Raw genomic sequence first — 144,179 nt, 5'->3', positions numbered from 1 at the left:
TAAAGACAGAGAAGAGTGTGAGGAGTACAAAAGGGATGGGATACATAACTGCAGTCTTGTCACTGAAGTCTGTACACACTCAGGAGCACATTCTACAGGGACTGAGACAGAGATGGTTTTAGCAATTCAGTTTTAGATCCTCACCTTCTACATGTACCTGTTCCTTAAGTTGATCTACCTGATCAATTTTGCCCTGAGTTTTCTCATAATCATTTTCCTCCTATTACAACAAGGGACATTGTTCCAGGGAATATGCACGTCCAAATGAAGAGACATTCTCAATATTGGTGGTAGTGCTGAAAATGATGAATGATTCTTATGACATGGTAGTAAATTACTGTGGAAACAGAAGTTTTCCAATTCTTCACTTTCAAAAAGCGTTAGCGTTACCTAATAGAATTATCAACCGATATAATATGAAAAACAAATATAATAATTTACCCACAGTGATTGTTTGCATAGTACTTGGAAAGAGGGCCTCAGATTTTGTATTTGTCTAAAAGTTTCCTATTACCATAATTATATAGGTGTAAAATTTGTCTTCTAATTTGAATTATCATTGCTATTATTATTACCACAAATTAACTGACAAAGTCAAAATTAAATATAAAAAACTAGGTTGAAAAATTTAATTGGAAATTTACCATGTAATTGGAAAAGTGGAGATTAAAATAGATTTATTAATTGACATGCTAGAATGAGTCATTCCATCATCAGTTGTATTACTATTTTCTTAAGTTTATATATTTATTTTGAGAGAGAGATCATGCACAATTAGGAGAGCAGCAGGAGAGAGAAGGAGAGAGAAAATCTCAAGTGGGCTCCACACTGTGAGGTGGGAGCTCAAACTCACAAACTATGAGATCATGACCTGAGTGGAAATCAAGAGTCAGATACTTAACTGCCTGAGCCAGCCAGTCACCCCGGTAATAGGAAACCTTTAAGAAAACAACAGTAACAAATTTGTTGTTGTGTATATGAGTATGTATTTATTTCCAATTAATAACTTAAGAACAAAATAAATTACCTTAAGGTAAACTTCTTTGAGCCAATATAATGTAAATACAAGTTCATGATGATAAAAGAGAAATCATCAACTTTCTGTGTCTAAAAACCAGCTTGTTGACTGGATTCACTTATATTCATTTTGTTAAATATGATTAAAAGACTAATGTAACATACATGTTTTAAACCGTCAACATTTGCACTACATTGGAAATTAAGTCTATTTTAACCATTTAAATACATAAAATATTTTTATTTAAACTTAAAAATGTGTGCAATGTTTTTCATAAAGAACTAAAAAAATTAGCAGGAACACAAGATACTCTTTTGTAGACTACTGATATAAAGTCTTACCAAAGTGGCTGGACATGAACAGGAGATAAATGTTTTCTATCAGGATAAAAGAGAAGAAGGGAAGCATAGGTGCAAAACAGAGTGATGATGGGTGATGAAGGAAGAAAAAAAATTAAGTTTTGTCTTATAGTTTACTTTTTCAATAAAATCAGTAGCTCTAAATGCTGGCAGAGCTTTTATTTTAGTAAAATAAGTCACACTTTGATTTAGATGGAAGGGAAAAGGCAAGCAAGTGACTAGTGTAAAAATATTTAAAGACTATTAGATGCTATTAATAGATTGGAAGGTTAGAACAGTGAAACAGCAATGACACTAAAGTCTCTTTTATATAATGTGTCATTTTTCCAAGCTATTCTTAGAAATTTAGGTTAAACCCATGTTATACTTAGCACACTGCCTGCTGCATAAGACACCATGATGGAATAGAAAGATGGTCAACTGACTCAGATACAGGTAGGATTTTGTAGGGGTGTGTTTTGTGTGATAAAAGATAGATTATCACCTGATTTCTGTTTCACGTTGTAAATATTTGAGTTGTAACTACTTTATGGCCAACTTGTTAAAACTATCATCATTTAGGAATCTGCAAAAGAGATGCCATGGTGGAATGATGGTTCTCACTCCAGTCAGTGAAAGGAGGGAAATTAAACCAGGGAAAGAAAACACTGCTGAGCAACCATTATATACCAAACACTAGGCAAAGTGTTTGATGTTCATTATCTAATTCACAAATAAATTTATGAGGTGGGTACTATTATTGTACCCCATGTTTAAAGTGAGGAAACTGAGTCTCACAATGGTTTTATAAATTACCCACTGTCACATAGGTAGTTTGAAACAGGACTGAACCTCAAGTGAAGACTGATACCCTCATCATCATTAAAATCCTATAAAATTACAAATAGTAAAAAACCATCAGAATACACTACTTATCAAGTCAGGTGGGGTACACCACTGTGGAAAATCCAGACATACATGAGTTATTGTGGACTATCTTCATTAATGTTCTGTAACCTGAGCTGTAGAGCAGGTGGCTGTTAAGTATTTATACCTCAATTGATGATGGGATCTTCTAAGTTTTTTTCCTCTAAGTGTTCAGAACTTTAAATTACTACGACAGCGTTATAGAGAAAAGGGAACATTTTTGCCTTGCTTGATTATGAAAAATGCATTGCATTATTTTAGTTGCTGTCAATTAAATATAAATGAAACCCTGATTTTTAAATCTGTAAAATCACATTCTTAATTGGGATACTGTCTTACTAATTTTATTCTCATCTCTGACATACTTTAATTGCTATATAACAAAATTAAAATATATCTTTGGGACACAGGGAAGTGTGCTGTTAGTTAATTGCAAAAACGAAATACCTTTCTCATTGAGTCTCTCTTATAACAGACTTGATGACAAGTGGAGTACTTTATTAACTTCATGGATATGTACAGAGTAAAACCAATAATTAAAACGCTCATTCAAAGAACCAACTTATTTCTAGACAGTTCTGGCTGTCAAGCTTAACATTCACTAAATTTTGAACAATACATATGAGGATTATGGCAGGATACACCATATGATCCAAAAACTAGCATGGGATTGTACAGTCCTATTTAGAGGTTGTTAGATGAAACTGGGAGAAGAAGAGGATTCCAGGGATATGTTTTAAACTTAAATCATATCTGAAGAGAAGTATCACATAGCAATTCTTCCAGATCTATTTTGGAGACTGCTATGGAGTGAGTACAACATATTTTCTAAAGTAATGATATTTAATTTATGCTTTATTATTATGTACTTATATTAGCATATTAAACCCAAAACAGAGACTGAATATTTCATATATGAAATACATTGTTGTTGTATATTTATATAAGATAAAAATTTTGAAAAATTGGAAAAAAATGAAGATGTGTGTTTATTAATCTAATATTTGACAATTTGCCTTCCCTTTGGTAATCTATGCTCATCACTGTTTTCTTCATCACTGTTTTCTACGTGGCTCAAGTGATCCTGAAGCAACTTTAGCGCAACTCATTATTCTAAGATTACTCAAAGAAGCATTTGCTAATTTCTTCAGAGTAAAATGTATGTAACTTGATATTCTAGTGCATGTTACTCATTTAATCAATGGAATAACAAACACTTTTAGAATATAAATAGATAGGTACCCCTTTCCTTTAGGATGACATTCTATAGCCTGATTTTCCACAATAATTCTAGATTTTAAAAAAGCATATTTTATTGTTTGATTGCAAATACTCAGATGCTGTCATGCATATATTTTTCATTTTTTCATTCTTTTTCAAAAATGATGTAACCAGGAGGCTGTCAGTACAAGCTAATTGGCTGGATAATGTTATAAAAGGGCTAAATTTATTGGATAATTTAATAAATGGGCTAAATGGGGTGAAATTCTACTTCTCCAATCACTTTTTAAAATAAGAGTGTTTCAACATAAATTTTAGTATACACACATGAGCAAAACACCACACTAATGGTAAAGAATACTACTTTTATTTGCACTCAAATCTATTTATTAAATTTTGTAATGTGAAAAAAAAATCCAGGTTGATATACCTGTAAGAGATAATTCCAGTTGAAAGGAAGGTTTTTCCCAGAAATTCTGAGAACCTTTTTTGAGCATGTAATCACCTTTCAAATATTGCTGTTAAAAAAAAGATTAGAGAATTATTTCTCTCACTTTTATGTGCTTGCCATATTTCAGAGCCTTTTTTGTGCTTTATGAAGCTCTCAAAAAGAAAGCACTCATTTAGTAAAGAATTAGAAAGATTAATTTTTAGGATGAATGATGTTTGTTTCAATCACCATTGAATTGGCACAGCAAATTCATTTTCTTTGTAGTATTTTCAGAAATTGGAAAAATAAGTATTATTCACTGATGTCTAAATATTACATAAAATTAGCAGTTGAAGATGAGTTGTATGGATCTAAAACAGTTCAAACAGGATCTGGTAAACTGGAAATGAGTCAAAGGGTCAGTTACTTCTACCCCACTCATTTTCCACATAAGGAAAAGACTAATTTTTTTTCTTCAGAAAATAACATCTTAATAGAAGTCATTGACATTTTATATAAACATTTATCAAATTTCTTTTTTTTAACTTTATTTATTTAGAGAGGGTGCGAGCAGGGGAGGGGCAGATTGTGGGAGAATCTCAAGCAGGCTCTGCACCATTACTGCAGAGCCTGATGCAGAGATTCACCTCATGAAACTGGGAGATCATGATGTAAGCCAAGACCAAGAGTCAGATGCTTAACCAACTGAGCCACCCAGGTACACCACACTTATCAAATTTCTAAGACATTACTCTAGACAGGATTCGATTTGGTGGGGTTTTTTTATAAAAGATTTATCTTATTTTTAGAGAGAGCAAGTGGGGGAGAGGAACAGAGAGGGAGAGAGGGAGAAAAAGAGAGAGAGAGAGAGAGACTGAGAGAGAGAAAATTTTAAACAGGTTCCACGCTCAGCACAGAGCCCAACATGGAGCTCAATCCCATGCCCCTGGAATCACGACCTGAGCCAAAATCAAGAGTCAGTTGCCCCAACTGACTGAATCACCCAGGCACCCCTTGGTGGTTTGTTTGTTTGTTTGTTTTGAAGTATATTTCTAAATTTAAAAAAAAGTTTATTTTCTAAGGACTAGGCTTACTTTGCTTTTTTATAACATTCATCTGAAGAATATACAGGTAGCTGTTTTGTGATTTATTTCTTTACAGAGAACAAACTGAGGGTTGATGGGGGTGGGAGAGAAGGGAAAATGGGTGATGGGCATTGAGGAGGGCACTTGTTGGGATGAGCTCTAGGTGTTGTATGTAAGCAATGAACTTCGGGAATCTACCCCCAAAACCAAGAGCACTCATCACACACTATATGATAGCCAACTTAACAATAAATTATACTAAAAAAAATGAATGCTGTTCATGTCTAGTAATTTTAGTACAATTTTACTGAGAACTAAATTAAGATTTTTGAGCAATAAGACATTTTAGAGAGCAAATAAATGAAAGTAAATTGGTTTCTTTGTCATTTATGTCTTTCCACTTGGGAGTGAAAATTTGAACTGAGGGCAATTTACAATCCACTGTCACTTCATTTGTTTCTGAAATATCCTTGCCAACTTTACCCAAAGGAAGATGTATAGGTAGTTCACTTTTAACATAACATGGAATATTTTTCAAGTGAGCTATTTATCCCTAATATAAATATTTTTAATTGAAATGTCCAGTTCTATTTTAAAACATGTAGCAATATTCTTAAATTAACCTGATTTTTTAAAAAAAATTGTTATCCTTAGATTTTCATTGCAGAAACATGTAACTCAAAACATAATATACGTAAGACAGTATTATGTATGCGTTTTCTAATAGGCCAAAGATTAAGTAATAATTATTATATACAAGTTACTAAAGATCATCTTATCTGAATTTATTCTAATATTGATTTTGACCCTTCTTTCCCATAGAGATAAAATACTTTTATTCATTTATAAATTAAATAAGTAAAATTATATTTCATTATTCTGAGATATTCAGCAAATTTTTATAAGAAAAAAGCAGTCCCCCAAAACAATATACTTAACAATATAAACTTAATTTACCTAAGCAATAAAGTTTGTGTGTGTGCATGTGTGTTATTCTATTTATTATATTCTATTCTATTCTAGTTGGAAGATTGATAAATTACTTCTCTCTTTAAACTGTGATTTCATCAATGGGGGTCACAGGATATAATAGTTATATATTAGAAGAGTATTTAAAATAAAAGCAGGCGCCTGGGTGTCTCAGTTGGTTAAGCACCTGACTCTTGATTTCAGCTCAGGTCATAATTATCAGTGGGATCAAGCCCTGCAGATGCAGAGTCTGCCTCTGGGACTCTCTCTCTCCCCCTCTATCTGTCCCTCCACTGCTCATGCTCTCTCACTGTCTCTAAAAAATAAATAAACATTAAAAAATTATATCAAGTAAGAACATATTGCACTTCAGGTATTTGTATCTCAAATGTTTTTAACTAATTTCTTGAATTGAACTTGAATATAAATTTCCAAAGACTATGGGAAAATTTCCTTTATCATATTAATCTCTTGATTTAGACTCAACCCTCTAAAAATCAATTTGATTAACCAAAATCATAAAATGATTTAAAAATATTTTGGTTGTTTTGAAAAATGTAGTCAAACTTCAAAGTCAAAATTTTGCCAACACTGATAATATTATTTTAAATAAGAACTCACAAGCACTGTGGGTTAAAAGTTTGAAAATATGTTGAGAATTGATGTTATTCTCCTAAAATAACTAATATTTTTATTAAATCCCACTTTCAAAAGAATAGATTGATTGGGCTATCTCTTAGGTTTAGCATAAGAATATAACATGATAATCAACTCCAAAAAGCAAAAATTATATTAAAAACAGATCACTATTTTAGGAAGATATCAAAGGCTTTTCCATTCTTCTAGTTCCCAGAATCACTATAAAAACAGAAGTTGCTACTAGCAGAGGAAAAAGAAGCATTAGAAAAGTTTACATAGCTACAATCCTTAAATTCTGCTCTCACTTTTCCTGGCTTGGGAATGGGGGAATGGGCAGAAGATGCTCTGGAGGAAAAATAGGGCAAGTGATTTGGTTTACCCTTCCTGTGACCATACTAATTTAGGTAGGCTTCTTTGGAAACAAACTAAATGGTTTCTGTTAGCAGGAGAGTAATTTTCTATGAAGTGCTTATAGCGGACTATATTTATCTTATGGTAAACATCTATCATCTATCTATCTATCTATCTATCTATCTATCTATCTAAATGATAGAAATCTATGAGTTATGGTATTCACTGTACAATTTCATATGACTATGTTACTATCTCTAAAAGTATTGAGATGCTTTCTAATTGATACAGCACCTTCTGTGTACTTGCCTAGAAGATGTATGAGAGGAAAAGAAGCTTGGGTGCTAAACTGTTTCATATATGCATCTTGATTACTAGTGCCCTTGAAATTCTTAACAGAGCTTGATATTAGAAAATATCATACAGTTGGTATGAATATGATTTGACATCTGGATCTTTTGTGTTATAGCAGTTTGAAACTAAGAATTGTCTTTCAGACTTTTAAAGCATAGTAGCTAAGACATGTTATCATAAGAGAAAAAGGAGGGGATGGAAAACAACATCAGAATGAGATGCTAGAATTTCTGCTTATCCATCTGTGGTATGAAGTGGCTAAATTTTTAAAGTAGCCTTACTAATAAAATCTGAAGACAGACTTAGACCCAACAGCTCTATCTAAATGAGTAGAGTGAGAATACCAGTACAAAATGGAAACTATTTTTAAAAAATAGTTACATTTTTTTGCTGTTGTTAACAACTCTGGTAAGAGCCAGAACCCTAAATCTGGAGGGTTAGCAAGAGGAAAAAATCAGTTTAATATTTTTTTCTGGACACTGGAAGACCTTCTCATGACTCTGGCACTAAGGGGAGAGATAGCATTTTCCCTGGCAAAGCAACTCCATTAAAGCAGTGGATTATCTGAAAAACTATAGACTGAAACTCTAGTCTGTGAACTAAAAACATAACTATGGACTATAAACTCTGAAATGAACTATAAAACCATACAGTAAAACTATAAACTAAAAACTGAGACCAAGTGCGGGTGACTTAGAATCTCATGTGTATTCTGTTGAAAAATTAGGACATTTTACTAAGAAAGGCCAGCAGAAGCCTAATAAATAATTACTATCTTGGATTCTTAGAGTTAATAATTGGCACTTTCTCACAAATTTTAGATCTTCCTAAATATGTGGGTTTCTTTGGGCTACCAATTGGTCCTTGACTAGCCTCGAAACTTCTGTGAGCAGATGCTTCAGAATGGTATGACACAACTTTCTGTGGTGGAGAAGCCATAGTCAGCAGTCCTACTGTGAAAAAGGTAACTTGTCCCTAACCAAAAAAAAAAAAAAAGAGCACTCCTTCAATATGGTTGAAATACTATAAGTACAAGTGGGCTTAGATAAGCTCTGTGATGATTAGAGAGATATACCTAAGTCTCAGCTACTGACTTAGATGAGGGTATGTTTGTGTGTGTGTGTGTGTGTGTGTGTGTGTGTGTGTGTGTGTGTGTATACACTGGTTTAGGGGCTCCTCAGTCTTGGGTACCTTGCTATGAGCAAGTAAAGAAAGTACTAGCAAGGCAATAACTGGCTTGCTAAATCAGTTATCATATATGAGCTGCCTGAAAGACAAAAATTTCTTTGCAACCAAAGAAATTTGGTACAAAAGGGAGAAATAAAAAAAATTGGGGGGAAATTATATGAGGAAATAATAACCAGATTGACTTGGTTGAATAGTAGAAGTGCCTTTTAAATTTTTTTTAATGTTTATTTTTGAGAGACAGAGAGAGATGGAGCACAAGTAGGGGAAGGACAGAGTGGGAGACACAGAATTGGAAGTGGGCCCCAGGCTCTGAGCTGTCAGCACAGAGCCCGACACGGGGCTTGAACCCATGAACTGTGAGATCATGACCTGAGCTGAAGGTGGAGGCTTAACTGGCTGAGCCACCCAGGCACCCCTGTAGAAGTGCCTTTTTTTTTTTTTTTAATTTTTTTTCAACGTTTTTAATTTATTTTTGGGACAGAGAGAGACAGAGCATGAACGGGGGAGGGGCAGAGAGAGAGGGAGACACAGAATCGGAAACAGGCTCCAGGCTCGAGCCATCAGCCCAGAGCCTGAGGCAGGGCTCGAACTCACGGACCGCGAGATGGTGACCTGGCTGAAGTCGGACGCTTAACCGACTGTGCCACCCAGGCGCCCCTAGAAGTGCCTTTTAAAGAAAGGGATAAAAAATGGAGAATTGGTGGGATATTCATTAAGTAATTGCTACTGCATTATCAATATTTGGAAATTGGGAAACAGTTCCAACCCCATCCATACTAAGCTGTTAAAGTAGCAGGTCAAATATTTTATATCTACCCTAGTTTTGGGGAATTCAAATCCAAGTATTAGGACTTGATTTAAGAACTCTTGAAGAGGGGGCTGAATTTATACCCTCAGTTAAAGCCACAGACTCTGTAAAGTATTGGGTTTGATGTTGAGATCTGCTCACTTAACTCTGGTGGTGATCCGAGGCTAAATGAAAAATTTGGTTGAAACGTCTTTGATGAGGGTATATAAAATTCCTTTACTGTTACATATGGTAATTCAATATACAGTAATCTTTAGAAGGGATAGGAAATGCACTTTAAAGGATAAAATTAGAATTAATATAGATACGCTACTGTGTAAAAACACTCATATAGGGATGAAGTTATTCACAAAGTGTAACTGGAGACACCATTTGATGGTTAAGTCACCTTCACCTGCATGCTGATGCATACATGGTCTAGATAGGTCAATAGGGATGCTGCCTTTACCCTTCTTATAGGGCATATTATTAAGATCACACTTCACACCTCATTTTTAATTGATCATGTTAAATGGAAATCTATAGAACTGCCTGAATTTTTCTCAGTAGTAAACATAAAGTCATATAGAATTCTAGGGATAACAAGATCTTTGCTCTGATTAGGGAAAAAATTGGGTGAGAGTTTTGATACTTACTAACTCATATTTTAATATTTTTACTTAGCCAGTGTATATACAGAAGATGTTTCTGTAAAAGTAAACTGTAAGTTATGAAACATTAGCCAAAGTATTTCCTCCTAATAGTCCATTGTAGCTATGTAGATAGACTATATAGGAAGTTCACTAGGTGAAGGAGAGCTTGTTTAACATTACAGACCTGGCTACTACTTCTTTGTCATCACAGTTTTGAAAGCCAGTCAGGCAAAATTTGTACTCTCATGAAATGGAAATCCCAGTATACATTTGCTAAATGACAAAGGCATATGTAAATGCCACAATATGTTGGCACAACTTAGTGTGGCAGGATTTGACTTGAGTTGGAGATGAACACTTTGAGGGCAAGTCAGTATACAACATATATTACATCATGGTAAATGACTGCTCAGGAAGAGTTTTAGGAGGAGGAAAGAACCATAGTCATCCTTGTGACAAACGGTGTCTAGCTTATAAACCCTCCTAAAATTCAAGTGAATCTGTAAAATTCTGGGGAATTAGAAGGGCCAGATCAACTAAATATAACAATCAAATTATGATAAGTTAGTTATTATTTCTCAAGATCCTGCTAATAAAGAAATTAAGAGAGTGGCTAATCTAGTTGCTTTTGGCAAAATTATCCCCATCACCTAGGAATCTTATTGTCCTCTCTTCCTAAAATCAACATAAAGACATCTGAATTTATACATCATCCTGAGCAGAAACAATATTTTACAGAGGAAAAAGGTACAGGCAGTCCAACTAGGTACTTATGCTCTAACTGCTAAGATGATAAGAGACAATATATGCATATGGGAGCCTTTGGCTTAAATTGAAAAATGCTACCAAGTAGAGACTCTAAGCTACATCAGAAAGCTATTCAATATACCTCATTTGAAAGGAAATTGTTGGGATATCACTTGGCCTCAGTCAAGATTCTTTTCATTCTGAAAGGGCATCAGATAATTCTGGCTTGGAAAATGCCATCATGTCTTAGATGATGCCAGAAAATCATTAAAATATGGAAGGGGCAGTGTGACAGAGTTTAATTGTGAATTGGAAGTAGTATGTTAAAGAAAGCAGTACGGCATAAGCTGTGGGGAGCATTTTCATCTTATCTATAAAGGTGGTTGCTTCATTGCACATTGGACCAACACTAGAGCACTCTGAAGACTTTCTTCTCCACTCACATTGATGTATAGGCCATCAGAACCCTATAAATCTCTTCCAGCTGTACCAAAATAAGTTGCCTATTCACAGATAGAATCCAAGGATTGAGGTCTATGTCATTTAGAAATCAGCAACAGATGATGCAAATGCTAAAATCTTGACTTACAAGACAAGGGAAAATATGAAGAGTGAGTGGAGTATGGGTTGCTTGAATTGATGATGAGTTAGGTATCAACCCTCAGGAAAGTGTTCAGACATTCAGAGGTCCCTGGAGCTGAAGCCAATGATTTTGCTGTGTGGTCATGCACATGGGCCTCAGATAAACTAGATAATTAAAAACACCCCTGTTTGATGTTGGAGAGGATGCAATTACACAGTTTCTATTTTTCCTAACAGAGGTAACACTTAAATGAGTACATTTCAAGTGCTCTTACCATACACACACACAAAAGGTACCTAAGAAATGGAAATGTTAGTTAACTGAACTGCATTAATTATTTTACTATGTATGTATCAAAACATCATATTGTTTTGCAATTATATAATTTTTGTAAATATAGGAAATTTTTAAAAATCAGATTGCCAAATCAGACTCACAAAAATTAGCAATTTGCCTAATATAAAATGTTACAATGTTACAAGTGTTACTAATAATTTCAAGGATATAGGCAGTCAAGTAAATGAAACCAAGCAAAGTGGTCTAAGACATCTTGTAGTTGTTTTCCTTGTCACATCAGACCTGTGTGTAGATAAGATCTCTTTGACCTGAGACTACCACTAGTCTACATACCTGGAAGACCAGGTGATCTTCCAGGTCAGTGATCAGCTGCAACACTTTTTCTCTTTTCTTTTTACCAGAGGCATATCCTTCAATAAACTAAGTGAATAGATCACAGGCCAGTGGCTTTAAATCCTTCCTTCATCATCTCATACAATTCTTCTGTCTGTTGTACTAGACCAAGGTTCAAATTTACATGTATGCAAGAGATGTGATACAAATGCTCAATAAATGACATTTAAACAATTGAAATAGTGTATTTGTAAGGGTTCCTCAGGGGCAATTCTAATTTCTTCCTTTCTAGCTAAATTTAGTTAGCTCAGGATGTGGCTCCATTACTCAGTGCAAAGGAAAACCCTAATTCCTTTCATGTCAAAACTTATGATACTGCCTTTAAGTTGGTCTGGGAAAAAGTATGAGCTGGTCTGCTGTTATTGTAATTTTTGTGCATAAATAGTATTTCTGCTGAGCTAGAAAGCCCAACTATCATAAGGGTGAAGGTTAAAAGAGGTAATAAATGGAAAAAGTACGAGATCATAGCATAGGGAAAAGAGGCTGTTACAAGTCTATTACAATCACAGGGGGAGGCAATCATTCCATTTTCACCAAGTGCATGAAGCACTATAATAATACTCCTACCTGTCTCAGATCTGGTACTGACTAATGACCAATGGTGGGTAAAACTTCTGGAACTGTCCTTTCTGGAGTGGGGAAAATAGACTACTGCTGAATTTCAAGTTCTGCCTAAAGGAGTTCATCCTAATAAGTTTTAGTAAAGGAATGACAAAGCACCCTCGAATGATGCAACTTCCAGGAGTCAAAAATAGCCATCAACTGATTCATTCAGCTTATAAGCCATACTCATTAGTCTGGTTAATTATCAGATGATTTGAAGGAATATTGCCAATAAATTGAACAGAGAATAAGAGACAGAATAACAGAGATTCTGCACTCTGGGTGGCCATAAATAAAGATGAAACATTACTGAGACAGTAATATCAATAGGATGGAAAGTAGAATGAAGCTACCTGACCAATGTGTCACCACTATTCTGCTAAAGAAGTGAAAAAAATGTATTTAAAGACAGTGGAAATGAAATGTAGACAGTTTTAAAAGAGATCTCTTTGGGTATGATTTGGTGGCTCAAAGTTACAGATAACTACACTCCATAAGGATGCAAAAAGCATTTATGGAAAGATTTATGACCCTCCTCACCAGAGCTGTTATAGGAGTTAAAGTACACCCAAATGATATTCATATGGGACATAAAATATTTTTACATGTACACTATTATTTCAAGTAGTTTGAAATCCATTAGTGTGCAATATGTGCATGTGTGATGGCTTTGTCACCACTGGTCCCACTTTGACACAAGTGTAATAGAAGCTGGTCTTAGGGTACTAATCAGTTATTTCAGGCTTTTCATCATGATGAAAAGTATTTTCAAATTCTCATAATGACACAAGAGGGAAGTCTCTTTTAGGAGACAGACCACAGCTAGAAATTGATCTGGAAGTACAACACAGATCTAATTGAATGGATAAATAGGATAGTGATTCTAATGAAACATCCCATCCCTCAACCATGCTGAAAGCAGGCTTGTAATCTCACCTTGGAAAGACTACTGAGTATTCTTATCACCATGGCATGGAATGTATTTAAAGTGGCTGGGAGTTTTAGAAAGTCAAGCTAAGGAAGACCAACCATAGGAAGTCAGTGGTAAACCAACATTATGGCAGATTGTCACTAAGACAGTGCATTTATTTTTTGTCCTCTGGATGAAAATATAATTTGCCTTATCTATGTCATAACTGGTTGTGATTGGATAAAAGAAAAAAAACACATCCCTTAGAGATACTAAAGAAGGTAAATGGTTGGTGTTACTACATAATGACAACTGAAGGTTGCTGGTTGTAAAAACTTGTTTTATAAAGTACGATTGTTATATCCACAAACCAGATGGAATATAGAACTGACAAAATAATAACATCTTGTCACCAGTGTAGTCACTAGGAATGTGTGGTATGTGGGAAAAGGTTGCTTCTACTGGAAAGGATTGGAAAATGACACAAATTATACTGATGTATGGTGTAGCAAATGTTATTTTAATATCTCTGATACAGTTATATAGTGTAACAAAAGATTTTCACATTTATCAATAGAAGTAAATAAAAGTAGGATTTATCTTAGCCTTAAGCCAATAAACTACTGCCTTTAGGTCATATTTGATGTGTGGCATATCACACAGACCCATTAGCTAAACACTGTTGTTGTTTTTTTATTATATGAAATTTATTGTCAAATTAGTTTCCATACAACACCCAGTGCTCATCCCAAAAGACGACCTCTTCAATGCCCATCACCTACCCCCCCCTCCCTCCCACCCCCATTAACCCTCAGTTTGTTCTCAGTTTTTAAGAGTCTCTTACGCTTTGGCTCTCTCTCCCACTCTAACCTCTTTTTTTTCTTTTTTTTCCTTCCCCTCCCCCATGGTCTTCTGTTAAGTTTCTCAGGATCCAGTGAAAACATATGGTATCTGTCTTTCTCTGTATGGCTTATTTCACTTAGCATCACACTCTCCAGTTCCATCCACGTTGCTACAAAGGACCATATTTCATTTTCTCATTGCCATGTAGTACTCCATTGTGTATATAAACCACAAAAACAAATAATCCAGTTTAGCTAAACACAGTTTTAACATTTTTATTTTTTTAAAAATTTTTAACGTTTATTTTTGAAGGAAAGAGATACAAAGCATGAGCAATAACGTTTATTTATTTTTAAAGGAAAGAAATACAGGGAGGGGCAGAGAGAGAGGGAGACACAGAATCTGAAACGGGCTCCAGGCTCTGAGTTGTCAGCACAGAGCTGATCGAACTCACAAACCGGGAGATCATGACCTGAGCTGAGTCGGTTGCTTAACCGACTGAGTTACCCAGGCGCCCCTGTTTTAACATTTTTAGAGGGTTTTAAACTGTTGGAGTTGGCCATTCAGATGACGTGACCATTGGTTGAATCGCAAGCTGGACCCAGGCCATCATAGGCTCCTCCCTTCCTTGTCCTTGGAATGTACATTCAACCCATAATCCCCACACTAGGAGATGCTTCAAGGAAATCGCCTTGAGAGAGTAAGGTGTTGTGACCATTGAGACTGAACCCAGTTAAGGTCTCGATCTAAACTTTTAAGAGTCTGGTGCTTAGTGAAATAAGTCAGTCAGAGAAAGGCAAATACCATACGATTTCACTCATATGTGGAATTTAAGAAACAGAACAAATGAGCAAAGGGCAAAAAAAAAAAAAAAGAGGCAGGCAAAAGAAATAGACTTTTAACTATAGAGAGTAAATTGATGGTTATCGGAGGGGAGGTGAGTGGGGGTATGGGTGAAATAGGTGATGGGAATTAAGGAGTGCACTTGTGGTGAGCATTGGGTGATGTATGGAAGTGTTGAATTACTGTATTGTACACCTGGAACTAATATTAACACTATATGTTAAGTAACTAGAATTTAAATATAAACTTAAAAAAAGGTTCTGGTACTAAACTCTACTAATCTTGCAGCACCTAAGACAAACCCATATGGAGTTCCCTGGCTTATTAAACCTGTCACCTACCAATCTGCAGTGGCCTGCCCCCTTCTTCTCTGCCTGCCCTCTGTGTATCGGAACCAGTTTCATATTTCTTCTGAGAAGCTCCTGGTGTTTTGAACTAACATAAACATATAAATGAAACAAAGAATATGTGATAAAGGCTGTTTGTGGTCTGCAAAACTTCAGTACAAAGCAGAAATAAGACCAATTTTATGGTAAAATCAGTTTTATTTCTGCCAGTAGCATCAGTCCTAATGGTAATATAAGGGTTAACAAATCAATTTAACCTTTCTAAATTAATTTGTTATATTACCTTTCATTGATCTATTCTAATGCAAATGTATAGCTAGCAAAATACATTGGAGATTTGTTTGACCTCTTTATTGTTGTAGGATATGGCAATTAATTTTTTTATTGAGATTCCAATTAGCTTTCTGCTCTTACAATGTTTTACCTAAATCTTCCTTTAAAGTTCCCCTAAGGTTACTAGAAAAAGATCATCTAAGCATGACTGTATTAAAAGGTAGAAGTAAATAAAACATTACTTATGTTGTGTACAAAATTGAGGTTACTCTAGGTTAACTGAATCAGATTCTTTGAAGAGATAAAGATGCTCTAAATCATGAAGAATTAATCAGAAAATTCTAATTGAAAAACAGGACCACAGTAGTCTGTTATGAAAGGGGAAAAAGTGCCAAATTAGCACTACAGAGCAGGGAAATCTGAAAGAAATTTTACAGACCATTGCCGTCATGACCCTTGTAAAAATGTTCTTACACAGAAAAAACAAAGAAGAAAGCCCTGAGGAGCAAGACTTCATGATTAGGACCACCCAAGGAGAGTCTCTAACAAAAGAAAATTGAGTTCTGTATTGGAGATGGTCTGCATGTAAAATTTTCACATGTCCCTGCAGACACCAATACAGGGGGTAAAGTTTCAGTAATTACTGAAGGGCAACTTTGAGCAAGGTCATGGGACGATATTACAGACACAACAATGGAAAGAGAAGAGCTTTAATGTAGGGCTCTGTAACAATCCCAGCTAGTGCCAACCATTCAGGTTAAGAATTTAAAAGTACATTATAATCTATCCTCTTTCCACTGTTGATCTACCTGGCATTTACTGACCTTGAATAAAAAGATGAAAAAATGGATGAAAAATAAGAAGAAAAAGGTAGGACAATCTGGAACTGTCCCTGCCATGCACAAATAAAACCACAGGATATTCACTGTGAAAGGAAGCACTACTAAACTCACCTAGGAACTTTAGCTCTATATAGGGACACTCAGTTTTTCAAAAATCCAAATCTCTCAGCTCAGGGGGTTTGAAAGAGAGAAAGGAAAGAAGAAGGGGAGGAGTGTGAAAGCCCTACAGTATACCATTCTCGTACCTAAATCTCTACCCCGGGGTCATTTATACTTATACTATACTGAAATTGGATTACATTGTAACTCCAAATCAAGTTTTCATTAACTTGATATTTCTTTTTTTTTTTTTTAATGTTTATTTATTTTTGAGAGAGAGCAAGCATGGGAGGGGCAGAGAGAGGGGGACAGAGGATCTGAACCAGGCTCTGCACTGACAGGTTGACAGCAGGGAACCTGAGCCTGGAGCCCTATGTGGGGCTCCAACTAAGGAACTGTGAGATCTTGACCTGAGCCCAAATGGGAAGTTCAACCAACTAAGCCACCCAGGTGCCCCCTGATACTTCTAAATATACAAGTGCTAGACAAATTTTGTTTGTAGTAAACGGCATTAACAGTCTATTATTTAAACATTTATTTTTGAAAAGGAACAAAAATCTGATATAATTTAGTATTTATATTGCCAAAATGTCTTTGACTATCTATTTATATCTGTTTTTCTTATACCAGGCATATTGAGGTTATTGGAATATAAAAAGTTGTGTGCTTTGGACCAGACTACATATTAATCTTAGATATGATTGAAACATCAAAATTTATCGTACAAAAGCAGTGATAATTTCACAGCAGTTAGGCATTTGCCATTGTCACTGAGGCATTAAGGTAGTGCTGAATTATTACATTCTATCACTACATTGAGCTGCCTTTTGGAATATTTCTAATTCATGCCAGGTTTTTTTTTTTTTTAATCTAATTAGCTATATCCTTGAGAAAATTCTGAAGTCCTCAGATTCTTCCATTTCTAAGTACAAGTCAAAGTTAATTTAGCATAAGACTACCATAATTCATGATAATATTTTTATTTCTTGAACATTGTCAAGCCAATATGAAATATAAAAATATTTACTTTTTTGGGAAAAAGGAATTCAAAGCAATATGATTATTGTCTCCCTGGGGAAAGAGAAGTTTTAATTTACATATTTTTATTAGACAATATATGAAGAGGGTTTTAAATGGAAAGTGCCATGATCTAGCAAATTAACCTAAGCCCTCTTTCTTTTCTTCACTCCATTCTAATAATACTTATTTTACTTAGACCAGATAGACTACAGTTTAGTAAAAAGAGTTGTCTTATAACTGTGTTAGTGGTGGATTTACCACTAAATCTTAAGTTTCTTATATTTAGGTTTGTAGCAAGATGTCTTTATAAACTCCAGCATGTCAGACAAAAAATGATTTAAAATTTAAGCTCTTTATTTTATTTTTCGAATATGCTGTATAATATTACTGGAACTAGACCTCCAAGATCATCTTCTAGTGCTCACATGGAAATCTTTAGTTTGCTCCAAAGAGAGAAGTAACAAAACTCATCATGGAGTATGAAAAGATGTAAACTTTAACTGAGTAGACAGAAGCATTTTAAGAAAAAAAATAATTGTATGTGGAAAGATAAAAATGTAAATAAAAAGAGCTGATCACTCTCTGGTGGGTTAGAATTCAAAAGCTGCCTTAGTATAATTCCAAATATTTAATGAGTAAATTATTTAAGTTGTTAACTATTCTCTAATAAGAAATTAATGTTTGATAAAAAAATTATTTCTTTCACTGTTCATTCTTACAGAAACTTCTGTATAATGAGATGATACATCTATCCACTTGAGAACATTGCTATCTAGAAATAAGCCTACATGCAAACACCAAGTACAGACAAATGAAAGCAAACTTAAATTAGTCTGTAGATTTAAATGTAATACAATTTAGAAGAAAATAATAATTGGGCAGAAATATTTCTGTATCAATCAAAGAAACTATTTTCTACTGTAACTTATCTGAAATGGTTACATGGCAATTTGAAACCAAATTGTCCACTTGGGAAAAATAATGATAATCATTTATAGTAGAGGACAAAGAGAATTTTTTCAGCTTAAAAGTCAAAAGTAAATTGAACTATTAGGGCAATAAATGTCTTTAAAAAAAGGAAGTTGACTACGAAGAAATATTGAAGTTATGGATTCAGAATTTTCAGGGGGGCAACTGGTAATCACTCTAGAATTCAAAAAAGAATGACTAGTTGATATAAAAACACTTATGCATGATAATTCTTATCACTCTATGTTGATGCTTTAGGCAAAACTAACAAATATGCCCTTTATGGGTGCATCTATAATTAAAAGTTTTGAGTGAAAAGAGGTATATTGTATCTAAGACTGTGTGAAAAGAGAATAAATACAAAGTCGGCTAACTGATGGTTCAAACTTATGAGGGATAGATTACCACATATATCTCACATGCATATATACCTTATATTTTATATGTATATCTTATATGAAGTTCATAATTAAATATAAAAGAAAAGAAAAACTGGGGTGCCTGGGTGGCTCAGTCGGTTAAGCGTCCGACTTCAGCTCAGGTCACGATCTCGCGGTCTGTGAGTTCGAGCCCCGCGTCGGGCTCTGGGCTGATGGCTCAGAGCCTGGAGCCTGCTTCTGATTCTGTGTCCCTCTCTCTCTGCCCTCCCCCTGTTCATACTTTGTCTCTCTCTGTCTCAAAAATAAATAAACGTTAAAAAAAAATTTAAATAAAAAAAAGAAAAGAAAAACTACATTAAAAGATAAGAAATTTATAATATTGATTGAGAATTAAAATGTGATTACAATACAAAGAAAACATAAAAATCTGAGGAAGCATTCAGAATATTCTTGGATGATTATTATAAATAATTGCTATGAATGTCAATATCTCAACATACTTTTTGGAGGGAATAGGAAAAACCAAAGGAATGGGATAGCTACTATAGAACAGATGTTGTGGGAATTTCCAAGAGCACTGAATAGTTTTACTCCATTTTGTATTTAGTTATAAGAATTTTTCTTAAAGATTAAAAGTCTCTAATTAGAATACAATATGAAAAGAACTATAACCCAAGAGAAAATCTTTATAGCAGATGGTTGTTGAGAAATTTCACTGTAACAAACATGATAAGACTGTAAAAGAGAAATATTGGAACAAAAAGTAGTTGAATCTGTCTTTATATTTAAATTTGAAAGTTTGCAATCCTTCCGCATTTATCTTAAAGGTATATAATATTGTTTTATAATATTATGAATTAAAGTTAGGGGAAACTAGACACTTTTATATAATGTAACATACTAAATAATGTTTCCTTTTAAATTTAATAATTTGTGTTGTGGGGGGAGCCTGGGTGGCTCAGTTGCTTAATCATAAGACTTTTGATTTTGGCTCAGGTCATGATCTCAGGGTTCATGAGATGAAGCCCTGGGTCAGGCTCTGTGCTTACAGTGTGGAGACTGCTTAGGATTCTCTCTCCCTCTCTCTCTCTGCCCCTCCAGCTTTCTCTCTTTCTCTCACTCAAAATAAGTAAATAAACTTTAAAAAATAAACAAATAAATTTAATAATTTTTTATCACCCAATGCATGTATAAGTAGGCTTGGAGCTTTAACTATATAATAATATACTACTTTCCTCTATAATTTTTAATGAGTTTTAAAATATGTAACTGAATAATATATTAAATAAGATAGTACCAATTATAAACAGAAAATGCACTCTAAGAATGTCATCTGTAATTAAAAGGTATACCAAAGTCTCTCAAATGCATGGTTTTAATATTTATATTGGAAATTAATTTAGATTAGATATTTTTAACTTTAAAATATTTGAGTTACTTTTAAATAACAGTACAAAAATTATCTTCTAGAGAAGTTGTATATAAATCACATAACTCACTTTCTTCAATGTATATCCTATTCTTTTCTGGTACTTCTCTGAGTGACTTACCATGGGATTATAATAAAGAAATAAATATATGTTAGTATTAGATGTTTTAAAATTCTGGCTTAGTGATTCAAATAATGCCATTAGCATATTAATTTCATATGCCTTAAATTTGGATAGGCATGTCTGAGGTAAAAAAACTTTATGACATTTATTAAATATTAAAGGGGATAAGAATATGTTACCCCAAAGTATTCGACTTTGGCATAAGGATTGTTTTGAGCTGAAAGTAATTATCTCTCTCCCCTCTCCCTTTCTGTCTAAAAGCAGGGCATAAATTTCCCTTTGTAAAGGTAACATAAATTTCCATTTATAAAGTTGTCTCCCTCTACAATACCAGAGAGAGGAGAATGAATCTTGAACACAAGAAATAATGCTCATCAATGGAGAAGGCATAATGTTGAGTGTACATAACAAAGTTTCCTAAATTATCCCTATCTTTAATTCATTTCTCTTCATATATTTACTTTTCACAATTTACTACTAGAAGAACAACCTTCACTTTCTTTATCTACTTACTTCTCCACAATTTACTGCCCTTTGTTAAAATGATATATAAACTCCAGGTTTAACCACTACTTTGGAGTTTTCAGTTCTTTTCAGTGAGGCTCCCTGTATTCATGTAATATAAAATTTTCTTTCATTAATCTGTTTTTTATCAGTTTGATTTGCAGGACCCAGTTATGAAATATGAGTGTAGAGGAAAGGTTGTTTTCGTTATTCACTTCTTCTACAAAATTAAAACATGGTGAGATTATTATTATATGAATGGAAAATAAAGTTGGAGAGCCCAAGACAAACCTGATTCATGCTTCCCTCTCTTTTCATATCTTGACATGTATATTGAATCTCTTATTTGAAAAAACACAAATCCTCACTTTTTTTCCATTAACACATAATGGGAGATAACCGTCCCCGGACTATAATGATTCATAGAGAGTCACCTGAGATCTAAAGAATAAGCAGACAACACAAGTCAGGCCAGATAATTCAGATTCAAGCAGAAGTTAATACAAGGAGGCAACAAAATGCAAGTATGATATATAGTACAGAAGAGAAAGAACATACAGTTAAAGTTGCTGACCTAACCAATTAAAATCTATGTGACCTCAGTTCCAGTTCAAGATGGTGAATACGAAGAGTCTGAACTCACCTCTTCTGTGGAACACACAAAATTACACATAATAATAGAACAATTCCTCTTGAAGAAGAACTGAGGGCTGACTGAATGACTACTGAACAACCAAAGACAAAGAAAACATCAAAAGAAATGGAGACATGCCATGGTTTTAAAAGAGTAAACAGCATATACAGGCATATCTCCAGACAGCCAGCAAAAATCACCAAGCACACATAGCCTGCATAAGGGTCACTAAACACAAGACCACTCCTTCAACTTTAAAAGTAGCTATATCACCTAATCCATAGAAACAAACACAAAAATTCAAACAAAATAGGGAGGCAGGGGAATATGCTCCAAAAGAAAGAACAAAACAAAAACAAAAAACAAAACAAGAACAGACAAACAAACAAACAAAAACATCAAAAGAATGAAAAGAAACAGAGGTATGTTATCTGCCTAATAAAGATCTGAAAGTAATGGTTGTAAACATACTCAGCTGGAGAAAAAATAAAATAACTCGGTGAGATCTGCAATAAAGAGAAAGAAAATATTAAAGAGAACCAATCAGATCTGAAGAATATAATAACTGAAATAAAAAACACAATAGAGGGAATCAACAGTAGATTAGAGGATGCAAAAGAACATATCAGAAATCTGGAAGACAGCAATGGAAAGCACACAAGCTGAACAACAAAAAGAGAAAAGAATTTTTAAAAAATTAAAATAGATTAAAAGATCTCTTGGACAACATCAAGTCAACAAATGTTTGTCTTATAGGGGTCCCAGAAGAGAGAGAAAGAGTGTAAAAAAACTTATTTGAAGAAATAATAACTGAAAACTTCCCTAACCTAAGTCCAAGGAATACAAAGAGTTCTAAACAAGATGAAACCAAGGAGGTCCACACTGTGCACATAACAATAAAAATGTCAATAGTTAAAGATAGAGAGAATCCTAAAAACAGCAAGTGAGAAACAAAAAGTTACCTATAAGGGAAAACATGTAAGGTTGATTTGTGAGCAGAAACTTTACAAGTGAGAAAAGAGCGGTATGGTATATTGAGTGTGCTGAAAGGAGACAACCTACAACTAAGAATGCTCTAGCTAGTAAGGTTATCATTCAAATTTGAAGGAGAGATAAGAGTTTCCCAGACAACAAAGGATAAAGGAGTTCATCACCACTAGACCAGCCTTACAAGAAATATTAAAGGGATTTCTTTAAATGAAAAAGAAACAACCAAAATTAGACATAAGAAAAATAGGAATAGAAAGATGTAAAATATGACACATATAAATAAAATATGAAGAAGGGAGTAAAAAGAGAAGGGGAAAAGAGAAATTGAAAAATTATTTTTTATTTTTATGTTTTTTTTAAGAATGTGTTTTAATGCCAATGCCCATTAAATTAATAGGTACTGCTATTCACTTAAGATGTTATATATAAACCTTAAGGTAAACACAAACTAAAGAAGTAAAACAAAACCTAAAGATACTCATCGATCACAAAGAAAGAAAGCAAAAGAAGAAAGAAAAAAAAACTATAAGAACAATCAGAAAACAAATTTTTAAAATGGAAATAAGTACATACCTATAAACAATTACTTTAAATACAAATGGCTTAAGTGTTCCAATCAAAAGACATAGAGTAATGAAAATAAAAAGACATAGAATGGATAAAAAAAAATAAGACTCATCTATACGCTACCTTCAAAAGATCTCATACCTAAAGATGCATACAGGCTGAAAGAGAAGTAATGAAAAACATTCACCATTCAAATGGAAGAAAAAAAAGCCGAGGTAACAATACTTAATTCAGGCAAAATAGACTTTAAAAGAAAGACTGTAACAAGAGACAAAGAAAGGCATTACATAATGATAAAGGGATCAATCCAACAAGAGGATATAATAATTACAAATATCTATGCACCCAACACTGAAGCACCTAAATACATAAAGCAAATATTAGCAGACATAAGGAGAGAAATTGATGGTAATACAATAATAGGAGGGGACTTTAATACTCCACTTACATGAATGGATCATCCAGAGAGAAAATCATTAAGGAAACAATGTCTGAATGACACATTGGACCAGATGGACATAACAGATAGATACAGAACATTCCATACAAAAACAATAGAATACACATTCTTTTCAAGTGCACATGGAACATTCTCCAGAATAGATCACACGTTAGCTCATAAAACAAGCCTCAGCATATTTAAAGAAAATTAAAATCATACCATGCATCTTTTCTGACCACAATGGTATGAAAATAGAAATAAATTACAAGAAAAAATAACTGGAAAAATCCCAAACATATGTAGACTAAACAATATAATACTAAACAACCAGTGGGTCAATGAAGCTATCAATGAAGACATTAAAAAAATACATGGAGACAAGTGAAAATGAAAACACAATAGTCAAACATCTCTGGGATACAGCAAAAGCATTTGTAAGAGAGAAGTATATAGCAATACAGGACTACCTCAGGAAGTAAGAAAATACTCAAATAAATGATCTAAGCCCATGCCTAAAGGTACTAAAAAAAGAAAAAAAAAGAACAAAGCCCAAAGTAAGTAGAATAAAGGGAATAATAAAGTTCAAAACAGAAATAAATGATGTAGAGATTAAAATAACAATAGAAAAATGTTCATGAAACCCAGATCTGGTTCTTCGAAAAGATAAAGCAAGTTGACAAACCCTTAGCCAGACTCATCAAGAAAAAAGGAGAAAGGACCCAAATAAGTAAAATGAGAAATGAAAGAAGTAACAAATGATACCACAGATACAAAGGATTTCATAAGAGAATACTATGAAAAATTACATGCCAACAAGATGAACAACTTAGAAGAAATGGATACATTCCTAGAAACATATAATCTCCCAAAACTGAACTAGGGGGAAAAAATCTGAATAGACTGACGACAAGTAATGAAACTAAATCAGTAATCAAAAAAATACCAAAAATACCAGATGGATTCACAACTGAATTCCACCAGACATTTAAAGAAGAGTTAATACCTATTCTACTCAAACTATTCTAAAAAAAAAGAAGATGAAAGAAAGGCTCCAAATACATTCTCTGAGGCCAGGATTCCACTGATACCCAAACCAGACAAAGATATCACAAAAAAAAAAAAAAAAAAAAAAAAAAAGAAAGAAAGAAAGAAAGAAAGAAAGAAAGAAAGAAACTACAGACCACAATCCCTGATAAACAGAGTTGCAAAAATCCTCAACAAAATATTAGCAAACAGCATGTAGCAATACACTAAAATGTTCATTCACCACAATTATGTGGGATTTATTCCTGGGATGCAAGGATGCTTCAATAGGCACAAATCAATCAGTGTCATACACCACATAAACAAAACAAAGTATAAAAATTATATGATCATTTAAATAGATGCAGAAAAAGCATTTGACAAGATTGAACATGCATTCATAATAAAAACTTTCAACAAAATGGGGTTAGAGGGAACATACCTCAACATAACAAAATCCATATATGAAAAACCCACATCTAACATCATCCTCAATGGTGCAAAACTGAGAGCTTTCCCTCTAAGGTCAGAAACAAGACAAGAATGTCCACTGTCACTTTTATTCAACAGAATGTGAATAAAAGTGTCACTGTCACTTTTATTCAGCAGAGTACTAGAAGTCCTAGCCAAAGCAGTCAGAATTTAACAAGAAGTTAAATTCTCACTATTCACAGATGACATGATACTATATATAGAAAATCATAAACAAATTCAGTAAAGTGGAATGATAAAAAATCAATACCCAGAAATTGGTAGTGTTTCTATACACTAACGACAAAGGTGCAGAAAGACAAATTTAAAAACACAGCACCACTTGCAATTGCACCAAAAAGAATAAAATACCTACTAATAAACTTAACCAAAGAGGTGAAAGACCTGTACCCTGAAAACTATAAAACATTGATGAAAGAAATTTAAGATGACACAAACAAAAGGAAAGATATTCTATGCCCATGGATTAGAACAATTAATATTGTCAAAATGCCCATATTACCCAAAGCAGTCATAGATTCAATCCGATCCCTATCAAAATACCAAAAGCATTTTTTTTTGGCAAAACTAGAGCAAATAATACTAAAATTTGTATGGAACCACACAAGACCCTGAATAGCTAAAGCAACCCTGAGAAAGAAGAACAAAGCTGGAGGTATCACAATTCCAAATTTCAGGATACTATGAAGCTGTAGTAATCAAAATAGTATGGTACTGGCACAAAAAAAGACACATAGATCAACAGAACAAGATAGACTCCAGGAATAAACCCACATATATATGGTCAATTAATTTATGACAAAGGAAGGAAGAATATACAATGGGGAAAAGACAGTCTTTTTCAATAAGTGGTTCTAGGAAAACTGGGCAGCTAAATGTAAAAGAATGAGACTAGACTACTTTCTAAACCATACACAAAAAATAAACCCAAAATGAATAAAGATGTGAAACCATAAAAATCCTAGAAGAGAACACAGGCAGTAATTTCTTTGATATCAGCCATAGCAACATTTTTTTGGATGTATCTCTTAAAGCAAGGAAAACAAAAACAAAAATAAACTATTGGGATTCCATCAAAATAAAAAGCTTTTGCACAGCAAAGGAAACCACCAACAAAACAAAAATACAACCTACTAAATATGAGAAGATAATTGCAAATGATATATCCAATAAGGGGTTAATATACATAAAGAACTCATTCAACTCAACACCAAAACAAAAGCAAAAACAAAACAGAACAAATAGAAAAAAAAAACTGACATAAACTGGGCAGAGGACCTCAACAGACATTTTTCCAATGAGAACATATGAATGTCCAATAGACAAATGAAAAGATGCTCAATAATAGGGAAATGCAAATCAAAACCACAATGAGCTATCACTTCACACCTGTCAGAATGGCTAAAATTAACAACACAAGGAACAACAGGTGTTGGCAAGGATGTGGAGGTACAGGAACTCTCATACACTGCTGGTGGGAATGGAAACTCGTGGCGTCACTGTGGAAAACAGCATTGAGTTTCCTCAAAACTTTAAAAATATAAACACCATATGATCCAATAATTTCACAACTGGATATTTACATAGAAGAAACAAAAACACTAATTTTAAAGATACGGGCACCCCTATGTTTACTGCAGCATTATTTACAGTAGCCAAGACATGGAAGTCCATCAACAGATGAATGAATAAGGAAATGTGGCATATATACACAATGGAATATTACAAAGCAATAGAAAAAGGATGAGATTGTGTCATTTGAGACAACATGGATGAACCTGGAGGGAGTGTTATGCTAAGTGAGATATGTCAGACTATAGAAGACAAACACCATATGATTCTACTCATAAATGCAATCTGAAAAAATAAACGAAAAGAATCAGAATTATAAATTCAGAGAACAAACTAATGGTTGCCAGAGGGGAAGGGATTGGGAGTTAGGTAAAATGAGCGAAGGGGAGAGGGATATACAGGTCTCCAGTTCTGTAATGAGTAAGTCAAGAGAATAAAATGCAGAGCTGAAGAAATATAGTCAGTGATATTATAATAGCAATGTAATCACACAGATGGTAGCTATGCTTGTGGTCAACATAACATAATGTATAAACTTGTCAAATCACCAAAACTGAAACTAATGTAAAATTGTGGGTCAACTATACTCAACAACTAATCATCATAATAATAACTGAATTACATCTATGTGACCTCATTTCCTTTCCTTGACAAATTTTGCAATTGGTAGACATCTACATGGATATTACATATATATTTGTAACCAATTTCTGTATATCTTAGTGAAGCAAGTGAACTTCCATAAGTTCATGTACATTATTTCTATATATGTTATAACAGTACGAAGTTCTTGAGGTTGTTGTGAGGATCAAGAGATCTTGAATGTAAATGTAAAATCTATATGTGAGGCCCACGATAAATAATAAATATTAATATTTTATTATTACCATAAAAAGTTGTTGGGATAAAGGTCTATAGTGTTCATAGTATTGGACTGTGCAATTTGAAAGGAAATGGCATATAGTGACCAATACTGAGATAGTGACCTTGTTGCTAGAACTGATTTCTTGAGATTTAAACACAAAGAATAAAACAGTGGGTAACTTACAAATCATTAAGGCCAGACTCTTGAACCTCTAATTTAAACTTCATTGCAGTGATAAAAACATAAATTTGGAACCAAACCACCTGAATTAAAAAAAAAAACCAACTCTGATTCTTATTAGCATTTTAAAGTTTCAGAAAATTTTTAGTGTTGTGAGCCTCATATTTCTTATCTATAAAATGAGAATAATAATAGTTCACTTAAGGCATACAAAGCATTTAAAATAGTTCCTTGCACTTAGAGCTCAACAAATGTTTGTGATTATCTTTAGTTCATCACCTTTGAAATTATATGCCATAATTTCCATTTTTAGAGTCAGTAGTTATAGGGATAATGAAACAGCAATATTGAGAGAGCATTAGGTGACTCCTAACTTTAATGTGGACAATAGCATCTATAGTTCAAGTTCAGATAATCCCAGGTCACTTCATTAACCATAAACTATCAAACTGGGCTTTTAAAACAATCTCTGAACGAAGACTGACCCCAAAATATGAATGGTACAAAGATAACCAGAATCCATGTGGCACCAACTGTAGAGATTGTTACAAATTTTGGGAATGAATTCATTGGTATCAATGTAAAAATGGAAAATTTCCATTGTATTTTAAGGATACAAATTGCCAAAAATTCTGCTTTGTTTTATATATGTTTTTCTTGTAGTTATAAAAGTATATGTTATTGGGGCGCCTGGGTGGCTCAGTCGGTTGGGCGGCCGACTTTGGCTCAGGTCATGATCTCGCGGTCTGTGAGTTCGAGCCCCGCGTCGGGCTCTGTGCTGACAGCTCAGAGCCTGGAGCCTGTTTCAGATTCTGTGTCTCCCTCTCTCTGACCCTCCCCCGTTCATGCTCTGTCTCTCTGTCTCAAAAATAAATAAACGTTAAAAAAAAAAAAAGTATATGTTATTTAGTAAAGATACATTAGCATTTTCTTTGTTGGCTGCCTTTCTCATTTGTTAGTTTTTATTTTTTAATTTTTAATTTTACTTCTCATTTTTATAACAAAATAAACTTACATTATCCCACTTTATTAAAATTTTATTTTTTTAATGAATGCAAAAGCAAGCAAACAAATAGAGGTACTGGCTAAATTTACACCTTTAAATATTCAATGGGTTCAGTGTAATTTTCATTGTAAAGGAAACTGGAGAATTTTGTTCTATTTCCATCTTGTCATAATTAACCATATGAACTCTATCCTCATAATAAAGTCTCAGTGTTCTCATTGGGTAAACAAGCAGGGTGAAATAAAGGATTTTTGCTACTATTTGCTCAGAAAGGAGGATTGTGAGGGCTGTTCCATCTGAAGATAGTGGGTTCCGGTGCTTTGGCCTAGCAACTTCCCCTACCTCTGTTTCTATCTAGGGTCACCTGACACTCTGGGCTAGATGACTTGTCACATTGCTTCCTGTTTACTAAACTTGCAAATCCCCTAAGATAAAGATTGCCTAAATCCCAATTACTACAGGAGAACAAAAACCACTTGTGTAATTGTAATGCTGCTGCTGCTGCTGTTGCTGCTGATAAAGTTCTAATGGATGTTTTAGAGAACATGACAATGAATCAGAATCTTTCATTGAGCAAATCACATCTCAAACATCAACCCAAACAAAACAAACACAAACGTTGAAAACAAGGAAGTATTTTTAAGCAGTAACTTAGGTAACTTATGAAGTCTCAAAACACTAGACACCATTTGCATTAGTAACAGCTTTAAACAAGAAAAGAGACTTATCAGAGAATGTCTTTAAAAGAATAATTTCCATACCTTCTGGAGGATAATAAATCTGTCCTGGAACTTTCCCTCCAACATTTTATTCTGAATATTTTCAAACATAGAGGAAAGTTTTGAAATTTTTTACAATGAAGACTTTATATTCCCATCAACCAGATTCTACCATTACATTTTATTATGCTTGCTCATCAAATACCTACCTATTATCGAATACTCTATCCATCCATTACTCCATCTTATTTTCTGTTGCATTTCAAATCTCAGATATCAGTATATTTCCCCTGAATATTTTGTCCTGCATGTCATTCATAGTTTAATATTTGTTTATAGTTTTCATATAAAATTTACATACAATAAAATGAACAAATACTGGTTATTTACTAAGCTTTGACAAATGCACACACACGTGTGTTAAAACTTTAAATGGACAAACAAGGAGATTGAATTTTAGATGGTTAATGCTTAGCAAAAACAGTAATACTAATAATAGAGTTTAAGAAGCAAGATTTCAAGGTTGAAATTTTATCAGGAAAATACCTCTGAGGGATTTTCCTGCATCTCTGAAGTTATTAAAATAACTAAATGTGACCTGAAAGGGAGGCAGCTGGGAAAGTAGAATGACGTACATATTTATATTGACAAGATAACCAAAATGGCAGCAGTACTGAGGATGGCCACCGAAATCCGTAAATTTTACAAATAAAAGAATAATATTTTTCAACTTGCAAAATAACTCTGGGAGAGAAATTCTCCAAATAATAGAACAATAATTCCTGAACCTCAGAAATACAATTCAAAGTAGTTCAACATTTTCAGAAATAGTAACTAACAATGATATGTATCTTAGGAGGGGGAAAAAAACCTCTGGATTCCCTAAACATTATTATATGGCTTGAAGCAACTTAGAGAAATTCTCCCCGGAAATAAAGATCCATGTGTTTATTAGGTATGCTTTATATCCCCCAGTTATTGCAGGCCACTTTTGAGAATGCTTTTTAAGACTTTAATTTTTAGAGCAGTTTTAGGTTTGAAACAAAATTGAGGGGATGGTAAAGAGATTTCCCATATACTCCCTGCTTGCCCCATTCATAGAATCTCCCATTATTAATATTCCCCATCAGTGTGGTACACTAGTTAACAGTTGAGTGACTTACACTGACAAATCATAATCGCCCAGAGTTCATAATTTACCTTAGGGTTAACTCTTGGTGTTATACATTCTATAGATTTAACAAATGTATAATGACATGTATCCATCATTATAGTATCATACAGTGCATTTTCCTTTCACTACTCAAAAATCCTCTGTGCTCTCCCTATCTGCTCCTTCCCCTTGGCAATCACTGAACTTTTTATTGTCTCCATTGGTTTGCCTTTTCCAGAATACCATATAGTTGGAATCGTATAACATGTAGCCTTTTCATATTGGCTTCTTTCACTTGGCAAGATGTTTTTAAGATTCCTCCATGTCTTTTCAGGACCTGATAGCTCTTTATTTTTAATGTTGAATAATATTCCATTGTCTGGGTATACCACAGATTTTGTATCCATTCAACTACTCAGGGACATCTTGATTGCTTCCAAGTTTTGGCAATTATGAATAAAGCTGTTATAACCACCTGTGTGCAGGTTTTTGTGTGGACATAAATTTTGAACTCCTTTGGTTAAACACCCTGGAGTGCAATTGCTGATTATATGAGGAAAGTATGTATAATTTTATAAGAAACCATCAAACTGTACCATTTGCATTCCTACCGTCATGTATGAGAGAGAGTTCCTGATGCCAACATCTGATATTGTGAATGTTCAGATTTTGGCCATTTGAATAGGTATTTAGTGGTATACCATTGTTTCAGTTTACATTTCCCTCATCTTTATGACATATGATGTGAAATTTTTCATCTGCTTATTTGTCATTTGTATGTCTTTATTGATCTGTTAAGGGATTTGGACTATATTTTAACTGGATTGTCTTTCTTACTGTTGAGTTTTACAAGTTCTTTGCATATTTCAATAAGGGTCCTTTATCAAATTTGTCCTCTACAAATTTTTCTTCTCAGTCTATGAATTGTTTTTTCATTCTCTTCTCATTATCTTTTGCAGAGCAGAATTTTTTAATTTAAATGAAGTCTAGTTTATCTATCATTTCCTTAATTGACTGTGTTTGGTGTTGTAACTAAAAGATCATTGCTGTACTCAAGGTCATCAATGTTTTATCTTATGTTTGTCTTCTAGGAATTTTATAGTTTTGCATTTTTATTTAGGTCTGTGATATACTTTGAATAAACTTTTGCAAAGAGTATAAGATTTGTGTCTACAGTCATTTTCGAGCATGTGGATGTCTACTTGTTCTAGCATAATTTGCTGTAAAAACTCTCTTTGGGGGTTCCTGGGTGGCTCAGTTAGTTAAGTGTCTTCGTTTTGGGCTCACGTCATGATTTCATGGTTCGTGGGTTCAAGTCCTGCATAGAGCTCCGTGCTGACAATGAGGGGTCTGCCTGAGATTCTCTCTGCTTCTCTTTCTGCCCTTCCCCAACTATCCATCTGTCTGTCTCTCTCAAAATAAAAAAAAATAAACTTAAAAAGAAAAAGAAAAAAAAACTCTCTATGCTGTATTGGTTCCATTATGTTGTCAAAGGTCAGTTGACTATATTTATGTGGATTGACAATTATTTTCAAACTACGAGTCATCATTTTCCAGTCTCCAAAAATTGTTTCCCCGCTGTTTATTCAACATAGACTCTTTATTTGACATTTTTTCTGCCTTCATCAACTATTTCCTTGTTCCTCTCCAGCCTCTACCTACCACCCAGTTCCACAGACTCTGCCATATGTTTTGGATGTTTGCTATATTCCTTATTCTAGCCACCAAGTTTTTATTAGTTTTATATTTCTCCTTAATAAATTACACTAAACTCAGCGGCCTTAAACAATCTTTTACTTAATTATAATTCTGAAGGTTTAAACTTTGGACCACGTGCAGCCAAGATGCTTCCTCTTTTCCACATGGTGTTAGCTGGGCTCTTCATGTGTTTGGGCTTCCACTGGAATAGTGAGTTGGTTAGAATTACTAGTACTTTTATCCATATGCTCTCATTTCTCCCAGGAGCCTAACCTCACTTTCTTACCTGGTCAGAAGATTTTCCAGAAATAAGTGAGCAAGACCTACAGCACAAAGGATGTTCAGGTCTCTGCTTGTCATATATGTAAATATCCCAATGCCCCAAAAAAGAGTCATGATCAAACCCAGAGTCACTGTGGAAAGGAACAACACAAAGGTTTGGATACCGGAGGTGTTATTTACTGGTGGCTATTACCATAACAACACACCACAAAAAGCATTCAGAAATGGCAGAGGCCAAAGACAGCACTTAAAAGAGCCAAGACCATTATGATTACTTTAATAGGCTATAGATGTAAATTTTCACTGGAGTTTCTAGGGTAAGTCAAAATTCATAATTCTTTATAATTTACTTCCAAAGAAACTTTGCCATCCCACAATCATCATGAGGTTTCACAGTGTTGATGACAGTTTGCTCAGAAGCTTTAGTGACCCAAGAAGTAGCAGGTATTCTACCTTCCTTGGTAAGAAATACGAATACCAGAAAGTGGGAAATTAAGGTCAGAAACATCGAAGAGGTTGCCATCTCAGTGAATTTTCTGGAGGTCCAAGGTCAGGCTATTACTTCAGAAGTGAAAGGTGAGGTTCTGCATCTTGCACTGACTACCACTAAGAAATAGTCACATAAACTGCTGGGCATTTTTAGATTTTGATACAACGTTTACCATTTTGGTTGTGTTGCTCCTCTTTATCTAATGAAGAACGTGTCAGGCTGTCCGCTCAAGTGTTTCCCAGGAGAAAAGAATGCTGGCTTTCTCATACTGCAGGGGAAGCTGAACTGCCACTTGAACTTCAGTTTCATGTCTCAGTAGATACGATGGAGTTCAGACTATCAGTGGAACATTTGTAAGTATAATAGTGCCTGTGATATGCCCCCATGGAAGAAACATCATTCAGTGTTTTGTTGCAAAGCAACAAATCGGCAAAAAATTATTCAAGCTTTGAGAAACAGTCCTTGTTGAGTCCCATAAGCAAGCAAGAAAGACCTGACCATGGGACATCAAGTGATGATTGAGCCGACTATCCCCAAACCATCTCAAGATATTATCTTATGTCTCAAGTCACACAGCTATGTGCATGAAGCAGAATTCTATCATTAAGTGAAAGTGATATATTTAAGAACAGGCTCCACAGTATGTCCTGACAGCAGTGTAACAGTACAAGAAAGATTCGTTAGCCACTCATATCTGTTACTGCTTATAGTCTCAAATGGTGTTTTACGTGGTTGTTGTCCAAAAAGAAAATGATCATGTCTGATTTATAGATAGTTATGCAGTATATCCTACTACTTGTCAGAAGTGGACTATCATAACATAACATTTCCACCTAGAAGAAGCCCTGAAGAACAGTAGGGAAGGAAAATCATCCTGGCAGGGAGAACCTCAGCTAACCCATCAAGTTATTTACTTTGCCTAGAATGGTGTATAGACGAGGTATATTTATAGTTTCTCATGAACACTTATAAGTCCGGTTGCAAAATGGTGAGGAGCTTGAAGAAACAAGATTTGCAGTGTGGTCACAAAAGCCCTTAAATGGAGTTAAGAAAAAAGCCTTCTCAGAATGCATCCAGACTCTGGCAATATTTCTAAGTCTTCTGGGTGCACAAAAGGGCTCCCCCTTTAGAGAAAACTCCCCCCAAAATTACAGAACAGGCAACTTATGCCATGGATTTACATCAGCCAGTTTTTGAAACCATAGCAGCGTCGGCTCAAAGAGCTCATGAATAGAATGGCCATGGTGGCAGAGATGGAGGTTATGTATGAACTCAACAATATGGATTCCTCTTCATCAAACCTATTCCTGCTTGGTGCTTAATTTTCCACCAGAGCAGACAAATGCTGGGTCCCTTATATGGCACCACACCCTGGAATGTACCAACCTGGCATATCTAGTTGGCATGTTGAACAAATGAATTATTTTAATTACTAAAACAAACATTTTTTCTTGATATAGACACTCTGATATTTTTGACTTGGCATCCTAGCTAAAGAGTTTACTTGTTAACTCAGTAGTGCTAGCAGATGCTCCATCATTCTTCTCCAGTTCTTCCAAACATTTCATAATTATGAACTGTCTCACATAAAATCCTTTCTGTTTAAAATACCTAGGGTGGATTGTTCCCATCATTATAGCACAATTGAGATATCTAAATTTTTAATTAAAGAACTTTTACAATACAAACGCACCATTTTCTCATTTTAATTACTCCTTCAAATAAATACTAAATTTTTAGTCGCTTTTTATTCTCTTCACTAAACAGATCCTAAGCGTACTTAAGTTGGGTTAGTCTGTGAAAGTTGTTACCACCAAAACCAATGAAACTACAACCTACTTTGGAAAAGTTGTTTCCAGTCAATGATAACATCTCTTTCCTCAAAATTCTACTACTTTTGGCATATTAGTTGTCTCGACATGTTATCAAATACATCTTTCCATTTTATATAATATTTAATGGATTTTCCACATTGCTCTAGCACAACAAAATTCAAGGAAATTACAAATTCTTTTTTTTGTTGTTTTGATTTTTTTTCAGACACAAATGGAAGCACAGCAATAAGTCCTTAAGTTTCAGTGAATACTTATGGAATGTTTTAATTAATTAATTTTGAAAGTGCATTTTGAGCCATCAAACTCATGTTATGTATCTTAGGTTATAGCATGAAATCTATCCTACTAGATATGATTAGAGTAAAAATTGTATACGTACAAACACAAACACATATACCCACATATTTTTCATTTAATAAAATTTAAAACTCCAGGGGCACCTGGGTGGCTGAGTCAGTTAAGCATCCGATTTTGCTCAGGTCATGATCTCTCATTTTATGGGTTTGAGCCCCGCTTCAGGCTCTGTGCTGACATCTCAGAGCCTGGAGACTGTTTCAGATCTGTGTCTCCCTCTCTCTTTACCCCTCCCTTGCTCACACTCTCTCTCTCAAAAATAAGTAAACATTTAAAAAATTCAAAAAATTTAAAAATCCAATATATATGAGTTAAATAATGTAGTTTTCAAACACTTGGGCAAATATTTGTGGTAGAAATATATAGATTTATGTACATTCACATATGTATATCTATAATTTACATTAACTATAGTAAGAAAGATAAAGATTAAAAATGCATAATAATTCAGATACCCAACAGTAAAAATTACATTTTCGATTCTTGAAAAAATCGGCACATGTACTGGGTATTAGTTCATACTAAGTAATTTACTTTTTTCATTTTGAAGTGATAAAAATACACTTTCTTTGGTATGGTTATATTAAAGAAGAATCACATCTTGGTGAGAGACACATATTATATTATTTAAGTGTAAAATAAATTGTTTTCTTGAACTTGCTTTAACATCCTCAAGCAATAAGGAATCAATACAGTATTAGTTCAATTGCAGCAATTATTGTGGCTCAAGATGGATTCAAAGAAGTACATTACCTGTTTTCTGTAGTTGTATATGTGCTTGAATATTTCTGTCATACAAAGTTTTAAAAGTCACTCCTACACAAATTATAACAGTTTAGCATGAGAACATAAGAAACAGTCATAAAACAACAACAAACCTGAGTGGACAGGTGATTTTACAAATGCTTATTTGATTTACAATTCAATAATATAGCTTTATTATATAAAAGTTATAAAAATAACAAGTCTATATGTTTTTAATATATGTTAAGGAGAAGAAAACAAGTGAACACAGGCTGAGAAGACAGGCATTATTCAGTGAACAAGGTCTTCTTTTTTATGTTGGAACAATAAGATATTTGTGCTGAATTGCAATGTTTTTCTTTTTTTTTAATTTTTTTAAATGTTTTACTTATTGTTGAGAGAAAGAGAGACAGAGACAGTGTGAGCAGGGGAGGGGCAGAAAGAGAGGGAGACACAGAATCCAAAGACAGGCTCCAGGCTCTGAGCTGTCAGCACAGAGCCTGACAAGGGGCTTGAACTCCCAAACCGTGAGATCATGACCTGAGCCTAAGTTGGATGCTTAACCAGCTGAGCCACCCAGGTGCCCTGAATTGCAATGTTTTTCTATTTTCTCACTGAAGTTAAACCTTAAAAGCCCAATTCAGTTATTTCCCTTGAACTTGAATTTTCATGTACCAGCATATTAATAAGCACATTTATAAACTGTTACATTTCAATCATTTATTACTAAAAAATGACCTTGTGGCCTTTCAATATCCTTTTATTTCACCAGTTAAAGTAATATTTACATATATAAACACCATATATATGTTGTATATATATATTAAGAATGTGTATTTTTTCTCACATTTATGTTTCCTTCATATTTACCCTGCAAAACAGGTATAAGCGCAATTTGATTATTATGTTTACCTCAGTTTATATGCAAGTCTTATCCTGAAACTTTTGCTTTGTCCTCAAAGATTTAGGTATAATATTTGGCAGATATGCATAAGTTTTCTAGATATGATAAAAGGAATTTAACAGTTTTTCTTGGATTTTTCTAACATTATCTCTAATATATTATGTGTGTGTGTGCTGTATTTTAAAAAAGCTTACAATTGAAGATAGAAAATTTGAAAAATAAAATCAAGCCTTTTGAAATTAAAAACAAAATCCCACACTGGTAGTTCTTTTTGTTAAAATTCCATGTGTGTTACCATAGTTTGGGAATGGGACAAGGTTAGCAATAACTTGCTTTTTCCTAGCAACAAACTTTTAATAAGAACAAATTTTGGTTTTCTTACTTCTTCCTTACATAAACTGTAAATAACTAGGATCATTTCCGTAACAGAGAAAGGAAATAAACATGAATTATATATCACATCAAAAAGATTTACATGCCTTTCAACATTCTGTTAATTTTATAGTCAAGATGCAATCTTTCAATAATTCAGATGTCATCAGAGAAAAAGGAAAACTTTTCCTGGAAAAACATCAAAGTAGTGTAAACTTCAGCCATTGAAAATGTAATACTAGAGGAAAAGTAACAAAGTTTTATTAAGTACTTAAAATTAAACTTGTAAAAATATTAAGACAGAGAATTATGACATATATTGTCATATGTGAATATCTTGTCATATAATGTCTTATGTTTATAGAATGTCTCTAAAACTCAATTCTGCCTTAAGAAAAAATAAAATTTGGGTGCCTGGGTGGCTCAACTGATTGAGCATCCGACTTTGACTCAGGTCATGATCCTCTGGTCTGTGATTTTGAGTGCCATCGGACTCGTTGCTATCAGCACAACGCCCACTTTGGATCCTCTGTCCCCCTCTCTGCCCCTCTCCTGCGCTCTCTCTCTCTCTCTCTCTCTCAAAAATAAATAAACATTAAAAAAAAAGAAAAAAGAAAATTAATCCAGTTCTGAGAAAATTTTCTTATATTTGGAGAACTTGTATTAATTGGTCAGTTTATTAAGCTTAAAATGATTTAACAGTCATATGCTGATTCATTTTAAAATTCAACCTACTTTTTATTTTTCCTTTGATTGGTTCCATGCATGATGTTCTTTTAAATGAGCTCCTTTTCCATCCTCCTTATTTCTGTTATAGGTAACATCACTGTAATGCCACCCAGGTGGAAAACTAAATCACTGTAATCCCTCCAGCTTCCTTCACTCCCAGCCAGCATTCACTCAGCCACCAGGCTTGTTCTTTCGTCCTTCAACATAATTCTTAAATATTCCTGTTCTTTTAACTTCCATGGCTAGTAATTTTGTTTATTCTCTTAACAAGAGAGGAGCTGGCTGAATATACTCAAATCTAGATTGTTAAAGTCTTTAACAATTCCATTTATATTTTATCCTCCTCTACCAACTCTCAAACCGTTTTGCCTATTGTCTTTGTCAGAATTTTTTTTCAGTGCCTATGCCGGTTTCCAAAGTCTTTCACACCATGACTACTTGACTTGCTCCTCTTTCCAGCCATCTTTGTATACACACGTTTGAATGAACATCCAAACAGCACTGCATACCTGATCTCGAATATCACTCAATAATCAGTGTAGCTGCAGCAACTGAATAATTCCTTTCTCACCAACTGGCAGCAATTTTGTTTTGTTTTTATGTTCTATCTCAAGGGTTGTTGTTATCTGGTTCAAATGCACTCTGTACTTTACTGTGCAACTGGGCATGTCTTTTTTTTTTTCTCTTCTACCAATGACTCTTTAAATACATCTAAGACTTCTTCATTTTCTTTCTAGTATAAGTAGCTTTTCTTTAAAGTATCATGTTATAAAGCCAAACTATATTCAATCAATTTTTGTTTCTGAATATTTAGACAGTCCTTAATCTGAAAAGTTAAGTGAATTAAATAGTCTTTTAATAGTCATTTATAGTCATTTATCTTATTATAAATAGTCATTTAATAGTAATTTATCTTATTATAAAAGGACTATATTATCTTATTATATATTATATATATCTTATTATATATATCTTATTATAAAAGGACTATATTTTAATAGTCATTTAATAGTCATTTATCTTATTATAAAAGGAAAAACTTGGGTTTACTCCCTGACTAGCATTCAATAGAGTAAAATGTACATGTACATCTGCATAATGCTGGATTTTCATTATCATAGCATATCCCGGGAAATTAATATTTATTTTTCTGGTATCACTGTGATATTTGAGTCAATGCAATTATCATTTCCATAGAAACAGTACATTATCCTGAATTCAGTTTTATATATATTTTTCCTTTAGTACCCTCTAATACACTAACATTCATCAATCATGCTCTCCATAATCTATTTCATTGTATAACGCTCTCACTAGTATAAAATACTTGAAATTAGAAAAAATTATTTTGCTTTTTTTGTTTGTTTTACATTTTAATTCTCATGTAGTAGAATACTGAGCATATGAAAGATGCCTCATATATATTTGTCAGATGAATGAATGCATGTGTGAATAAATACTAATCTAGTAAAATTCTCCTCTGAGAAGAGTAGATATTATTTATGGACCATGTGACTGCATTTTGAGATTGCAAAAACCAGAAAGCCAAGCTATGTTACATATTAGTATAAGCAGTGTTTAATAATATCTCTCATCATGCATAATTTTGTTTGCTCATTTTTATTTTCTAGATCAAGGAAATATACATACATAACTTAGAAAATTCTAGATTGAGAAACATTTTATTCCCCAAATCTTTCCACCTTTAATGTATTTTTTCCAGAGCCAACTACTTTATGGTTTACTTAGTGTAGTTATTCTATTCTTTATCCCCATATCTGTGAATAACGTACCTTCACTTCTATATGTTAATTTTTGCACTTTTGATCTAATCTATTATCTATTATTTTCTACTTTGATAGGTGAGATTTACCTCATTTACACAACTCTGTATCTCTCTTCTTTTTTCCCCAAATAATTACATTACTCTCAGTTTCATCAACCATCACTAAAATTTCAAGCCACATATTTATATTTCTGTTTCTTATTCCATCTGTTATTGACTAAGATAAAGCATATTCCTATGGTTTTCTAAATCATCAATCTTACTGTTTATTCTCACAAATCCCCTATCTAACCTTAAAGACTTTTGAAGTTTTGTCCTTATGTTTCAAACTGTGAAGGTTGTTCTTTAGTCCTTTCATTGAATAGGTGGCATTGAATACTTCTATCTATCCCCTTGTGGATCCACAGTTCTGGACTCTCATGTGTAATCCTTAGTTCACACAATTTTTTTTAAATGCTCTTAAATTACCCCCCAAAAAGTAGTATATAGAAGATAAACTTTGTCTTGTTACACTTCTGAAGATGTTTTTATTCTGTTTTTACACTTGACTATTGAAATGTAATACTAGTCTCGAAATAAATTTCTATATGAACTGTGAATACCTTGCTCTATTTTCTAGTATTAGAGGTTACTGATGAGATATTGATGTCTGTCTTTTCTCATTATTCTGCAGTGTATCCATTTTTTCCTCTGAATACTTTGAGAATGTTCTTTAACTTAGTATGACATTTTACAATAATTTTTACTACAGTTGGAGTTGTTGGAGCCTAAATATAATAATTTAACATAATTAAGGGCTACAAGTATGCTTGGTTTCAAAATACCAAGGTTTGATATACAGTGAATATATTAATTTTAGTGCAAATTGAGACATTTCAGAGAGTACAAAGAACTCTTAATAATTATGCAAGATAACTAGGTCAACCAGGACAGTCCTAAGCAAAGCAAAATATATGTTTACCCTAATTACAAGAACTATGAATGTTATCTATTCATATTTGAAGATGTCTTGTTAAAAAAATGAATAAATAAGCATAATTTAAGATTAAAGATGCTTTTTATGTGAAAAAAATTTCTCTCTTTTCTCTTTATGCCTGTTCTAGGGTCCTTTAGTTAGGTGCTTGATACCTCAGATTGTTTCTTATCATCTATTTCATTATTTTTTAAATCTTTGTGGGGTTTTTTGGGGGGTCATAATTTAGTGGGAAACAAGGAACAATTGATAGGTTTGACCAGGGTAGTGATATTATTAGTGGTATATTTAAGAAATATTACTTTTTGTAATAACGATGTAAGATAGATTGGAGGAGGTAACCAGTAGGCAGGGATACCATTATATCATTTAAGCAAACATGGTAAGATTTGAATTCAGATGGTAGTCATGCGGATGAAGAGAAAATTAGAATGGGAGGCATTGGGATGCATCAAGAAACAAGTTTCAAGAGGCTATTTAACATTGTTATGGAAAGTATATTCACCTTGCAATCAGAGTTTAAATGTTTGTAATTTCAAGATCTAGCTTCATATTTTCATAGAAATGGAATGAAAATATTCAGAGAAACTTGCAGTTCTCTGTGTGTTCCTCTCCAGGTTAGTTTCCTTCTTTTTCTCCCCAATGAAAAGTGCTGCCAATCATTTTATTTTGATCATTTTAGTGAATTTATTATTTTCATGACCACTTGACTATATATGAAAAGCACACATAAGTAGTCTGTGCATTTTTTATTTAGGTAAATAATACATACATTCATTATTCTGTATGTTATTTTTAGTATTCAATTTTATCTTTTTTGAGAACCATCCATATTAAGATCTGAAGATTTACTTTCATTGTTTTTTTTAACAGTTGCATATCATTGTCTCTTGCTCTATAATGTTTATATAGTTCCTTATTAATGTGCATTTATGTTGTTTCCAGATATCCAATTTATAAACAATGCTTCACCAAATTTTCCTTTACTCAGAACAGAGGCACTCAGTCCCTGATCTCCCAGGAGTGCAGGTGGTTAACCATTTTCACCCAGAGTCCTTCTCTGAGACTTCCCATGTTGTGAAGAAAGCTTTCTCATTCAAGGATATCTCCCATTCCAATGACTGGTGAATGTGGGACTAAACTCATTTGCAGACAACATTAGAGAGCTACCTCAATTCAAGATTATAGTTCAATTTATCCCTCTACAGAATCGCATTCATTTTTTCCCTACTGATATTGATCCTGAGATCACTCCCCAATAAGTGTTGCACACAAATCTCCCTCTCAGAGTGCTTCTCAGGAGACCTACACTGCAACATTTAGCACCAGAAGTGTTTTAAGAAAGCAGACTATTAAATAGGATTTGGGAGCTGTATTATCCACCAGCTGCCTGGTAATAAAAACCCTATCATTCCTGGTCATTAGAGAACACATAGTCTGTACCATGTGCATTCAGTGCAGCAATTGTTAAAAAAAAATTTTTTGGAAGTGAACCACTGGTAGAAGAGAATGTCCTGATGCAGGCAGTATATCAGACATTTGAGAAATACTGCAGAAACAATAATTATAAAGACTATAGAGTCCAGTGAACTTTACTGGGGTATTAATGATTAATTAGGGAGGAAAAGACCATGACAGGCCATGAAAGGAAGAGAATGATCAATCATTGATTTATTGCAAAAAGTGAAAACCAGTGAGTCTCCTTGATAGCAAGAAGAGAATAGTATCTCCTGCTCTCAGAGGTCAGAAAAAAGCTTCAGATCAGGGCCAGCACTTTATTGTAAGTGTAATGTTGCTCCAGAGAAAGTTGAACTCTCGAGACTAACAGTTATGCTATACCAAAGTGAGGATCATGAATGGGAAAGGTTGGAATTATTTGGCATGAGATAGGGAAATCTGGGTCATTGCATTAAAAAAAAATCTAGGCTTCTTCCCTTTTAAAAGCGATTCCAGCTTCCTTGAAGATAATGCAGATACCTCTGCCTTTCAAGGGAAGAATATTTCCCTACAATCTTTTTATAGCCTTCCTCTTATCTACCAGACCAACAACAAGGGCCAATTTACAACATAAAACAGCCAGGTAAACTCTGGGTTTGTTAAGAGAAAAAAGGATATACACTGACAGATCTGTGTGATGTTGCCAAAATGTCCCAGTAGGAGCCAAGAGAAAACATATGGGACTAAAGAGGCAGAACATAAAATTTGGCAAAGGAGATTTTATCAATATGAAAACCTTCTCCCATGATAGAGAAAGCAACATCCTAGCAAGAAACTCAAGGAAACTGTAACAAACTATAACAAACTGTTAGGGTGGCTCTTAGCAGCTTGGGGAAAAGTTACAGCCCACAGTATATAGGGTAGTAAAGCCAAATCTACCATGAGAGATGTTGAAAGAAGAAATAGAAAGACTCAAAGAAGTAGTTGTGATGAAGTAGGTATACTATATAAGGCCAGAAAATCCACCAGATGAATATAATGATAAGTGGTCTTAGAAGACACTTCACTTTATCAAAGAAATAAAGAATATACTGGTGATATGGACACTGAAAAGATCAGAGGTGGATGCTCTCCATAGGCTGCCATTAATAGTATGATATGCTGTTATAGAACTGAGCTTTTGCGGCACCTGGGTAGCTTAGTCAGATGAGTGTCTGACTTTGCCCTAGGTCATGATCTCATTGTTTCTGGGTTTGAGCACCACACTGAGTTCTCTGCTGTCAGCACAAGGCCTGCTTGGGATCCTCTGTACCCCTCATTCTGCTCCTCCCTTGCTGTCTCTCTCTCATTCTCGTTCTCAAAAATAAAAAAAAAAAAACATTAAAAAAATAAAAAAAATAACTGAGCTCCCTGGTAACAGTAGGATTGACAGAATCTTGAAAAATAAAGGGAAGGTGCTTCACCATCAGAAATAAAAGGTGGGCAGGATTTTTATAATGAGCGAGGAAGGCTTAGTTTCAATCACAGTATCATTACCTATAAAGACAAAAGGAGATAGTTAATAAAACAGCATTCCCAAGGGCAAAATAGATAGTTGGCTAGAATATGATTCAAAATAAATTTTTAAAATGAATAATCAGGATGCCATGGACAACCATTCCAAATAAAAACTTATCTTTTGTCAATTTCTGGATCTGAGCTAGTTTTCAGACCTGGAACCCAGTGAGCATAGGAAAATCCTGGTACCAAGATGCAAGGATCATGCAACACCATGGCAAGGACATTTGATAGTGAGTTCTGAATACTTTCCAAAGAGATATATTGCCTTTAAAATTTTTTTTTAACGTTTATTTATTTTTAAAAGACAGAGAGAGACAGAGTGTGAGCAGGGGAGGGGCAGAGAGAGAGGGAGACGCAGGCTCCAGGGTCTGAGCTGTTAGCACAGAGCTGGACGCAAGGCTCAAACTCACAAACTGCAAGATCATGACTTGAGCCAAAGTCTGACACTTAGCACTTAACCAACTGAGCCACCCAGACACCCCGCCTTTTAATTTAGTACTCATATCCTAGGAAAGAGGAATACCCAGAATCCACATTAACATTGATGCTGGAGGATCCACAGTATCTTATGGATTTCTGTTGAGTGGGTGTACATGAGAACTAGATAATAAATGGAGTCTGTGATTAAGTTTGTTTCACAGTATATTCAATAGGTCTAAAGAGTCCCTGGTGATATTTTCTGATTGTCAAATGCACAATTGAAATGGATATACTCAATAAAAGGGCCAAAACCCTAACTTTTTTTTTTTTTTTTTTTTTTTTTTTTTTGGTCTCTGGGATAGGAGCTATCAGAGGTGAAGTTCAGTGGGAAGTCTCTGAAACTACTTCCCCTCCTATGCACAAAGAAGATAAAACCATGCCATATTCTGAAGGAGTAGCAGAGACTAGTGTCAACCTTAAATACTGATAAACAACATTAAATCTACCAGTGTGGCCCATCAAAAGACAGATTCTGGAGGATAATTGACAATTGCAAATACAAACCACCAGTGGTCTCTATTATGGGTGGCATGCCAAAAGGTGCTATCTTTGCTTGAACACATCAAAACTTTAGACACATGATATATGGCCACTAATGTGGTAAATCTATTTATTTTCATTACTACTTGAAAGCAGGATCATAAACAGTTTGCATTTTCTTGAGACAGTCTGTCCTTACACGGTTCCATGGTCTTGCCCCAAGGCTATGTTATCTCCTCTGTCCTCTGTCATAATACAATCCAAAGGGACCTGGAACATCTGGACATATGCAAGAACAACACAATGACATACTCTAAAAATAAAATCATGTTAAGAGGATTGATAAACAAGAAGTGACAAATCTATTGGAGTCCTTGGTAAGACACATAGACTTCAGAGAGTGCAAGATAGATCAAGATCAGGATATTAACACATCATTATAGATTTTAGAGCTCCCAAGGTTTGAGGTATTCCAGACCATCTTCTGAAAATAAGGATCATATTATTGCATCTTGTATTTCCCACCACTAAGAAGGAAGAGGACTCTCCAGATTTTGGAAATTACATAGTCCACACTTAAGAATATTATTCTGACCTATATGCCAAATGGCACAAAATACTACCAGCTTTAAGTGGAACCTAGAGCAGAAAAGGGCTCTAAGGAGGTCTACGTTAAGATAGAAGTGGCTCTGCCACATGTACCACATGACCTAGCAGATTAAGTGGTATTATAGGTACCTGTGAAGTGAAAAGATACCATGTGGAGTTTATGGAAAGCCCCAATAGAAGAATTATAAGATAGACTTGTAAGTTAATAGGTCAAGATCTTGTCATATACAATCAATATTTATACACTAAAAGAAAATTTTTTAACGTTTATTTATTTTTGAGAGACAGAGAGAGACAGAGCACAAGCAGGATTGGGGTAGAGAGAGACAGAGACACAGAATCCAAAACAGGCTCCAGGCTCTCAGCTGTCAGCACAGAGCCTGATGTGGGACTCGAACTCACGAACTGTGAGATCATGACCTGAGCCAAAGTCATACACTTAATTGACTGAGCCACCCAGGCGCCCCTACACTTTTTGAGAAACATGTCCTGTTTTATAACTGGACCCAGGAACATGAAGTGAACTTGTAGTCAGAATCACTTTTCATAAGCCAAGTTCTATCATATCAACCAAATCATAAGGTCAGATTTGACCAGTAGCAATCCATTATAAAATGGAAGTACTATATTTTGAATCAGATGTGAACAAGGCCAAAAAATAGAAGCTGTATAAGCAGGTGGTCTGGACTCCTATCCTTTCAACTACTATTTTACTGGCGTCTCACCCTCAACTAAGCTCTGTATATGACTGCAAATGTTAGCTCCATTCAGCAGTGGCCCTGAGAAACAGTGCAAAGGAAACTCTCAGAATGGGCACACAGGATATCCCTGTCTGGACAAAAAATGGTCATAGGTTATAATATATAGTACTCATGAGGAGTGGCAAATAACTTGACTGGTTGACTACTAACTTACCAGCATCCTGGAAAAGAAAAGATTGGAATATTGGAGCAAGGAGATTAAGGAAAATGGCATGTGAATGGATCTTTGGGGAAGGATTTTAAGTATGAAAATCTTTATGTATCTGACTAATGCTCCCCAGAAAGCACTCACTACAGAAAAAGCACTAAATACTTATGTAGATGGAATGATTCAGCCATGATGTCAGAAACTGAAGCTAAGCAGGGGTTTAAGGGTCCAGTCTCTCATTCACTAAGGCTGACCTTGTTACTACCATTACTGAGAGCCCAACCTGCCAGCAACAGAGACCAGTGTTCATTTTCCAATACAAAGCATCCAGTTCAAAGACCAACCAGCTACTTGATAGAAAACTATTTTACACTCCATCAACCCTGGAAAGGGTGGTGATTAACAGTGACTGGAAGCTACATGTATTGTAGGCATGAGTTTGCTTTTATGCCTCCAGCATCTTGACCACTGTACTACTATCCAAGAGGTTAAGAGTTCCATTTTGTTGTTTTCTACAAGTATGGGATTCCACATAAGTTACACTAAAGTATGGAACCTACTTTTCAGAAGAGGAGGTAAGACAGTGGGCACCTGGTATGTGATCTTCTGGTCTTATATCATATGATCCAGATGTTGCTGACCTCCTACAATAACAGAATGGACCTTTTGCCGAAAGGTAGAAGGATAAGAACAGGAGTAAATCCTTGACCGTCAATTCCAGTGAGTCTCTTAGAGAATTTGTCCTCTTCGTCACTATAACTCTGAGCCCTGTGGGTTTACAGTTGCTGTTCCTTATAGTTAAGATGTTTCTAACAAGGAGCAGAGCAAGAGTCCCATTAAACCATTAGATAAGCCACCATCTGGTCATGTCAGATTCCTGATGCTAAAAGACAAACAGACATAAGTCAGAATCCCAGCAAGGATAATTAAAGCTAATAATCAGAAACAGGTAGAGTTCCTTTATACAATGAAGACAGGGAAGAATGCTTTTAGTAACAAGTGCATTTTTTGGTGTGTCCCCTGATATTCACCTGCTCTTTGACCATAAATGCACAAGCCCAACAGGTACAGCTTGAGAAGAGCATGGTGTAAAGGTACCCCAGCTTCTCAGGGATTAGATTTGTATCACGCAAACAGGTAAGCAACCTAGACCAGCAAAGGTGTTACCAAGGATGATGGGAAGAAAAAAAATGAATGAAGGAGGAAGGGGATAATGAACTCAGATTTACACAAAGATAACAAAGTTTATTTTTGTTTTGTTTTGACACAAAACATTATTTAATTTATGGAGTCCAAACTGCTCTAAATATCATTTTTGGTAACATCTGGCAGCAAAATGTGACCTGACCTGATCTCATTTGTTATAAACCCTGACCAAAAGAAGTATGAAATTATTTATAGTCTGTATTTATGCTAGTTGGTTAGAATGTTCACATATTTTCCTACGGAAATGTTTTGCTATGGGCTGTTGCCCTTAACCCTCCTGATCACCTTAGAAAGTATACTGCATATGCACCATATTCTCTTACTATACTCTTATATTTCTAGATTCCAAAACCTGTTTTATGAGATTTTGTTCCTGTGCCAGTTATATTAAAAATGTAATAAAATTCATACATATATTATTTTAAAAATAGAAGCAAAACCTGAGTTATAATTTTAGAGGCATTATCTGATATAAATAATTTATTAATCTCATTTTGAAAACAAAGACATTATCTTAGAAATTCTTTGAACCAATGATAGAAATAATTTAGCCATTACATACTTTATTTTAATACATATGAATTATGTAACATAGGTGATGGTTTAGAAAGGCAGAAGGAAGAAAAGGCACAAAGAATAAAATTGTAAAGGAATATGATGCCAAAATTCTATTGCCTATAATTAAAGCTATCTTAAATAGCTTCATATGTATAATCAAACATAAGTGGTGAAAATCATTGGTAAAAATCATTGGCTTTTAGGATGTTACTTTATTGTTTTTAACCCAGGCACTGACTTGATCTTTATTATTAACCCATGCTTGTCATTTTTCTGTTCTCCCTCTAAGTCTTTCATCTCACACAATCAATAATTTTGAAATTTCAGCTTAATTATTCATTTGTCAAATAATTGCAGCCCTATAGTTGTGTGTTTGCATCACAAGTAGCTTTAGTGAGAGGGTTAAGCATTACTTCCCAACTCTTTTAGAGCACAGAGTGAAACACTGAAGAGTATATGGATAGAGACACTACTGAATGAAGAAATAATGGGATAAATATACAGAAATGTCATGATAAACAATTTCTGAATTTCTCAGCATGTACCAAATTCTGCAAATTAAGCTCTCTTTATAACCTCCAATTATGCTTTGAAAGTGAATATAATCTTAATATTAAACTCCCTCTGATCAACTTCCCCCCTTTGTCACATAGACCACCCTGTATTTAGTGCTCATTTGCCATCATTATCCTCTAAGTTTTTAATCAATTTTAGGTTACTTTCATTTATTGGAGAACAACTATGCCATTTTATCAAGGGCATGGTTTACATTTATAAATGCAACCTATCTATAATATGCAATCTTTCAATGACCACTTATAAACTAGCACCCTAATAAAGATAACAAACGATTAATTAAAATACTACAATTAAAGTATTTTAAGAAGATTTTTCTGCTATATCTGGGTCATGGTACATGAATGTCTACATTATTATTTTCTGTAATTTTCTGTGTATTTTAATAATTTATAATGAAAATCCTTGAAGATTTCTAAATACATGAATACATTCAAATTAATTTGATGAATATTTTCATATAGAAATTATTATCAAAAGCATAATTTTATATTTAAAATTTTTTTATTAACATTTATTCATTTTTTGAGAGAGAGAGAGACAGAGCATAAGCAGGGGAGGTGCAGAGAGAGGGAGACACAGAATCGGAAGCAGGCTCCAGGCTCTGAGCTCGATGCGGTGCTTGAACCCACGAACCATAAGATCATGACCCAAGCCGAGGTCAGTCACCCAACTGACTAAGCCACCCAGGAGCCCCTCAAAAGGCTAATTTTATATTTTAAAGTATTTATGTTCATTTTTTCACTTGTGATTTCCTTTGTGGTCACTTGTGGTTTCCTTCAAAAGACCATAGCATTGCATTTTGTGGTGAATATTACAAGCACACTATTTTTTGTTAAATTAACTTTACAGTACTTTAATAAAAATACTAAAGAACTACCATACAAAAACATGTAATTTAGCATTTATATACTGTTGTATTCCATGCGGTGTAAAGATTCTTCTTCTGTTTTATTAGCTGAAGTGAACATAATCTTAATATTAAACCTCTCTGATGTTACATGCCTCCTGCTTAGTGGTAATTTTGAAACTGTATTCTCAAATACATTTTTTAAAGTGCTCATTATGCATTTTTATTCTTTATATCTTTCTTAGTCTTCCTCTCTAACCAGAAATATGTTGCAATCTCATAAATCATAAAATCCTCTTATTGTCTCTGAATTTCCTGATCCATGAACTATTTTCTATAAATCTACTTGTTGAAAAATAGCCCATAAACATATTCAACTCTCTCATATCCTAGACAACTTAATCAAAATATTACATCTTTAGGGGCTCCTGGGTGGCTCAGTCAGTTAAGCTTCCAAATCTTGATTTCTGCTCAGTTCATGATCTTCGGGTTCATGAGTTTGAGCCTCGTGGCAGGCTCTGTTCTGACAGTGAGGAGCCTGCTTAAGATTCTCTTTCTCTTTCTCTGCCTCTTCCCTCTTTGCGTGCACATACACATGCTCTCTCTCTCTCAAAAATAAATAAATAAACATTAAAAAAAATACTAAATCTTCAGTGCTGCCCTGTGATTGTTCACTACAGTCAAAATGTATTGGCAAAGATGTGATAATTATGCTACATTCTATAGAGATCTAGTGTTTTACAAAACAAACTGGAGCTATTAGGACTTTCTTCCAGTTTTATGAAGCATGCTTATAAACTGTTGATCTGCAGTGCCACTTTGTCATAAAATCAAGTGTTCGTATGTATGTCTGTGTTGTCTGTACCTAAGTTCTCTATTCTGTTTCAATCATCTATTGTCTATCTTTATGCCAGGACAGTGTTGTCTTTAATGGTATTGCTTTATAATAAGACTTTATATTTAATAATATAAGTACAAGAAAATTTTCATTTTCAAGAGTATCTTGGCTATTTTTTTTTTGCTTTGTATTTCCACATAAAAATTAAAATCAATGTATCCAGGGGCACCTGGGTGGCTCGGTTGGTTAAGCATCCAACTCATTGTTTTGGCTCAGGTAATGATCTCACAGTTTGTGAGTTCGAGCCCCGCACTGGGCTTCTCACTGATAGTGTTGAGCCTGCCTAGGATTCTGTCTCTGTCTCTGTCTCTGTCTCTGTCTCTCTCTCTCTCTCTCCCTCCCTCTCTCTCTCTCCCCCCTTTCTCTCTGCCCCTCCCCTAATCATGCTCTGTCTCTCTCAAAATAAATAAATTTTAAAAAATAATATAAAATAAAGTTGTCTATTTCAACAATAACAATATTAACAATGATTTCAATTTTACTTTATCTTGTCAAAAAATGGTGCCAGTCAATAAAAACCCATAATGAAAAACTAAGTCTTATTCTGAAAATTGTGCTATACATAAAAATCAACCCCAGGTAGGGAGTAAATTGAAATATTAAAGATACAATAAATCTTGTATAAGAAAAACATTGCGTATAAGTAAATATTTTTTAATAAGTCCTCGATATTGATAGTCCTTTCAACAAATGGTGCTGAAACAACTGGACATCCACTCCCCCCAAAAATGAATCTAGAGTTTAAACTCTTCACAAAAATTAACTTCAAATGGGTTGTAGACCTAAATAAAAATGTGAAACCATAAAACTCTTAGAAAACAACATAAGAAAAAACCTAGATGACCATGAGCAAGGTGGTGATTTTCCAGGTAAAATACCAAGAGCACGATACATGCAAGAAATAATGTATAAACTGACTTCATTAAAATTAAGAACTTCCACTCTGCAAAAGGTAATACCAAGAGAATGAGAAGACAAATCATAGACTGACAGAAAATATTTACAAAAGACATATCTGATAAAGGACCATTACCCAAAATAATTTTTAAAAAGCTTTCATAGAGCTCAACAACAAAAAATATAAACAACCCAATTTAAATATGAACCAAGGTTCTTAAAAGACATCTCACAAAAAAGAAAAAAAAGAAGACAAAAAAGCGTATGAAAAGATGTTCCACATCATATGTCATCAGATCAGGGAAATGCAAATGAAAACTATAAACACCACTACGCATCTATCAGAAGAGCCAAAATTTGAAACATGGACAACACCAAATGCTAGCAAGAATGTACAACTGGAACTCTCATTTATTTACGATAGGAATACAAAATGTTATAGCAAGTTTGAAAGGCAGTTTTGCAGTTTCTTACAAAACAAAACATACTTTTACCATATGGCTTGGCAATCACACTTTTTGGTATTTATCTGAAACAGTTGAAAACTTCTGCTCACACAAAACCTCATATAGATATGTATAGCAGCTTTATTCATAACTGCCAAATTTGGTAGCAACCAAGATGTCCTTTCAGTAGGTGAACTGGTATATAAATGTGGTACATCCAAACAATGGAATATTACTCAGCACTAAAAAGAAGTGAGTTATCAAATTATGGAAAGACATGGAGGAATCTTAAATGCATGTTACTAACTGAAAGAAGCCAATTTTAAGAGTATATACACTGTATGATTCCAACTAAATGACATTCTAGAAAAGGCAAAACAATGGAGGTAATAAAAAGGATCATAGTTGTCAAGGATTGGGAGTTGGGACAGAGAAGTTAGTAGGTGGAGAGCAGAGGAATTTTAGGACAATGAAACTACTCTAATACCATGATGATAAATACATGTCATTATACGTTTCTCCAAACCCATATAATATAAAACACCAAGAGTGAACCATAATGTAAACTATGGACATTGGGTGATTATGATGTGTTAATGTACATTCATCAACTGCAACAGACGTAGCACTCTGATGCGGGTATTGATAATGGGGGAGGCTCTGCCTGTGTGGAGGTAGCAGGTATTTGGGAATACCTTCCCCTCAATTTTACTGTGAACATAAAACTGCTATAAAAGTAAAATACTAATTAAAGTGTATTCCCATATTAATATACTAAATAATAAAAATATTATCATCCAGTCCATGCAGAAAAATAATTGTAAAAAATCTAACATCAGTTCCTGCTAAAAGTTTAGCAAAGTTAAAATAGTAGAGACATTTTCAAGAATAATGACACATCTTACGAATATCATACAAATAATACCTTTTTTTTTTAACATTTACTCAGTTTTGAGAGATGGAGAGGGCGAGCGGGGCAGAGAGAGAGGAAGACACAGAATCTGAAGCAGGCTCCAGGCTTTGAGGGGTCAACACAGAGCATGATGTGGGGCTCAAACTCACAAACTGAGATCATGGCCTAAGCTGAAGTCGGTCACTTAACCGACTGACCATCCAGGTGCCCCAATACCTTTTTTTAATGTTTATTCATTTATTTTTAGAGAGAGAGAGAGAGAGAGAGAGAGAGAGAGAAGGAGAGAGAGAGAGAGAGAGAGTGAGAGAGAGAGAGAGAGAGAGAGAGAGAGAGAGAGCGCACAGGCAGAAGAGGGTTAGAGAGACAGGGAGAGAAGAAATTCAAGCAGGCTCTGCACTGTCAGCACAGAGCCCAATGCGAGGTTTGATCCCATTAACCGTGAGATCAGGACCTGAGCCCAGACCAAGAGTTGAACATTTAACCGACTGAGCCACCCAGGTGCCCTCAAATGTTATCATTTTAAATGGCAACAACATAATTCCTTTTCCTCTATAATTGTTTTTCTTTCAACAGTTTTATTGGTGTATAATGTACATATGCAAAACTGTACTTATTTATTTTTTATATTTATTTATTTTTGAAAGATAGAGACAAAGCATGAGTGGGGCAGGGGCAGAGAGAGAGGGAGACACAGAATCTGAAGCAGGCTCCAGGCTCTGAGCTGTCAGCACAGAGCCCAATGCGGTGCTCAAACTCACAAACCGTGATGGTGACCTGAGCCCAAATCGCTTAACCGACTGAACCACCTAGGCGCCTCAAAACTATCCTTATTTAAAGTAGAAAGTTTAATGAGTTTTGATATATGTAGATTATCTGTGAAACTTCATCATAACCAAGAAACTGATTATGTGTGTGTGACCTCTCCCACCAATTTCCTCATTCCTTATAAATCAATTTCCATTCTGTAGAATTTTATAAAATCAAATAATAGAATAGATTTCTTTCTTGTCATTGTTTGACTTTTAGCTTTCACGCAGCATAATTATTTTGAAATGTTTTCCATGGAAGGCTTCCTATACCCCTTTGCCTCATTTATTGATATTTCTCCAGTTGCATAATGGAATGCAGTTATACCTAAGCATATTGCAAGTTGTTAAAACTTTTTCTACTATTCTTCTTTTGCAGTTTCCCTCATCTTCAAAGTTCTTCCTTAGCTACCCAGAAATACTAAATTTCTTAGAAACCTAGTAAATATTAATTACATGTGATGCATTCCTATAAAAGCTTGTTCTTAAAATAATAAACCCTTATCAAAATGTCTCTACCTCTTATGATCTTCTATTTTAAAATTAATATGATTTGGGGGCACCTGGGTGGCTCAGTCGGTTAAGCGTCCGACTTCGGGTCCAGTCATGATCTCACCATTCGTGGGTTCGATCCCTGAGTCAGGTTCTGTGCTGACAGCTCAGAGCCTGGAGCCTGCTTCGGATTCTGTGTCTGCCACTCTCTCTCTGCCCCTCCACCACTCATGCTCTGTCTCTTTTTCTCTCAAAAATAAATATACATTAACAAAATTAAGCAATTAAATTAAATTAAATTAATATGACTTAGTAATCCACAAACTTATTTTTCTTACTACAAAGTAATCCTATTGAAGGCAGATTCCAAATGATTTTTCACTTTTCCAATCTCAGAGTTTAGTTATTTTCATACAAGTAAACCCAGATCCTTTCAAATTAAATAAGTTATCCTCAAAGGAAATAAAGCTTTTTGTAAAAAGAATGTAATGGACTGAATTGTGTTTCTCAAAATTAATATGTTGAAGTTCTTATCCCCAATACCTCAGAATGTGACTATTTGTAAATATCAAGTTTTTAAAGAGGTAATTAAGCTAAAATGAGGTCTTAGAGTGGACTCCAATCTAATATGACAGGTGTCCTTGAAAGAAGAAAACATTTGTACACAGACAAACATAAGAGGAAAGACCATGTGAAGACCTAGGGAGAAGACGTTCACTGACAAACCAATGAAAAAGTTCACAGACCCTACTGATAGGCTGATTTCAAATTTTGAGCCTCTAGAATTGTGCACAAATAAGTTTCTGTTGTTAAGTGTGTGATACTTTGTTAAGACAGCCCTAGAAAATTAATGCATTAAAGTTCTATGATAGGCCACCAATAAAATGATAGATTTTGTCCATTTTGTCAATAGTTAGCAGTGAAAAATTATCCATAAACTTAAAGGTGTGTACTTCCCTTTATCAGTTTTGCTTTAGCCATTTAAACCATATAGATTTTTGCATACGAATTCTCCCACCCAATCCTGCATGGAAACCTAACATTTCATTACGTTTAATTGGAATAATTAAACAAATATGTTTTGTAAAACACGCTGCCCATTACAATTATCTGTAAAATTTGTGTGACATACTTTTGTTGTGACTTTAAAATTTAGACAACCTCATTTGTATTGAGTAACAATGTTCGAATGAACATACATGGTTGAGTTTAGTCTTAGTGCTCCAAATACCTTCATGTTTCTTTTTAGAAATAAAACCTTAGTGTTTTGGGAGTTTGCTTTGATCATATTTACTTCCTTTACCTCATAAAAACGAATCTTCAGCTAATCAAGGACAGTTATTAAACACATGAATTACAGGAGCTCCATCTTGCAGATCATCACACAAATCAAATGTTACTGTGAGACCACGTATCCATGATTTATAATAACCATAAATTAATCAGTATGTACAATGAATAATTCATTCCTGGTAGAGCCCTTGGATTAGAATCCTTTCATTTCTCTCAGCTCGGTGCTCTGGGAGAATAAATGCAAAGAGATTTTATCTGACACCAATACACTTTTGTCTGTGTGAGGGATTCAGGGTGGTTGTCTCATCAGCAGCATATGGCTTTACGTTGACTCTGTCCTCATTTGCTTTCCTGAATATTAATGGACACAGAAGCATTTGCAGTGCTCCCTGTCTATGGTCTACTGGCTTTTTTGATTAACTATATGTTTAATTCATTTTTAATATATCAAAGATATCAAACTTATATTAAATATCATCATCAGTAAAGAGGTGTAATAGGATATACAAGGGAATAAAACCTTTTTTATTCCAACCCAAGAATATATTAATTAAAATTTGCAAGTTAGTTTTCTTTTGATAGACTTCCATATTGGCCATAATTGATACAGATAATGGAGTAACTAAGAACATGAATCATGGCCAAAAGTAGAAATTAGGAAGTGACCAAAGATTACACCAAATCCTGCAAGTGCATCAGGAATGACTGCCTGTGAATTGGGAATAGGATAAAAGTCACATTCAAGTGTCTTAAATTAGAACAGAAAAAGAACAAGGAAGCATATAGGGATGATGTGTCCAGATTGCACAGCTAAGGGGTGTGTTCAAGGACCTGAGTATCAATTCCTGTATACATGATAAGAAGATCAGAAGAACAGGAGAGAAGCAGGAGATGGGCTTTAAGGCTAGTTTAAATATGACAGTCCCTCTTTCCCCAACAGATTGCCTGACCATTAACAGAACACTTGAATCAATTCCAGGTGACTCCAAAAACTAGAAAGTAGTAAAGCTTGCACTTAATGTCTGCTCTTTTAGTTTTTAGTTTCTGACGTTTTTACTATACTATATTATCACACTCTGATCATATTTTGAAATATGTATTTTTCTCCTGGCATGGAGAATGACCAGAAAACATGTATTTCCTAGGTCTTGCAAATAAAAGATATGTGATAAAATGTTAGTTTGGGGTGGGAAATACTGGCAGATTTTCACAGTCTTTTTATAATATGTTTAATGATAATGTTTCTTGAGAATATATCCATTAGAAGAAAAATGCCTGTGAAAATTTGAAGATTTAAAAAAAAAGAAAATTTGAAGATCTTACTGTCTCTCAGAGCAGAAGCAGATGTGATAGTATGACTGTGATATCACTACAAACTCACAATTATATCTATTTAAATTTTTATTTTGTGATTGATGGATTTTTTTATTCCATACCTTTTAGAGTTAAAGATGTATGTTAGGGTTAGAAAAAGGGGCAGATTCCAAGTCACAACTGACAACCTACATCTATCAAGGAAGGAGAGAAAGCAAAGGCTCAAACAACAATCAAATGCCAAGATTTCATTCTTCTTAATGGCTGAGTAATATTCCATTGTACATATATACCACATCTTCATTCCATTCAACAGTTGATGGACATTTGGCCTCTTTCCATAATTTGTCTATTGTTGGTAATGCTGCTATAAACATTGAGGTGCATGTATCCTTTCAAATTAGTATTTTTGTATCTTTTGGGTAAATACCTAGTAGTGCAATCACTGAATTAGAGAGTAGTTCTATTTTTAACTTTCTGAGGAAACTCCATAGTGTTTTCCAGAGTGGCTGCACCAGTTTTCATTCCCACCAACAGTGAAAGTTTATAACATTTATCTTTTCTAGTTTAGTTGCAATGGGAATATTGAGAAATAATCCAGTTGAGAACAATGAATCCTGCCAAACTTGCTATCTCTTCACTTCTCTGTCATTGTGACCATTCTCTGCATACCTATGAACGATTGATTGGGGTGATATTCACCAAATGTTGTCAAAGGCTAGTTGCAGAAGGTGGAATATTGAATGTTGTTGCTAGTTTATTTTCAGTATCTTTGACTCTTTTAAAGATGTATCTATTATTTACATTTCTTCTTAAAAACAAAACAAAAATTTACCTTAGAAAAGACATCTTTAATATAAAGACATGAAGAAAATATGTAAACATATGTGTTTTGTTTTTCTTCCTGGTTACAAATTTTAGCTTTAGACACTTAGGGTATTCACTTCCTACAATGAAATATGAAGTTATATGCACTTTGTCCAGCTCACCTAAACTGTAAATACTGGAGGTTTATTAGAAACTCTTTTCAGTGTTAGCAAGATTTTGTCAATTTTTTGTAACTATAAGTCTTTTTTTAATTTTTATTCTGCATTTTAACATTCGATATTCACAATCCATGCTTTTACCATAGTTTTCCTATTTCCTAGTTCGCCATTTCTTGATTGGCTAGTATTTATTATCAGGAAAGGTTTTGTTTGTTTTCAAGAAAGACTTAAATGTGTTTTATTCCTTGGATTTTTAAAGGCCTAAATACTTGTTTGCTATTTTTTACTTGAAAGAAATTTTTGGACCATATTCTCTTTGATCCAGAATGTTGAAGATGTGTTTTATATAATCTTCTTTCATAAATTCTTATTAAGGAGAAATCCGAGGCCAGTCTCAGTTTTTCTCATTTATAGATTACTTTAGTGGTTTTTCAACTTAGATTTCTTTAGGATTTCTTATTTATTATATTTCAGCAAATTTACCTGTATGTACTTAGATGACAATCTTGCTGTCATTTTTTGTCTTCATACAGAGGGTCTTCTTTTGATGCACATTTTCAAATATTTCCGTTTCAGGACATATTCTTTTATATTCCTATGGAAGAATAATAATTCTTATTTTTTTGAATAATTTTTTTTGTTCTATTCCTGTGAACATTTATGTGTATAAAGATATTTGTTATCTATCTTTCACATTTATCATCTCCTAATTACTTATTTTTTTGTTATTTTCTGTTTTGCTTATGTGTACATTTTTAGTCTTCCATATACCTGAGTGTTTCTGGGTTCAATATTTTCAATACACTCTTTTTTATCTTTTTTCTATAGAAATTCTAATCATATGCAAAGTAGAAAGGATAGTATAATGTCCCCATGTTTTCATTGAGCTTTAACAATTATCAATTTGTAACATATATATATATATATACACATATATATATATATATATAATGTATTTATTCAATTACTAACCCAAATTATATTATTTAGGAGCAAATTTATCAGGGCTTCATGAGTGTACAACTAGTCATACAAGTTCTCAGGCTTTGAAGGGACCCATGCTTGGTTTGATATCATTGTCTTAAAAATTGTAATAGTTTTCAAAGGAGCAGGCCTGCAGCCGGTCTTGACCCCTATTAACTCTGATCTGAAATTTCTTGGCCATTTTAGAGCATAAAACTGGTCCTAAAGTAATACTTAGTCCTGTAAGATGTACTGATGATTTTATTGCTAATAATAACAGTGAATTAGAAAAGGGGTTATAGGATTTCCCTTTGTTATATATTTATATGCACACTCTTTAATTTTGACTTGTGCCTTGTTAAGGGGAAGCAAAATTAAATATGTTTGCAAAATTTAAAAGAAAACGGTTACATAGTTTAAATTACAATGAAGTAGGGTCAGAAAACTCTAGTTTACATTCTGGCATTGTCATATATCTGTGAGTCTCAGCAAATCATCCCTGTTTCATATTCTCATTTGTGAAATGGATAACATAATTTCTATCTCACAAAGTTATTAGAAGACATCACATATAAAGTATCTTTAATGGTACTCTCTTAGGTAGTAGCTATCTGACTTTTCTTGTTTCATTTTTTGGTCTTTTTATAATAGAAAATGTTTTGTGGTTTGGATGTTCTGGGTAATTAAAAGAACATGAACTAGTTAGTAGGAGCTGAACATGAAATAGAGTTTTGGGATATTGCTAACTATGAGCTGTGTTAGTGATAGCAAATAAAATTAGAAAAATGCAATATGTGTGAGAAAAAAGAGTTCTTAAGTATTTACCTGTTCTTTCCATGTTTTCCCATTCTAACAAACTGAGAAGCCAGAATAGAACAGAAGCAAACTTAGAAAGAATAAGCAAAGTAAATAATTATAAATAAGTTTTATTGGTTACAAGAAAAACTTGCTGTGATTAGTTTAAATAGAAAAATACATAATTATTGGAAAGAGATTTAAGGCTCATAGAATCCTCTGGGAGACTAAAAAGTTAGTGCCATAAAACAGAACCAAGAAAGTCTTGTCAATGGACAATCAAAGTAAATGGTAAGAAGAATTTGCTGAGGATACCATTTTTGGCACATATTGTCAATGCTAATTTTGACTGCTTCATGACCTCAGACTATGTCACAATCATTACTAAAATGTCTTACCTTCTCATAAAACAGATAAACAAAAATAGTTGTTTATTCATCTACTTGCATGTATATATACATATATATGTGTACAAAACTGTACATATTTGAAAATAAGCATATAATAGATGTTTCAAAATGTTAATAGATTTTATCTGTAAGTGGTAGAATTTCATCTTTCTTCAGTGTATTTGTCTATAGTGCTAAATCATTTATAAGAAATAGGTAGTACTTAAATAACCAGAATTTGAAGGAAATTCTTTTCACTGTAAAGAGAAACAATTTATGGCTCTACAATAGGCCATTTTTGACAAGGACAAAACATACTAATTACATTTTAAAGTTGGCAATGACAATAATCTATTTCATAAGTAGTTTAAAATTATAGATCAAGAACAAAGATGAAAATGACTTATTCCACTCTTCTCATGTGTAGGAAAATATAACTACTCTGATGGGAGAGGTTAAGGAAATTTGGGACTCCAAAGGTGGGTAAAACTTGTAAGACGATACTTTAATTGATTTTTGAGCTGACTCCAAAGCATCTCTTCTAACACTTGTCATGTGTTCTATATTAAGCAAATAGCCATTATATGATGGGCTATGGGAAGCTGATAAAGAGAGGCAATAAATGGGAAGATTAAGGGTTCGCAGGGGCCAGTTATTCTCTAAAGAACTCACTAGAACTTATTAAAAATTGTGGGCTGAACATTTCACTGCTCCCACTTGAAGCGCAGTTTTGAGAGCAAAATGGGACTTTTAGCTCTACGGGAAGTTAAAGAACTTTCGAAAAAAACAGCCTAAAGGTTTGACCCAGTGTGAACCTGTGCCCACTGCATTGAATGAAATAGGGCAGATTCCTGCAAAAGAATTCAGAGTCATAGCTTTATGGAATATTCTGTGTTAGCTTCCTGCCTTTAGAAATTTATGCCCAAAATCTACAGAAAATATTAGTCATGTCTAATAACTTCACTGGTAAGGAACAGGTTTATACAATATGGGATCATAAGACACACACCATTTCTCAGGTACTTTGGAAGTGATCATTTTACTACACATCCAGAATTCAGAGAATTTGGAAATATGAGTTTCAGCCCTCTGAGGTGAAGAACTTCAATAATATATCAGCCATCTCCAAAGAAGACATACAAAAGGACCTGGGAATTTAAGTGAATGCTACTTAATAAGCTAGAGAAACTTTTTTCCCAGAGGAGGAAGGACAATGGAGCTAATATGCAGAATTCCCACTGCATACCTGTGATGATATTATGAATGCAATTATTGATTTTCATTCTTGTTTCTTAATGTTAGGCAGGAATTAGGGCATATATTGATCATTGCTTTGAGGTGACTGAGAGAAGGCACTGAGAAATGTTACTCAGTATGTAGCTAATCAGAGGGGAAAGGTGCAGGAGTAATTCTCATCGATGACTGAAATTATCCAGAGCAATATCAGAATGAAAAAAAAGAAATGGTATGAGAAAATGGAATGGTATGAGAAAAATGGAATGGTATAAGACTGATATAAAATCAATAAAAGAAATCTGATTGGTTAGGATGACTCTAGATTATGTTGTGGTAAGCAATAAACTCAAAACCTTAGAGCTTAAAGCAATAATATTTCTGACTCTATATGTACATCATGCCACCTGTTCACTTTCTCCTTCTGTTACAGAGACTGATGAAATGGTCACTATGGGGAATACTGCCTATCACCATGGTAAAGGGAAAAAGAACACTATAGCTAAAAACATTTCATATTACTTCAGCTCACATTTCATTGGCCAAAGAAAGTTACACAGCTGTGACCAACTTCAACACAGCATGCAAGTACATTTCTGCCTCATGCCTAGGAGAACTGGAATACTTTATACAGCCCTCATGATTACCATAGAAAAGGACTACTTTCAGTTATAATAGTGTAGACTTCCAGATAAAAGAAAGAAAAAGTATCTGAAAATTTATTCTCTTTATTGTATTACTTGTATACAAAATGATAAAGACTGAGACAAGCTAGTTTGTTACCTACAGAAAAATCTAACTCTCACAGGTAAATTCAAAGGGTAATGTTCTCTCCATACTCATTTATTTCATTCTGTGCAGAGAAGATGTATCCAAGGGAGGGGTCAGTTTCTCAAAGAGAAAATATATGTTTTATATGCTAGTGCTTCAGGAATGAGGGGGAAGATTGAACAATAAGTTACTTTGGTAAAAATGAAGGTGATGTTTTGCTAAATTGGAGACGAAGCTCAGTTCAGGCTCACAGCTAGATCTAAATAGTTTGAGGCAAGATATACACCTAATGATAAGCAAGAGGTTTATGGGGTCCCAAAAGAATTAAGATTTTAGAAACCCATGAAGAGGCCTCACCACAGATAGAGGAGTCAAGAAAGAGCCAGTATGTAGGTTCAGTTCCAGTACATTTGAAGAGCTTGTAAATTATTGACAGTCACAGGCTGTATGGTACATGGAAGCTACTGCTCTGACAAATTGTTTCTAGGTAAGAGAGCACCTTTATTTTCAGCATGGTGGGGAGAAAATGGGGAGTATGGTAGGAAGCCCAGTGAGAATAATAAGGCTTTAAAAGTTAATGAAATAGACTGTAACAAAAATAACCACTTAAATATTGCAGAAAGAAAGAAGAGGCATAATCATCAGTAAAAGCATTTGACACATTCCAAAACAAAACAAAACAAAACAAAACAACATTGATGTATCAGAAATCCAAAGATAAAAAAGATCCCTTTTAACTGGTCTAGTTAACATAAAAAAAATGTACAGCTGTCAAGTGATGAGTTCAATGAGTTTTGAAATTGTATATATCCAAGTAGCCATTATCTAAAATAAGATAAAGAATATTTCCATCACTCCAAAAAATTCCCACACACTTCCTTCTAGTAAACACTCTCCATCCTATCAAAAGGAACAACTTGCTGTTAGCCCATTGATTAGTTTTACATGTTCTTATACCATTTATATGTCTATATCTCTCTTTCACTGGCTTAGAAATTCATAATCTTCCTAACCTCCAAAACAGAAAGAATGGGTGTACACTCTAAGGAGTAGCAGTGGTTGGAAAAGGAAAGGCCTCATCACGTGTACTTGACTGAAAATCCCCCGGGGTAAATACTTCACTCCATTATACAGAGCTTAATATTTAGTTGGTTATTTTTGGATCCTAGAGATAAATGTACAAGCTTTTGCATAACTCTTATAACTTAGCCTTACTTACACTTTATTTTCTCAATTACAGTGCAGAACTGAATTGTTTGTTCTGTGTAATAAAGCCACTACCACTTTCTGTATTTTTTTAAGGTTATTTATTTACTTTGAGAGAGAGGTGGTGGAGGGGCAGAGAGAGAGGGAAAGAAAGAATCCCAAGCAGGCTCCGCACTGTCAGTGCAGAGCCCGATGCTGGACTTGAACTCATGAAACATGAGATCATGACCTGAGCTGAAACCAAGAGTCACATACTTAACCGAGTAAGCCACTCAGGCCTCCCATCTTTCTGTCTTTCTGATTACACAGAGATAGCTAACCAAAAGTATATGTTGGCTGGAATGTGAACATTTTTTTGGTAGCCAATTAAAATGGTCTTACTTTTAAAAATCCAATCAATAACTGGTTTCTCAGTACGAATTTGAGAATGCAATATGCTAAATTTTTAATTCTGGTCAGCAATCTAGTCAACAGCTGCTTTTTTTTTCCTTTGGAAGATTCTATTTAAGCTAAAAATATTTGGTCTATGTCATACAAAGTTCTGATGTTGTAGAAATAACTTGAAAGCAAGTCAAGGCAACATTTCTTAGGCATACCTAAATTAGGTATATCTAATACGACTACTTGGTTTTTGCCAAAACAATAAAATTCAATGAGGCATTGTTATTCACTTAAAAGGTAAGAACATTTAACACTAAAGGGATCATTTAACAGGAAGGCACACTAACAATTTAATCCTGTATATGAATGGAGCTAATTGAAAACAAAAAAGTATGTACTGGGGGCACCTGGGTGGCTCAGTTGGTTAAGCATCTGACTTTAGCTCAGGTCATGATCTCACGGTTTGTGGGTTCGAGCCCCGCATCAGGCTCTGTGCTGACAGCTTGGAGCCTGGAGCCTGCTTCAGATTCTGTGTCTCCCTCTCTCTCTGACCCTCCCCCGTGCTCCCTCTCTCTCTCTCTCTCTCAAAAAAAAAATAAATAAACATTAAAAATTTTTTTTTAAAGTATGTACTGAAGGCTATAGTGATAGTTGGTTTTATTTTACAGCCACAAATGATTATAATCTTCCTGAATTGAATTGACTAAGATCATAAATGACTTTCACATTGACAAATCTAATGTTACATCTTATCTTTACACAGTCTTAATAGGCAAATTTGACTTAGTTGACCAATATGGGGAATAAACTTAGGAATTCCCTGAGCTTGCACCAATGGGTTAACAAGGCATAAAGAAATAGAAAGCCACAAGATGTACCCATCCAAGATTAGGTAAACAAGATTAGGTAACCAGGGCAAAGGCCACCAGTATAGGACAAAAGTATAGGAATAGGAAATCTCAGGATGGAAGCATACAAAATGAGGTAAACAAGAGTAGGTATTCAGGGCAGAAATGCGCCCAATTTAGTACAATAGGAGAAAGCTGCTTTCACAGGAAGGAAGGAGCAAAACAGGTAAACAGGTAAACAGGGCTATAGATCACAGCAGGTTGAAGTTGCCCAGAGTGGAGCTAATTAGCAAAAGAAAGGTGCCTTGTTGACTGTACCCTAGCATGCTCTGTCTTGTCCCTTAGGCCAGTTTAGGTAAACAGAGGTGGCAGAGGTGGCACCTCAGGTCTGCTGTAGACAACCATCTGCCCAGCGCTAGGATTTTGTTTTGTGTTGACCCAAACCCCTAACACCGCATATCTTCAAAACCCCCTTTTCCCCATGCCCATGAGTTAACGTTCATGATTTCATTGTCTCTTTGTGCACGTCCATCACACTTGTAAGCCTTCTGATTCTAATAAAAACGGAGCAAGGACCCTTAGTGGGGCTCTTGTCTCCTCCCAGACATTAGCCTCTCTTGCATTTCAATCCTGTGTCCCTTCTCCTGATAGACAAGAGAGAATTCCAGACCCAGAGTCTATGACAGACCACTCCCTAAAATCACTTTCTTCCCTTGAACTTTTTAACCTCATGCTTTCATTCTTTCCCTATTACTCTATTAGGTTCTATGTCTCGGCCCAATTTCCCTAGAAAACAGAACCTGAAGCAAAGATTCTGTGCTAATGTTTTATTAGAAGATACATTCCAAGAAAGCAAAAATAAAGGAAATTGAAAATGAGACAGAGAAAAAGAGAAAAGCAAATACAAAAAGATGAATTACTAAGCTGAACAGTTTTTAAGAAACACAGCTTCTTTTTTCCCCCAAAGAAGAACGTTACAGAGGATTTTATCTGAGGTCAGTGCACTGCCAAGGAAAAAGAGCAATTTATCTATCAGTTTGTCCACTATCCTGTCTCTTATTGTTTGAAGCTTGTCCCAAGGGAAATCACCCCCCACCTCTATACTTATATATGTGTTATTCTCTGGGCATTTCTAGGAAAAGACAGAGCTTCTATGAGTATAATCAAGTCTGACAGGGACTCTGGAGTTGCTGAAGTCCCAAGCTTATCAAGTACAATGGAAGCCCTGCTGAAACATTTGCCTCTAGGAAAAGATGGAACAATGTGAGGTAAGGCATGGTGGCAGTAGACAGTGTTTACATTCTTAGTACCAGAATAGTGCCAGAAACATGGTGAGCAGCCTAGGCCAAGGAGATAGACTGAGGCAGAATGGATGAAATTATTATTATTTTTTTTACTATTGTATTGTAATCTCTCTATTGGCTTTCTAGCTATCACTCTTACTTATTTTTCCCCAGTAGTAGTTGATCTAGGGATTGAAATATGCATCTTTAATTTATTAGTCTACCTTAGTGATGCAGGTACAAAGGACGTGGCAAGATTTAAGGGTAGAGAATTTTATTTGTACTGAGCTCTGGATGAATAAAAGGCAGTGATTGGTGGCTGCTAGAAGGCAGACCTGAAACCTACTCATACCTCAAACTTCATCTGATTTACAGAAGGAAGTGTCTGTCACTGCAGGAAGGGCAGGAAACTTGCTCACTCCTAGGAAATGGACTTGCTTTTGATAGGCAAGCTATCTGCCCCAAGAAAAAGTGTAGGAAATTTTCCCTTTTCTGGTTTTAGTCTTGACTGCTGGTTACAATGGCACTGGCAGAAGTCATTTTTAAAAAAAGTATGCCATTGGAAGATGGGCAGGAAACCTACTCCTGATCAGGATCCTTTACCAATACACAGGAAAGATCAGCTACCATTGCAGGAAGGGCTGGATAACTGCCTGTGTTCTATACTCTGAGTAGGAACAAAGTGCAGAAAAACAGAAATTCTCATCTCTGAGGGTCAGCATTCAGGGACTGCTTAAAATCGAGTCTGGAACAGGTTAAAGAGTATAATAATGAGAATTCTCCTTCCCCATAAGCCATGGATGGAGAAACAACAGCAGCAGGCTAATGTTGAGGGAGACACAAGAGTGTGGACAAACTCCATGTCACAGGAATACAGGCTGTGCTGAAAGCTAGGGGTGGAGCGGGAAAATTGAATAATAAGTCACCAACATTCCAAGACTAACATTAAGAACAAGATAATAACAACCAACAACTGGAGGGATTTTTATTTTATTTCTTTTTTTTTGTTTTTTTTTTTTGTTTTTTTTTTTTTGTTTTTGTTTTTTGGCTTAAACAACATAAATTAATTTTCTCACAGTTCTGGAAGCTCAGAGTCCAAGATCAAGGTATTGGAAGGTTTGGTTTCTTCTGAGGTTCTCTCTCCATGGCTGGCAGATAACTGCATTCTCACTGTTTCTTTGCATAATCACCCCTTGATCTTTTGTGCCTATGTCCAGAACTCCCCTTATAAGGGCTCTAGACGTTGAATTAGGGCCCATGCATTTGACTACATTTTATTTAATTTACTTTTTTAAAGGCCCTATCTCCAAATACAGTTACATTCTGAGGTACTAGGGATTAGGACTTCGACATATGAATTTTGGTGGGGCATAATTCAGTACCTAATAGAGGGGGATTCCAAAACGATTCAATCGAATTGTGAAATATGCTGGGTATGCTTTACTTTTCTTACAGTAGCCTGTCTGGCTTTGCTACAAGAGGAAGTCTGGACTCATAATGTGAGTTTGAGAGTCTCTTCAATTTTTTTGGAGTCTGAGAAAGATTGGTATTAATTCTTCTGTAGATGTATGTTAGAATTCACCTGTGAAGCATTCTGGCCCTGAAGTTTTCTTCACTCGGAGATTTTTGAAAACTGATTTAGTCTGCTAATTTGTTATTGGCTTGTTGAGATTTTCTATTTCTTCATAATTCAGTCTTAGTATGTCGTATGTTTTAGGAATTTATCAGTTTTTTCCAGGTTGTCCAATTTGTTGGAAAATTATTGCTCATAGTGGTTTTTAATGATTATGATCATATTTCTGTGGCAATTGTAATGTCTCCTCCTTCACTTTTAATTTTATTTGAGTCTTCTCTGTTTCTTGAAACTTCTTCTTAAGAGTTTGTCAATTTTGTCTTTCCAAAAAGCCAACTCTTAGTTTCATTGATCTTTTTTTCATGTTTTTCTAGTCACCATTTTATTTTTTTTATTTCTGCTCTGATCTTTGTTAGTTCCTTTCTTCTGCTAATTTTGGGATTAATTTGAAATTCTTTACCTAGTTCCTTGATATATAAAGTTAGACTGCTTGTTTAAGATCTTTCTCTTTTTCTTTTTTTATGTAGAAACTTATCACTACTAATTCCTCTCTTAGAACTGCTTTTGCTGCATACTGTATATTTTGTTGTGTTCTATTTTCATGTGTAAGACTTTTTTTTTCATATGGAGTATGTTGTTTAAATTTCCACATTTATGAATTTTCTAGTTTTTCTCCTGTTATTGATTTCTAGTTTTTACCACAGTGGTCAGGAAAGATATTTGGTATGATTTTAATCTTTTAAATTTGCTAAAACTTGTTTTGTGATCTAACATATGACCCTATTCTGAAGAATGTTCTTGTGTGTACTTTAGAAACGTGTATTATGCTGCTGTTGGATGGAATATTTTGTATATGTCTGTTTAGTCCATTGGTCTAAGGTGTAGTTCAAGTTCAATGTTTCTTTATTGATTTTCTGTCTGAACGAACTATCCATTGTGAAAATGGAAAGTTGGAGTCCTTACTATTATTGTACTGTTCTCTAGTTCTCCCTTTAGATCTTTTAGAATTCGCTTAATATATTTAGGTTCTCTGACTTAAGTGAATATATATTTACAATTGTTATATCCTCATAATGAATCAATTCCTTTATCCCTACATAATTATCTTCTTTATCTCTTGTTACAGTTTTTGACTAAGTATTTTGTGTGATATTAGTTACTCCTGCTCTCATTTGGTTTCCATTTGCATAGAATATCTTTTTCCATCCCTTCACTTTGAACTTTTGTGTGCCTTTAAACCTAGAGTGAGTCTATGTGATACATATAGTTGGGCCTTTTTTTCTTATCTACATACCACTCTATGCCTTTCAATTGAGATATTTAATCCATTTAAATTTAAAGTAATTATTGATAGGCAAGGACTGACTAATGTCATCTTGTTAATTATTTTCTGGATGTTTTGTAATTCCTTTCCTTCTTTCGTCCTCTCTTGCTGTCTTTGTTTGTGAATTGATAATTTTATGTTGTGGTATACTTTGATTCCCTTCTCCTTTTCTTGTGTGTGTCTCTTAAGGTGTTTGCTTTGTGGTTACCATGAGGCTTACATGAAATATATTATGGATACTAGTCTATTTTAAGCTGATAATAACTTAATTTTCTTGCATACAAAAAGTCTATATTTTTACTTCCCCTACCTTTTTATGTTTTTGACGTCACAATGAACATCTTTTTATTTAAAAAAAAATTTGTTTATTCATTTTTGAAAGACAGAGACAGAGCACAAGCAAGAGTGGGGCGGAGAGAGAGGGGGACATAGAATCCGAAGCACGTTCTAGGCTCTGAGCTGTAAGCACAAAGCCAGATGCGGGGCTCAAACTCACGAACCATGAGATAGTGACCTGAGCCGAAGTCGGACACTCAGTCTGAGCCATCCAGGTGCCCCAATGAACATCTTTTTATATTGTGTATTCCTTACAAATTAGCACAACTATAGCTATTTTTATTACTTCAGTCCTTTAAGCTTTATACTAGAGTTAATTATTGTTAATTATTATTAATTATGGTGTTAATAATTATTATCACCATATTATAGTAGGAGTATTCTGAATTTGCTATATACTTTCCTCTACCAGGCATTTTCACATGTTTTCATGTTACTAAATAGTTACTAAATATTACTTTCATTTTAGCTTAAATAACTCCTTTCATCATTTCTTATAAAGCATGTCTAGTGGTGACAAACTCTCTCAGCCTCTGTTTGTTTGGGAAAGTATGTATGTCTCCATTTCTGAAAGACAGCTTTGCTGGATAAAGTATCCTTTGTTGGCTTTTTTTTTCTCTCTTTCAGCACTTTGAATATACATCCAACTCTCCACTGGCCTATAAATTTATGCTGAGAAATCTGCTGATAGCCTTGTGGGAGTATCCTTATAAGAGACAAGCTTCTTTTCTCTGTTTTCATAATTTACTCTTTGTCTTTGATTTTTTGACAGTTTTGTTATTATGTGTATTGAAGAATATCTCTTTGAGTTGAATTTTTTTGGGGACTTACGAGATTCATGAACTTAGACATCCAAATCTTTCCCCAGTTTTTGCAAATTCTCAGCTATTATTTCATTAAATAAGCTTTATACTCCCTTTTTCTTCTTATTCTGGGACTACAATAATGCATTAATTACTTTTCTTAATGATACCCATAAGCCCCATTGCTTTTCTTCATTATTTTTCTTTTTGCTTCTCTGATTGTATAATCTCAGCTAATGTGTATTTCAGTCATTGATGGTTTCTTTTGCTTGGCCCAATCTTCTACTGAAGCTCTCTAATGAATTCTTCAATTCAGTCATTGTATTCTTCAACTCCAAGATTTGTTTGGTTTCTCTTTATGTTTTCTACCTTTATGTGAACGTCTTATTTTGTTCTTTGTTTTCCTGATTTAAAAAAAAAAAATTGTTTACATTCCCAGAACTCTCTGAGCAACTTTATAACAGTTATTTTGAATTCTTTGTCAGGTAATTCATGTATCTCTATTTCTTTGAAGTAAGTTACTGGAATTTCACTGTGTTCCTTTGGTGGTGTCATGCTTCCCTGATTCTCCATGATCCCTGTAGCCTTTTGGTGTCTGCACTTTGAAGAAGCAGTCACCTCTTCCAGATTTTATAGACTATTTTGGTAAGAAAAGTCCTTCACCTGTAGGTGGAGGCACACTGGAGTGCAGTGCTCCCAGGTCTAGTGATTGATGCAGGGTGACAAGTAAGGAGGCATGTGGCATCTGTGATCCAGGTAGGTATATTGTATTGTTGGATCAAGCCACTGAGGTCCACAACACCTACAACTGAGTAATTCCTCATGGGTGTTGCAGGTGGGGCACAGTGGTTGCAAGTGCTTTAGGAGTTCTAAGTGGTGATTCCTGGTCCAGCAGTTAGGGACCAAGGCAGGAAATGTTGGTGGCCAGATACATACATATGTAAGGACCATTTCCACATGCCTATGTATTGGCAAAGGTTGGTTGCATATACACATAGTAGCAAGGGTCATGGCCGGCAGCAGAGGCTAGGACCAATTGCAGTTGTTTTAGCAGTTGTGAGGTCCTTGGTTGTAGGTGTGTACTCTTATGGCCTCAGGGTATTGCCATGGTTGTACAAATAGCAGTGGAGTCTGGTGACAGGAGACAGGGCCAGGCCCAGGCCCACCAGCAGCTGTAGGGACCTTGGCTGTCAGTGTGCATTCCTGTGACTACAGAATCTAAACATAGGCATACATGGGAGGCACACAGCTGGAGGAGCTAGCCCTGAAAGCTCACATAGCTGTGGGAGTCAGCCACAAGGGTCTAGGCTAACATTTTGCATATATGCAGCTGCAGAGACAGGGGCTGGCTGCCAGTGTGGATCCAGACTAGAGAGAGGCAGAGCAGGATATGACTCAGGCAGCTGACATCTGCAAACACAAAAACCTGTAAGCCAAAAATTTCACTGATGAAATGTGAAGAGGTTCATGGCAACTGTGTTGGCTGCTGGTTTGTTCAGTGGTGGAAGCTATTGGGGTCCTTTGCAGAGCAGGCCAATAAGAACCACAGTCACTCCTACATTGTTGATATTGATATCCTCTGCCCTCTTATTTCTGTTTCCTAGACTTCTCTAGACATGTTGGCTTGGCAGTCTGAGTGGGCTAAAGCCTAAGTGGGTCCTTTGTTCAATGCCCCAAAAGACTGGGGAAGCTGGTTGTTTACCCCATTCTTCCTTTCTTGATGACGGGAATTCTGTCAAGCTGGGATTTTCTTCTTGGCAGTGCTGGCCTGGGGATGGGATGTTGCAGGCTAAATAAAACTGTTTCTCAATCTCTTTTTTTATGAGGTTATTCTTAGGTTTTTTCATTCCACTGATTTGCTGAAGCTTCTTAAGCGGACTCCTGAGCTCTCCCAGAGCTAATTTTATTCATGGATAGCTGTCTAAATGTTGATTGTTATTGGGAGATAGAGGGTGGGGTCTCCTACTCTACCATGTTGGTAACATCACTCTCCTGGACTGATCTGAACATTTTAATACTGAAGGAAACCATGACAACAAATACCCAAATCCAGCTCAACTTAATTCCCCATACTAAGAGCCTGGCAGAAAAAGAAGCATACCTGTATCCAATTAAAAAGTGATTTACCTCAATATCTATTTTTGTTTTACATACAATCTCTAAAATTCAAACAAAACCTATAAGACACAGAAAAAAAAGCCTATTGTTAAATGATAAAGAAGTCAAGAGAAGTAGACATGGTCTGGGTGTTGAAATTAACAAACTGAGATACTGAAATAACTATGCATAATATATAAAAAGATCTAATGAAAAACGTGGACAACATGTGAATGGAAGAATTTGTGCCTGCAAAGTTTTACCCTCTATTAAGCCTTCCTTTATCCATGGCTCTTTGATAACACCATAGGAAACTCTGACTTTTATTTTATCAGGTTTTATACTATTGAGAACATAAGAGTGAAAGTCTTTTGCATCATTTTTATCATAACCAATCTTGAAGTCTTGGACTAGTTGAATCTAGAGCAATGCGTACAAGGAATTTGCTATTTTCTCCCTCTCAGTCATCTTTGGGAACTACTTCAACATAATCTGGCTGGGTAATCTCATACAGTCATGGGACTTTTAATTTCATCTACATGTTTATGACTTCCAAGTTCTTATCTCTAGTCCTGGCATTGCTTTTGTACTCCATTCTTATATATCTAATTGCTTATTCAGAATCCCCACTTAATCTAGGAGACCTCAGTATTATCAAATCTAAAATAGTTTTCACTTTAATAGCTCTTTAATTTGCTATTTCCCTCATTTTTTGTTTTTTTACCTTAGTAAATAGCATTACTTTCTATCTAGCCATAAAAGTCAAAGCCACAGGATTTATCCCTAACTCTTATCACTATACTATTCTTATTTCATCCATCAGAATATCTTGTAGACTTCAACTCTAACCATAGTGCAATTCACTTCTCTCTGTTTCACTATCACGTTCACCTGGAGAGATGAAGTAATAAAACTTGTCTCACTACTTCTATTTGTTTAAGCATCTGACTCTGGATTTCAGCTCAGGTGATGTTTCAGCCCCACATCAAGCCCTGCGCTGACAATGTGGAGCCTGCTTGGGATTTTCTTCTCCCCCCGCTCTCTACCTCTACCTGGCTCAAGCTTGCACTCTCTCTCAAAATAAATTAACTTAAAAAAATTATATATATTAGTGTAAACATACTGCTCTCTTGCTTAAAATCCAAATTCAGTATCTAGGCTTCGCAACACATATGATATGATCTGGGAGTATGGCCAGGTCTCCAACCTTATGCATTTACTTGCTCCCTTTGATCAAGCCACACATGTCTCTGTGTTTCCCAAAACTACCAAGGCATATCCAGGTTAGAGACTGTTCAATATTTCTTTATTTTATCCCAGACTGTTTTCTTTTTTTATCTTTGTTCTTGTTTGTCTATTTTTGAGGCTGACTCCTTGTCTTTGGTTAAATTTAGTAAAAGGTCGTTATTAACCACCAAAGTAAAGATGCTCTTTAATCACTGCATCACTATTATAATAGCACTTAACCCTATTTTATATGTTTTTTAATTTATTTATATAATTGTTTATTGTGTGCTATTCTGTTTTGTGGGTAACAAATTAATAAATATCAAGGCCTTCCATGGCATTTTCAAGTCTGTATCACCAGGAGTAAGAATAGTCCCTGATACACAGTATCATTCAATAAATGTTTTGGCACTAAATTTCAATTATTTGAGAATCACACCATGTAATGGAATCTTTGACCTAATTGACATTTCATTAAACTGTTCCTACACTGCTTTATTTGATTTTTAAATATTCCTCCAAAGCATCTTTGGTTTTTAAAAATAGTACAAATATTCAAGTCTTCAGAGGAGACCCTAGGGGGCAATTTATTCTCCCAGGTTGAGAATAACTGCCTTCAACAAACAAACTGTGAATCTGTGGGATAAGCAGAATGACACAAATTAAAATATAAGCCATTAGTATTTTAGGAACTAATTTAATAAGCATTGTAGAACATTTATTGACATTAGTAAACATTTTTGCTGCTGTTATCTGAGCTCACATCAAGATAGTGACTTTGATTCAGTATATTTTTATCCTAACAGTTTCAAGTTGAATACCAAGACATAAGCTAACATTAATGGCAAACATTAAATCATACTAACAACAAGATTTTCTCCATAAAGACTGGGAATTAACTTCATGTATTTACAATATTAAATTAATTTCCCTTAATAAGATATATTCCTCAATTTAGGCAACTCTGTTCTTATTTCAGTTGAAGGAGACATAATTACTGTATTATAATTACATTAGGATTCTTAACTTATTACTAGAACTTAAATACCTGTTTAAATATGTAATTTATGTGTGTTAATGAATTAATGGCTCATTCCAAACATTTCAGATAACTCTATAAGCATCCAAATCAACAAAAGTAGTATTTTTAGGCTATAGATTTCATATTTAAATGGGTTATAAACTCTTCATATTAAACAGGAGAGCCTTTAGTTTTTCATAATGTTTTACTTTTTAAAAAGAGAAATAAGAAATGATACTAAAAGAAGGGAACATATCTTTGATCTCTGGAATTATCAGAAGACATATCCTAATCTTACATATTGTCAATGTTTAAATGTCATTAATATTGCTATAGTATCTCATATAATTTTTCTTTGATCTATGATTCATTTAGAATCTTGAAAAATACTTGCATATGTTTAAAATATACTTAGTCTAATGTATTTATATTATTAAGAGACCAGCTCAACTATATAGACAATTGTAGCTCAGAATTCACTAAGCGTAATTGTAGACTTGAAATACTACTAAATCTAGAAAGTTATTTTATTTTTCAAAAAAATTCTCAAATTGTAAATATCTGAGAGGGTCCTATTTTCTGGGTATAACTACTGGCTTGTTTATGCTCTCTGCCATGATTGCAAATATCAAACACTTGGCAAATAAAGAATGAAATAGATAATATAAGAATTGTGATAGTCTTTTTAGGCTAAAATTTTAAGTGTTCCCTTCAAATCTTGATTGTTTTCTATTTTTAAACCCTTTTAACATTATCTTATTACAATATTTAATTCATTGTTACACTGTTTAATGCCAACGCCATTCTTCTTAGCCATGAAGATCATGGCTATTCAGTGTTTATTTAGTTCAAGAAACGAAGAGCAATTTTAATATTATAAACATTTATAGTACTGGAAAAGAAAAAAAATTGTTGAAAAGGCTCTTAAAAAGCAAATATATTCATGTAATTAATATCCTTTTTTTTTTTTTTAAGTAAAGCAGTCCTTCTCAATAGGGTTTAGAGTCTTAGAAAAATAAGACTACCTATCATGTTTTTCACATTTCCTGTATTTGCTGTAAACATTTTGTAAATATCTGAGTCAAAAAATTTTTGAAGAGAAAGGGAGGAAAAAAAAAACAAAAACAAATCACACCACAGCAGTACTGTGGTAATGAGAAAGTAAACAGATACTTTGCTAATGATTTTGCTATTTTTAAATGTGTAGAAGTGTTATATGTTGTAACTTTAGGTTACTTTATTCTAACCATAGCTTATGGAGCTTGGGCCCTAAATTTTTCATTGGTTATTTCTATAAATTATTTCCTACCCCAGTATCATACTGTTTGGTACCTAATGGAACTCTGAGTCCTTTCTCTGTTTTACTACATGAGAAATTACTCAGGTATAATCATAGGCACAGCTTTTCCTCTCTCCATACAGAAACACACTTGATTTAGTTACTGATGTACATGAATGTGCTTCTCCATTTTAGCAGAGTATCCTAATGAGGAAAACTTTATACTGTGGATAAATGTGCCTGTGTTTTAATGGCAAAATTTGGAAGAGATGGTAAGCAAAAGGATAAAAAGGTTAGGGAAAAGAAATTAGGTAGGCAACAGTTGGATTTCTTTCTCATTTGAAGTTTAAAAGGTCTTCCAAAAATAGGTTTGAAATATTACACCAAAATAATTTTTGATAAAAGATTGTAAGAGAATTGTAGAGTTGTTACAATGCATAATATTGATAATATCAATAGCTGATTCCAAAGTTTCTTTTTCCTAAGTAAACTTCATGGTCAGCTGTAAGGATTTTATGCTTTTGACAAATTGGTTCTGTTTAAAAACCCAGCAAGGCTTAAAGTTGTATTAACATACCACTGTTACTGGAGTGATGAGAGTTCATTTAACATAAATTAAATTGTCTTTGTCAAGGAAATTATAAATCCAAGACATGAAACTGGTGCATATAAAAAGGTTTCAGTGCAGTGTAAAACAGAAGTCCCTCTGGGCACTCACATCTGCAGGATGGAAGTATGTTGATCATAGAAAACATTCTCTATCATTTTGAAACAGTCCTGTTTCTAGAAATTGCATTGTTTCCTTATGTTCTATTCTTCACACATAGTTTTAGCATAACATTCACACCCTTCTCTTAATGCACACAGCAGAGTTCCAAATGTTCTTTGGAATAGAACCAAAATCAATACGCCCCTTTTAAGACCCTACACCTGGCTATGTATTCTCAGTTTTATTTTGTTTTGCTTTTTTCAAGCCCACTAGTCCTTTTTCTCAGGTAGATTTATTCTTTACATTCTTATTCTCTCCCTACTCCCACCTTAGACGCTGAAGTGTTCTCACTAACGTCATGTTATACTTATCACTGATCTACCTTTTGAGATTAAGCTGAAAAATTTTCCTCCCATTAACCAAAAGTGATCACGGCATTTTACTTGGTGAAAAAATAAATGAGGTCATTGATTACTCATTTATCCAGGTAATTATGTACATTTATACAAAAATTAATATATCCTTGTCATTTATTTGTATATACAGATACACATTTATTTATGCTTCACTAGATTGTAGTTTAAATGTATACACAGGAATATATTACAAATAAGAAAAAAATACAAACAATTTATAAACACAGATCAGAATTTGTAAAATGATAGAAAAAGGGAAAACTTTGAAATATCTGTAAGAATTATCTATTAGAATTATCTCTAAACATTTAAAAGTGGGAAATTTCCAGCAAAATTTTTGTGTATTTGTTTCCTTTAAAAGTTACAAGTGCTGACCATATTTTTTTTAAATTTTTTTTTAACGTTTTATTTATTTTTGAGACAGAGAGAGACAGAACATGAATGGGGGAGGGGCAGAGAGAGAGGGAGACACAGAATTGGAAGCAGGCTTCAGGCTCTGAGCCATCAGCCCAGAGCCTGACGGGGGGCTCGAACTCACGGACTGTGAGATTGTGACCTGAGCTGAAGTCAGACGCTTAACCGACTGAGCCACCCAGGCGTCTGTGCTGACCATATTTTTATGCATGTATGTGTATATATGTGTTTTTGCCTCTAATAGTCAAAGAATATTTTAAGTATATTACATTCATTTCAGTTGCTTTTTTTGTGATTTAAATTTGTGACCCTTCATTTAAACAAGGATGGTGGAAATGTTTCTGCATAGATTAGTTAGGAAAAGTGCTCTGCAGAATATATGGACGATTTCTCAGTACATAAATATCAGATAAGAAAAAGTGGAATGAGTTTTCAGCACTCTTCCCATGATTTCTTTTTAACTGTAAATTTCCCTAGTTTTTTACAGGAACTGAAATGAATTGTCTTATTATGAGGGCATGCTTGAGTTTACTTAATAGGAAATTAATAATTCTCTGCAGCTCTTTTCAACTGTTCAAATGAATATAAATAATTAGTGTTTCACTAATTCCATTTCATTATAAAATTTCCTACACAATATCAGAGAGTCAGGTATTTTTCTAGTGAGAATATCTGCTAATTTTTTAGAAGGGGATTCGACTCTACATAACTTCATTAAGTGCAACAACCTCTTTTCCTCCAATGTGGCCCCAGTCTATAGAATTTATATATGCCTCAGGATTTTTCAATTAAATTTTTAAAAAAATTTTTAAAGTTTATTTATTTATTTTGAGAGAAAGAGACAGAGACAGCGAGCAGGGGAGGGGCAGAGAGAGAGAGTGGGAGAGAGAGAATCCCAAGCAGGTTCTACACTGTCAGTGTGGAACCCAATGCAGAGCTCGAACTCACGAACCAGGAGATCATGACCTGAGCCAAAACCAAGAGTTTGACACTTAACTGACTGAGTCACCAAGGTGCCCCATGAATTAAAATTCTTAATCTTTTGGCTATCTTGACTATTTTAAGTGCATCTGAACTGAGTTAGACAAATGTTCTTTATCCCAATCCTTTTTATCTTGTCCTATTAAGAAGGGTTCTTTCACTCTTTTCTTCGTTTGCTAACTATAATGCTGATATTAGCTGAAAAGTTCTGGTTACCATTTTCTTGAAAATAAAACTCTACTTCTATGGGCCTTGTTGCAACTGAGCATGATTCAACTAAAATCTGGTTCTCTATGTATATGGGTTGTATTAGTTTCTTAGTGCTGCCATAACAAATGGACATAAACTGGGTTTCTTAAAAGAGATATTTATTGTCTCACAGTTTTGGAGGCTAGAAATCTTAAATCAAGGTGTCAAAAGAAATAATTTATCCCACGCCTCTCCCCTAGCTTATGGGGGTGGTTGGCAATCCTTGGTGTTGTCTTCTAGATACATCATGCTAATCTGTGCCTCCATCTACACATGGCATTTTCCCTGTGTATGTCTCTATGTCTGCTCCTCTCATCTTCTTCTAGAAATGCCAGTTATATTGAATTTGGGGCCCATCCTAATGCAGTATAACCTCATTTTAACTAATCACATTGCTAAAGAGTATTTCCAAGTAAGTTTACATTCACAGGTTCCAGGTACACATGAATTTTTGAGGGGAACTAATCAACCCAGTCCATAGGCTATTGCATTTCATTCCACTATTTTTTTTTGCATGTGGTTTATTTTGACTTTGTAAAATTTAAACAGAAAGTATATTAACCTACATTCACAAACCATCTCTCGTATTTTAAGAAACAGCCATATTACATATTGTCTCTCATATCTCTCTATACATTACCTATAAACTTAATATCATTTTTGGTCATTTTTTGAAGTTTCCTGGCTCACATATCCTATTGATTCATATTTATTACAAGTCATTAAAATATTATACATCTCACAGATTATATTTATGAAATAATTAATTTATAATCCATATTAGATTCAGTTGAAGCTATGAATTTATCACAAATAAAATGTAATTCTTTATGTGATCTTCTAGTTAATATTGAGATACAATATTAAAACAAAACAAAATTCATGTTATTCCTATAAAATAACATTTATTGTAAAGTTGAAGAATATCATTCTTCCTTAGTATCCCTCATGTTTGTATTTATCTAAGATGCCCCAAATAAAATATTTTAAATGTTTGAGATAAGTTTGTAGTGAGCCTCATGTTTTCCACAGTGCTCTTAGATCTTAATTAGTTGATCCTGAGGTGATTTCCAGTTTTACTTTGTATTTGAATCAAGAAAATTAAGTAACAACGGCAAGTTTGAAAGTTTTGACTTTAGCTCTAAAATCTGTATTTTGATTCATGATGAACATGAATCAAGATAAGGAATTATTAATAATCACTATAACTGGATGTGAAGATATATGATTCTGCTTTCCCTTCCTACCTCATATAATATAAATATATTACTAACATATTGAAAATATAAGTTACTAAAGAGTCAAAATCAGCTGTATTCAAGAACATTAATTGATTAATGATAGTGGGAGTTCAATTATTGATGAAATGTATTTCTTTTACTTAATATCTCTGCCATATAATAAAATTTTACTTTTAATCATGCTTAGAAATTTTGTTTCTGTGTCCTGTTATAAAACAGTATTCACTACAAGGGAGCAAGCATCAGGCTTTATTTTATTTTCTCAACAAGATTAGACATGAAACAGAAATTACAGCATCTAAATGTAAGATATTTGTTTTTTTAAAATAGAAACAAAGCATTGGGATAAAATTAAAATAATATACATTTTTGCTAAAGGAAATATTAAAAATACATTTGATTATGTCTGTAATGTGCAGAGTTATGAAAATAAATGACTTTTGAGGGGAGGGAGGTCTGGCATTTATCCTTGCCATAGAAAGACATGACATGAAATGATATCAAGGACTGAACACTTACATTAGACCAACAGCAGTTGGGCATGGTTTAATCATTCCTAGGCATTGAAAATTACCTATTTACTTTACATTTAAATTTTTCTTTTTTGGTAACTTCCTCATGATACTATCGTATTATCATCATCTGACATTCCTGAGATACTTTTTGTGTGTGCTTTGCATGGTACGTACAGTAAATATAGGTTCTTTGGTATTTAAGAATAGACATTATTAACAGTAAGTTTCTTGGGCCAAATGAGAAAATTAATTCCAAATTAATGGAAATACAATTAATGCACTTCACTCCTACTATGAAATGAACTATTTCTTTCAGTTGGGTAACAAGTAGATTTGTATTTTGTTAGGGAAAAATTAACTCTTATGTACATTGAAAGCTACAGCCAAAAGTTTCTGTTCTATATGAATCTACAGAATTCTATTTATAGAGGTTTTAATATTTTAGTACAGTGATAACAAATGGAGAATTTTCAGAGTGTAATATACTATTTCAGACATATTAAGTGGAGAAAAACTTTTCAAAGAAAAAATAGGTATTTATCCTTATCATATATATCATCATTGATTAATTCACACCTAAGGTTTGCTTCTAGCCATATTATGCTTTGGAGCAACAAACAGTCTTTTAGTCATGTCTCATTAATCATTTAATTAGTTTGTAAAACACTTCACTTTCTTGTCATATTAAGTATGAGATTAAAGAGGATTTTAATTGATTACAGAAGTATTTTTTTAAAGTTTAAGTTAAAAAGAAGGGAAGTGGGAACAAGAATAAAAGAAATTTAAAAAAAGCCTCAAAAGAAATGAAAATGAGAAAAAGCAGAATTAGGCATTTATAAGACTAATATTTCAGTAGTTTTTATTTTTTCTAAGTAAAGTTCCTCATTTTTCATTATTGGTACTGAAAGTAGCATGTGATAAAAAAAATCAAAAGGTAATTCTATTGCTAAGATAAAGAATAAATTTTAAGCTTATAATTTGAAAGTCACATATATAAGATGTGAATTTCAATACATTTTTTTTCTTATTGCTGGGCTTTGAAAATTATTGTTGAAATTAGAAAAACCTCTATAGAATAAGTTAGTACTCAGCATAGTATATTGATTTTATGTCATAATTCATTGGATCTTTAAGTTTTAGTTCAACATGAGGCTTTTTATAGTAGGGAAGTCTGCACTAAATTTGTTGTCTAATAATATGCAACTTTGGAAAAATTACTTAAAATTTTTTACGCAGTCTTATCAACTGCAATATGAGAATAATAACTGTTCCACCAAATAGAGTTGTGGCAAATATTGTTAAAAGTGAAATAATGACATAATACATGGGGAGGAAAACAAAGTAATTCCTGGCAGATGTTGTGTGATAATCTAATGTGATTACACTGCATCAAATTGCAGTTCACTCCCACCATGCTCCTTTATCACACTTCTGAGTGAAAAGGAATCCAATGCTTAGAGAACTTTTTAGGAAAGAGATAAAGATAAGAGAAGCTAAGAAATATGAACCTGACATTTGCTAAATTTTGCCCTTGAGTCAAAATTTGTTAAAGCAAAAGACGCAATTAGGAGAATGAGACACTAAGCTGAAGGGACAAAAACGAGCTTTTAGAAACTGTAAAAAGTTAGGAAGCTTTGTAAACAGCCCAGGATTTTGATTGGAACACAACAGCATCCTTTACTATGAACTGAATTATGTCCCCTGAAATTCATGTTAAAGCCTTAACTCCTAATGTGATGGTATTTGGAGATGGGCCTTTCAGGGAACAATTAGGTTTAAATGAAGTAATGACGATGGGGCCCTCATGATGGAATCAGTGCCGTATAATAAGAGAAAGAGACACCAGGGCTTTCTCTCTGTATGCACGTAAGAGGTCATGTAAGCACACAGTGAAATGGCAATTGTCTTCAAGCCAGGAAGAGAGCCCTTATAAAAAAACCAAATTTGCTGGCACTTTATTGCAGACTTCTCAGCCTCCATAACAGAGAAATAAATGTCTGTTGTTGAAACTACCCAGTCTGTGTTACTTTGGTAGAGCAGCCTATGTAGAATAAGTCTTCTGAGGAATCATATGGCCTCAAATAACACAAATTTAAATAATTCCATTTCTTGATCAATTAAGAACATTTGTTTCTGCCAAATGCAAAAGAAAACCACATCCAAGACCTCAAATTATTCCCATTTCTTTAAATGCAATGCTAGCACTCAATTAAATGTAACCAAACATATAAAAAGATAATAATTTAGTGAAAACCAAGAGAAAAATAGAAAATAAAAGTAAATACAGGATATATGGATATTGGTTTTATCACACATGAAATTTTGTGAAACTATAATTAAAATATTGAAGGAATTAAATAACAAGATTCAAAATTCCAACAGAAAAACAGATATAATAAAAAAGAGCAAATAAAAATTCTGAAGTGAAAATTAAAACTAAATTAATAATCAGTAGATACAGTTAACAGCAGATTAGGCATAGCTGAAAAAAAACAAAACAGTGAACTTAATGATAGGTCAGATGCTGTCTCCATACTGCAGTATAGGAGAGATTAACAAGATGCAAACAAACAAACAAACAAGAGAAAACCAGAAAAAGAGTGTAAAAGATACATAAAGGCTAAGAATCTTCATAAACTGATAAAGAATTTACAAATCTGATGCTCCTGAGCTAACAAAAGATATGTCTTAGATAGCTCCAGCTGCCATAACAAAATACCACAGAGTGAGTGTTTTAAACAACAGAAATTTATTTTCTCACAGTTCTGAAGACTAGGAAGTCCAATATCAAGATGCCAGCAGATTTGTTTTCTGGTGAGAGCTCTCTTTCATGCTTGCAGAAAGCCCCTTTCCTGCTGCTATACCCTCAGATGGCAGGAAAAGAGAAAATACACTCTATGGTCTATTTTTATATAAAAGCACTAATCCCATTAAGGGACCCTTACCCTCAAGACCTCATCTAACCCTTATTACTTCTCAAAGACCCCATCTCCAAATACTATCACATAGTGGGGTAGGGTTTAAATATATGAATTTGGAGGGGAGACACAATTCAATCCATAGCAATATGATTGTCAAGTTAGATTCATGTGATGAGAGATCTTCATTATTCCAATTTTACAACTAATTTCCAGGATACAGGCAATGGAATAGCCCACATAAAGTAAAAAGTGATCTTAGATATTACACATAGGTTTCAAATTCTTCATTCCCACAGCAGAAAGGCCTTTCTTTTCCAAAATACACAATACTTCTAATAACATACATGGCATATAACTTCACCTCACCTAGTGTTGAATGACTATCTTATAGCTATCTTCAATTTATACAGCTGTGTATATGACATTTTTCAAGTTAAGCCTAATAAAACTATAGATTCTGATGGGGCACCTGAGTGGCTCAGTTGGTTGAGTGTCCTACTTTGGCTCAGGTCATGATCTTGCAGTCTGTGAGCTCAAGCGCTGCATCGGGATCTGTGCTGACAGCTCAGAGCCTGGAGCCTGTTTCAGATTCTGTGTCTCTCTCTCTCTCTCTGCCCCTTCTCTGATCATGCTCTGTCTCTCTCTCTCTGTCAAAAGTAAATAAAAAACTGAAAAAAATTAAAACAAAACAAAACAAAACTATAGATTCTGGATTTATTTACTTTCCATAATCTTTAATCAGAAATACTCCATTAAAAGCTTTCCATAAATAAGGATATCATAAAATCCTTAGATTCATTTACAAAGTCAATAAGATCAGAATGGATGATTTTCCTCCTTTCGTTCCTTTCGGAGCACTGTTGTTCCTATAGTGGCAGTAAATAATAGCACAAGACCATTAATACCCTGGTAGGTGACTACCAATATTTGTTTTCCAATGGAGTACAGGAATTTCCTCTACAAAAAATGTGAATTGTTACTTATATCTCTTCATAGGTGTACTGATGTTCTTTAATCAGGGAATTAATGTTTATTCTCTTTTATCCATAATTATTTTTTCAGCCTCACTTAGTATACCATGACCAGTTCCTAATATCTCTACCAAACATTTGGTTTGGATCAAATGGTGACCAAGCTATCACATATTTTGTGCAATTATACATTTACGAAATTGTAAATGTTGGGAAAATGAACAATCAAATATTGAGTACCCAACAAAACTGTCAATTGGGTATCTTCTGCCTCTAAATATAGCTTCATCTGGGTATACTAAAAGTCTTCCTAGGTGGGGTGCCTGGCTGGCTTTGTCAATACAGCATGTGACTCTTGATCTTGGGGTTGTTAAGTTTGAGCCCTATGTTGAGTGTAGATATTACTTAAAAAAACAAAATCTTGAAAAAAAAAAGGCTTCCCATCAAAGTCTTTTGTGTACTTCTAAGAGGAGATAGCTATTCTGTCAGACTATATAATCACATCCATACCTAACATCTTTGAGTATGTCTAACTTTCATTTGCATTGTCTTTAGATAAATTCTATGCAAATTCACATTTGACTTAAAGGATCCTAGTAAACTGAGACATACTGAGCAGCTTTAATCTGATTTCTACCATACCCAGAAAACTATATAGCAGTTTTCTAAAACCAGGAAATACAGGAAATAAAGAATACAAAAGACTATGTTCAACCCATCAATGGACAGGAAAATATAAATTTAGAAACATACACATATATACATAAATACATACATATATATATACATATATATATACATATGTATATATGTAAAAATTAAAGTGTGTGTGCATGTGCGTGTATGTGTGTGTGTGGTCATGGCATATAATCATTTTTTTAATAGAAAAATCCAAATACTTTACCTCCCTTTGGCAACTTTATTATAAGAAGAACACACAAAGCTACAATAAAGCAGTGCAAGGTAGATTTTATTATGTTAGCTATTTCACCTACTCTTCCCCTATTATGATTATGTGTTTCCCTGCTAATTGTCATGTGACTTTCTTATCTCCTGTGGGAAGAAAGTAATTTCCTGCCTTACTGATCTTTGGCTAGGATGCATGATATGCATTGATCAATTGAATTTGAGTTGATTCTATGAATACCACACTTGAGCAGAAGCACTAAAAGTAGCATCTTAATTTTCTGCCAGCTCTCTTGCTTTTCATATTGGCCATGGGGGACGGGCATTCCCATTCATAGACCTGCATTTTGCCTGCTTTCATGAATAAGAAGACACAGAGCTGCAACCTGGTGTAGAGCCATAGCTCACCAACATTCTACATTTAAGATGAACAGCATCTATAACTTTCTATTGAAACCTACCTGAGATATTGGGATCATTTATTACTATAGTAGTACTGACTAACATACCATTCCTACGTAAATTTCAAAGGATATAGATAACAAAAGATTAAATTTCTTAGGAACTAAAAGTTTTCTTGAATTATACTGATGTATCAGCTGCACTGATGGACCATGTGTCTTACCTTCCTTGGTTATGGTGATGCTAAATGTTCTATTTCTGCTGTAACAAATAATCATAAACTTGGTGACTTAATAAAGCACAAATTTATTATCTTATAGTGCTGTAGATCAGAAGTGCAAAAGAGATTTCCTTGGGCTTAGATCCAGATATCAGTAGATTGCATTCCTCTCCAGAAACTTAAAGAAAAAATTGATGTCCTTGCATTTTCTTACTTTCCTTGGTTCATGGTCTCATTCCTCCCTATTCAAAGTCAACAATATCATGTTGAGCACTTCTCATGCTGCTACATCTCTGATTTTCTCTTCTCTTCTACCTCCCTCTTCTACTTTTAAGGGCCCTTGTGATTAAATTGCACCTTCCAGAGTAACTCATGATAATCACCCCATCTAAATGTCATTAACTTAATCATATCCACAAATTCCCTTTGCCATGTAAGGTAACATAATCACAGGTTCCAGTGATTAGAATGTGGACATATTTGAAGGATCATTATTCTGCTTACCACAGGACCATTTTCTTACTTTTTTGTGGTGTCTCTTCTGATAGGATAGGGGCCCCCAAATGTGGGGTGACTGTTCAGTGGAAGCCAGTGTCAGGAACAGTGAAAGTATTCACCAGAGGCAGAACAAAGGAGATAGAAGTTTACTGAATACACCCAAGGGAGCAGAAGGCAGGGCAGCAAAGGAGATACTGTGCACAAGGAGGCAGTGGGTGGGGGCTAATTTTAAAGGGGAAAGATGAAGAGGTATGGTGACTTATGAAATTTTCCCTTTTTTAGTAACTGTGCCTGGTTTTAAGTAGCCTATTGCTTAGTTAGGGCTTATGGAATATTTGAGGTGGCTTGCCTGATGGGTCTGTCTGTATTCAGCCAGGTAGTCACAGTGGGCCCTTTTGCCTTGATCAAGTCTCCATTGCTCAAGCCTGTTGTCTAAAAGTGGCCTCTGCATTTTTGTCTTTCTTTTTTTATTATTAATGCAAAGTGGTTATCAATATACAGCTCCAAATCTTTCAGAGGATCAGGAGAGTGTGTAAACAAAAAGATTTAAAAAATTTATCTTCTATCCACAAGTTTCTGCTTCTTTGTCATACTTCTAAAAGATTCAATAAGCTAATCTAGTCCATTCTCTAGTTGGCAGACTCACTCTGACTCACCCATGTTTGATTTTTGATTTTGCATCTTAAATAATTTTTAATCATGAGTTTGCTTTAATTGTCCCAACACAAATTTAAAAATTTCTTGAGTTATAAAACTCTGTATTTCTCAAGGAAAGTCAATTCTTTTCATGAGTCTACAATAAAATATATTAATATTTGACTAATCAATGAAATTTTAATGTTTTATATAACATTTATATGACATCTGTGAATCTCCACCACTTTCTGCTACTGATTGTCTTTGTGTTGCTTCTCTATTTTGAGCCTTTAATAATAATAAACCCTCATGGATTTATTGTTCAGCTTACTCAGCCGGTGACTTTGGCACTAAAGGCTTACCAATCACCACAGGGAAACAACTGAAAGCCTTGTACACTTGTGGAATGTGATTAATACAGCACACTCCATGAAAGCCAAACTGCTAATAAAGTTGGCATTATGCAGTAATGTACAAATCTATTTATTGCAACATAGCCTTTCACATTTTAGATTGAGACAGAGGCTGCTGATGCCAGTGGAATTGGCTTGAGAAACTCATTGAAGTTAGAAGGATTAAACACTAATTATTGGAAGGAAATGGAAAAGATTCATCATAATCACTTGCTGATATCCCTGCTTTAACAATACTTTTTTTCTCTTAATTTAAATATCTATCTATCTATCTATCTATCTATCTATCTATCTATTTATGTCTGTCTATCTATCTATCTATCTATCTATCTATCTATCTATCTATATGTAACATAAAGTTACGCTTTTATGTATGAAGAATTTTCTAGTGACTTACAAATAAGTGTGTCCTTTCCTCAATGACCTGTTTGAAAACTAGTTAATGTGTATTACATTAGCTGACCTTTCACATATTTAGTTCTAAAGAAATTACAGTTATAATTTACTATCTCATCCTCTCCCAATTCTCCTATGATATCACTGTACCAATTACATTATGCACTCTCATATTAGGGCTATGATCAACCGAACCTTTTTTCCTCTCCCTATCAATGTCCACTTGCTTCTCAAATGACAATGAGAAGAAAGTAAGAGAAAGAGACAGAATGGCAGAGAGAGTGAGAGAATGACTTCTACTTCTGCCCATTAACGATTTACTTCTATAAAATCTGCCATTTGGCTACAAGGAAATGGAGAAAATAAAACAAACCAAAAAAACTTAAGCAAAGGTTTTTAGACATTGGACAGTAGGCAGTGAGGGGCTAGAATCCCTGACACAAAGGAGACAATGAAGTATGCCCTGTTATTTCATCAGTATCAGTCTCCAAATTAGAATTCAGGGATAGAAAATTACGACAGCCTGGGCGGGGGTGGGGGTGGGGGTGAGGGGGCTTGTTGAATGAAACAGATAGAAATTAATTTGGAGAGGCTGGACCTGTCAGAATTCCCAACATGAGGACTAGAGAGAAGAAAGCTACACAGAGAGGGAGGAAGAGAAAGAAAGCGCACTGGAGATTTGTAGAGGCCTTCCTGAGTCTTTGGGTGCTGACCGGTGCATATGTGAAATCACAGGATAGAACCACTGAAAAGTTGTAGGCCAAAAGGGGCTGGAAGTTAGGTTCCCCAAACTGGAGACCTGTGTCACACAGGGATTCGGTAGAGTCCTCATAAAGGTCATACCTTTGTAGAGAGAACAAAATAGCCCTAGACTAAAGACTATTCTGGATCTGCCATAGAAAAAGTCTTTCAAAAGCCTCTAAGGGGACAAAATGATCCTCAAACTGCATAAAGATATACCAATCAAAATCCAAAAGTATTTTATACAATTCAACAAAATGCAGCACTCAACAATATAAAATTTCCAATGTGAGACATCTATCAAAGGTAAAATTGAAAAATATTTTGAACTGAATAAAAATGAAAACACCGAATATAAAATTTGTGGCATGTAGCTAAGGCAGGGCTTAGAGAAAACTGTAGAGAAATTAACACTCATATTAAAAGGTAAGAACATTCTTACAAAGAGAGGGTGGGAGAAGGGAAGGGAAGTATTTCTTCCCTTCTTAAGAATAATAGAAAAAAAATTATCCTACCTTCTTTTCTAAAAATTTACAGTATAAAATTTAATGAAATTCTTGCCATTTGCTATGAAGACTCTTGAATGTTACCAGTATTCTTAACTGTCAATTCTAGTATTTTTATCTAAGCCACATGCATTTGGTAATCGCTGCTTTACTAGATACAATTGACCACTCTTTTTCAAAAATTTTTTCTCGGTTTTGAAACATAGCACTATTCTGGTTTCTCTTCAACTTCTTTTTTAAAGGCTGATTTCTGCTATGTTGACTATGGATGTTACTTTCTAGCATCAAATTTTTCTCCTCTATCATTAACTCTTTTAAAATATTGTGTTATCACATTTACATCCAGCTTTATATTTCCTCTCATTTTGAATATGTGAGGCCTCTCAAACAATTCTCCCAAATGTAGATTCTTTCCTATCCAACTAAAAAAATATATACTCCCAATAATTTTAAATTCAGATCATAGATCTACTGTTGGAAAGTACATTAACTGCTCTCAATATTGTGCTCTTCCTTTTCTACTTAGTAATAAAACCCTTACTTGATATTTAGCTTGGCACATGGCCACCTAGAAAAATGAATACATTTCCAAGCCTCCTTTGCATGCACATGTGGCTCACTGACTACATTCTGGCTAATGGAACATAAGTGAAAGTGGTATGCATAAATCTAGTGAGATGACATATCCTACTTCCTACTCCCTTCTGACTGGACTACAGACTGGCAGAAAACCTATAAGATCATGAGGTCAACTTGGAAATGGAATCCAAGCATGACAGTGCAAGAAGATAGAAAAGGTCTGGGACCTTTACATTACATAACACCAAATCTTCCCTGAAGTGACCACCTCAAGAATCCTTTACTGAGAGAGAATTAACCTGCTATCAAAACTCTTATTTTAGAATTGTCTGCAATTCACAGATAAATTCAATCCTAAGAGTATTATTGTTCTCAGGTACCTTCAATGGCTGCCTATTACCCAATAAATAAAGTATAAATGTTTAGTCTGTTGTAGGTCCATCACAATATTATCTACATCTATTTTTCAAACTTTATCTTTCATGCTCCCTCTTTTGAAATTAAGCTGTTTTGATTTTGTGTGTGCACACATGTATATATTTGTATATATATATTTGGATCCTCTAAATGTGCCCTGTTAACTCACTGTTCAGTAACTGCTATTCTGTACTCTTCACAGATGTTCAAATATCAAAGACTGACTTTATCAACCTCGAAGCACCCTTCATTTACCTTTGCACAGCTCCAGTAATCTCTTTTAATTCACTGTGCATTTCTATATGTACCTCAATTAAGATACTAATATTTACTGCCTTATTTATAATTATTTGGAGATTTCTCTTTTCACAATGATCTGGCCTATGTATGTGTGGGAGTGTGTATAAATCACACATTAGAGTGGATAAAAATCATTGTACAAAAAAAGTATTTTTAAAAATTAATTAACATGTATTGAACAACTGAATTCTCAGAACAGTTCAGTTTTTCAGGCACTATTGATTATTTGCTTTTTCCTCACTGTTTCTAGTCAATAAAATAAACTCTTCTGTATTTGTCTTATATTTTGACAGGATGATATTCACTGAATTAACTTTTGACTAAAACTCATCTGAATTTTCTATTATTTCTATTGATACAGTGTCATGAACTGACTCAATTTCTTGCTGCATGATTGTCCATTATTCAAGTGAAAATATGTCACATTTTTAAAGTTTATTTATTTATTTTGGGAGAGACAGAGACAGCACAAGTGGGGGAGGGACAGAGAAACAGAGAGAGTGGGAGAGAGAGAGAATCTCAAGCAGGCTTTGAGCTGCCAGCATGGAGCCTGAAGCAGGGCTCAAACTCATGAAACTGCAAGGTCATGACCTAAGCTGAAACCAAGAATCCAAGCTTAAGTGACTGAGCCACCCAGGCCCCCCTAAAATGTGCTACTTCTAATTAATTGGTAAACTTTATTTTAGTACTAAAGTTTTCCATTTGTAAAACTAATAAATAAACAACAGGGTGAATACTAAGTAGTAGATATTAGGGTAGACTCAGAAGAAAGACTTTATTAGTAAAAATCCTCACTCTACAATTTCTAGTTATAGAGAAATACTACTTCATAGGGTTGTTTTTATTTTTTTCAATATATGAAGTTTATTGTCAAATTGGTTTCCATACAACACCCAGTGCTCATCCCAAAAGGTGCCCTCCTCAATACCCATCACCCACACCCCCCTCCCTCCCACCCCCCATCAACTCTCAGTTTGTTCTCAGTTTTTAAGAGTCTCTTATGCTTTGGCTCTCTCCCACTCTAACCTACTTTTTTTTTTCTTCCCCTCCCCCATGGGTTTCTGTTAAGTTTCTCAGGATCCACATAAGAGTGAAACCATATGGTATCTGTCGTTCTGTGTATGGCTTATTTCACTTAGCATAACACTCTCCAGTTCCATCCGTGTTGCTACAAAGGGCCATATTTCATTCTTTCTCATTGCCACCTAGTACTCCATTGTGTATATAAACCACAAATTTTTATCCATTCATCAGTTGATGGACATTTAGGCTCTTTCCATAATTTAGCTATTGTTGAGAGTGCTGCTATAAACATTGGGGTACAAGTGCCTATAGGGTTGTTTTTAAACAATAGATTATTCATAGGATGCTATGTAATTTAATATTTTAAGCAGTTATATGATTAAATTTAAATTATACATTGTCTCTAAAATTCATGGAAAGTATCTAGCCCAGATTTAGGATTCAAGAAGTAGTTACTATTGGTTTTGGTGACACTAAATAGTTTGAAAAGTATAAAAACATCTTTAGTAGAATATTAAAACTTTTTGCATCCCCATTATCCTTTGATATTTTTTCTTCATAGCTTAATGCATTTAAATTCAGTGCTTATTTTGAGGAAATCATAAAATTAACTACGGATTTAAAAAAATAATAACAAAATTATTTTATGTATCCTATTAATTTTATGTATAGGTAACCTTCTCCATGTAATTAAGTAATCTCCAAACTTCAAATCTGCAAACTTCATTTACTGTGATTATTATACTTCTCAAAAAAATTTACATTTCATAGATTTTATTAAAAATATGAGAATATCTAGGAGCTCCTGGGTGACTCAGTCAGTTAAGCATCTGATTCTTGATTTCAGCTCAGGTCATGGTCTCACGGTTTGTGAGTTTGAGTTCCATGTGGGGCTCTGCCCTGACAGTGCAGAACTTGCTTGGGATTCTCTGTCTCTCCCTATCTCTGTCTCTCCCCCCACTCTCAAAATAAATAAACATTTTTTAATATTAAAATATCTCTAAACTCTAAGTTATTTTCTAAATTAAAAATTATTTAATCCTTCTTATTCTATTGTTGGAAGGAAAAATATTGGTGTGGTCAAATGCTATGAAATAGAATCCACTAAAAACTTACAGTTGGACAATAAACTTTAGTTATAGCCATTATAATTGTGGCAATACAATGTTTTAACTGACAGTTATTCTAGGTAACAAGAAATGGAAAATTATTAAATTTAGTGGCATTATATTTATTGACTTCATGCCATCTTTAAAAATCAATTTGTAGAGGATGACTGTTCATTGTAAAACGTGAATGCACTAAAATGGAAATATTTGATGTGCAGAAAAATTATATAATCAGCATCAGGAAAAAATTTAAAATTTCTGAAAAATTACATTTAGCATTAAATTAATACATATTACTATTTAATATAATATAGTAGTTAATGTATTTCCAAACCTGATACATAGAGGAAACAGGGACGTGTTCCTAGCACCTGGAAGTGCAATTCCTTTCTGACTTTCTGCCTAGAAACTGCAGAATCAAAGCCAGCACATAATACATCTTGTTACAAGTTTATCAAGTGACAAAGAATGAAATAGCAGCTTCTAACTAGGCAATAGTAGGCTGTAAAATAAATGATGGTATCATATTTTAAGAAACTATCTGAATCAAATTGACAGTGTCTTAACCGAACAGTGTTCACCTGAGCACCCTCCAACAGAGAGAATTCCAATGCTTACAGACTTCCAGATTCAAAATCCTGGACAGCCTTGTTTCCCTTTTATGCAAACTGCATTTATAAGCATTATAATGTATAATGTATTACTAAATTTTGAGACAGCCAATTTACAGTCTGTTCAGTAGAATACAATCTGTGAGTGCAATATTTTTGCCTGTTTTGTTAACTGCCGTATTCTGTGTCCAGACTAGAGTCTGACCTCCATTATGCTCTCAGTGGATATGTGTTGACTGTTGACTGATTGAAGAAAGAGTTCCATACATATGTCAAGGGTGGTTGATTGTTTTTACAAGGATACACTGATATACTTTCATTAATATTTCAGTTTGGTTAATAACACTGCTCAATAGCCATGGCATCTGACAAAGGTGACATAGAAATGTGCCCTTATGCTAAATAGCTAAATAAGCATTTTTTTTCAAACTCTCAGAACCAAGAGTTAAAAGGATCCCTAAATAATGCCAAAACTATAAAAAATGAAAGCTTCTGAGGTCTGGGCTTATCATAAGTAAAGAAATGAAAACTATAATAATGGATAATACTTCTCAAATTTTAGTTTGGCAAATACTTAAAATATTAATAATAATAATGGTGAGGATGTGAGTAAACCGGTTTTCTCTTTGCCTGTAGTTATGAATTTAATGAGTACAACTTTCTGAATATGTTTCATAGTAACTTTATATATATATATGTGTGTGTATATGTATATACGTGTGTGTGTGTGTGTATACACGTATATACAGTAAGATATTGATTACAACACATATGTTACATTCAAATTTGTAACAAAACCAGTAATTTCAACTTCATTCATTACATACCTATAACAAAGTATTAAACGTCTAGGAGAAAACAGTGTGGGAAATATGTGTGTGGTTACCTGGAAAGTAAAAATAAAGTTTCAGAAAAATATATGTATCATAATCCTTTTTGGGAAAATATATGTGTACATGCATAAAAAGTACATGCACATGTATATGTATATATTCATATTTTATATATATATGTGTGTGTGGATACAGATGAATGTGTAAGATATGTGTGCATATATGAACATATATATATATTTGCGTGTTTTTATTTACACAGGTGCTCTTAGAAAGCTGTTACCTGGAAATTGAATGAGGAAAGATATGCATATAGGTTATTTTTACAAAAAAAAACCCGATTATAAAGGAAATACTTTAAATTAAAAAAAAACTGACTTGAATATGAAGTCTGTTTAGGAAAATCAGAGCAAAGAAAAGACAGCATCAATTTATCAACTACTTGACTATTTTATGTTGGTTGGCCTGACCTGATCAAAATAGAAAAAGATTGAAAAAATATGTATAAATAAAATTGTACTTTTGTACATATTCCATTTGTACATTTTGTTCATACTTCCATTTGAATCTCCACAAAGTCAATTGTAAAAATAATAGTTTTACTTAAGAAGTAAAGGGAACTTGTTTGGTGTCCATATTCTTTCCATTTTTCTTATTTTAAACAATCTCAAACTTACAGAAAAATTCAAAGTCCAGTAAAATAAGTCTCTTTTGAAGTACTTAAAAGTATTTGCTGATCTGATGTCTTATCTTTTTTCTTACTTCAGTATGTATTTCTTACAAACAGGGACATTTTCCTGTGTAACTAAATACACTGTCAAAATCAGCTAATTAACATAAATACCATCTGATCCTAGAATGAACTTATGTCTCAGTAATGCCTTTGAGAGGAAAAGGTTCCAACTGAGGATTATAGCACACATTGCTGGCTTGTCTCTTCACTTTAATTCAGTCTGGGTGGATTCTTCAGGCTTTTCTCAGTTTTTTTTTTTTTTTTTTAATTTTTTTTTCAACGTTTTTTATTTATTTTTGGGACAGAGAGAGACAGAGCATGAACGGGGGAGGGGCAGAGAGAGAGGGAGACACAGAATCGGAAACAGGCTCCAGGCTCCGAGCCATCAGCCCAGAGCCTGACGCGGGGCTCGAACCCACAGACCGCGAGATCGTGACCCGGCTGAAGTCGGATGCTTAACCGACTGCGCCACCCAGGCGCCCCTTTTTCTCAGTTTTTATGACCTCGGTATTTTGAAGATTATAGGCTATTTTTTACAATGCTCTTCAAATCACATTTGCCTGATGTTTCATCATGACTAAGTCAAAGTTATGTAGTTTAGATAGGAATATGAGAGGAACAGTATTCGAAATGTTGCTGTATCCTCATTGCATCCTATGGGTTTGCACAATATTTCAATTTGCCTGTTACTGATGAACTTCATCCTGCTAACATTATTAAGGTACTTATTGTCTGTTAGACTTCTCCAGTATACAGTTATGCCACCCCATCACAATAACCATTTTTCTGGGAGATGCTTTGAAATTATGTAATTCTCCACACTTAATTAAAAATTTCAATTCTTTCAACAATTTATATCTATATGTGGTTATGATTTCCCAATTTATTTAATGCATTATTTTGTGTTACAATCTTAATTTATTTTGATGCTCAAACCATTTCACATTTTTGGACAGGGAAATTCTATTATTTTGTGTTCTTTTATACTATTCTCCTTTGTTAAGCATTACCATTCTTTCTGGCAGAAGATATTCTATGTTCTTTTTTACTTTCTTTGCCTCAGTCCATGTACCAGCAATTTCACTGAGTAGCTGTTTTGTTTTTGTTTTGAGGAAAAATGTTAAGTAGAAACCAAGGTACACGTACTAGATGTGCTGATTTTTTTTTGTGTGTGTGTGTAATTTTTTTTTATTTTTTTAATTTTTTTTTTAATATATGAAATTTATTGTCAAATTGGTTTCCATACAACACCCAGTGTTCATCCCAAAAGGTGCCCTCCTAGATGTGCTGATTTTTATTCCATGGCCTAAGCCATCTCAGTGAACATAACTAGGCTGTACATGTATGCATTCATACACACATATATACATCTGTGTTAACATCTATATTTATTTCTACATCTATCTCTGTATATTAAAAGCCATGAATTTACACTGAAATACTCCATTTAGATACAAAGTACAAGGTTCATTCTAGTTTTTCCTCTTTCTGAGTTTCTCCTCCCAAAGCAGTTTTCCTCACTGCATATGGTTTTCAGCTCTCCATGCTAGGATGTCCTCAGCCCTTTAGAGCTGTCATCCCACAACGGAGTTCCTCTCTCTGTGAAAAGCACCCTGAGATTTGCTTGGTCTCCAACACCCCATACAGAGATGCCCCCATGCATGGATGACCACATTTATGCCCTGGTAGCCCATGTTCACAGTTACTTTCCTCATTGCAATTGGCTCTGTTTGCCTCCTATGTGAATGCCCTCCTCACTCTACTTACTCTCTCTTATTGAGCATCCCTTACTGATTCAGCCTATTGCATGGTTGCCCAGCTTACCTTTTTTGGCTCTGATTCTAAATGTCATGACCTCCACTGATCAGACTCTGGCATCCAATGCCAGCCTACTCCTCTGTATCTATATGCTCTGCTGTTCCTTGCTTTCATTGTAACTTCCCTAGCCTGGCCTCCTCTGCTCTCCTGGATGTCAGAGCCCATCTAGGCTCTGACATTGAACTCTTATTTATTGAATGGGTTTAATTTTTGGAAGGACACAATTTCTAAACGCATACAATAGAATGGTCATTCTATAAGAATTCATATTAGCAATCAGAAGAAAATGTTTGCTCCGAAATAAATATTATTGATATAGTTTAGATTATGATTAGCTACAAAGAGTGAATGTCCTGTTCCCTTTCATCTTAGCATTTTGACACACATACTCTGTCTGAGGACCTTAGTTCCTCTTTTTGGACTACCAGATTAGAGAGTGAAATCAAGCCTGTGGGTAAATCAGTTTTTGTGCACTGTTGAATACAAAATAGTCCATGGTATGTGATAAATTGTAATGTAAAGTTGAATTATTAATGCACACAAAAATGACATCCTGCTGCATTAAATCTGTGTTCACTCCAGAACAATTAACTTGCCCTTTGCTTGTCAGATTCAAGAAGAGAGTACCAGCTTGCAGTCGGTAAAAAATATTCCAAAATAACAATGGACTACATTGGTGATCTGTATGGATGGCCAGATGGCCTCAAATATTTTCTCAAGTAACTACACTTCCTTCATGATCAAGAAAGGAATTTTGCCACTTTTTTAACTTATATCTCAAAGGAATTATTTTTTTTCACAACCTAGATTATAAATTGTTCTAATAGACCCTGTTGTAACAGCAGGATATCTGTTTCCATGCAATTTTTCAAATATGCGCAGAGAACATGATAATATTTATAGTAAGGTAGTATACAGTAATTTGTATTCTATATAGATAGGCTATCCATAAATAGAAGTTTATATAAATATTTGATATTTCACTTTCTACATATCACCGGATTCTCAATTTGAACACCACCTTTACTTCTGCTTCTCAAATATATTGTTTTGAATTTACTTTTCCTTTCTGAAGTAATAAATGCTGTTCGTGGAAGTTTTGCTTCAAAATGGCAATGAAATATTAATGAAAATGAAGCTCTGTATGTAGATTTATATACCATGTAGGTATCTTATTTATATTGTTCTCATAGATACACAATTTTTAAATGTTTGAAATTAATTTTAGTATCATGGTGATCACTTTTTTTTGCATTCTCACATAAACAAGTTTTAGCTACAACTGGCCTAGAAGTAGATCTAGACAACCTATTCCTGTGTATACAACCTATTCCTAAAAATAAGACATAAGAAATATAGAAATCTCTTATGCTAGATTATATAATATAAAAGAGCTTAACTGAAGTAGATGAGATGTTTTGGATTAAAAGTTCAAATTGTGGTATTTGAGCCAGCAGTATTGGCATAGCCCATGAGCTTATTAGAAATGCAAACCCATGGTTCACATCCCAAAGGACTGAATTAGAATCTCTGGGAATGGGGGTCTAGAAAATTGTTTTAATATGCTTTCCATTTTATACTGTTTTAACATTAAAGTTTGAGAAACAGTAAAAATCAATCTATCTCATATCACTTAATAATGATTAAATAAATACCTAATGTAGATGAATATTTTAATATCTAAATGATATTTATTCATATATAAATTTTTAATGCTGTATCAAATATAAACCTCAATAGGGCTCCAACTTCTGGGTCTTTTGTGTGCTCTAGGTTATATAGGCATGGGGTCATCTCTTGGGAAGATAAAAGATAATTGTCAATGATAGCATTCAGTCGTGTTGGGGGAAGTTTGGAACACATATGCTTCTCATGACCAGCAGTCTCAAAGTGTCTGGAAAGAATGTCAGTGACAGGGTGTAAAAAAATTTGGTACATCATAGTATTAGAGATGAGAGTCAAATAATTACACATAAGAATGACCCTGCTATTCTATTTTTTTTCTCAGGAGACACAAACAAATATAACCTCTTGATTAAAAAAAAAAAAAAAAGCTTGTAAAATTGTGACATAAAGTTTTTAAGGATAATCTGTATATCATTTAGAAATGTTTAAAGCATTCATTAAATTTTTACATTTATCTTTTTAATGTTTTTAAAGACTTCATGTTTTTAGAGCAATTTCAGGTTCATAGCAAAATTGAGAAGGTATAGAGATTTCTCAAATACCCCCTTCTCCACACATGCATAACCTCCCACGTTAATAACATCCCCTAAGAGTGATACATTTATTACAATTGTGAATATACACTGACACATTGTAATCATTCAAAGTCTATAGTTTGCCTTAAGTTTCACTCTTGGAACCTTAAAGTTCACATTCTATGGGTCTGGACAAATACATAATGATATGTATCCATCATTATAGTATCATAAGATAATCTGATCAAAACACTGTTTTCCAAAGTTACTTAGTTCTACTCTTTTCCTCTTCATGTCTTTAAGTGAGGTATGTAACAATTAATTGTAATACAGTTAAATTAGTTTGTTGGGGACTGCAAGATTTCATCCTGGGTTTTCCTAATATCTTGGTATTTGATGTTTTACAGTTATTATGGCTGTTTGCTTGTTTTTAAAGTTTATCGAGATGTACAATCTTATGGGTTTTAGCATATACATATGCTATTTGTACCACTAAACAGTTCCATTGGCCTAATATCCGTTGGGCTACCCCTTTTTAGTCACATTATTTCTCCTTCTCTAATCCCTGATAGGTATTTTGTCTCAATGGTTTTGTTTTCCATAATCACATATTGATGGAATCATACAATATGCAGGCTTTTAGATCTTTGAAAATGCTTTTAAAATTCATCGATGTTGATGCATGAAACAACAGTTCACTTCTTTCTATTCCTGTGCAGTATTATATTGTATGAATAGACAAAGACTGTTTCCCTGCTGAAGGGGAAATGAGTTGTTTCCAGTTTCTAGCAATTTTGAATAAATCTACAAACTTCAATATACAGGCTTTTGTTTGAACATAAGTATTTGATTTGCTTGGGTAAATAGCTAGAAGTAACATAATTGGTTCCAATGGTAAACGACTTTTCAACTTTTTAAAAAACTGTCCAACTGTTTTTCAAAGTCACCATAACATTTTGCATTCTAAGCAGCAGTGAATAAGAGTTCCACTTGCCCTGCATCTTCTGTAATATTTGGTATTCTCAGATTTTTCCCCATTTGCATTTTTATTTTTATTTTAGCTATATTAATAGATTTAGAGTAGTATTTTGTGCTTTTAACTCTATTTCCTTAATGATTGATGTTGGACATCTTTTCATATGTTTGTCACCCATATTTTATTAAAGATTGTGTTATGATCTTTGACCACTCATTTTTGGAGTTGTTTTATGATTTTAAGAGTTCTTTAAATGTTACAAATACAGATCTTTATATTTTTCCTGACTAAAGAATTCTCTTTAGTTTTTATTTTAGAGCTTATTTGCTGACAGTGAATTCCTGTTTTCCTACTTCGTTTTGAAGGATATTTTTGCTAGATACAGAATTCTGGGGTGAACAGATTTTTTTTCTTACCCTGGCAATCTAAACATGTCACTCCATTGTATTCTTACTTGTGTGGTTTGTGATAAGTTTACCGTATTATGATCTTTATTCTTCTGTACATAATGAATCATTTTTGTCTCCTTTTATGTCTTCATTTTTAGAAGTCTGAATATGTTATGCCTATATGGTACCTTTGTTTCCCCCCATTTCTGTGTCTTCAGTCTTCTTATATCAGTAGTTTGTGATCTTGATTTTGGAAAAATCTGACCATTATTTCCTCAAAAATGTCTTCTACCCCATCTCTTCTCATTTCTCTTTTTAGGATTCTGATCACACCCATGCTAATTTGTTAATTGTCTTAGAACTGTAGATAATTTGTTCTGTCTTATTGACTTATTTTTCTTTGATTTGTTTGGATAATTTCCAGTGGTGTGTCTTCAATTCTATTGTTTTCTCATCTATATCATGTCTTCTGATGAACCCATCAGAAATCTCTTCTTCATCCCCACATCATTGTTTTTGATTTCTAGCATTTCCATTTGCTTCTTTCATATAGTTTCCTTCCATTAGATGAAACTAACTATCTCCCCATGGAGGTGCTTACCTTTGAAATTGGAGCCCTAAATATATTAACCATAGTTATTTTAAATTCCTTAAGTGTTTAAACATCGGTGTTGTAATTGGTTCTTGTTTACATTGTGTTTTTGCTTTTTGTATGCCTTATAACGTTGTTCTTGTTGAAATTCAACATGTTTTGCAAAATGGTAAATATTGAGATAAATACTTTTCTACTTCTAGGTGAGCTCATTCTTTCTTCAGCTGTCTTTAATGTGGGGATTTGTGTTAATCTAGTCAGGAATTGACTGAGCTTTAAATATTTGTTTCTGTGGTCACTCTCAGTGCCCCACAGTGATACCTTACATTTCTATAGTGGCATCTTGTATCTATGATGTGGGATAATATATCAGAGGATTTATCTCAGTTAATGCTCTCTGCATTCCTTTGGGTCTCTCCCCTACATGTTAGGTCTGCCCTTTGTATTTCTTTGCAAAAGAAGCTCTTGCAGAAATTTTTAGTTGTTTTCATTCTTTTACTTGATTCTTATTAGTGTGGCAGTGAGGACACTCTCATATGAAAAACCTCAGTCTTGGGTAGGCACTGTGAAAATAGGTAAAAGTCTAGGAGCACCCCTCTCCCCCCCGGTCTTTTTGTCCCTACTCCAAACTAATGCAAGGCTGGGTCTAATATCCCTGCCCTTCCCCAGGAATAGATATTTTTTCCCCTTGTTTGTCTCTCCCAGCAGCAATGGGTTTCCATGAGTACTCTACGTTTACAGTTTTTATGTACTTTGTTTTGTTTGTTTACTCCCTGCAGATTAAGGTTTGTGTTCTATAAAGGTGTTCTTTGTGAAGTTTCTGCAGGGCCTTCTGTCCTCCTCTCCCAGCCAGCACCATAGGGAACTGTCTCTGATTCTTTCCATCTTCCCCATGAGTGAGTGGTAGGGGTCCTGGAGAAAAAGCGAGAGGGTGTTTACTGCCCTGTATCTTCATGCCCTTAAGGGTTTTATACCTTTATGCTACTCCACATTCATCCTTAGCAATTTGTTAAAAATTTTCTAACCAAAACTTCTTATGGATGAATATGGTATCTGGTGACACACACCCAAGGTAAGCAAATGCTCAGGTTCTATTCTTTCCTGCAGACTGTTGGGGAAGGTCATTGAAAAAATGCGACCTCCAGTTGACTCATGAACTGGACCCAGGCACTCCAAGGCTCCTCACTTTCTCTCCTGTCCTTGGGATGTGAGTTCTCCTTGCCTTTCCCACTCCCATAGGTTGCTCCAAGGACATAGCCTTGAGAGAGAGATGTAGTGTGAATAGCTGCATGACATACATAACTGAATCCAGTTAAGGCCTTTATATAAACTAAGATTTGGTGAACGGTGCAAGGATCTGCTTGCTGCCACCCAAGACAAGTCTCCTATGTAACTTCCCTTTGCTTATTAAAACTGCCATCTACTAACTAGTAACTGACCTGCCTGTTTCTTAGGTCTCTCCCTGCCCTCTGAGTACAGGGGCTGGTTTCAGATTACACCTGGGGAGGTCCTGTTACAACCAACACAGATTTCCATCTAAAAGTTATATTTTACAGTCACATAGGTCTTATTTGAAACTATGTTTAAGAAAAAAAAGTGTTTTCTTTTGTTTTTGCTCTTGTTTTTGTTTTGCTTTTTTTTCAGTGTGTGGATTTAACGTCAAGGATTGAAATGGGGCATCCCAGCGACTGCTTCTGCTTTTCCAGCAGCAAGGGGGCCACCTATATCTGGGATGAGGTGGGGGTGGCGACTGAGTGGAAGGCTGGAGTGGTGGCAGGGAGCTGCTGGGTCAGAGAGATATCCAGGTAGCCCCAGACACACGGATTGCTGGACAGCATGAAGATCTTTTCCAACTAGTCATCAGGAATACCGTGTGGTACTGAGGCTGCGGTGTCTCCAGGAGTCCTCTCAGGACCTTTGGTAAGCGCCTTCACGTGGATGCTCTCCCCTCTTCCCTAGCCTTCTGAGGAGCTTGCCCACAGCCAACAGGGATGTGAGCTGGCCACTGCCCCACTGAGCCCCACCCACTATCCCTGCCTGTTGCTTCTTTCATCCTGTTCTGGCCGAGAAGCCTGGGATAGACGGAAGGGCTTCTCTTCTTTTTCCTTCCATTGGGGCTTAGTCCCGTGGGCAAAGACTGGCTCAGGCTGAGCCGGCAGGGGCAGTCTTGGCACCAATCTCAGTGCTCAGTAGTTGAATGTAATTGGACTTGGGCAGCAGCTGCAAGGGGCAGGCAGGGTTGGCCAGGGGCTGCGAATATGAGGCTGAGACCCATGGTCCTGAAGTCTTCTCAAAGTGGGGTTTGGAGGTAGGAAAGTAAGAAGGACACAGACAGACAAATACAACGAGGGGGCAGGGAAACTTGTGCACATGAACTTACCTGGAGGTGTCCGAGTACTGAAAGCCCAGCCGTCCACCAGCCTCTGTTTGCAGGCCTCGGCTGCCAAAAATGTAGGCGATGGGCCGGGGCTGCTTTTGCGACCTTGTGCGGCAGTGGCGTGAAGACTCGCCGGCCTCTGGAGCGATTCACTGCACGTAAAGTACATCACGGGGGGGCCAGGAGGGGCCCACAGACGCCGTTCAGGAGGAGGGCTCAGGCGCGTTCGGGCTCTTCCGGTTCCTGCCGAAAGTCTGGTCCAGCGCCTACTCCTCGGGGTTGAAAGAACCTGCTCGGCTTTTTTCTTCATCGTTTTGATGTGTGTGGCCTCCCTGGGCTTGTAGTGCTGCTAGAAGCTGTTGTAGGCTACCTTTCGGAACTGCTGCCGCCCCTTCAGCCTTGTGCTCACTGGGGAATCTGCCACAGGGTGGGAAAACGACACCCCGTCCTACCTCTTTGTTCTCTACATGGCGAAGGTGGAAATGGTGAACCCACGGTGCACTGTGGAGTCGTCCAAGTACCCTTTGATGGCCTCATCTCTCCGTGGGGTTCCCCACACACGTGTACAGGACCGCATTGTTCTCCAGTACTTATGAGATACGTTTCCACACTTTGACTTTCTCATTGCGGAGGTCCTCTGAGTTGGTGGAGCCAGGCTTCTTCATGGCTGCCACATACAGCATCCGCAGGAGGTGGTTCTGCGTCACGGGTAGGATGATGCCAAGGGCATCGAAGTAGCCCCCTGTGGCCTTCAATGCTGAAAGACACCTTGCAGGTAAGAGTTATGTTACTCTAGTTCCAAATGGGGCCAAAGATCCTGGTGGCAAACATCAGCACCATGAAGTTCTGGACTATCTCTTTGCCCATGTAGGGATTGATAAGCTAGATCTGTTCCCTGAAATAGGAAAGAGATGTGCTTGGATAGCTGACAGGTCCCTTGGGAAGGGCTAGCTCCATGCTAACACAGTTCCAACCTGCCTGGATCGTGCAGGTCTCACAGATGTACTTGAAGACAGCCTCATCGATGGCATGGAGTAAGGCCAGGGAGAAGTGGCAGGTTGGCCTATGGCCTTTGGTGGAGGGTGTTCATGTGGCTGCAGGTAGACTCCTAGGAGGCCACATGATTGTACTCACCAGTCATTGAGTTTTGGGCAAGAAGCCCCTCCAGTTTGGATTTGTTCTCTGGAGTGGCTCTGAAGAAGGGCTCACTTTCAGATTGATTCCTTATGCAAACGGACTTAATACTTGGAAATCACCAGTCATCATGGCTGTACATGTTGGATTCTTTATTATTTTCCCTGTAACTTCAGTTCCTTGACTGGTTAAATGAAAATCGTTAATTTTTGCTTCTCTAGCTTTTTCCTTCTGTTGAGATGGGAACAATGCTCATTCCTACTTAATTAATACCGTATAAGCTGAAACAAGTAGCCTTTTCATTTGTTTTTAATAAGCTTTAAAGTATTTTTAGGTACCAAATATTGTATAATCAGATTAGTGAAATTCTGAAATACTAAAAACGTTATAATTATGGTGGTTGGCATGGTTATATTTTTATAGTCTTTAGTTAGTATTTGTAATGGAGGAGAATTTATGCCATTTTTATTCTTTTCATGGCATGAATGTTTTGAGTTTAAAATTATTTCTGATACCACAAATGTATGAAATTTAGTGTTAGATGGGGCAAATGGACGGCTGTCTTGATTGAGTGTCTGACTCTTGATTTCAGCTCAGGTCATGATCTCATGGTGGTGAGATCGAATCCTGAATTGGGCTCCATGCTGGATGTTGCGCCTGCTTACGATTCTCTCTCTTTCTCTTTTTCTCCTTCTCGCTCTCAAAAAAAAAAAATGTTAGACTGTATTTGACTTATGAGAGAAAACTTGGCCTTAAGTGTCTTGTGGTATCAGTTACAAAAATGAGAAGAAATTTGAGAGGCAATAGAGAAGTTACAGAAGTAGAAAATATAACCAGGCAAAAAGTGACTGAAATTGTGAAAATAGGGGTGGGTATGTTTGTTGTTGTGGAAGACATGTTTTAAATCTGACTTGGACGAGGTCAAGTGTTGGCACTTGGGAGACCTGAATACTGTATCTTAGGAGAAGGAAATGAGTAAAAAGAATACAGGAGAGTGTTGAATGTTAATACCATCTAAAATCACATGCAATTATCCTCTTACAGGGAGGAGAAATTGTTGGCAGATACTGAATATATACTGAATGAGAGTTTAAAATGAGCTTGTGGAAATAGCAAGATTTCGTGGAAAATTTAGGCAGTTTTTTGGACAGTGTCACATAAAGACTTTGGACATATGTAAGTCTCTGAATAAAATTAGTTTTTAGATATACTATGAGTTTTGTCCAGTATTAATTTGTTTTCTTATACCAGTTTTTGCTTATGCCAGATTAAGTGATGGTTTGTCATATTATTCCAAAGTACATTTGATAGCTTTCTAATTTTGGTTTAGCAACAATTTGACTCATTTCACAATCATGAGCTGGTATATTACTCAAACTCAGGAAGTAATTTTTTTTTTTTTGTATAGAAAGCACATAAGCTCTAACCTAAAACATACCAAGAAAATTCATGGAACTAGTATTTAATTGTCATTCTAAAGTTATCAGTTGGTTTATTCACAGTTAACATTTTAAACATTCTATGTGACTAGAAGTTACTTTGTCTAAACTTTTTAATTTGTTTTCAAAAAGTACTAGATACAGTAAATGTATCAGTCATAAAATATTGTCTTACTAATTAAATTTTAGAAAAAAAAAGAAAATCCTATTAGAATTAAAGTTTTCAAAAAAAAAAAAAACCACTTTTGTAAAACAAAAAGATACTCTTTAGTTCTAATAGCCTAGAGGTTATCCTTTGTCTGTAATAGTTCAAAAGTCCATTTCACTCTTTTAATAAATCTTAAAAGACAAAGATACTGATGAAGAAAAGATATTTTTGGTAGAACAAGTATTAGTGATCATTTGCCACTTAGAGGGTGGTATATTAATTCCAGAGCCTGTCTTGAGTCACAGAGTCATTTTTCTTTGAGGTTTTATACTGATTATTGCTAATTATTAGGAAAAATTACTCTTTCCACCTTCATCTAAACATCTGCTTGTCTTTGACCTAAGGGTCAACTAGCACAGAAACATGGTTGATGGTTACCGATTTTGCCATTTTCCAATGTCGCTGATGTTAGTTGGCAACAGACAACATGCTGGGGTTTTGTGAATGGGAGACAATGATTATGAGAGTGAGGAAAATTATGTAGGATTATTTGGGAATGTGCTAATAGTCACGTATTTCATCTGAAGTATAAATGGATCTGTAAAGTGTTGTTGGGGAGTGGATTAATTTGCTAGGTTTGCCATAATAAAGTCACAAAATAGGTGGCTTAAGCAACAGAAATTTATTTCTCATAGTTCTGGAGGCTAGAGGTCCTAGATCAAGGCTTCAGCAGGGTTGGTTTCTTCTGATGCTTCTCTCCTCCAATAGACAGCCATCTTCTTTCTGTCTCCTTACAGGGGCTTTCCTCTGTGTCTCTATGTCCCAGCCTCCTCTTACCATGACATAAGTTGAATTGGATCAGGGCCCACACTAATGACGTCAGTATAAGTTAATTACCTCTTTAATGGCCCATCTCCAAATGCAGTCATAATCTGAGGTACTAGGGATTAAAGACTGTACCATATGAAATTTGGGGAGACACAGTTCAGCTCATTACAAGAATATATATGGAATATCTAGAAAATATGTATAGACATGTTACTAATTTTAGAGTGATCATTACAAAACGATTATCATTAATTTGTAGGACACATGAGAATGATATAAAGTTTAGTTTCCAAGGATAAAATTGAGTCACAAAATACATTCATTTACTTATGCAGGGTATTTCTACACTGAACCAGATAATTCTGTTCAGAAAAATAGGTCTGAAAGTGAAAATTATTCTGTATCACTGGCAAGAAAGCATTTTTATGGGCAAGACTACATGTAGTTTTCAAAGGTTGCAGCACAAGTTGTCTCTTATCCTTTGCACTTTAAATATAGTGTGAAGTCTGGCATTTCTAAAATTTTCTCACTTAGCAGCTGGTAAAAACAACCTTCCTTAATAGTAGGTTTAGATGTAATCCATGTAGTGAAAAGAACAAAAGTCTGATTATTTTACTTAGTAGTTGTATAACTGTAGATCATAAGTTATCTTCACTGAACCTTAGTTTAATTATCCCTAAATTAGGAATAATTATATCATCCTTGTAAGAATCTAGGTTATGATTTCTCAACCTAAGTACTATGGACATTTGGACAGGAGAATGCTTTGTCTTGGGGCTGTCCTTTGCACTGTATGATGTTTAACAGCATCTGTGTCCTCCGCCTACTATATGCCAGTAACACAACCCTTTTACCCTTAATTCTGACAATTAAAACTATCTCTAGACATTGCTAAATTTTTCTCTGGAGGGCAAAATTACCCCTAGTTGCAAACTGTATCTATCTAGCTATATGGCAAATACAAATATTTGTGTCTGGTGAAAAAAACAATGATTACAAAAGAAGTCATACCGTTGAATATAGCCCCACTGAAGCTTTTTTTTTTTTTTTTTAATTAAAGTTCTTCTAAATCTTCTGTAATTAAGAGAAATGCCTAAAATTTTCAATAAAATTAGAGAATTATTTAGAAAACATTTGAGGTCTTGACCAAAATTCTTTAGAAGACTATGGATACTGATGGCTTACAGACAGGACCAGCTATGTCACCTTCCTTTCACATTCTCCTCATTTGGCAGAGATGCCTCCAATGCAGAAAGTTTAAGAAAAGTACAGAAGGGCACCTCGGTGGTCAAATGGTTAAGCATCGGACTCTTGATTTCAGCTCAGGTCATGATCTTGCAGTTTGTGAGATCAAACTCTGAGTCAGGCTCTGTACTGACAGTGAGGAGCCTGCTTGGGATTCTCTCTCCTTCTCTCTCTCTCTCTCTCTCTGTTCCTCCCCCTCCTTGTGCACATGTGCTGTCTCTCTCTAAATAAATAAATAACTACTATATAAAAAAGAAAAGTACAGGAAAAGGACACATAAGAGGAAAAAAATCAAAGGCAGGGCTATTTATTTTAGGTATAAGGACTTTAATACAGGAAAGGAGAGGTTTACACAACACTTTGCAAGTGACCAATGAAGTCAGTCAGAAGCATTAAAGAAGGTGGTTCTCAAGAGCAATCTGGAAACCCCCTAAAACTACAGAAAATGTTTAGTCCACTGAGGATAAACATTCCTTCTTCTGTTATGAAGAATTTCAATTTAATAAACTTGCCACTTTTGACTGCTATTTGCCTATGCTGCTGTCTTCGGGCTCATCTTGTTTATAAGATTATCAACACCTACCTCTGCAGGGTTGCCAGTTTGAGTGTATTTATATGGGCGTAAATACCTTGCTACTCATTCTTAAAAATCTATCAAAATATCTCTTCCTCAGACCTACTTGTTACCAAATTTTCAGTTACATCACTTACATGTCTCTTATTGTAAGAGTTAATTTTTGTGCATCTATTTGGCTAGGCCATAGTACCCAGATATTTGGAAAAACATTATTTTGGATATTTCTGTGAGGGAGTTTTTTTGGATAAGATTAACATTAAATAGGTTAAATGTGATTTTGAGGGAAGTAGTTCCCTTTGTAACATGGGTGGGCCTTATCCAATGAATTGAAGGCCTTTAAAGAACAAAAACTGACCTTCTCTCAATTTTGAAAAATTAACTCTTTCTGGGAATCCAACCTCTCCACTCTCCCTACATATGTTGGACTTGCCAACTTTCATAATCTAGTGAGCCAATTCCTTAAATAAATCTCTCTCTTTCTCTCCATATATGTATCTGTGTGTTTCACATACACACACACCCATTTTATTAGTTCTGTTTTTCTAGAGAACCCTGAATAATATAGTTACCACCTAGAAAATGAACCAGTATAAATCTGTACTTCTAGTCATTTTGTCTTAAAGGCAAATTTAACGTAAACACCAGATTATTTGTCAGATATCTGCACGCAGAAAAGATTTCTCTTCTCCATTATCCTTCAGGGACATCATGAGTGGGGCTGTAATGTTGCAACTATTCTCTTTCTTGTGGTCCCACCATATTAGGCAGAACTACATTTGAGTAAGTCCTTGGTTGGATATGTTGCACATATCTTCTCTTTATTCTCTTATTGTTATCTATTAATGAACACAATTCTTTGATTTAAAAATAGTGGAAGTGTGAGGAAGTGGAGCAAATCCCTCAAAAGAAGTGTAAAACTGGACACAATTAAAAAAAAATCAGTGCACTAGAAATCAACCAAAGGTGACAAGAAGTTGAGAAGCAATTACATATGAAAACTGCTGGTGAGATGTTTGTGGCTTTCTTGTCTTGATGATTTCTCAGTTTGCTACCTTACTCCCAGCTCGGGTTCAGAAACATGCCCTCTTTCTGGCTGGAGGGGATAGACTCATTTCAGTGTGTCAGATAGAGCAGCTAAAACATTATTTTGGAAGGGCCATAGAAAGTGAGTTAATAAATTCTCTATATATCTCTGGCTAACTAGTAACTGGATATAGGGTGGAGACCCCAGATAACACAGAGAAAATTGGAAGCTTGAGGAAATTTGCAAACTTGTTGAACTATTGAATGTGACCCTTAACCCACAATCAACTCAGAGGATGTATGTTGGAAGCCTTATTGGCATTAATGTTTTGCATAATCACTGCCGAAATTACTGACTGGTAAACAATATAGACACAGGAGAGACAGCTAGGAGGGCTAGTCTTAAACAAATAAACAAAAAACAGAGTAAGGATCTGTAGTTTTACATTATTGGGGAAGATATTTCATATTTGAAATCCAGGCAAGATAATTATTTACTAAAACCAGTAATATTTAAAAGAACAAAACACAATCCAGAGATTTCATAAAACAAGTGTTTGCACCTGTACCAATTCTGTGCCATGATTTACTAGAAATCTTAGGTGGTATGGTAAGGCAAAAAAGGAAAAGACAGGTTGGAAAGGAGAAATAAAACTTTATTTGCAGGTGATATAATTATGAAAGTAGATACTAAGGCATCTACAAAATAGCTACTAGAATTTTAGATGATTTTAAGATCATGTATATTTATAAAAATACAGATTGATATACAAAATATCAATTGTCTTTATTATAAACAAAAAAATCTAAAGACAAATTTTTAAATGTTCTATTTATAATAGCATAAAAGAACGTAGAAATAAAAATTTGACACACGAAACACAAAATCTATACACTGAAAACTACAAAGTAGTATGAGTGATATTGTTCAGAAGAATGCAAGAAAAATATCAGAAACTTTAAATATTAATTACCTACAGAGAGTTGTCAGGGATGGATGGAAATAGTGGAGAAACAAGAATGAGATAACAGACATGAGAAGGTGGAGACACTTCTTGGAGTTTCTTCTTTATATCTCTGGTTGTTACAACCATGGTATTGTGTCATATATCCCAAAGTAAATAATGAAAATTAACCAGTTTATGGAGGAAGCCCAAATGGAATGAACTCTGTAACACACAAGTCAATCTTGTAACTGGAACATCATTATATTCAAAGGGTTGGGGAGGAAAAAGTGATGTTGGAAAATATTTTTACTGTATATTGTAAAGTCAGAGGAAAATGAACCCAAAACAATATGTACTGTAGTTAGTAAATATGATCCTCACAGGGATATGAGCATATCTGAAACCAGTTTATGTGTATACTATGATTAAATTATTTTTTAAAATTTTTTAATGTGTTTATTTATTTTTGAGACAGAGAGAGACAGAGCATGAGCAGGGGAGGGGCAGAGAGAGAGGGAGACACAGAATCTGAAGCAGGCTTCAGGCTCCGAGCTGTCAGCACAGGGGCTCGAACTCCCGGACTGTGAGATCATGACCTGAGCCGAAGTCGGGTGCTTAACCGACTGAGCCACCCAGGCGCCCCAACTATGATTAAATTATTAAGAAAATGTATTATGGCTAATGAGAGCCAGTTTTCCCATTTCCAGGGAACAAGTGGAAAGATGGAAGAGTAGAATAAACCTTGTGGAGTCACATTGGTATTGTCAGTACTGGTATGAATACAGGTTTGTCTATTTTTTAATATATAAATATTACTTACCAAGATAAAATAGATGTATAAATATGTGTTAGCATACATACATATATGCCCTAGTTTTGCCTGCTGAGACTAAATGCAGTGATACCTCAGAAGCAATAAATAAATGTAGGACCCTGGTTGTATTTGTTAACACCATAATCCTGTTAAGTGCCATGATTCTTTGAAGAAATACTTAGTTTCAGTCCTAGGGCAGGGCAAGTCCACCATGAACCTGAAACATCTTATGGGGCCAGCAAGTAAGAAAGTGCTCAGAAATGATGGGGGCATGTTGAAAAGATACAGGAATCAACCTGGAAGTTTCCAATGGTCGAAGCTGGAATAATAGGATCAAAAAATTAATAATTATAATATTAGATTCTTATAAGATAAACACCACTTAGTTATCCTTATATAAATAAAAAAATGGGGAAGAATCTCTTTTCCCTAAAGTAAACTCTAATTATTAAATATGGAAGTAATGAGGTTAATAAGAAAATCACCATAAAGAAAACCCTGCAGTAATATGTTACAGGCAAGATGGATGGATGTTAAAATTAATTGGAAGAAGTGTGATGAGAAATGGAATATTCACATAGCCTTAACGTATCTCCCTGAAAGGTACTTGTTAAAGGCAAACATGTACAACTTTATAGTGAATAAATTCAGGCAGACACTATTCACACCAATTGATCAAGGTGGGAAGATGTACTGACACTATACTCATAGGATGCCATGAGAAGAGCACAGCTCCATTTCTGTGGCATTGCTGCCAATATGCATAACCCTATCCAAACTGTGAGAAAAACTGCAGGCCATCGTAAACTGAACACCCAGACACTCCAAAACTCTTCATTGAAAAGAATATTTTTTCTGTATTGATTACCTTTATTCTGTTGAAAATCAGTTGACCACAGATGTGTGTGGATATATTTCTGGACCCTCTTCTACTCCTTTGATGTAAATGTCTGTCCATATCCATACCATATTGTTTTGCCTATTGTAGATTTTAAAGTCTTGAAATTAGTTTAAGTACTCAATATTTGCTCTTTATTTTCAAAATTTTATTAGCTGCTCTCAGTCCTTTGGATTTCCATGTAAATTGTAGAATCAGCTGGCCAGTCTCCACAGAATATTCAGATAAAAATATGATTGTATTGAAAATATAGAGCAATTTAAAGAGTAAATGTCTATTTTTTAAATTAATTTTTTTAAAAAAATTTACAGAGACATAGCATGAGTGGAGGATAGGCAGCGAGATAGAGAGGGACAGAAGATATGAAGCGGGCTCTGTGCTGACAGCAGAGAGCCTGATGGGGGGCTGGAACTCACAAACCCTGAGATCATGACCTAAGCCGAAGAAGTCAGAGGCTTAACCATCTGAGGCACCCAGGTGCCCCAAGAGTAAATGTCTTTAAAGTATTGTCTTTCAATACAGGAAAGATAGCTCATGTATTTTTTTCTTTTTTTCAGGTTTTCAATTCCTCGTCACAATAATTTGCTATTTTCAGCGTGCAGGTCTTAAAAATATTGTGTTAATGTATTGACAAGTATATCATGGTTGAGGTTGCTATAAATTGCATTTTTAAATTTAAGATTGTTTGCAACTAGTATATAGGAATTAAATTGATTAGTATATTGGCTGTAATTTTGGCATCTATGGTATGATTACTTAATAATTTAGTAGCTTTTCTGAATGACACTGGGATGACGATTGAATCTTTTTCTGAGATTTATAGCTACAGTGGTGGCTAAAATGCAGCAGAAAACCCTAAGTCCAGTAGACTTTTGTCTTATGTAATACAGCGTTGCGCTTTTATTCTAGTAGACGAAGGTATAAGGCTTCTTCGCCAGCAGCCTCGTTCTCCATCACTTTTAACTAATGAAGTGTCTTCAAAATTAAAACTCCTAGCATGCTTTGCCAACAGATTTCTTCTTGTTTCTGCCAAAAAGAGTGGTGTTTATTAGAAATAATATGCCTTTATAATGTGTAACTCAGTGTGTTACCATGATGAAAATGAGGGTTGAAGCAGCAGTGCATCTGTCTACCTTAAACAGTGGCATCATCCTGAAAGGGAGATGGCTGTTACTTTTCTATTTCATGCAGACCAAGCATGGAGCCTTCATTTTGACCTAAAAATTGGGCATGCCATAAGGAAGGTATTGATATATTTCTCAATTTCCAACTCAGCCCCACGGTGTTGATAATTATAATTACTGGAAACTCCTTCCAAATTCTGAAAGGATATTTTATTAGAAATTTAGTTTTCCATTGTGTTGTGAGTTTTGTTTATTTATTTATTTATTTGTTGTTAACTGTCATGTGGTAGAGCTTCATCAAGAAAGTTAATTTCTAGTTTAGATATGTATGTGGTGCCTGTTATAATGCAAGTTACTCAGCCTCAACTAGAACCTGAAGGTAAAGGTAAAAGTAAGGCAAAGAGTTTACCAGGGTGAGGGAAACGTATGTACAAAGTCAAAATTTTAAGTAAAATTTTCTGTCTACTAATTAGTTCTCTTGCTGTATTCTATGTATCTTTGTTGTATCTCTTAAAAGAACTTTTATAAAAAAAAGATAAATAAGCAAATAGAATGAAATTATAGTGTGTGTATATATATATATATGTATATATATATATATATATAATCCTTTAGAATAAAATAGTAATCATTTTTATTTTATTAGAATTTTGGCTCATAAATTTTCATATAAAATATTAAATAATGGCTTACTGGTCAATGTGTATAAAATATAAGGTACTTAAAAAAAGCTATAAAATAGAAACACGTAATATTATTGCTGGTATATAATAGTTCCATTTTTTATGGATTAAACATGTTCTTATATACTCATCTGGAAACGTGAGCAGTATAATATGTTTTTTAGGAAGAAAGTATTAATTGTTTTTAACCTACCAACAGAGCATGCAAGTAGCACTTTTCCCTGTGATAGATCCACTGGTATTAAGAAAATATAAATGTCTTTGCTGTTGTTATGTTGGTTCTGAGATGAGGAGAGAGTCTTGTCTTAGTAATTCTTAACCTGCAAAGATACACTGATAAGGTCAGTATGCATTTCTTAGAGACCTCTCCAGAGGTTGTATAAAAGTTGGTCATTTTGTCATTAAAACCAAAACATCAGAATATGCGAAGCATCTTGATCACTGTTTTCCTCTGAAATGATTAACTGTCTGAATAAACAGCTTAAACGTTGGGTTTAAACCATCCTGCTGAGGTCCACAGTTCACCTGATGGCCTCTATTCCAAAGCATGGCAATGTACTAAAAGGGTCATTGCTACCATCTGAACTGTGTCTCCTACCCATCTAACCCTGCAAAAAGTCCCGTGAGGTAGTGGTATTCTTATTTTATAGGATATAGAGGATGTGATACAGGGAGGTTCATGACTAACCCTGGTGTCTATCAATCTCAGATAAGAAACTTCTTAGTGGGGATCTAGTGTCTACACCTGTAACCTCTGCCCTTCATTGTCTCTATTAGCATGATATGAAGTTTCTCAAGGGTCTTCTCATGTTTTCAATCCTGTATCAGTAAAAGAAAATACATTTTTCCAAGAAGCTTATTATTTTCAACTCACATTCTAGGCTACTTTCAAGGATAATAAACTTATATTGAAGTGTTACAAGTTTCCACTGATAGTTTTAGGTGTGACGGGCCTTAGAGAACTCACAGAGATACATTATCGGCATGTTGATAAAGAGTTTTTTGTTTGTTTTTTAGTAAAAACATTGTAAGTTTTAAAGAGAGTCTTAACATTTTTCAACAAGAGAAGTTCAGTGTTAGAACATAAAATCTGAATCAAATTATAATTCATCTATTTTTCTTCCTTTTCCTAATAGTTAAGAAATAACTAGTGTTTTTTAAAATGGGGAGAATTTGTTCTTTTTTTTTTTCTTGTTCTCACTTATTAAGAAACACTCTGGCAGAGTGCTCTAGAAGTCTTATATCTCATAATCTTTTGATAATTAAATCCCAGATGGAATATTCTTTGCTAGATGTCTTATTTAACAAAATTGCTGTACTCCTCTGTTCTTGCTTTTTATGGCATCTGTTTTTCCAAAATGGATAATAAGCTTCTGTGCTTATCTTTGTAGCTTGATGAGAAATTATCTGAAGAAAATTTTAAATGAAATATATTTAACAGACATATTTGCTAATATTGGCTTTCATTGAGTTTCACACACCTGACTTATTAATGTCCTATATATTTGTAGACAACTGCAGAGTGCCACTGCTACTCAAAAGCTTTTTACATCGATCTACACCAATTTCCCCAAGTGAATGGTGAAATTTGGTAGCAAAAAAGAGGGAATATCTTATTTACTCCTTTCTATTAATTTTTAAGGATCAACTCAATGTGTCACTAGTAGGTGCAAGATTTTATGCTAAAAAAATTCATGTTTGATAATTAGTTAATTATGTGTACTCAATAGTAAGTTTAGTACAAGGCAAAATATGATACATGTATATTTATCTCAAATAGTTGTAAGTTATGAGTGTGCATTTAATAAGAAAGTGATAAAAATTTAAGGAAATGATACCATGCCAGGCTGGGGGTGGAGGTGGCTCTTGGAAAAAAGGTATGAATCCATTTAATTAAAAGAAAATGTTTTAAAAAAAAAATATTTTCACATCCAGGCATTTCTTGGAACTTGGAAGAAAATGACAAATGAATCACAGTCTTTATCTAAAGAAATTGTTAACTTACTGGGGGAAAAAACAGACATAAACAGAAAAATACAATTCAGTGTGCTAATTTCTAGTTTAGAGATGTCTGTGGTAAGCTATCACAAGGTTGAGGTACCAAATATTGATTACAACCTGAAGGGTGAATAGAAGTTAAAGGTAAGAGTGAGTCAGAAAGTATTGTAGGATGAGGGATTACATATACAAAAACCAAAATGTGAAAGAAAACATATATTCAGCTAGCTGAAATAAGATAGATAGTATTTCAGGGCATGAAGTATAAGATTTGAGTGGGAAGAAATGAGGCTGGTGAGGTAGAATATAAATAATTATGTCAGAAATGCCAAGGAGTGTATGCTTTCTTCTAAGAACAGATGATTCTGACAACTAGAGAGTGACATGATTAAATTTGTACTTTAGCAAAATCACTGATTGAAAAGTCCAAAGTAAAAGAGGGAAGGATAAAGTCTATTTTGATAATTCAGGCTCATGAAGAAAGGGATCAGAAATCAAATGGCATTAGGTTTCATAACAAAACTAGTAAAATATAGAAGAAAATAAGGGAATTCCATTAAATTTCTGGGAAAATTACATATCAAGCTAAAATTTCACTTATGGTTTTTGGGTAGGAACATGGTATTTCAAAAGTGGAATACTTGAAAAATTACCCTTCATGTATAGGGAAGCTACCATAGAATGTGATCCAAAAATGAGAGATAATAATAGTAAGACAGGAAGGAAGAGGGGAAGAGAAGGGAAGAGAGAGGAGTGGAAGAAAGAAGACAGACATAATATCTAGGAAAAGGAGAGATGATAAAGAGAGAAGTAAAGAGATTCCTACTCTTAACGGTGAAGAGAAGGTACAAAATGAGAGAAAGGCAAGTCATACAATTGGAGTAGGAAGGTAGAGTGTTCCTCAAGATTGCTCTAAGGAGAAAAAAAGCAATGGATCAATTACCTTCTGTGCCTGACCATGTTAGGTGAGTCCTGTGATTATTGATTGGTATTTGAGTAAAACAAAGAAAACAAAACAAAAAAACTAAGTTAAAGTTGAAGCAGTTGGTAACTTCAGAGAAAAGATGATGGACAAGAAGGAAAATGAAATTGTGTTATATGATATAAGTTGTTATTGAATAACATGTACTGGTAAAATAATTAAAATACTAAAATTTGATTTAACCATAAATATTAACCTAACATGAGGAGGAGAACAGAGGGGTCATGTGTTTTGGGGAAAAGGAGACAATGATATAAAAGAACCAAATTTCCTTCTTTTATATTTAGAAGATATTAGATACTGTATAATATTAGAAAACCAAGTAGTATTTATTATGTAGCGTTAAGAACTAAATAACAGGAGAAACATCCAGACAATGCAAAGTGGTTGACTATAGATAGTGTACTTCGCAGGTTGAAGGAGTGGGGTAAGGTATCGATGATTTTTAAATTTTAGGACTTTTTGAACTATGTATTTCAATGATAAAAATGAAAAATCAACAAATTTTAAAGTAAAGAACAGACGGGCTTACATTGTAACTGTCATTCTGAAAGACGTAGCAGTGAAGGATCAGAAATGGAGAAAAATAGCTTGAAATGATTACAAGTTACTTTTAAATATATTTAGGATTTGAATATCAGGGCATAAGTGGAGACAGAGGGAAAGGAAACAATTGTGTTGGAAATAATAAGATAGAAGAGAGAATCCTATTTGATTGAACACCTCCCCTAGAAAGCATTTAAGACTGTAATATGCATACTCTTAATCAGTTCTCTTTGTTTTCTTCAACTATTGTTTAATAGCAGTAAAGAAAAATCTGCCACCCTCTTTTTTCTTTTTTTCCATTCCACTTTGTAAATAATAACCTAAAGCATGCCATTGAGTTTAAATGTAGTACTAGTCTATATCTGCAAAAGATAAGTTACTTGTTGAAGTGAAAATAGTTATAAGATCCCGGAGTATCATTTGATGTGTGTAAAAGATTTAGAAGACAAATCTAAATGCAGTGTGTAGGGTGAATATGAAAGAGAAAAGTAGTTCAAAGAGATTGTTCTGACTCCTGGGGAGAAGGCTCTCACTGAAATCATTTGAGGAGGAAACACTTGGGAGAAACTAAGGAGGACAGATAATGCCTGCATATTATTGGAGAAAGATAAAAGATTGTAGGTGAAGAGAGAACTTTTCCAAGGGAAAGTTTATGCTCTCTTTTACCCTAAATTCTTGGATCTTTAGTGTTCCTGAAAAGGCTTCATATTTTGGTTATAAGAAAGAGGGTTCCCTTGAAGTTCAGCTTTTCAATTTTCCTGCAGAATCTCTTCATTTTGTGATACTCAGAAAGACTGGATGTTTTGTATATCCTTTCTCTTATCACTTACCTTGAGGAAACCATCTTTTACCCTCTTTTTTTTTTTATCCAGAAGTACTAAAAGAATCTGCCATTGTGTGTCTCGTGATTTCCTTCTTTCAAAGTAAAACTCACTGTCCCCAATATCATTGTCAGACAAAGAAAATTGCTGTACTTTTAAGTCTAAATAAACCTCACGTATTTTCTTCAGAATCTTCACTGCTAATTAATCTATTAGCTATTTTTCAGAAGCCCACACTGCATATTCGAACAAAACTTTTACTGCTTCCTATTACCTACGTGTTAAGTTAAACTTTGTCTTGTTTTCTCTCAGGAGATTCCTATTGGATTAACCAGAGCGGGTCATGTTTGCATGTTTCCCTAGGGTGCAGGAAAATGACTTGCAAAACAGAGGATTGTTGACACCAACAGATGTGGGTTTCCATCATGACCTTTCTGGCTTCAGTTGTCATTTATTTTCTGTGAGGATATAATATTACCTGTCCCAAATGAGTATTGTGAAGACTGTGTTCTTCCTAAAGGCTCATATGTAGTCTCTTTTTATTTTTATTATTTTTGTTCCTGCACCTATCATGAGACCTCACTCCTACTAGGTAACTCAACAAATGACTTTTCCCTTTAACTGAGTGATCATGCTTGTGATATATACGTGTGTTGTCTGGCACAAGTTGGAGGTTCTATAAAAAATATGCTCTCCTTTCATTCGAGAATTATCTATGAAAAGGCTAATGGCTAGTTTACTCTGGTTTACTTCTAAAAATTATATTACCCTTTGTGGCCAAGCCTGAGAAACCCTTTAGATTTTATTCTTTGTATGAAGGAGTAAAAATAAGGATTTACAAGCATTGTCCTAGGTTGTTTAAAAACGCTATAATGCTGTTTGTAAACTGGAGATTATCTCAATTATGAACAAGTAACAAGGGATATATTCTTTTCTCTTGACTTTTTATGTTGTATACATATAAAATGATATTGCACTGAGAGGATATTCAAAGTCATGGTTTTGAAGATCTGTGAAAGGAAACCAGTCTCCCTTCCAGTGTCCAAACTCATGCCAATGCAGAATTAGATAATAGGAATGAAGGAAAAGGTTTGTGCAAACTTGAGAAATCTCAAATATTAGCCTTTGAAGGGTATGTTGTTGTAACCCTGAAGTATGATATGCTAAGCTAGAAGCAAGCAAAGGCCAAGAGACACGGTGGAGAATATGGCATATTTGTAAGGTTCGGTAGGGTTGTCTCTGAGGACAAATGAAAAGCATAACATAAAGATGAGAAATATGGATACAACTTATTTTAAGCATTTTGAATACTTGCAGTGTTCCAGGTGCTATGCTGATTATTAGACAAAAAGGCAATCATTAATTCAATGAGCTTACATTTAATTGGGGGACAATGCATTATAATCAGTGCTTCTGTAAATAATATGTTTTAAAATAAGTTGTATTTGAGGAACTTAGTCCTAAAGAATGAAATACAATTTCACTGGGTAACAAGAATCCCTGGAAGGAAGAGCAATTGCAACTATGTGGAGGCTACAAAAGACAAAGCAAGAAATATAAGCAGCGCTCAGGTGACAAGTAACCCCAGATGCCATTCAGAGGAGTTTGGATTTCAATTTATTGAAAATAGGATCATGGAAAAATTATTATGTTCTTTTTCCTTTTGGAACTAACACTGACAGAAAGGTTGTGTGTGGATTTGAGTGTGGTAATTCTGGAGTCATGAAGATAAACTACTCTGCTTTAGTGTTATTAATCAATTCCTTTGTCAAACACTTATTGAATGTCACAGGCTTTGAGTCTGGAGTTCTCTCATGTCCAGCAAGAGAGAGGACACAGAATTGAATGCGAGAGAGGCTAGTGTCTGGGAGGAGAGCAGAGTCCCAATAAGGGTCCTTGCTCCATATTTATTAAGATCAGAAGGCTTACAAACATGATGGACATGCAGAAAGAGACAATGTCACAGTGACCATTAATTCAAGTGTATGAGAGAAAGGGGGTTTTGAAGATATGCAGTGTTAGGTGTTTGGGTCAATACAAAATCCTGGCACCGAACTGATGGCTGTTTATGGCAGGTGTGAGGCACTATGTCTGTTTATCTTAACTTGCCTAGGGGCTAAGACAGACAAAGCATGCTACCACAAGGTCAACAAGGCACTTCCGTTTTGCTAATTAGCTCTGGGCAATTTCACCCTGCTGCACCTGTCTTTAGCCCTGTTTACCTGTTTACCTATTCTCGCTCTGTTCAGCTGTTTACCTATTCTTGGATGCTTTGTCCTGTGGCCACTTTCTGCTCAAAGCCTTGTTAACCCATTGGTGCAAGCACAGGGAATTCCTACACTTATTCCCCACATTTGATTGCTTACATTATGCCAGCCATCAGATAAGCTGAATTTCTTTTTTAAAAAGGCCTTTAGTAAAGGCAGTTACAGTGGGTCACAGAGCTGCTGAATATTTAGAAGGTTGAATTAATAAGACTCCATCATCACTTGTGTATGAGGTTTTGTAGGAGGAAGATCAAATTTTCAGAGGTCTGAGATTGACTAGTTAGGATGGTGGTAGTGGTCATTGTGAGATCTAGAAGATGTCACCTGAAATCTTAGGTTAGTTCAGAGAAAGAGGACACTGGTACATTCTGAGTAGATAAGCAGAGATATACAGGTAAAGAACACAACCAGGAAATTCAGTCAGAAAAATATAGGTCTCAGTTTTCAGTCTGGGATCAGTCCTAATCGAGCCAGAAGTCCTACTATGTGATAAAAGAAGTACTTTAACATTCAGTCTAGGATAAAGGGCCATTTAGAGATCAGAGCAGAGAGTAGGTTAAGAAAGAGCATGTTTGAATCCAGGTGCCACAGGACCACCATATGGTAGAACACAGCTTTCTCTTTAAGCATCCTTTCTTAACAAAATGGATAAGAGCTGATGTGTTTAGGGTGTGTGTGTGTGTGTGTGTGTGTGTGTGTGTGTGTGATGATTACAGCACAGACAAAAGGCTAAACCATCTAAAGTGTTCTTGTCATTTTTATACCAGATGTCCACAGTGGTGTAGTGCTCAGAGCAATGCTCAGAAGATTAAAAGAAAAAATTCTGGCCAGGGCATTCCTTCACTGTGCACAATGAGCCTTAGTTCCCAGCTGTCTGCTGTTCCATTAATCCCTGTCATGGGATGTAGGTTACAGTTTCCAGTGCTAACCATCTGTTTGTGTTCATATTGTGTGGAGAATTTGGAAAATGCAGAGGATGACTTTCTTTACCTTTGAGGCCAGAAGAATGTTCTGTATGACCTTCTTGTATGAAAAGATCGAAAGATTTAAAAATGTGTGTGAATGAGGTAGCCACATATATAGATTGCATCTGTGACCAAGGGATATTTATGGGGAAGTTTATGGAGTTTAGTTTTTCATTTTCTCTCTCCTTCCATCTTCCCTCCCTGCCTTCCTTCCTTACCTACTTCCTTCCTCCTTTCCTTACTTTTTAACCAAGAAATATATTTTTCCTATGAGTTAGCATAATATTAAGGATATCAGGAAAAATGTTTCCTGGCCTCAAGAAGTTCTCAGACTTGTGGAAAAATGGCATGTGTATTCCACAGAAGAAACTTATATAATGAGACTTGTGTAATTATATATAATGAGGCTTAGATAATGTAATGCCAGTGGCATGAATGATTGTTCCTAAGGAAATAAGAGAACACTTCACAAAATAACTTTTAACCTAGATTCTTTAGTAGTGTTTTTCACACTTAGAAGGGAGAGAAAAACATTCTAGGCAGTGAACAACAGCAAGAGAAGTTCAAAAATGTATGATGTTTTCAAAAAAAGTGTGCTTGTTTTGTGGTGCTGGAACATAGGGTGTGGGAATATGATTTGACATATGAGGGGATGTTATAGATTATCTCTAGATTGTGGATGAATTTATCATGCAGAGTTGTTGATATTTCATACTGTAAAGAATAAGGAGGATACAGATTATTTTACGGAAGGATGGACGTGATCCAATTCTGTGTATATGATTCTATGTCCTATTTTTTTCCCTGAAACCTGGTATTTAGATTTGGTGGCAGATGCAAACAGCATGGCCAGGAGTGTACAACAAGGTAATAAAAGGGAGAGGATTGACTGGGAAGCTATTTCTTAAGTAGAATGGCCAGGAATGGAAGGACATAGGATATGAGAGAAGGATATTTTAGGTATTTATGAAGATATCATCACTTGTGTGTTCTTTCGAGACTTAATTTACTGTCTACTAAGTCCCCAAACTATAAGACACTAAGGGTAAAATGCTGAATAAGAAATAGTACTACTCTATTAACCAAGCAACTTGGAAAGCCTTGATAAATTATAAATGCAACCACAAAAGGCCATTCCTAATTAATTCGATGCTTCTACTACTCTCATATACACCATTAGACCTTATGTCTAATTTCAGATGTGGCTGCAGGGGATAGTTTTTAAGTATCTCACTTCAAGCATATGCCACTTGTAACTTCACCTTTTCTGCTGATATTTCTCATATGGTACAGAAACATGCAGAAGTCCTCTTATCAGATATGCATGAGTGAAGGTGAGGAAAATCTAGAATAAGTGGTAGAACACGGAGATGATGAATATTAAAGCCTTAGGGCCAGTTGCAGCTAGATTATTTCACGAATCCTTCATTACTAAGTCTTTTGAAGAGACTGTGACATGCCTTTCTCCTGCACTTTTGTTTTGTACATGTATGCTTGAGTTAACACCTCTGGAGGAAAGTCTTAAGAGAGAAGAAGCTGTGGAGGACAAATACTTGTCAAAGGCAATCCTTAGGTTGATAATTCTATGAAGCATCTTACTCTCTGAAGCTCTCAAACAGAAATTAAGCATCAGTTGGCTTCAGAGTTAACTTCAATAAATCACTCTCATATAGCTTTTCATTCTTTATCTTATTTTTTTTTCCTTTATTTATTCTCAGGCTCTGCTTTGATATGGATCCCTAAAAACACCAAATACAGGGGTGTCTGGGTGGCTCAGTCGGTTAAGCGGCCAACTTCAGCTCAGGTCATGATCTCACACTCCGTGAGTTCGAGCCCTGCGTCGGGCTCTGTGCTGACAGCTCAGAGCCTGGAGCCTGTTTCAGATTCTGTGCCTCCTTCTCTCTCTGACCCTCCCCTATTCATGCTCTGTCTGTCTCTGTCTCAAAAATAAATAAACATTAAAAAAATTAAAAAAAGAAACAAAACACCAAATACAAAAAGCAATATTTATGTTGGACTCCAAAATCCTACAAAGGCTATAGACAGTATTGGAGAGAGGGGATTTTATAAGCAATATAAGCTAATACTGAGTATATGCAGTTGCTAATTGTTTTGGTGCCCAGGGCAGACTGCTCAGATGGATTTATCTCTGGACACATTCCAACTTAGAATATTTATGCTTCCAGTTTAACTCTATTCTTAATATCATAAAAATTTTCTCTGCTACAAATAAAGATTCTACACTTAAACTATTTAAATGACTTCCATTTGTAAGTCATTTTTTTATGACTTTAGACTATATTTCCAACTTGTACTGGAAAAAGCAGTTTTGTGGTCAAAAAGGTGACATTGACAGTAAGTTTTTTCCCACCTTGAATTACATGACCACAACTTTATAGATAATTTTCCAGATATGGACATTCCTTTGGAACTTTTCAAGAAGTATGAGTATCAAAAAGTATTGAGATATATATCTCCACATATTTAGCGTCCTTGATAAGCCTATAGCATCAAGAGTAAACAAATGAATAAAACATAGTATAGTGAAATTCAGAATGCAAATATGAAAGCTACTCAGCAAATTTTAATATATTGGATGGCATTTGTTTGCTTTTTCTTTCTGAGTATTTCAGAGATTAGAAGAAGAAAAGAAAATTGATACTTTCACACATTTTCTGTTATTGAAGAAAATAATAGTATTACAGACCATGAAAAATGATTTTCATATGGATGATTTTTATAGTGATACTTGATAAGATTTGAGAGCTTAATGCTGAGTTATAACACAGCAAATTCCACGGAAAATGCATTGAATTATGAGACTATAAATGGACCATATTTAGCAGGCAAGGCAATCATCATATCCACATTATTTTCATACCGTGCATATTCCATCATGCTTTGGAAGCCACACTTAAAATGCAGAGCAGAAATGAGATACAATATTTGGAAGCAGTAAAAGAACTTTATACAATTTAGTCATTAGATTTCTGATCCTATTTAAAGGAACATGACTGTATTTTATACCAATAATTATTACTTCCAGTAGAATTTACAGTACTAAAATCTATGCCAATTGTAGGGTCAAAATTCTGTCATTTCAAATAGAATCAAAATCTAAGAAAGCATTAAATATATATATATATATATTTGGTATGAAAATATTACAGTTTCTTTTATTACATAAAGGAGGATTTTATTTTATTTTTTTTCAATATATGAAGTTTATTGTCAAATTGGTTTCCATACAACACCCATTGCTCATCCCAAAAGGTGCCCTCCTCAATACCCACCACCCATCCTCCCTCCCTCCCACCCACCCCACATCAACCCTCAGTTTGTTCTCAGTTTTTAAGAGTCTCTTATGCTTTGGCTCTCTTCCACTCTATTGTCTTTTTTCTTTCCTTCCCTTCCCCCATGGGTTTCTGTTAAGTTTCTCAGGATCCACATAAGAGTGAAACCATATGGTATCTGTCTTTCTCTGTATGGCTTATTTCACTTAGCCTCACACTCTCCAGTTCCAACCACGTTGCTACAAAGGGCCATATTTCATTCTTTCTCATTGCCACGTAGTGCTCCATTGTGTACATAAACCACAATTTTTTTATCCATTCATCAGTTGATGGACATTTAGGCTCTTTCTATAATTTGGCTATTGTTGAGAGTGCTGCCATAAACATTGGGGTACAAGTGCCCCTATGCATCAGTACTCCTGTATCCCTTGGGTAAATTCCTAGCAGTGCTATTGCTGGGTCATAGGGTAGGTCTATGTTTAATTTTTTGAGGAACCTCCACACTGTTTTCCAGAGTGGCTGCACCAATTTGCATTCCCACCAACAGTGCAAGAGGGTTCCCGTTTCTCCACATCCTCTCCAGCATCTATAGTCTCCTGATTTGTTCATTTTGGCCACTCTGACTGGCTTCAGGTGATATCTGAGTGTGGTTTTGATTTGTATTTCCCTGATGAGGAGCGACATTGAGCATCTTTTCATGTGCCTGTTGGCCATCCGGATGTCTTCTTCACAGAAGTGTCTATTCATGTTTTCTGCCCATTTCTTCACTGGGTTATTTGTTTTTCGGGTGTGGAGTTTGGTGAGCTCTTTATAGATTTTGGATACTAGCCCTTTGTCCGATATGTCATTTGCAAATATCTTTTCCCATTCCGTTGGTTGCCTTTTAGTTTTGTTGGTTGTTTCCTTTGCTGTGCAGAAACTTTTTACCTTCATAAGGTCCCAGTAGTTCATTTTTGCTTTTAATTCCCTTGCCTTTGGGGATGTGTCGAGTAAGAGATTGCTACGGCTGAGGTCAGAGAGGTCTTTTCCTGCTTTCTCCTCTAGGGTTTTGATGGTTTCCTGTCTCACATTCAGGTCCTTTATCCATTTTGAGTTTATTTTTGTGAATGGTGTGAGAAAGTGGTCTAGTTTCAACCTTCTGCATGTTGCTGTCCAGTTCTCCCAGCGCCATTTGTTAAAGAGACTGTCTTTTTTCCATTGGATGTTCTTTCCTGCTTTGTCAAAGATGAGTTGGCCATACGTTTGTGGGTCTAGTTCTGGGGTTTCTATTCTATTCCATTGGTCTATGTGTCTGTTTTTGTGCCAATACCATGCTGTCTTGATGATGACAGCTTTGTAGTAGAGGCTAAAGTCTGGGATTGTGATGCCTCCTGCTTTGGTCTTCTTCTTCAAAATTATTTTGGCTATTCAGGGCCTTTTGTGGTTCCATATGAATTTTAGGATTGTTTGTTCTGGTTTCAAGAAGAATGCTGGTGCAATTTTGATTGGGATTGCATTGAATGTGTAGATAGCTTTGGGTAGTATTGACATTTTGACAATATTTATTCTTCCAATCCATGAGCACGGAATGTTTTTCCATGTCTTTATATCTTCTTCAATTTCCTTCATAAGCTTTCTATAGTTTCAGCATACAGATCTTTTACATCTTTGGCTAGATTTATTCCTAGGTATTTTATGCTTCTTGGTATAATTGTGAATAAGATCAGTTTCTTTATTTGTCTTTCTGTTGCTTCATTATTAATGTATAAGAATGCAACTGATTTCTGTACATTGATTTTGTATCCTGCAACTTTGCTAAATCCATGTATCAGTTCTAGCAGACTTCTGGTGGAGTCTGTCGGATTTTCCATGTATAATATTGGGTCATCTGCAAAAAGTGAAAGCTTACCATCATCTTTGCCAATGTTGATGCCTTTGATTTCCTTTTGTTGTCTGATTGCTGATGCTAGCACTTCCAACACTATGTTAAACAACAGCAGTGAGAGTGGACATCCCTGTCGTGTTCCTGATCTCAGGGAAAAAGCTCTCAGTTTTTCCCCATTGAGGATGATGTTGGCTGTGGGCTTTTCATAAATGGCTTTCATGATCTTTAAGTTTGTTCCTTCTATCCCGACTTTCTCGAGGGTTTTTATTAACAAAGGTTGCTGAATTCTGTCAAAGGCCTTTTCTGCATCGATTGACAGGATCATATGGTTCTTTTCTTTTATTAATGTGATGTATCACATTGATTGATTTGCGAACGTTGAACCAGCTCTGCATCCCAGGAATGAATCCCACTTGATCATGGTGAATAATTCTTTTTATATGCTGTTGAATTCGATTTGCTAGTATCTTACTGAGAATTTTTGCATCCATATTCATCAGGGATATTGGCCTGTAGTTCTTTTTTTTTACTGGGTCTCTATCTGGTTTAGGAATCAAAGTAATACTGTCTTCATAGAAGGAGTCTGGAAGTTGTCCTTCCCTTTCTATTTTTTGGAATAGGTTGAGAAGGATAGGTATTATCTCTGGTTTAAACGTCTGGTAGAACTCCCCTGGGAAGCCATCTGGTCCTGGACTCTTATTTGTTGGGAGATTTTTGATGACCGATTCAATTTCTTCGCTGGTTATGTGTCTGTTCAAGCTTTCTATTTCCTCCTGATTGAGTTTTGGAAGCATGTGGGTGTTTAGAAATTTGTCCATTTCTTCCAGGTTGTCCAGTTTGTTGGCATATAATTTCTCATAGTATTCTCTGATAATTGCTTGTATCTCTGAGGGATTGGTTGTAATAATGCCATTTTCATTCATGATTTTATCTATTTGGGTCATTTCCCTTTTCTTTTTGAGAAGCTTGGCTAGAAGTTTATCAATTTTGTTTATTTTTTCAAAAAAGCAACTCTTGGTTTCGTTGATCTGCTCTACAGTTTTTTTTAGATTCTGTAATGTTTATTTCTGCTCTGATCTTTATGATTTCTCTTCTTCTGCTGGGTTTAGGCTGCCTTTGCTGTTCTGCTTCTATTTCCTTTAGGTGTGCTGTTAGATTTTGTATTTGGGATTTTTCTTGTTTCTTGAGATAGGCCTGGATTGCAATGTGTTTTCCTCTCAGGACTGCCTTTGCTGCATCCCAAAGCCTTTGGATTTTTGTATTTTCATTTTCGTTTGTTTTCATATATTTTTTAATTTCTTCTCTAATTGCCTGGTTGACCCACTCATTCTTTAGTAGGGTGTTCTTTAACCTCCATTCTTTTGGAAGTTTTCCAGACTTTTTCCTGTGGTTGACTTCAAGCTTCATAGCATTGTGGTCTGAAAGTATGCATGGTATAATTTCAATTCTTGTAAACGTATGAAGGGCTGTTTTGTGACCCAGTATATGATCTATCTTGGAGAATGTTCCATGTGCACTCGAGAAGAAAGTATATTCTGTTGCTTTGGGATGCAGAGTTCTAACTGTATCTGTCAAGTCCATCTGATCCAATGTATCATTCAAGGCTCTTGTTTCTTTACTGACCGTGTGAGTCTAGATGATCTATCCATTTCTGTAAGTGGAGTGTTAAAAGTCCCCTGCAATTACCACATTCTTATCAATAAGGTTGCTTATATTTGTAATTGTTTTATATATTTGGGGGCTCCTGTATTCGGCGCATAGACATTTATAATTGTTAGCTCTTCCTGATGGTTAGACCCTGTGATTATTATATAATGCCCTTCTTCATCTCTTGTTACAGCCTTTAATTTGAAGTCTAGTTTGTCTGATATAAGTATGACTACTCCAGCTTTCTTTTGACTTCAGTGGCACGATAAATAGTTCTCCATCCCCTCACTCTCAATCTGTAGGTGTCCTCAGGTCTAAAATGAGTCTCTTGTAGACAGCAAATAGATGGGTCTTGTTTTTTTATCCATTCTGATACCCTGTGTCTTTTGGTTGGTGCATTTAATCCATTTACATTCAGTGTTATTATAGAAAGATACGGGTTTAGAGTCATTGTGATGTCTGTAGGTTTCATGCCTGTAGTGTTGTCTCTGGTACTTTGTCTCACAGGGTCCCCCTTAGGATCTCTTGTAGGGCTGGTTTAGTGGTGACAAATTCCTTCAGTTTTTGTTTGTTTGGGAAGACCTTTATCTCTCCTTCTATTCTAAATGACAGACTTGCTGGATTCTCGGCTGCATATTTTTTTCTGTTCATCACATTAAAGATCTCCTGCCATTCCTTTGTGGCCTGCCAAGTTTCAGGAGAGAGATCGGTCCCGAGTCTTATAGGTCTCCCTTTATATGTTAGAGCACGTTTATCTCTAGCTGCTTTCAGAATTGTCTCTTTATCCTTGTATTTTGCCAGTTTCACTATGATATGTTGTGCAGAAGATCGATTCAAGCTACATCTGAAGGGAGTTCTCTGTGCCTCTTGGATTCCAATGCCTTTTTCCTTCCCCTGATCCGTGAAGTTCAGCTATGATTTCTTCAAGTACACCTTCAGCACCTTTCCCTCTCTCTTCCTCCTCTGGAATACCAATTATGCGTATATTATTTCTCTTTAGTGCATCACTTAGTTCTCTAATTTTCCCCTATACTCCTGGATTTTTTTATCTCTCTTTTTCTCAGCTTCTTGTTTTTCTATAATTTTATCTTGTAGTTCACCTATTCTCTCCTCTGCCTCTTCAATCCGAGCCGTAGTTGTCTCCATTTTATTTTGCAACTCGTTGATAGCATTTTTTAGCTCCTCCTGGCTGTTTCTTCATCCCTTGATCTCTGTAGCAAGAGATTCTCTGCTGTCCTTTATACTGTTTTCAAGCCCAGCGATTAATTTTATGACTATTATTCTAAATTCACTTTCTGTTATATTGTTTAAATCATTTTTGATCAGTTCGTTAGCTGTTGTTATTTCCTGGACGTTTTTCTGAGGGGAATTCTTCCGTTTCGTCATTTTGTATTTTAAAAAAAAATTTTTTTTTTTTAACGTTTATCTATTTTCCAGACAGAGAGAGACACAGCAAGAATGGGGGAGGGGCAGAGAGAGAGGGAAACACAGGATCGGAAGCAGGCTCCAGGCTCTGAGCCATCAGCCCAGAGCCCAACGCGGGGCTCGAACCCGCGGACCGCGAGATCGTGACCTGAGCCGAAGTCGGACGCTTAACCGACTGAGCCACCCAGGCGCCCCCGTTTCGTCTTTTGGATAGTCCCTGGAGTGGTGTGGGACTGCAGGGCACTTCCCCTGTGCTGTCTTGAATAACTTGCCTTGGTGGGCGGGGCCTCAGTCAGACCTGATGTCTGCCCCCAGCCCACAGCTGGGGCCACAGTCAGACTGGTGTGTGCCTTCTCTTTCCCTCTCCTAGGGGCGGGATTCACTGTGGGGTGGCGTGGCCCGTCTGGGCTACTTGCACACTGCCAGGCTTGTGGTGCTGGGGATCTGGCGTATTAGCTAGGGTGGATAGGCAACGTGCACAGGGGCGGGAGGGGCAGGCTCAGCTCGCTTTTCCTTGGGAGATCTGCTTCGGGAGGGGCCCTGCGGCACCTGGAGGGAGTCAGACCCGCTGGAGGGATGGATCCGCAGAAGCACAGTTTTGGGTGTTTGCGTGGTACAAGCAAGTTCCCTGTCAGGAACTGGTTCCCTTTGGGATTTTGGCTGGTGATGGGTGAGGGAATGGGCGAGAGAGATGGTGCTGAGGAGCGCCTTTGTTCCCCACCAAGCTGCGCTCTGTCGTCCGGGGCTCAACAACTCTCCCTCTAGTTTTCCTCCAGCCCTCCTGTTCTCCGAGCAGAGCTGTTAGCTTATAACCTTCCAGATGTCCAGTCCCGCTTGTTGTCGGAACACACTCCGTCTGGCCCCTCTGCTTTTGCCAGCCAGACTCGGGGGCTCTGCCTGGCCGCCGCAGGCTGCCCCTCTGCCCTGGCTCCCTCCCGCCAGTCCGTGTAGCGCGCACCTCCTCGCCGCCCTTCCTACCCTCTTCCGTGGGCCTCTCGTCTGCGCTTGGCTCCAGAGACCCCGTTCTGCTAATCTTCTGGCGGTTTTCTGGGTTATTAGGGCAGGTGTAGTTGGAATCTAAGTGATCAGCAGGACCCGCGGTGAGCCCAGCGCACCTCCTATGCCACCATCTTCCCAGGATCCCCTGAAAATATTAAGGTTTATCTATCCATTGTGTCATCATTTTTTATGTCCTCACATTGTTACATAAAATAATTTTAATAATAATATGTGTTATTTAATAGGTAACAAGTGTATTTGGGGAGAAATTTAGAATGTTTTTCTATGTTGAGTTATATTATGCTCAAAGCCACTGAAATGGCCAAAATACAGTTTAAAATAAAAGAAAAAAAAGTGGTTCTCCAGCTAGATCTTTCAAAAATACATTTGTCTAACATTTTATATTGAAATATATTCAGAAGAAATACCACTGTGGATAATTTCATACCAGCATTAGAGAAGAGATTATTTCCAGTGTGTATAGTCTATCCTCATTTTTATTAAGAACTCTGAAGAATTTGTCTGTTTTTTGCCATTTCTAATTTGATGTATAAATATGCATCTTCAAATTAACATTGCCAAAACAGAACTTAATTACTCCCTAACCTACCAGTCCCATAGTCACTCCACATTAGTAAACAGTGCCACTGGCAAGTCTTCTAAATCAATAACACATTAGTTATCTCTAATTAAATTCTTTTATTAGCCAATATTCAACGTATCTTCAACCCTTCATGATTATAACTCTCAAAAACTGGGCATAGAAGGAATGTATCACAACATAGTAAAGGCCAAATATGATAAATCCACAGGTGACCTCATACTCTGTGGTGAAAAGCTGACAGCTTTTCCTCTAAGATCAGGAACAAGACAAGGGTGTCCATTCTTGCTACTTTCGTTCCAACATAGTACTGGAAGCCCTAACCAGAGTAATTAGGCAAGAAAAAGATATAAAAGGCATTCAAATCAGAACGGAAGAAGTTAAATTGTCTCTGTTGGCAGATGACATGGTATTATATATGGGAAACCCTAAAGTCTCCACCAAAAACTGTCAGAACAAATAAATTCAGTAAAGTTGCAGGATACTAAATCAATATACAAAAGTCTGTTGTTTTTCGATGTACTAACAATGATCTATCAGAAAGAGAGCTTAAGAAAACAATCCCATTTACAACAGCATCAAAAATTAAAATAACTAATAATTAAAAATTTAACTGAGGTAGAAGACCTGTACACTGAACATTATGATATTTACGAAAGTACTGAAGAAGACAAAAATAAATGGAAGGGTATTTCATGTTCATAGATGAAAGAATTAATATTTTTAAAATACCCATACTACCCAAAGCAGTCTGCAGATTCAGTGCAGTATTTACCAAAATTCCAGATGGTATTTTTCAGAGAAATAGAACAAACAATCCTAAAACTTGAATGGGTCCATAAAAGTACCCAAATAGCAAAAATGGTCCTGAGAAAGAACAAAGCCAGGAGCATCATGCTCTCTGATTTCCAAATATACTGCAAAGTTGTAGTCATCAAAAAAAATCTAGTGTTGTTATGAAAACAAATACACAGATCAGTGGAACAGAATAAAGAGCCCAGAAATAAACCCACAAATATATGGTGAATTAATTTATGATAAGCCAAAAACCTACAATGGAGAATGGACAATCTCTTCAATAAATGGTGTTGAGAAAACTGAACAACCACATGGGAATAAATGAAACTGGACCCTGTTATACATTAGACACAAAAATAGATCCAAAGTCGATAAAGGCTTGAACGTAAGACCTGAAATCATAAAACTTGTAGAAGAAAACAGTGGGTAATCTCTTAGACATCAATCTTAGAAATGATGTTTTTGGATTTGATACCAAAAGCAAAGGCAACAAAAGCAAAAATAAGCAAGAAGGACTATGGTAAACTGAAAAGCTTCTGGACAGAGAAGGAAGCTATCAACAAAATGAAAAGGAAACCTAAAGAATGTGAGAAAAGATTTGCAAACCATATGTCCAATAAGAGATTAATATCCAAAATGCATAAAGCACTCATGTTACGTCAGTAGCAAAAAAATCTGATTAAAAAATGCAGAAGAGGAATGAATATTTTTAAGAAGATGTACAAATGGCCAACAGTTACAAGGAAAGGTTCTCAGTATCACCAATCATCAGAGAAATGCAAGCCAAAACCACAGTGAGGTACCTCACATCTGTTAGAATGGCTATCAAAAAAGACAGGAGATAACCAGTTAGTGAGGGTGTGGAGAAAAGGGCACTGTTGGTGGGAATATAAATTGGGACAGCTTTTATGGGACAGTATACAGATTCCTCAAAACCTTAAAAGTAGAATAACCATATGATCTAGCAATGCCACTTCTGGGTAGAATCCAAAGGAAATGGAAACAAGATTTCAGAGAGATATTTGCACTCTCGTGTTCATTGCAGCATTATTCACAATACCAAGGTACAGAAACAACCTCCATGTCCATCAGTGGATGAATGCATAAAGACGATGTGGAATATGTGTATACACAATGGAATATTATTCAGCCATGAAGTAATTTGAAGTAGTGGAGTTCTGAGCCAACGGCCAAGAAAAAATTCTTGAGTGTTTTTGGTGCCAAAAAGTGTTTTTTATTATAGCACAGGGACAAGAACTGTGGGCAGAAAGAACTGTACTGGGGTTCTGAGGTGTGACTGATGATAAAAGTTTTTCTCTCCTATGGACAGGAGAGTGATGTTAGGGATCCAGGAATGAGTCTATAGGTTTCTTGGGGGTCTATTTATTGATAAAACTGCTTTTTTTCTTGCAAATCATTAAGATAGTTGCAAACTCATGTCCTGCATGAGTGTGATCTATATCAGTAACCACTTGTTTTTCCCTTTCCTTTGTTCTTGGGCAGCCAGGAGTGCCTGAGGAATGTCACACATAGGCCACCTGGGGAGGGGGGTTTCAGGGTGTTAGCCTGAGCTTTGCCCTCAGCTTGCCTTTTGCTCCCTCATTAAGAACAAAGGAAATCCAGCCATTTCTGATATGGATAAACCTTGAGGGCATTTTGCTAAATAAAATAAGCCAGACATAGAAAACCAAATACCAAAGTATGATATAACTTCTATGTGAAATCTAAAAAAGCTGAAATGGAGACTAGAATGGTAGTTACCAGGGTTTAGGGAATGAGGGGCATGGGGAGATTTGGTCAAAGAGCACAGACTTCCAGTTTAAGGTACAGTTTAATTAATTCTGGGATCTAATGTAAAACATAATTATAATTAATAAAACTATATTCTGTACTTGAAAGTTGTTAAAGAGAGTAGATCTTAAATGTTCTCACCACAAAAAATAAATTATAATTTTGTGATGTGTTGGAGATGTCAGCTAATGTTATGGTGGTAATTATTTAGCAATATGTAAGTATATCTAATCAACATGTACACCTTTGGCTGACATTTATATATCAATAAATCTAGGAAAAATACTTTATGATTTATCATTCCAATTTTTTGGCCTGATCTGACATACCTATTTTATTCATTAAGGAAGCAGCCTGAGAAAGGACATTTGTTTGTATTATATACCACTGTATACCTAATTTGTAATTTGTGTGTACAAATATTTGTAGATTGAATTTATGAATACATTTTTATATTGCTTTTATCCTCATTAAACTACTTTGTGGAATATAAAGTACTTTTATTATATCTCATAATGTGGAAAGCTTTATTAAGAGATAGTAAATTTCTGTGTATTTCTAGTACTCAAAATGATGCTCAGGATATTGAAGGACAGAACAAATTTTTGGTTTTTTAGTTAATTAAATTTAAATCTGTTACTCTAGGTTTGCCTGGGTGGCTCAACAGGTTAAGTGTCTGACTCTTGGTCTTGGCTCAGTTCATGATCTCATGGGTTCATGAGTTGGAGCCCTGCATCGGGCTCTGCGCTGACATCTCAGAGTCTGCTTGGGATTCTCTCTCTCTGTCTCTGTCTGCCCCTACCCCATTTTCTCTCTCTCTCAAAATAAAGGAATAAACTTTAAAATAAAAAATGAATAAAAATCTGTTATTCTAGTTTAATAAAGATGATCAAAACACTACTAGTTAGCACTATTTCCATTCATTTACACCCCTGAGAAATGAAACTAGTTTTTTGAGATGCAGAAGGCACAATTGTCTTACAAGATCCATGAGCCATTTAAGCTGCCACTAATTCAAATACATGTCTCTATCCATAAAATTCCAATTCATAATTGATACATGAAGGTTAAAATTTTAATTGAAATCTGTATTGATGTAGATTTATAGTAATATTTACCAGATTTTTTTTCTAATTCAGACAAAAATCTGATCTCATATAATATATGACCATAGACAATGAAAGACTGAATTTTCTCTCAGTAGCAACAAAGATATCACTTGCCTGGCCCTGTTTTCATCAGGGTGATGGTAAGTATTCTAAAAATTCATAAAATGAATTAAATTGTTGGGAAGAATAACTTGAAGGAAAATTAATATTGGTTTTAGAGTTGTATATAAGATATTATCATATATATATATAATATACATATATGATGCTTACATAAGGTGTTAATATATATATTTTATCTTATGTATTTTCAACCACATTAAGACTTTAATTGTATTCTGTTTTTCAGCATAGATTGCTACCTAACCATAGCATCTTACCCTTGAGTGTATAACTTTGTTCACATAAGGGATGGAGTGTTGTTGATTCAACATAAATCCTACCAGGACTGGAAATTTTTTTCAAAATATATAAAATACGAGTGAGGTTAGAAATGAAGAAATAAAGACTGTGATAGGAAAACAGAACCTCTTACATTTTAATATAATTGCTCAAATCCAATTTCTTTAGGAGTGTTTTTATAGGCAAAATACATTTTATGAAGTTGGAATTCTATAAAACGCTAAAATTATTTAACATCCAAATCAATGATTTGTTATGAACAAGTCACACACTATTCATTAATAAGCAAGTCACACATATCATTTATAATGCATGCTTTTGAAATAAAATGCTTAAAACACCAAAAAAAAAGAAAGATTGAAATTTGGATATGAAGAGAGGTCAAAAGAGAACAAAGCAATCAAGGCATAAAACCTCATTCAGGGATCGCACTGGGGAAATAGGTAAAAGCAGAACATAAGGAGGCTGTGGAATGGGAACTGTTAATGTCTTTTGTCAGGTAGCGTGTTTTCTTTCCTCTAAATAACTCAGGATCTTTCAACTTCCAGTAGAAGCGTTTCAATCCTGTGACATCAGAGAGATACATATTATGGCTTTCTTTGACTTTAGAGAGAGCATTAGATAGCATTATGATTCAAATGACAGTGAACATACCATTATCTATGAAAGTATGTTTTCTTGAGTTTTTTTGCCTCTGTATTTTAAATAAGCAAATAAATGGACAGAACCTCTTCAAATACTACCTTATATGTATTATTTATTTATTTTTTATCATTCTTAAACAAGATAGATTTTTCCATCTTTTTACCAGGCTAATATTTGGACTACTTCTTTGGCAATTAAATTTCTTTGCATTTGTATATATGGGTGTAATCCTCTCATCTCACAATTAGATTATAAATCCCTAAAGGTCTTAGTTTTATGCATTTTTTCTCCCTACTATTATATCCTATGTTTAACAATTGCTCAGTAAATATATTTGCTTAATCATGTTGGTTAAATAAGATTTAAACTGTAAACGTTTTAAAAAATGTAAATTTATTAATATTTTCATTATATAACTTGCTTTGATACTGGTGAACATCAGAAAAGAAAAATTTATTGTGATTATAACTTTTCTAAACAACTATCGTTCTGATTTTAATTAGTATGATAAACTATAATCAGCAGATATATCCAATTGTTATATAACATTATTATTTACATCTTTTGTAATTAAAGTTGAATGAAAAGAGATATTTATAGAGTCAGATTTATATTTTTATTCATTTAAATATCAAAATTCCCTCAACCTATTATTTAATTTACAGACTATTAGTGGAATTTATGCTTTCTTTCTCTTGCTTGCATATGAGATTAAATCTTAATGTCATGTTGACTTAGTGTTTGCTATTTGAAGAACATGGAAATAGTTAATTTTTGCAAAATATAGATTTATTGTTTGTCAAATAGGCAAAATGTTTTAAAGATGGGCTTTATTTCTAGCTAAATTACTTAAGTTCAAGTAATTTCATGAATTTGCTTTGCATCTTGCCTCAGTATTTAACAGGCACAGAGGATACAAGATATATTAAGTAAATTTTATATTTTAACTAACTTTGTATCAAAGAACACTTTTATCATTTTCAGTTGCCCAAGTTTTTGTGTCCTCTTGTACTAACCTGCCATGTAACCAAAGCAATTTTACCTTCACTGAAGACAGTTTAAATCTTTGCCTTGCTCAGCTGCACTTGAAAATATCTAAATTTGAGGGAAGCAGTTAGCAATAATTTATGCATATATGTGAGCAGAACAGCTAGAGGCCACAATACTTGATCTCATTGATTTATATAATTTAAAAAATTAGAAAAGCCCAAACAAGTTAGCAGAGTAGTTCAGCTTGATTGGAAATTTTTTATCCTGAAATGAAAAGAATATTAGTTGGTTACATATGAAATCATTGTATGGGAATATCTACAGCGTAAGTTTTTTGGTTGCAACTTCATGTGTCATGAAGATCTACTACATTTTATTTATCCATTTATCAGTTGATGAGTATTTGGATTGTTTCCACTTTTTAGCCATTGTGAACAGTGTTGCAGCACACATTTATGTACCAATTTTTGTGTGGATATATGTGTTTGTTTAATTTTTTTAATGTTTATTTTTTGAGAGAGAGAGAGTGAGCATGAGCAGGGGAGGGGCAGAGAGAGAGGGAGACAGAGAATCTGAAGCAGGTTCCAGGCTCTGAGCTGTCAGCACAGAGCCCTAGCGGCTCAAATCACTGATTGTGTGATTATGCATGACCTGAGCCGAAGTCATATGCTTAACCAACTGAGCCACCCAGGCGCCCCTGTGTGGATATATGTTTTAATTTATTTCACAGAGTGAGTTTGTTGGTTAATATGTAAATTCTGTTTAACATCTTAAGAAACTGTCAAATTGTTTGTAAAGTGGCTACACTATCATATATCCCCACCAACATTGTATGAGGGTCTCAATTTCCACACATCATCATTAATACTTGTTCTTGCCTTTTTGGTTATAGTTACCCTACTGGGTGGGAAGTGGTGTATCTTTCTTGTCTCACTTGTATTTCCCTGATGACAGATATTAAGTGTATTTCACATGGTTGTTGTCTCTTCATATATCATCTTTAGAGAAATGTCTATTCATATTTTTTGCCTATTTTAAATTAGATTTTCTTTTTATTTTTCAGTTGTAGGGGTATTGTGTTTTTAAATCCTAGATAGAAGTCAGTTTTTATAAAAGTCTTTTATGGTTTACAAATATTTTCTTCTGTTCCATGGCTTGTATTTTCACTTTCTTAAAAAAAAAAAAAAAGGTTTTTTCCTAATGTTTTTTTAAATTTTTAAAAAAATGTTTTATTTATTTTTGAGACAGGGAGAGACAGAGCATGAGCAGGGAAGGGGCAGAGAGAGAGGGAGACACAGAATCCTAAGCAGGCTCCAGGCTCTGAGCTGTCAGCACAGAGCCCGAAGTGGGGCTCGAACTCACCAACTGTGAGATCATGACCTGAGCCGAAGTCAGATGCTTAACTGACTGAGCCACCCAGGCACCCCGCTTTTTTTTTATGTTTATTTATTTTTGAGAAACAGAGACTGAGACAGTGTGAGTAGGGGTGGAAGCGGGGCAGAGAAAGAGACACAGAAGTCAAAGCAGGCAGGCTACAGGCTCCAAGCTCTGCACTGTCCACACAGAACCCTATCTCAATCATGACCAGAGCTGAAGTCGGACGCTTAACTGACTGAGCCACCCAGATGGCCCTTCACTTTCTTGACAGTGTTATTGGCAGAACAAAATTTTGAAAAATTTGATGTAGTCCATTTTATCTATTTTATTGTGTCATTTGTCCTTTCCTTACTTTATTTAAGGTTTTGCCTAACCCAAGATCACAAAGATTTATTTCTATATTCTCTCCTAAAAATTTTCTAGTTCTAACTCTTACATATGGTCTATACTTTATTTTGAATTAGTTTTGTGTATGGTGTAACGAAGGGGGACCCTTTATTTGGCATGTTGGTACACAGTTGTCTCAGCAACATTTCTTGAAAAGACTATCCTTTCTCCTTTAAATTTTCCTGACATTTCTGTCAAAAATCAATCGACCAAAAATGTATAGGTTTATTTCTGAATTTACAAATCAACACTCTTATTATAGAAAATAAAGTTGAAGCATTCAGAATAGCATGTTTGATTAAATATAGTAAGGTACAATAGAAAACACACCATTTAAAAACATATCAGTTAGAGTTAATTATACATAGTTGGGCAAGCTGGCCTAGATTTATTTGTAATGAAAATTCTAAAAATGTCTTTAGTTGATATCTTCAGTCTTTGTGAAAAAACCTAATCATTTAGGCCCTGCCTCATCCTGGCTAATAACAGGTTACTTCTCCAAAGTATTTACTGCATTAAGACCATAGATTGCATATGTTTCTCCCACTGTAAGAACAAAACAAAACAAAACAAAACAAAACAACAAAGAAACATTAAAGAAGGAGAACAGTGCCTACAAATTTGATTATTTTCCTTAATTTACTAGCTAACATCCCTGCTGCTTACTTTCCTTCTCATGCCTTCCTAAATCTGCTGAACTTTGAACTCAATTTGCCCATATTCTGGACACAGAACCTATTAGGAATAATCTTAAAGCCAATTTCCATTCCTTCTTTGATAAAGTAAAGGATGTTCCTGGCCTTATGAAATAAAGTGGACCATATTTAAGCTCTAAAAGAATTCTGTTCAGGAAAATGCCTTCTCCTAGCCTCTCATGGCCCACTCTGCACTGCATTGTTAAGTATTCCAGTGAATTTCTTGATTATCCCATCATTAGCCAAATATTTCATGTTTCCCAAAATCTTGAATTGCTCTAAATCTTCTGTTTCTCACAGCTTCTAGTGTTTCTCACCTTGAATATGCCTAAAATCATCCCCAAAGTCCATCAGCATCTCAGTATATGTTGAAACCCCTTAAATTTGTATTTACTTATAAGTATACTTACTTATTTAACATTGTCCTTTATGGCATTTTTCAATTTGGCCAAAAAAAAAATTCCTCTAACGTTCTTTAAAAAGTATGTCCTTTGAAAGTTGTTTTCAGTATTTTTAGTAGATTTATTATATTTAAAGATAACATATTTTTCTCCTACCTTCATACCTTATTGCCAAAATCAAAATCAAAATAAGACCTCTTAAATACGAAAATTACTAAAGAAAGAAAATAAGAATACATTAACATTTAGTGAAGACTAGCAAAGGAAATTGGACTACAAATTTATTATTTTTTATACATTATGGTGTACGCATTGAGGAGTATATAAAAGTAAAGGAAAAGATGTGAAATGACAGTTTATCCACAAGTTATGCTAGAAGACCTAACCTTTCATCATCCCTTTAAAAAAAATGAAGGCTAATATTAAGAAATATTGAGAGAGTATCCCTGAGAAATAAGAATCTAAAGTTGATACCAAAAACTGTCAGCCACTAAACTATGATTAAATATATTATGCCAAGCACTGTTTTATTAGCTATATTACAAGGTAGATGACATATTGAAAATCTTTAACACTGGTTTCCTGTCAGTAGTGAAAAATCTTATGTTAACATGAAATCTACCTCTTCATTCCAGGAATTATTTATCACATAAAATAGATTGAAGTTGGTGACCAGATGACCAGTAAAATAGATTGATTTTGACAGAAAACCACCTGGATAAAAAATGAGTCAGTCAAGAGAGTAAATTGTCACCTAGGCTGAAGCCTGGTTCTAGAAACTGAGACTGTTTAGCCAGCTAGAGAAAATGAAGTATGGAGACCATTGAGGATTTTTATTGTGCGGTTTGATCAGTGCACAATGATAGCCAGCTGTTGGGGCAAGGAGGAGACTGAAGTGCTGAAATCCCTGCTACTCATCCAAGGCGCAAGCAGCCAGTTCCTAAGCCTGGGTTCATCCATCTGTCAGTGGAGGGAATAGATCCCCTTGGTATTATTCTGTTTAGAGAAAGGCTCCTTTGTGACCTTTTTATTCAGAGATATGGCCATTATTAATTAGTTTGCCTAGAAGATGCTGACATTTGTGACCAAATGTCCCAGGTCATTTATAAGCAAGAAAGGCATGTTCCAAGTAAAGTTCCATCACTGGAACAGATTATTGTTTTTCTTGATATAAAAATGCCATGTCTTTCCCAAACCTTCAAATTCTCAATTTGAAACCTCAAACCTTCAATTCTACTTCTTAGACCTCATTCTAAGTGTCCTTCCTTCCTTCACTCCTTCCTTCCTTCCTTCCTTCACTCCTTCCTTCCTTCCTTCCTTCCTTCCTTCCTTCCTTCACCCCTTCCTTCCTTCCTTCCTTCCTTCCTTCCTTCCTTCCTTCCTTCCTTCCTTCCTTCCCTCTCACAGGGAAAGCAGAAGACTCCAGATTTGAACTCACTTGACACTGATTCATAATGATCCTTTTCTCCTCTTCCAGTTACAACAGATGTAGTCTGTTTTTTGCCTAAGACTGACTTTTTTATTTGTGCTTTGTGCAGAACTCTTCCATCTTTAAAGATTTTTCTCCACTCCTCTTTCTTCTTTCTGTGTATTCATCTTCCACCTCTTTATAAGCCATATATATTATCCCCATTAAAAAAAGGTATACAAACCTGTTAAATCTTTAAAATATATTAAACATAGAAAAAAATCATCTCTTTCCATTACTCCCATTCCTGCTTCCACACTAATTTTGCTTATCAAAACTTCTCAAAAGGAATTACCTAGACTTGGAGTCTTGGTTTTCTCATTTTCCATACATTTCTCAACCTAAATCTATCTGCCTTCTATCCCACACCCCTACCTGATACAAGCTGCTCTTCCCAAAGTCACCAAAGTTTTCATTTTCTTAATTTTCAAACAAGTTCAATACCTATTTCTCCTCACCTTTTACAGGCTTTTCCCAACATTTTAAATTATGATTTCACCATGTTTCACAAGTTTCTCATCCTTTAGTATCACTCTTTGGCTTGCTACATTATACTTAACATGACCACTGTCTTCATCTTTCACTTATATTTTAGTTTTACTTGATGTTCTGACCCAAGCTTCCTTCTTTCCCCCCTGACCTTTCATATATTTTATAAAAATATTCTTACACTTCTATGACTATAGTTATTACTCTCTCCTTACTGTTGATTTCATAACTCAAACTCTAATTAAGATCCCACTTCAGGAATATAAAGTAGCACATGCAACTGCCTTTAGAACATACCCACTAGGATATCTTAGAGGCATCCCCAATGCATATTTACAAGCAAAATTATAGACAGGTGTTATTAAAATCTGTTCTTCCGGTTGCAGTGAACAGTGTACCACAATAGCTAACAGTTCGTGAACATGTGAACATAAAGGGCTATAAACACATTAGCATATTTAATCCTTTAATTTTTGAAATAGGTGCAGTTATTATACTCCATTTCCAAATGACAGAATTGATGTACAGGTAACATTAGATCAAAGTCACACATCTGGTAAGTAGTCATCCTTGACTCATACACCAAGGCAGTCTGGTTTCAGAATCCATCATTACCACTAATTTATTCTGCAGTGCTCAAGTCAGAAAACCAGTTACATGCTTAGTGTTTCACTAATTTTTAACCAAAATAAATAAATCACAAGTCATATAGAAATACTTATAGATAATTAAAAGTGCTGTGTCTTCCCTTTCTTTTCTTTTGTTCATCTCTTACCTAATTTACTATAACAGCCTCTTAACTCTAGTCTCTTCCCATGCGAATCTGTGATTTTCTATCCTGTAGTTAGAGTGCTCTTGAAAAAAATCTCATTATACTATACATTTGTGTGAGTTCAATTACATTTTGAACAAAATTTGACATCTTAACAATGTACATTATTAGTCATGACATATCCCCTATAAGCAGAGAAAAGCATGAGTCAAAAATCTATCTAGAAAATGAATTTTACAAATAGAGTGATTTTTATTTTTTAAATTATTCATTAGGATCAATTTTAGAGGATTAAGTATAATTTAATTAAATTAATCCGTTGTTTAGGAAAGTATATAATAAAAGTAGATTTTTATTTGTTTAGAGACTATTTAAATGAACAATAATGTCATAGTGTATTTCTTTGATAGTTAGGAGTAGAATTCTCTTGGGCCAGTATCTCTAACTGAATTCCTCAATTAGGAATCTACGTTTCTTAGAAATCTAAAGGAATTGATAATATTGGTATTGACAAAAATGTGTTTACAATGTATTCTCTTGCTTTTTCATTTTCTGGGTTCATTCATTCAGTTTGGAAACATATTCATTTTCAAACAATAATAAAATTGATAAGCTTTAAAGTTAGAATAGTGCTTTAATAAAAGCAATTATTAAATGACTGAAAATTTGGAATGGTGACAATAATTAAATTGAGGGTTAAATTTAACCTTAATTGTTAATAATTATTAATATGATAAATCAGGATTTTTATTTTAAGTACTTATTAATAAGAGTTAACACATGAAATAATAAGATCCCCATTTCAACTTTGTGTGTGTGTGTGTGTGTGTGTGTGTGTGTGTGTATGTATGTATGTATGTGTTTCTTCAGCTAAATAAACATGGAAGTGAAATGGAAGTACTGACAGAAGAAATATTTTCTGGCTTAAATTCCCTTTCACAATATAGCTGGGGTTGATTTACAAATGTAAATCATGTTCTTTTTCCCACAATTACCTCTGTTATGGACATAATTTATCAAAAATGCAGAAAGGAGTTGTATTACTGAATGGTTATGTTTTATGAGCCTAGTTAGTTTTAAAATACAGCTTTAAATGACATGTATACTGTAAATTCTGAATACTTTTTATTTAGAATTGTTCTAAACTACATTTGATTATATTGTATTTGGTGTTTAGAATTAATCATTCAGTATGTGTATGTTTATATTTTGATACTTTTGAATAGAATATGAAAGTTTTTTTAGAGATCAGTTGTAGGATCCTGTCAGTACTCCTTTGCTAAAGAGGTAACTATAAGTCTGAAATTACCAAGATTTTGGAAATTATATACTGTGTGCTTGATTGTGACAATCACCAAACAAAAGTTGATGATTTGGTATAGCTCCAGTTGTTAATTATCATATTAACCTTCTTAGTATACTGAAACAGCTCTATTTAGCCTGGAAGTGTACTTCCTTGATTACACTAGATCATAATGTCTCAAATTTCAGGGTGCTATTTTGAGATAAGTAGGAGGATGTCTTGGTCCATTTACATTGCTATAACAAAATGCCAAGGACTGGGTGGCTTATAAACAACAGAAATTCATTCCACAAAGTTCTGGAGGCTGGGAAGATCAAAGCCCCAGGAGATGCAGTGTCCCATGAGAACTTATTTCCTGCTTCTTCAACATCTGTCTCTTCCCTGTGTCCTCACATCTTGGAGGCATGAGGGAGCACTCTGGGTCTCTTTATAAGGGCGCTGATCCTGTTCATGAGGACTTTCCCTTCATGACGTAATCACCTCCCAAAGGCTCCACCTCCCAATATCAGAACATTGGGAATTATATTCTATGATGTAATGATTTGTAAGAAAGATATATTTGGACATTCAGATTATTGTATTTATATAAATTATAATTTGGTCCTTGAAATGTATATTTCTCAGATATATCTGTTCTTTATTCATACTTAGGGCTTCAGCATATCATATGTATCTCTTCATCTGGCTGTTGATTCATATCCTTTATCATATTCTCTAATCAGCTGGTAAATGTGTCTCCCTGAGTTCTGTGAGCTGCTCAGGCAAATTAAAAGAACCTAAGCAAAAGGTGGTTAGAACCTCCAGTTTGTAGCAGGTTGGTCAGAAGCATAGATAACAGCCTGGGCCTTGAGACTGGCATCTGAAGTGGGGGTTAGGAGGTAGGCTTGTCGGAGGAGCCCTGTGGAATCTGATGCTATCTCCAGATACATAGTGTCAGAATTGAGTTAAATTCGCAGACATCCAGCTAGTGCCTGAG

At 34.8% G+C, this 144,179-nt stretch overlaps 1 long non-coding RNA gene and 1 pseudogene across 1 annotated transcript; both read right to left on the bottom strand.

The window, feature by feature from the left end:
- Nucleotides 1-45,074: 45,074 nt before the first annotated feature.
- LOC122237640 lies at nt 45,075-102,417 on the bottom strand. The gene is made up of 3 exons (XR_006216226.1): nt 102,312-102,417; nt 58,170-58,281; nt 45,075-45,212 (listed from the first exon to the last, which is right to left on the bottom strand). It is a non-coding gene; the product is annotated as an uncharacterized LOC122237640 (long non-coding RNA).
- Nucleotides 102,418-102,574: 157 nt separating this feature from the next.
- On the bottom strand, nt 102,575-103,175 carry LOC122238065 (annotated as a pseudogene).
- Between the last annotated feature and the right edge of the window lie 41,004 nt (nt 103,176-144,179).

This window comes from Panthera tigris, chromosome B1 (assembly GCF_018350195.1).
Source record: "Panthera tigris isolate Pti1 chromosome B1, P.tigris_Pti1_mat1.1, whole genome shotgun sequence".
NCBI lineage: Eukaryota > Metazoa > Chordata > Mammalia > Carnivora > Felidae > Panthera > Panthera tigris.
Note: the sequence above shows the minus strand (reverse complement) of the source record. Positions and strands in the feature narration are given on the sequence as shown.